Source organism: Chenopodium album, chromosome 22, assembly GCF_948465745.1.
Source record: "Chenopodium album chromosome 22, dcCheAlbu1.1, whole genome shotgun sequence".
In the NCBI taxonomy this organism is placed as follows: Eukaryota; Viridiplantae; Streptophyta; class Magnoliopsida; order Caryophyllales; family Amaranthaceae; genus Chenopodium; species Chenopodium album.
In genome coordinates, this window is record NC_137855.1 from 26,394,320 (window position 1) to 26,538,498 (window position 144,179).

At 36.3% G+C, this 144,179-nt stretch overlaps 4 protein-coding genes and 2 non-coding genes across 6 annotated transcripts; 4 read left to right on the forward strand and 2 right to left on the reverse strand.

The window, feature by feature from the left end:
- The first annotated feature begins 4,308 nt into the window (after window positions 1-4,308).
- On the forward strand, window positions 4,309-5,410 carry LOC145604113 (uncharacterized). Its single transcript, XM_081660062.1, has 2 exons — window positions 4,309-4,612; window positions 4,755-5,410. The coding sequence occupies exons 1-2, from the start codon at window positions 4,309-4,311 to the stop codon at window positions 5,408-5,410; spliced, it is 960 nt and encodes a 319-aa protein (XP_081516188.1).
- A 20,752-nt stretch (window positions 5,411-26,162) lies between these two features.
- On the reverse strand, window positions 26,163-76,263 carry LOC145604511 (protein RST1-like). The gene is made up of 25 exons (XM_081660396.1): window positions 75,707-76,263; window positions 66,563-66,847; window positions 66,349-66,432; window positions 64,894-65,170; window positions 64,138-64,388; window positions 61,813-61,984; window positions 61,538-61,725; window positions 60,851-60,951; window positions 60,311-60,386; window positions 59,679-59,810; window positions 59,475-59,556; window positions 57,451-57,523; window positions 54,603-54,771; window positions 54,352-54,482; window positions 54,170-54,261; window positions 52,045-52,133; window positions 51,731-51,946; window positions 51,478-51,555; window positions 43,750-43,932; window positions 34,406-35,302; window positions 34,041-34,316; window positions 32,698-33,348; window positions 32,442-32,592; window positions 32,207-32,325; window positions 26,163-26,799 (listed from the first exon to the last, which is right to left on the reverse strand). Exons 1-25 carry the CDS (start codon window positions 76,103-76,105, stop codon window positions 26,440-26,442), a joined length of 5,532 nt encoding a protein of 1,843 aa, XP_081516522.1. The 5' UTR covers window positions 76,106-76,263; the 3' UTR covers window positions 26,163-26,439.
- Window positions 76,264-83,396: 7,133 nt separating this feature from the next.
- LOC145604114 (uncharacterized) lies at window positions 83,397-83,849 on the forward strand. Its single transcript, XM_081660063.1, has one exon. The coding sequence runs from the start codon at window positions 83,397-83,399 to the stop codon at window positions 83,847-83,849; it is 453 nt and encodes a 150-aa protein (XP_081516189.1).
- Window positions 83,850-106,525: 22,676 nt separating this feature from the next.
- On the forward strand, window positions 106,526-107,374 carry LOC145604115 (uncharacterized). Its single transcript, XM_081660064.1, has one exon. The coding sequence runs from the start codon at window positions 106,526-106,528 to the stop codon at window positions 107,372-107,374; it is 849 nt and encodes a 282-aa protein (XP_081516190.1).
- An 8,035-nt stretch (window positions 107,375-115,409) lies between these two features.
- On the reverse strand, window positions 115,410-115,515 carry LOC145606511 (small nucleolar RNA R71). Its single transcript, XR_014105371.1, has one exon. It is a non-coding gene; the product is annotated as a small nucleolar RNA R71 (small nucleolar RNA).
- Window positions 115,516-133,586: 18,071 nt separating this feature from the next.
- Window positions 133,587-133,691, forward strand: LOC145606519 (small nucleolar RNA R71). Its single transcript, XR_014105379.1, has one exon. It is a non-coding gene; the product is annotated as a small nucleolar RNA R71 (small nucleolar RNA).
- The last annotated feature ends 10,488 nt before the right edge of the window (window positions 133,692-144,179 follow it).

Here is a 144,179-nt window from a genome sequence, read left to right on the forward strand (position 1 = left end):
TGTTTTTGTTGAGTTTTCAGGACCAAAAACCGATGATTTGAAGCATATGGATAACAAACCAAGTTTAGAAGCCGTAACAAAGGAGCAAAACTGAAGAGAATGTGAAGAAAAGGGCCTAGAAGACCCTGCACGGACGTGCCATGTCCTGCACGGCCGTGCAGGACAGTCCCAGTCAAACCAAGCTACTGCCCGATTTGGCACGGATGTGCAAGGCTTCAGCACGTCCGTGCATCTCAGCCAGCACGTCCATGCCATAAACTGCACGGCCGTGCAGTTAGCCTGGCCAAATCTGAGCTACTGCCCAAATCTGCACGTCCGTGCTTAGGGTGGCACGTCCGTGCCACCTTGGCTGCACGTCCGTGCCACCCCTGGCACGTCCGTGCGCACCTGCAGAAAATCCCGACTCTTGTTTTCTCCGTCCTTTTTATTTGAGGGTCATATAAATACCCCCTTAGACTCTATTGTACGAAATCCAAGTTTTCAGAGCTTCCCCTTAGTTTGTAGTTGTAGAAACATAAATTCTCTCAAATCATTAGTTAGATTTCAATTATTAGTTTGGAATTCTCAATCTCAATCATTGTAGAAGACAAGTTCCTCCATTGTTATTCAATTTCAAGCTTCAATTAGTAATTTCTCCAACCTTTTTCTACTTAATTTCTAATTTCATTTGCTTTTGCATGTCATTTAAATCTTCTTAAGTTCTTGGTAATTTGTTATTGGATGATAGTTATTTCAATCGTTAACCACTTTCTCCCAATTATTGAAGTAGTTAGAACCCTAATTGTTGATTGCATGTTTATAAATATGAGTTGTGAGTAGTCTTCTTGCTAGGGGTTGGGTGAAGCTCAACCTTTTGGGTTAGTTATGCAAATATGGGAGAAACATTGATGTTTGTATTGCAATTAAATTGATTATATGAGATTGCTTGTTAGTTCTTCATGATAGGATTAGCTACCCTTGACTTATGAGCTTGATAGCATGATGTGCCTAATTTGACATGGAAGTGTAAATTGAGTATGTCATTACTTATTGTAATTTGATTATGTATCATCTATTGCTAGACTAATGAGGAATCTAAGTTTAGTAGTGTGAGTTGTTTTCTTATTGCATGAGGTTGATTTTACATATAGTCCTTGCTATAACTTGTCTATTTTACTCCCGTTTGCCTAATTGCCTTGGTTGAGTGGATCCCATTCCCTAGTGTCTTTAATCCATTGATTTAGAACCATAGTTTGTTTGTCTACTTGACGAAACCCCAATTCACCATTGACTTCGAATTAGCTTAAGTGTTAAGATCTTTAGCAACCATATCTCGTTCCTTGTGGACCGAACTCTTACTTGTCATTATGCTTGGTTTGTAAGGTGTTTGTTAATAAATGTGTTTGATTGAGTGTGGAATGAGCGACCGTTCTAACGCCCATCACTAGGGTTTGTTATTAATCTTGTTAGTAACATGCCTTGGGTCTTGCTATTATTATTAAGCTTTATAGATGTTAGAGCATCAACGCTCGTGGTATAACTTTATACCGTGGTATAAATATTCATCCAATATATGATAATTTTTACTACAATGATGGTGTAAAAGTATACCATGAAATGGTATATACCACCACTTGGTACAAAATTAGCATTGAACCGTGTGAAGTGGGGCACATTGGCTGCTTCAATTTATATTTTTTTTTACATACATCACATCTGAAATGATGCGTTTTGGTGTAGTTGATTACTAGAATGATGTGTTTTGCTAGTACAAATGCTTTAAATAGACACTCACGTGAGAAAGCATGCAAGTTGAGTGTTTAAACACATGTGCTAGTTACATAGTGTCAAGTGTCAAGAGGAGATTTGTTGCTGTTAAATTAGTAACGTTAAAATTTCAACGGCTATTTTACAAAATTTGACAAAATAAGAAAATAAATAAAATTTACCAACGTTAATAATTTTTCAATCTCTTTAAAATGATACCCATTTTGATATACTTTCACATATTTTCCAACATTCCTATAATCCTATATTCTTTAATTTCTAAATTGTTGGATTTTATTTTTAATCATCACTAGGAAGCAAAGTCAAGTATGTATATTTATTTAATTATTATTGCTATTGTTTTATTGTCCATTATCATTATATATTATTATTATCATTGTTATTTTAATTATTTTTTTAATATTATTATATTGTCATTGTTATTATTGTTGTTGTTCTTAACAAAATATTTAATCAGATGATTATCTCTCTAATTTTTTGGTGTTTACCTTATTCGAATTGCAGAACTACTAATTCAATGGATCCTAATAACTCTAATGATCTTGATCTGTCTTTCACCTCTCACCCCCAATTTCAAGAGTTTATGCAAAGGATGAGAACAAATCCCCAACAACACAATTTCGTTCCCCAATATTTTCAACATGAAAATGAATCCCCATAAACTCAAACCCCAAATTTTTTAAATTAGAACCCTTCCTCCCAAAACAGCAGTCATATTCCTATCCATGAAGATCGTGAAGATGAGTATGGAAATGTAAATGTTTCAATTCCATCACAAACACCTGAACCAATACTCACTCATCAAGTCCCTTATAACCCTATACGTCAAAAACAAGGATAACGACAACAACAAGTTGCACAAGCAAACCGGAGTTGGTCTGCACGAGAAGATGAAACTCTTATAGCTAGTTACATGGATCATTATACTGAATCTACGAAGTCCACTAACCAGAAAGCATCAGAGCTATAAATGAATGTCTATGCCTCACACGAAGAAGCTCGAGCATCAAGACCCCTTAAACTACATGAGAGAACACTAAGCATGATGCATAATCGTTGGAAAAGGATGACGAAGGACACGATGAAGTTTATTGGTTGCTATGAAGAAGCGGCAAGGTTGCATGGAAGCGGACGAAATACTGCAGACGTGCTTGGAAATGCACATATTATTTTCCGTCGCACTGAAAACAGAAACTTTCGTGATGAAGCTGCTTGGGAAAAGTTATCAAAGTACACCAAATGGAAGCCGAGAGTGCGACACATCGGATCTTGATGGCGGTAGTAGTGGTAAAAGCGTGAGACTTGATAGTGATGATAATGTAGAGGAAGATGTTGTTGGTAGTGGTGCTTAATATTCAAGTAGCATCCCTCGACCAGATGGTGTGAAAAAGCCAAAGGCACCAAAAAGAAGATCCAAAGGGGGATCAAGCTCAGAACAAGTTGCAATGGATTAGGTGAGAGCCTTAAAATCCCTACCGAAATGAGAGGTTACGACAAGATTCTACGTAAAGAAAAAATGGAATTTGATCGAGAAAAAGAGAGAATGAAGGAAAAATAACTTGAAATTGAGCCTGAGCATGTTCAAATTCAAAAAGAAAAAAAGAAATTGTAAAAAATGAAGGTCAACTGGGATATGCTTCAGCCTTTGCTATCAAATAATCCACTAACTCCAGAAGAAGATAAGCTCAAATGTCGATTAATCAACGATATATATGGCGATGATTAGTTAAGGTTTATAAATTACATGTTGTTATTTGAAGCTAATATTATGTTAAGTACGGTAATTTCCTCTTGTAATACTTCAATGTTGTTTTAAGTTATTATGAATCAATATTGTCATTTAATGTTCTAGTACAAGTAGTTTAATTTTGATAAATCAATAGTGTATTATAAATTAGTGTTATTTTCAGTGTGTTGTCCATCATTCTGTTATCAATTTATTGTCATTGTGGTATCATACATGTATTACTTTACGTATTTGTTTTTTTCCTCATTGATTAATCTTATCAACTATATTGCTGATATTGGTTTCATAATGTAGTGTCACGATCAATTAATTTGAGCCACATACGTATTCAGATTGTCCATATTGATACACATAACCCCTATATCAATCTATAAATAATACACATAATTACATAACTTTTATACTGAGCAAAATAAATATAATACACCTTTCCCCACCCTCCCTCCCTCCCTCACAATCTCACATACACCTAAATATCATAAAGATTAATAGCAATGTTTTTTGAAAAAAGCTCAAGTTCAAGTTCCTCAGAAGAAAACCCATATGAACAAATTGATGAGATTATTAATAATTTTTATACTCATCATATACCTATTCTAGTTCAACCCCCTCCATCTCACATATATCAGTGAAATGAAAATATAAATGATGAGGTAGAAGAAATTAGAAAGGATAGAAATCGTGAAGAAGGCCATGAATGCCTTTATAACGATTACTTTGCAGATAATACAGTGTACAACAGCAGCATGTTTTGTCGCAGATTTCAAATGCGCAAACATATTTTCCAACGTATCATGGATGATGTTGTTGATGGCGATGGCTGCTTCCAACAAAGACCAGATGCCACTGGAAGTTTGGGGTTGTCATCTTTGCAAAAATGTACAGGGATTATAAAAATGTTAGCTTATGGAATGACCGCAGATCAAGTTGATGAATATTTACGACTAGGTCAAACAACTAGTAGAAAGGCGTTATCAAAATTTTGTGGAGGAATCATTAAGCAGTTTAGTGAAGAATATCTGAGGAGACCCACAGACGAAGACTTGCGAAAGATCCTCCAATATAATGAAAGTCGTGGGTTCCCACGTATGGTAGGAAGTATTGATTGCATGTATTGGGAGTGGAAGAATTGTCCGGCTGCTTGGAAAGCTCAATATCAAGGATATCATGGCACGACTACCCTTATCCTCTGTGGCTGGTCAAGATCTATGGATTTGGCATGCATATTTCGGCATTCCAGGTTCGTGTAATGACCTAAACGATTTGTATCGTTCGCTTGTTTTTGATGATGTACTACATGGTCAAGCACGCCCAATCCAGTTCATGGTAAATGGCCATCAATACAACATGGGCCATTACCTAATTGATGGTATTTACCCTAATTGGGCTGCATTCATCCAAGGAATTACTCACCCACAGACTAATGAGCAAAGATTATTTGCGTCAAAGCAAGCGGCAGCTCGCAAAGATGTTGAACGAGCTTTTGGTGTTTTACAATCACGATTTGCAATAATTCGGCAACCATCTCTTGCTTGGGATAAGGATATATTGAGCAATATCATAATGGCTTGTATAATTATGCATGACATGATAGTGGAGGATGAAAGAGATACATATGTTCGTTATGATAGTCATTCATACGAAAACGTAGAAGGTCAACAACAAGATCGAGCTAGTACAAGTGTCGCAACGGTGAATAATGATGAATTGTTCCTATACAATGTGACACGACCATACGACTTGGACTCTTATTTGGCAAAAAGAGATGCATTACGTGATAGGCGCACACATGTAGCTCTAAAATCGGATTCAATACAACACATATGGCAACGATATGGACGAAACAATCAACAATTATGTGTTGTTTCTTTTAATTATGTATTTTGCTTGATATAATGTTGTTTAATTTCTAGTCATCAATGTGTTGCTGAATGTTTAGCTTGTAATCATGTACCATTAATTATCTATTGCAATCCGTTAAAAATATGTATATAGTTCACTATATTACAAATGATAATTTTATATCAATGGATAGAAACAACTTAATCCTTTTTAAAATGTAATAAATTTTTTGTTGGTAATTATGATTAGTTTGACCTTTTATTTTAATAATTTTTGTAAATATCTTAATTGTAATTAGATTGATTAAATAAGTTGTTTAATAATTATATAGAAGTAAGATGTAATGTATATATGAGAGAGAAAGTGTGGTGGGGTATAGTAAAAAGTATGAGAGAAGGCGGAATGGTATACTTTTTCTATACCATAGGTGGGATACTTTTTGGAGAAAGTATATTGTTTTATGGTATAGATGATGTGGAGGAGTGAGAATGTGGTAGAGAGATAGAGGGATGGTATAATTTTTATACTATGAGTGAAGTTGGTCTTATGATGATGATCGTTATTATTGTCATGTTCCTTGATATATATTGTTGTTATTGCCTTGATCACGCCTATTATGCATGTTTAAAGGAAATTTGTACTTGAAATCACGCTTGATAAGATAATTAATAATTTGGTTTAGGCTAATAAATTTGAATTCAAGTGATCGCCAATAATAGTTTTATTTGTGCATTAAAAATCAACCATCATAAATTAAACAGGTTTAGGGTTAATTAATGATTGCATGTTTGTCAGAAAGCGCACATGAATATGAGTAGAATAAAGTAGAGACCTATTTTATAGGGCAAGTTCTCTCTCTTTTAGATTGGATTTGTAACCTCATCCCTGAACACCCGTCATGGTTCCAGACCTATTGGAGTTGACGATCTCATGGATCCTTAAGGGGTGTAACCTTCACCCTGTGAACGGTTTACAAGTTTCTAAAACTTGTTGGCCACTCTTTTGCTTTTGTTTCCTTCCCTTTGGACGCCACCACACTTAAGTGTATGATCACAGTAGGGTTCAAGTTTGGGATAATGCTTGAAATATTCCCTACAGTTTATGGCGACTCAACTGGGGAGGATTTCTATTTTAATTCCTGAAATTTATTTTGGCAATGATTTAAAATGAGCGAATGAGACTCGAAAAGTTCTAAATACTTCATGTGCGTAATTTGTTTAACATTATTGTCATATGCATAAAAAAGGTCCTCATTGGAAAGACCATCCGTAATAAGTCAAAAACATAGGATTTTTACAAATAGGAAATTTGAGAAATATCTTTCACAACTAGAATCGAAATAATACTGCGAAAACTGAAAAATTCTAAGAACACAGAAAGCTGTTGAGGCATGTAGGAACTAGCACCGAGAAAACAAAGCCAGCGCCTTGCGATGGCTCTGTCGTCTGGCAACAGGGTCATCTCTAGGCGACGACAGACTCTGTTGTCTCGCGCCAAGTTCTTCCAATACCGAGCTAGAACTCTGCCTTCTTGTTTTGACTAGTTCTAGCACTGTTGGCTCGATTCTACTTCCTAATTGAGTTTTTCTCTCTTTTCTAAAACCCATATGTGCTCTACATATAGCCATAACCCTCTAGAGGTTCACGCTCCATCTACCTAATCGAACGCTCCTGGCAACAACGGGTACATCCGAGTTTGTGAATTCATCCAACCTTGGAAGCAAGTTTAACCTGCAGGGTCCCATCCATACGCGCCAACCCTTCCAAAGGTGAGGCTTCCGCGCGATGCATCTGGACTCATAACCATGGATCCTCTTTAACTAACCCTTATCCTTGAACTTTAGAGAACTAGAGCCATGGTTAGGTTGCAAACTCATTGCATCATATTGTGCTTACTTGACTACTTGTGCATTCTTTGCTTGTGCGTAACCTATGTTTGTTTACACTAACCGTTTGTTTGACTTGTTATTGAGTCTTAATAAACCATTAATGACTAAAAGGATTTTGCTTAATTAAGTAATTTGAGTAATTAATGTCTAATTAATTAATCAAAACTGACTTAGTACGACTTTAGGCCTATCCTTTTAGAGTAAAATACTAAAAACAGTCCCAGGCCGATGTTCCAGCAATGGCGCAAAAGTTTGGACAGTGGCGCCAAACACTGCTGTGCAATGCCTGGAGACAACCTTGTCGTCTAGCGCTGCACTTGAGTGTGCAGCGACAATCCTGTTGCTTTAGCGACAGTCCAGTTTCTTGCTCGAGTCATCACGACAAGTCTAATAAATAGTTTATTAATCAGTTTGACCAGTTTATTAATGGTAGTAGCTGCGTTTAGTCCTTATTTGAGTCTAAGAACTTAGTCCCATGGTCATACACAAGAGTCAAAGCATGTCACTCGCACTCACTAATAAAACACACACTTAATATGCATGTTACACCTTGACCATGTCTAGAGAGTCTTGTATGCGCGTTTTTTCCGTCATTTTTTTAGGGGGGGTAAGTCGGATATTAATCCTCCAATTAAACCACACTTGTTTGAACCCACATACTTGATTCCCAAAAATATGCACCCTATTTTTACTTTTTTTGCTTTCTTATAAACCAATAAAGTCAAAGTCAATTTGAGTTAACTCATTAAAACAAGTAAAATGGTTTAATTTACAGCGCGTGGTCAAGAAAGGAAGGGCATTTAATCAAGGACAACACCTTCGTTCAAGTTCAACTTTTTAATAAACTAGTTAGTCGGAAAAGAAAAGCTTAGAAGATAATGGCAAGTCAAGAAGAAGTCAACGAACTTAGGAAGGATGTGGCTAACATAACTGAGGTGTTGAAGGCTTTGACCCTTTAGATTAATGATCCTGCAAGGCAACAACAAATGGAGCTTATGCAAGAAAGCTTGAGCAAGCTCTCTAGTGACTATAGGTTCCAGGGTATTAGCTCGCAAGGGGTCTCGATGGACAAAGAGCTTCTTCCGCAGAAGTTCAATGCCAACGACATCCCTAGGTTCAAGGCAACAGACAATCCTTACTTGCACTTAAGAGCTTTTGAGACTATAATGAATATTAAGGGGATTGATAGGAAGGTCTTCCATTGTTTGTTCTCTTTATCTCTTGAAACCGTTTGTCAACAATGGTTCATTTCCCTTGACAAGGAGAAACCTCTACTTGGGATTCTATTGTAAACGATTTCATTGATAGATACAAATGTAATATTCAAGTTGAAACTGATCATAGGGAATTTGAAATACTTAAGCAAAAAGAGAATGAAGGTTTTACTTCTTTCTTTAATAAGTGGAGGGAAACATCCGCTAAAATGATTGAGGTACCTAGTGAGAAAGAGTCAGTGACGATGTTCATTAAGAACCTCCAAGAAAAGTATCTAAGCATCTCAAGTATCAAAACAACTTGCATACTTTTTAAGGCCTCTATGACATTGGTATTAATATTGAAGACGAACTTGCTAAACAAAAAGCTGCTATTAATAACTCTAACAGTGGCTGGAGAGGAAATAAGAACGACAGTCCTTCTTCTTCAAAAACCACCCACTCAAACAACGTTAGCACCTTTGTTCTGAATGAAGTCCTCGCTATGAACAATCAAGGACAAAATCAACCATTTAGAAGGAACTTTACTCCTATTGGTATAAGTTATGACACCGCACTTGACCGTCTACATTCAAAAGGTCTTATAAATCCTATTGGACCATTTGGGGATCCAGCAGTCGAAAAGAGGACGGCTAGCAGGAATCCCAACGCACATTGCAAGTATCATCAAGGCAGGGGCCATCTCATTGAGAGTTGTTGGAAGCTAAAATAAGCTATCCAAGACTTAATTGATAACAATAAACTCCCATTGCCTCCTGCAAGCAAGAAGGCAAGTATCTATAATGCACCACTCTCTAACTCCTTGGCTATTTTTGATAAAGAAGACCATGTCGACCCATCATCCCTTATTAAACCAGTCGAAGAAACTCATGCTATCAAAGAAGAGGAGGACACCTTACATGATTCCATGAGTGATTAGGCTCCAAGTAAGCAACTTGCCACTTCGGAAGAGGCTTTGCTGATTATAAACATAATGCAGAAAACAATAGACTTGTGTAGTGAAGTTCTTAAGCGAACAGAATTAGAACAAAACAACCATGTCAGTGACAAGGTTACACCCATGGAGAGGAAGCCATTTTCTCTCCAAGTAATCGATACACCCAAAAGGAGTAATAAGCCATACACTCCAATTGGTACTTCCTATGCCAAGATGTTCAAAGTGCTCTCCGAGAGTGGCAAGCTCAAATATTTCAAAACGAGACCATTTGAATCATTGAAGAGGACAGAAAGGTTCTATTGTCCATATCATCAATCAGGGGGACATACCATAGAACATTGTTTTAAATTCAAGGAATTAATTCAAAAGCTGATTGATAATAAGAAGTTAGTCCAAATTCCACAACAAAATATGTTAGTATTAATGGAGTTTGGGACAGTGATGATGAAGACGTCTACCTCAAAGATTTGGAGGAAACCCCACTTTCCACAATATATCCAGTAGACGATATATGGGATGAAGAAGATTCACCCAGAGATGTTGCCACGAGGTCTGGGAGAATGCAACCTCCCATCACCGCACAACCTATTCCTACTACACAAAAAGTTCCCATACCTATCATAGAAGACAACTATATATGTTGTCAAGCAATCAAAAAAGACTAAGGTCGAGATGAATGTATGGAAGCTTCTAGCTACATCTCGAGAAAATAGAGTCTTAGTAATGGATGCTTCAGCTAAAGTAGGAATAGATTCTAAAACCAATCCTGAGGGGTTGGCTAACTTTCTCACGAGTGATCTTCCAAGTCCCATTAACTTGATCACCTTTTCTGACAAGGATCTACCTCCGGAAGGTGATAAACATAACAAGGCTCTAAACCTCACAGTAATCTTCAAGAGAATGAATGTCCCAATGACTCTTGTAGATAATGGATCAGGAATTAATGTTTTTCCACTTTGAACTGCAAGGATGTTAGGGATAAAGGATGAAGATTTGTCTCCATCACACAAGGAATAAGAGCCTACGACAATACTCGTTGCCAAGCTCTTGGAAAAATTATTATGAACATAACAGAAGAAGTGATAGAACATGCTACTACTTTTCAAGTAGTAGATATTAAAGCATCTTTCAAGCTATTGTTCGGACGCCCTTGGCTTCATGACCTTAAGGTCGTCCCTTCATCCCTTCATCAACATGTAAAGGCTATAGTTGGAGGGATCCCTATTACAATCGATGCTTCACTTATGAGAATCAAAAGTGTTGAAAATCCAATCATCAATGTGGAGCACGATGAGAATGATGAAGACTTGTGGGGCTTTAACGAAGAGGTCTCCTTAATCGAGGAAGAAAAAAGGACCCCTTTTTGCTATGACACTCTAACATGATAACAAATGCAATTCTCTTAAAACAGAGACACTTTTTTGGAATGACCCTTGGAAAGAAAAAGGAGATAGCAAAACAAATGGGACTACCTGGCCTCCCTAAATTATATACTTTTGGACTTGGTTTCGAATCGACTCTAGAAGATCTTAAGCGAGCCCGGGAAAAATCTAAGGCGCATAGGAACGCTTGTACCTAAAAGAAAGCAATCCCAATGGATCACAACCCTCTTACTCTTAATGGACAATTTATAAGAGAAGGAGAGGACTATCCATGTCATGGATTTTCAAAACCCTTTGTCGTAAATGGCATAAGGCAACCTGTGTTTGAAATCTTTCTAGATTTTAACTTTTTAGATGAATTCCCAACTACTATCAATAAGGAGAAAGCACCCCCATGCTTTGACTTTCATGTCATGGGACTTCTCTTTGGACACGAGAAGAATAAGCCAAAATATATAGAGGATAACTCCTCGCTCATTCAAAGGGTTCTATAAAGTGAAAACTTCGATCCTTCGAAGCTTATCACTCCAGTAGAGGGTTTAATGCAAGGATGGCGCAAGACCGTGAAGGTGACTACTCTAAGTGGAAGAAAGATCTCCGTAACAACAGGACAAGGACCAATGTTTGAAGAGATGTCTGAGTTAGAGTCCGAGTCAGAGTCTTTCCCTATCGAGTCTTCTAAGTCCTTAGCTTATAGCAGATAGACTATTAGCCGGACGGTGGATTAGAGTTGCAAACCTTTAGCACTTGTCGCATTTCTTTACCATTTGCCTTGCGTCCGTATTGAGAATGGACCAATAGTACCCCGGGTGGGTAACTTTCTCAGCTAGGGCGCGTCCTCCAATATGCGACCCACAATGGCCTCGGTGAACGTCATCCAACACATCATGCCCCCTCTCCGGAGTCACACACTTCAAATAGGGTTTCACAAAAGCCCTTTTAAAAAACTCCCCGTTTTTCATTTCAAACCAGGCTGCCTTCTTCTTTATCAGTCAGCTTTCTTTCGGATTGTCCGGGAGAATTCCGTCCCTTAGGTAGGAAATAATTTCACCCATCCAAGTTAAGCTTCTCAATGATCTGAATGGGCTCGGCATCAATACTACGCTTCTCTTTTACTTCCCAAAACACCGATCTGGGAGTGTCACATGATGCCGAGGATGGTAACTTAGAAAGCGTGTCCTCTTGATTATTTTTTGAACGTGGGACCTGCTGCAAAGTAAAATATTCTAGGCACCCGACCTCTTCTTTAACCATTTGCATGTACTTCATCATGGCTGGCTCCCTAGCCTCAAAGTCACCATTCACTTGGCTGACTATCAGCTGGGAGTCCGAGCAAGCCTCAACCTTAGTTGCCCCGGCCGCCCTACACATTCTTAGGCCGGCCAACAGAGCTTCATACTTAGCCTCGTTGTTAGAAGCTTGGAATTGGAACCTCATTGCATATTCAAACTTATCTCCCTCAGGAGACTGACATATAATACCAGCGCCACACCCGGTAGCTGTTGCACTACCATCCACGCACACTTTCCAGATCTGGTCTCTAACCGGCTGTAAATCTGGCCAAGTCATCTTAGCTAAAAAATCAGCAAAGGCTTGCCCCTTGATCACTTTTCTTGTCTCGAACGTAATGTCAAAGCCTCTCAGTTCTAAAGCCCACTTATGCATGCGGCCACTAGCTTCTAAAGTTGCAAACGTCATCGTTAGAGGTTGGTTTATGTAGACAACTATTGAGTGTGACAGAAAGTATGGCCACAGCTTCTTCGAAGCCATATACAACGCTAGGCCAAACTATTCAACGGGAGGATACCTAAGTTCGGCGTTACATAATACGTGACTGATAAAATAGACTAGAATCTGGTGGCCGTCCCTTTCAACAAGCAGGACGACACTTAAAGAGTGTTCAGAGATGGCAAGATACATGTATAACTTCTCATTCTTGAGTGGACTGACGAGCCAAGGCAAAGTATGCAGATGACTTTTTAACTGTACGAATGCTTCCTCAACCTCTTCTGTCCACTCAAACATGGCTTTCTTCTTGATGGTTTGGAAGAAATATCGGCACTTATCCCCTGACCTTGACAAAAACCGACTAAGCGCTGTTATGCAACCGGTCAGTCTCTGTACCTTTTTTATCGTTCTTGGTGACTTCATGTCCAAGACGGCTTAAATTAATTCAAGGTTAGCCTCAATTCCACGCCGATCAATCAAAATCCAAGAAATTTTCTGGACTCAACACCAAAGACACATTTCTTCGGATTTAACATCATCTTATGCCGCCTGAGTTCGGTAAAAGTTTCTCGAAGATCCGTTAAATGGTCGGCTGGCTCTTTTGACTTGACAATCATGTCATCAATGTACGCTTCCATGTGCCGGCTAAGCTGATCTCTAAAGACTGTATTGACAAGTCACTGAAAAGTAGCAGGGGCATTCTTGCGGCCGAATGGCATAACTTTTTAACAGTATAAGCCCTGCTCGGTCACAAATGCGATTTTCTCTTGATCTTCTTCCCATAGAGGAATTTGATGGAATCCGAAGTATGCGTCCATGAAGCTCATTAGGGCATGCCCAACCGTGGAATCAACCAAGCGGTCGATCTAGACCCTGAGAGACCTTTCGTGCGGCCAATAAAATGAAGTGTTCCTAGCGTCTGTTGCGTTGGTTGCTTTGTTCAAAGTTTTCTTTGGAGTACCATCTCCCTCTTTCTTGGGCGGCTGCCTAGAGGTAGAAGCTCAGCTGCTCTCAAACTCCTTTCAAAGTTTGTTGAGCGCGACCTGCAAAGAAGCACCAATAATTGGAGGTTCCTTGGCCTGCAAAGAAGCAGCTTGTTGATGATTGAAAACGGGGATTAAGGACCTTATTTATAGAAAAAAATAGTCCAGAAATCAATAGAAAAAAGATCAAATTCGACTCGAATAAAATAGCTTCTATCGCGATACGACGGGAATCACGCATCGTGACAAGCCTTGTCGCCAAACGACATCTCTGTCGTTTGGCGCTGATTAAAAGACAAAACGCGCTTTTGTGCGGAATCCTTTTCTTAATATAATTAAGTAATTACAATCCATGTTTACTAGTTTTAAAATCAGATTTATCATAATAAAACACTTATTTTATTCCGAATAAAGTTCTTTATTTTCTGAATATATAATTATTAATCCCAATTCCATTAGAATTTAAAAGAACGTTCTAGATTAATTTAGAAGATTAAAGTCAATCCTAATTGTTTCGGGTGATTTTTTGATCTCCTCGAACACTAGTCTCGTTCTCCTGACAAGTAGACTCGGACACCAGTAAAATGAACGAATATTCCCTTACTAGAATATTCGCCTCCGACGATCAAGTTACTGATCGGAAACGAAAAAGCTATTTAATGTTATGTCACAATGCACCTATCCCATCATAAATGATTGGGGTATTTATAGGGGTGGGGGTTTGTGCCCCTTTAGGGTTTGTACCCAAGAATTCGGTGACCTGATTGGCTGTGCAATCAGGCGATGCCACGTGTTAGACGAGGGCGACACTTTGCGGCTTTCAATATTATCTCTCGGGATTTGGGCCCTGCTGTAAGAAGGGCCTCTTTTGCGCTTATTTCGGGTGCTCTTTTGAGCGTTAGACACACATCATCTGAAAGGAATATTCTCCTTCAAACAAGTGTATTATTCTGATAGTGGGTTCAGAATTATTAGAAAGCTAATATATGCAGTATGGTCAAGTGATCAGAATGCTTGGGTTGAGGCCGCTTGCGATCAGTAATATTAATGCCTAATTAATATTACAACTTAATCTTATCTGAATCCTTCGGGTCACACCCAAGCAACCAACGAGCCGACACAACGAATCAATTCAGAAGGAATTAATGAGTCGACCAAGTAATAAATATTTAAACGTCGGAAATTCGAGCTTAAAGCGTCGAAACCGAGCGTCGGAAGTCGATTCGAAAATAGTAACAGACGAGACGTGCAAATATTAATAAATCAACACATTTTCCAAAATAGCATCGGAGTGCCTTGAGCAATCCGAGTGCTAGGGGCATAATGTGTAGCATGGTGGCTAGCATGCACACCAAGCCAAGCCTACGCTGGCTGGTGCGTGCTAGCGCACCATTGCTAGCAGCCAAGGTAAGTTGATAGAGGTAAATAATTGCGTCGTTAGACGACTACACCTAAATCAAATGAATTAATAACACTCTACTAACCTAATACGAGTATAGGGCAAATAGAGGGGTCGAACCACAGGGAGAAATGCATAAACACCGCATTCATTGCTTAAAGTCTAAGCTATCTCGGAACAAAAGGTGTGAATAACTAAGAGATCAAACAAAGAGTGAAATGGACTAAAGATCAATATAACTAAACACCGAGGGGATTAGGTAGGCGAGGATGCTATTTGAACATGCAATAACACAAAAGCAAATTGAGAGTAAACTAAGCATACATGAATATCGAAACTAAACCCAATCTAATCTCCTTCCGGAATTAATTGGCTTCTCCTAGCATAGCCTCTATGCTTCCACACAAGAACCATATATTAGGAGGTGCAATCAAAGAATTATCGATAGAAATGAATCTCAACTAAGTCAACTTCTGTTTCTTGTTAGCAAAGAATCACCTTTAATCAACTAACAATGTGCACTTGCAAGAAGATCAAAGAATATCAAGCATGCAAAGGTTTAATCACAAACAACTCAATCCCAATATTACAAGCATGAACAAATAGCAACTACACCATCCCCACACCCTTGGCTAGATGACTACTCACAAATAATATTGAAACCAATATCAATCATCAAATCAATAAGCTTCAACATGATCAATAAGCAAAGAAGGAAAATCAAAGTAAGCAAACAAAACTAAATTCAAAAGTAAAGAAAGAGAGTAAGAGATTGCTCATTAATTGAAGATGAAGATTTACAAAGATTCAAACAAGCTTCTTCTTCAATATCCAAGTTCATCAATGAAGAAACCACACTTTCTCTCTCTACCAATGAAGACTAATAGTGTTTCTCTCTCTAGATTAAGCTAAAATGTTGATAAGATAGATGATAATACAAACTTGAAATAGGAGGCTATATATATGCATCATAAAAGACGGAAATAAAACACCTAGGAGAGCCCTCTAGCAGTGCAGCTGCGCCCTCTCCAGCATGGGTACGGGGTTGCTTAACCCAGCAACCCGCGCCCGCGGCTCTGCAACCATGCCCGCGGCCAAAGGAAGGAGAGGCCATCTCCTGCTGAAGAGAGGCCCCAGCAAGGAATCATTGGAAAAGCAGCCTCGAAGAGCCGCGCCCGCGGCTCCAGGTGCCGCGCTCGTGGGCCACAGAGGAAAGCCCTCTCCCGAGGAGCGGCGCGGCATCTACTGAATGCTTGAGCTAATTTCATCTCCAAGGTCCCGCGCCCACGGCCTAAAACTCCGCGCCCGCGGCTTTGTTCTATAATGCCTTCCTTGAACATCAAATTTCCTCTCCATGGCTCGTCATGCATCCAAGGGTTCATCCGAAAGGGTCAAAAACCTACAAAACAACGAAGAGACGCTAAAACCAACAAAAGGGAAAAAGAAAGGAAACACGAGAAACGAAAGGAAAAAGCAAAACTAAGGTAAAAACGCTTGAAGAGGCTCAAACAAGTGTAAATGAGGGGAGAATCCTTAGAAAAAAGGGGTGGAAAAGTGGCATAACTGCCACTCATCACAAGCCTAGGCAATAAGCTGCACCAGCCCGCACACAGAGTGCGTGACTTGCTGGCAGCGTGCAATAGCAGCCCGCACTTAGAGTGCGAGGCTTGCTGGCCGAGAGCAGCAACAGCCCGCAACTCCAAGGCACGAGTAGCTGGGCCGAGTCCAAGGGAGTAGTAAGTGGGAGCCTTGAATGGTGAGGACATGTGGCGCAAGGAGAGGAAGAGAGTGGGGAGCAAGTTTGGTCCCCCCCTCTCCATGTGGTCCTCACTTCCTCTCACATTTATAGTTGACACTTGTTTATTTATTACTAGTTTGCTTAATTATTTTATTTTAGCTTTAATATAAAATGTGAAAATCTCATTGTCCCACATTGATGGGAGAGAATTTCATACTTTCATCATTCCCTATAAATACCCAACTTGGGGTATTGGGAATGATGCTTGAGTAGGAGTTGAATAGGGCATTGCCATTGAAAAAACCCTTGAACTCACATAATACATGGGCTTGGTCGAGCTTTGCTAACCCCAAGGCAACGGACCTTAAAGTCGGTAGTCGTTTTGCGGGTGGATCTCTGTCGGAGGCCGTCGTAATTTCGGGGCTAGCTTTCAAGTAAGAGCCCTATCGGTCGGGCGAAGCACGCAACAAAGGTATAATTCCCTTTCTACCCTTTGTGTTTATTGTTACGCTTTTGTGATTTTAATTATTGTGAGCGAGATCCTTGGCTCGGGTTTTTTCTGCGTTGAGTCGGGCTCACCAAACCCCAACATCATCTTCTCATAGGGACACGTGTCGCCCTTTGGCTGGGAAACGTGTCACAATGGGATAAGACCATGTATATGGGGTATTTTTAGCCTAAACACTAATAACTTTATGAATAATAATTAATACGCCCTCCATTAGATCATTGGGCTGCATATAACATACATTTCAGACCCAACTTAGTTTTTTGGCCATAACTTCCTCATTATTCATCAGAATTGGGCTTATAATATATCGTTGGAAAGATCTTTTCGATCTCAATCCAACTACACTATTATTGGACCCTTATCATGGACCAAACTAAACATAGCAAACTTGTTGATTTTCCCAGAAATAAGAATCCGTCACATCTTACGATTTGTCTTTAACTAAGGCTTGTTGGTGTTGTTGTTCAAGCACATCTGATTCATCCACGTTTTGAGATAAAAACGTGTAGAATTCCTCCTTAGTAATAAGTGCCTTGTTTGGACATTGCTTAGCAAGATGCCCCATGCCCTGACACTTAAAACAAACAACTTGTTTCATCTTTTGTTGACTTTGAGGCAGAGAAGATTGCCCTTGCTTTAAGTTAGACACAAGTTTGTCATGCTTAGATGTGGCATCTAATGAACTAGGAGCAATATCATAATTTTTGGTTTGCGGCTTAATAGAAGGGTATGGCTTCTTTTGCTTCTCTATTGGATCGACTATTTTCATAAATAGAGTAGATTTTCGAAAACTGAAAGATATTTTAATAAAAACAACCGCATCACAAGACTTTTCTCACTTTCACTTCGTTCAATAAACATTGACGTGAAAAGTATTCATCACTGGGTTTGGTTTTTGGGGAGACACATTTGGGTTCCTATAGTGTCAGTTTTGGATAGAGTTTCATATTTCTTTCATATCTTTTTCGTTATAACTCGGAATAAATATTATAATATATCATTGGAAAGATAAATTCAATATCTATCCAACCATCTAAGATTTAAATTAAAATTATGTGGCACAGAAATAATATCTTAACATATTTCATTCCGCACAGAACAAGGACTCTCAAAAAGAGGAGTTTTACTCAATTTCAAACTCTTTAATCTTATATTTTTCAAAAGGATAATTAAAATCTCTTAGAAACTTATAGAAGCTTCTAATTAATCCTAATTAGTTTAGTAATGGAATTAAAGCCTTTGGACCCTCCACATGATCATTGGGTCGTAGGTAAGGCTTAGTTTGGGTCCACATTAGTATTTTGGCCATAACTTCTACAAATTCTTATGTGCACCCTGGTCCATCTAGAATAGACGGACCACCTATTAAAACACACCCATATACAAATAAAACGCATAATATCTTTTCACTTCTTCTTCTTCCTTCTTCTACTTCCTGCCATTTTTACTTCTTCTTAATTTTTTTATAATATTTTGTTTCCTTCTTTATAGAATCTCTCTTTCATTTTTTTTTAATCTAATCTCTTTTATTTCTTTCTCGATTTTAATTCATTCATTTTTTTTTTTCAATTTCTTATTTTCTCTCTCCTCTTTTCTTTGATTTTTCTTTTTCCATTGATGTTTTGCATTTAACGTGATGGAAATTGTCGATATTCTAGAAGAACTTAATCTAAGTTAGATAATTATTATGAATTCATTGTGATCAATATTAATTTATTTTTGATTTTGAGATGAAATTGTGGATGAAATTATTGCTTTGATATATATTGAATTTGTTTAAACTAATCTGATCGATTTCAATTCATAATTCATTATGATCGATTAATTGATATTTTTATTGTTCTTATTAATTTGATCGAAATTTAGTAAAAAAGTTCGAACATCGCAAATTTTGAACATTTAGTAAAAAAAATTGAACAATTGCAAATTTTGAACATTTAGTAAAAAAAATTCCGAACTGAACACTGAAAATTATGAACATTCAGTTAAAATACCTGAATAATTGCAATGTACCACACTTATACTTTTGAACATTTATTAAAAAAAATCTGAACGATTGCAAATTTTGAACATTTAGTAAAAAAATCCGAACTGAACATTGAAAATTTTGAACAATTAGTAAAAATACTTCAACAATCGCAATGTACCACGCCTATACCTTTGAAGATTTAGTAAAAAAAACCGAACAATTGTAAATTTTGAACATTTAGTATTAAAATCCGAACATCACAAATTTTGAACATTTAGTAAAAATATATGAACAATCGCAATGTACCACGCTTTTACTTTTGAACATTTAGTAAAAAAATCTGAACAATTGCAAAATTTGAACATTTAGTAAAAAAAATCTAAACATCGCAAATTTTGAAAATTTAGTAATAATATCGGAACAATCGCAATGTACCATCTCACGCCTTGGGATTAGCTTCAACAATTCATCTTCATCACTACATGTAGAATAATTTGTCGAGTCTCTAAATATTTCAGTTCAAAATTAACAAATAACTACTCTAAACTCAAATTACTAATATTAAATTTAATTGTATTTGTAAAAACTTAAGAATTTTGCATAAATATATGTATATTATACGAAATTTAAACGAATTAAAGTATTGTTTACGCAAATTACCTTTTTTAGAGAATCTTGTTGAGCATGAGCTTCCATGGTTGATTTTAGTTTTTTTAGTGAGAGGAAAAAATAGAGAGAGAATGATGAGAGAGATTATGCGTGTGTAAATGGAGAAATAAGTTGATATGAATGTTGCAGTTTTTTGGATAAATCATGCACGTGGGTTAGTAACTGATGTAAATCATATGGGCTGTTTTCAAGCATGTTGGGCCTGGTCCAACAATTCTAGCTGCACCAGGGTCCATAGTAGACTAATTCCATAACTTCCTCATTATTCATCGGAATTGGGCTTACAATATATTGTTGGAAAGCTTTTTTTCAATCCCAACCCAACCACAAAATTATTGGACTCATATCATGGACCAAACTAATCAAGATTGGACGTTTTTCATAAACAGGGTATGAAAAGAAAGATATTCAAAAACAAAAAGAAGTATTTCTATTAGAAACAGAGAGATTCATGAGACTCTTTCACATTTCACCTTGTTCGATAATCAATGACGTGAAAGATCCTCATCATTGGGTTTGGTTTTTGGGGAGACACAATCAGGTTTCTAAAACTATGTGAAATTAATTAATTAAAAGTTTGTTTAAAATGATCAAACAACACTAATTAATCAATTAAAGTTATACAATAAAAGAAAAGTTTATCTAAGTGCTTAGGAAACTAATAGCTCTTCTTTGTATGCTTAGATCTCCGTATTATATGTTTATGGACTTTCCTCCTTCGTACCTCCAAGGACTTCATTGAAATGTATTAGGGTTGAAGAGTAGTTGGGAAGAGAGGGGAAAAGTAATATGATAGTAAGAGGTTTTAAATTAGTAATCGGACAAGGCTCTAAGATAACATGGTCTCAAAAATGGGTTTTAAATTATTTCATAATGCATTTTGTAGTCTATAAACACTTCAACTTTGATCTAGCATGAAGCGCAAATTTTAAGATGCACCATGGTGTACTTAGAAATAGGTGCACCACACCTATACTTTTGAACATGTAGTACAAAAATCTGAACAATTGCAAATTTTGAACATGTAGTAAAAACATTTGAACATCGCAAATTTTGAACATTTAATCAAAAAATCTGAACAATCGTAATGCATCATGCCTATAGTTTTAAACATTTAATAAAAAAAATCCAAACAATCGTGAATTTTGATCATTTAGTAAAAAAAAAATTAAAACATCGCAAATTTTGACTATTTAGTAAAAAAAAACTGAACAATCGCAATGCACCACGCCTATACTTTTGAACATTTAGCAAAAATAATATAAAAAATAACAAATTTTGAACATATAGTAATATAAAATCTGAATAATCGCAAATTTTGAGTTATTACGAGTCAGACAAATTTAATATTTCAATAGTTTTGTAATATAAACTGAACATGTACTGTATACAAAATGAACTTTTCTTTGTAAAATATGGAAATAAATTGCATGTTTATGTTAGTTTTTGTGACATGTTCATATTTTTTTACTAAATTTTCATTTTTTGTAAAATGTTCGATTTAATTTACCTAATGTTCAAAAGTATAGACGTGGTGCACCTATTTCTAGCATTGCACTTCTTGTCGGGACAGGAGGACAAACGTAGGTGTCTACACATGCATTCATGCCTAGGATTTTATTAATGGTTATTTAATATCATAATTAGGATGTGTTTAGTTCCTTCCTTTAATTATTCTCTTGTTACTTCCAATATTTCTATGCATGCTTATTCGATTTATTCTACTTATTTTGATCACCATGTTACATGTTTTAATCAAGACTTGTAATTAAAAGTCATGCTTAATAAGAAAATTTGGAAGATTGGTCCACATTCCCTATAATATATTTGTTGAATTCAAGTGATCACAATAATTAGATTTTTGTGTGCATTAAATATTTAAAAACCTTAGATTAATTAGTTTGTAGAAAATTGAATATTGTTTGTATGTCTTTTGGGTTGCAAATAATACATGTTGCTATAAGAATCAAGTGAGGCAAATACGGGCAGAATTGATTTCATGACTCAATCTATATCAACATTTGCAAAATATCAAGTCAAGGTTTTCAACAATTGTGCTTAACGTAGGCATACTTCGATCCGTAACTTGCTTAACATAGGTACACTTTGATCGACGCCTACATTAACAAATTTAGGAAATAAATAGAGCTAAAAAAAGATATGGCCACATATATGTTCAGCAACTGCGCTGGAAAGTAAAACGCATTTTGAAGTATAAATCCAAAACACATTTGAAACAATAAAATGTATGTATATACAATGGCAGATCTTGAACTTTCTTCTGGGAGACCGATCGAATTAAAGTTTAATTATTCCTTAACTATCTACAATTTTACACTATTCATGAATTACCATGACATATTGTTTTTACTAAATATATATATGTTATCATAACATGTTGGATAGGTGTTATAAATCAACCCGTCTACCAACAAAAAAAAAACATAATCAGATTTTCACTTGCATGAAACTATTAAATTTAGCATGAATTAGACAGGGTGTATATGTTAAAGTAAACTAAAAATATTCATGATATAAAAGTTGCATTAGCAAGTTTGAAATCTCTAACAATATTGCAAATAATTAAGTAAGAAGAAAAATGCCACTAAATATTTAGAAATGCAAGGATTTTTTATTTGCTTGTGATGTAATTGTCTGACAAGTTACATTGAAAACACTAATATAAGTAAAGTAGCCTAATTAGATAATAAACTTTGGATCAAAATCTAAGGGGGGCCAAGCCCAGCCTTGTCCCTTAGAAGATCGGCCACAGTGTATTTATTTGTACAATTTTGAATAATAGAAATAACATTGCATGATGTACTGATGCAGCTAGGTTTAACATGCGTAAAATTTGTATTGGTTTTGTTACTGACAATTGTAAAATTAAAGCATTTATTGATAAACATGGAGTGTATTTATATGGTTTTTTTTTATACAATATAACATAAATGTTGAAGATCACAATTTATACAATTAAAGTTAGAAGAGCATCATCATTAACATACAACTTTTACAACAAATGTAAACAAATTTGACTAAATTTCAACATTAAATTATGTTCATACATGTGTACAAACCTATGATCTTTACAAATTTCTTTATGTGTGTTTTACTTTTTTTCCTTCAATATGTACGCTTTACATATTTGTATTGGAAAACAATCTTGTCACACATTTTAATGTATGCACAATACATATGTCATAAAATTACCGTATTGTAAAAACGTCTTTGTATTTGATCTTACATATTTATATTTGGGAAATTCGACACCATAACCCTCAAGTATTGACTTTTCCTAACTGTACCCCTTGCTTTTGAAAATTATACAATGTAACCTTGAGCTTATAATTTTGTCTCAACAGTGACCTTGCCGTTATCCTATCATAACAGTCACCATTTGTGGGGACCCACTTTGCACTTTTTAATATTTTTTACTTGATTTGCATGCTGAAAAAATATCTCGTTAAAGGCTTTAGGGGTCATTTAGGTTCAATAAGGTCCAAATTGAGTTCAAATTTGACAAAAAAAAAAAAAAAAAGGCAAAAACCCCGTTTTGTGAATATTAAATTTCACTAAGAAAATCCGAAATTAAAAAAATGAGGTTTCTACATTATTTTTTTTTTTCGCAAAATCCGAACTTAATTTGGATCCTTATGTAATACCCTATAATTTTCTAATTTATGTTTCGAGGACGAAACTTGTTTTAAGGAGGGTAGATTGTAATACCCATTTATTTTATTATTTATTAAATTAATACTTTACGAGTTTCGTATATTTAAACCTATTTTATTAGTTGTATAACTCTTTTTATAAGAACCCGTAGATATTCTAAAACCCTACTATATTATTTGTAGCTTCAATATTAACTTTCATCCTCTTTATTTTGCGAAGCCGTACCTTAAGCCACATTATCAATCAAAAATAGAATTATTTTAAACCTTTTAGCCTTTGATAATCATCATGATTTTCCACCAAACTTTTATCATGATAAGCTTATGTATCTCGTTAAAGTTCTACAAGTTGTATATAAAGTGCTTTCATGATCAATTATCAACACTATTACTAACTTATCCAAAGTTCCGCCTGATTTGCAAGTTGTGAGTCGAGTGGCAATGGTACACCTCTAATATTAGCTTAATTGTTTCTCGAGAGGTAATCACACGAAATTTATTTTGGAGTCGTTTGTATTATATTTCTTATTATTATATATGAATTGTATGATTTATTATTTGTAATCTTGTATATGTATATAATTGATTATTATATGGTATTATATGATTTGATTGGTATTGAATATTGTATTACTTTTGTTGTATTATATGATTTAATTGTCGAATTGATTATTGTGTTACTCGTGTTAGGTTTTTTTTTTTTTTTTTTTAATGTTGTCGCTATAGGGAGTATTGTTTTATCGAGGTTTAGGATTATTAATGCAGAGTATTATTTTTGGGTTGAGATTTGATTACTTTGGGTGCTAGTATTATTGCTATAAGAGTTGAGATATTATGAATCGAATTGTCATGTAATTTAGGAACTCGTGCCATTATTGAGATACTATTTATTATCAAGTTTATTATTATTTGATCGATGTATGAGATCAAAAAGGTTGAGATTATTATTTTGTTCTTGGTTTGAGGCTCAGCGTTATAGACCTAGTCCTTAGTATGTTGGTAATGAGATAATGATCATGAGTTAAGAATGAGGTACAATCTTTATTTATATTTTTTTATGGTCCCCTACAGTGGGAATTGGCCCGTATGTGGTCTGGTTCAAGGTGTTTTCTAATTATTGGGAGTATTCAAGTTTTTATACTTGTTGTATTCGAATTACTCATGTCCAAGGCTAGGTATAGAACAAAGAGCATGGCACACTATTGGTTATGAGTTGAATAAAGGATTATTATTATTCGAGGTTGAGTTGATAAAGGTTATTTTCAGAGTACAATGTGTTATGTAGTTTTGAACTACATTATTTAATTGAGCTAGTAATGTTAATTATTCTATTATACTCTGTATTCTGATATATGGTGATTACACAGCTTTTGCTGACGTGTGTGTTGTTTTGTTATGCTATTTGTGTTTGCGGCCATGTCTTTTTCTTATGGTGGCCCTGCGACGATTTGTTTTGGAATTTGTCCTTAATGGTGAGCAGACAAGATTGTTTAAGCAGTTTGATCAAGTGATCGTAGCTAAAGGAGCTCAAGTGTTTCGATTAGTGTTTTTATATCGAGTTTGTAAAGTTGTATAAATAGCTCACCTAGATTTGTTGGGTTGTAATTATTGGGATTTTGTAAGCCTCAACACTTGACAGGTTGTCAAGTGTGGCGGTAATACCTCCGATTTAGGTGTATGCTTCCGCAATTTTATTTTAAAGGTCGTTAATTTTCCTTTAATTCTTGTTTATTATTAATTAGTAAATTGGGGGGTGTTACACCTTAAGATTTAAAATGACCTCTAAAATCTTTAACAAAAAATTATCAGCATGAAAATCGAGAAAATAATTAAATAGGTGTAAAGTGGGCCCCACTAACGGAAACATGTAACGAAGGGTTGACGGTAAAGTTACAATGTAGTCAACAAATAGACCTTGAGGTTACAACATGAAATTTTTTAAAAGGGAAGGGGCATGGAAAAGTATTTTCGTTTTATATTATTTGCAATGAGTAATATATTATCTCTATTTATTGGACCTTGAGGTTATAACATGATTTTTTTTTTTTTTGTTTTTTTTTTTTTGAAACCATAACATGAAATTTTTAAAACATATTTAATATTACCTCTGTTTCATATTATTTGCAACGATTAGACATTTTTCCTCTCTATTTTATGTCAAATTATTGCAAATAATATGAAACGGAGGTAGTAATTAAATCTACGTAAAGTTTAATATATTAATTCTCAAAAACGTAATTAAGTACAAAATTATGTGTCTAAAATATTTCATTATACTATATATTTACAAACCAAGTTGTACGCACTCTGTGGTTAACTAGTGTTATACAAAGAAAATCTTTAGGGTTTTTCTAAACTATGCCCCCAAGTTTTTCGGTTTCTAACTTATACCTGTGCTTTCTCAAAGTTATAATTTGTACCCTCCACCTCACGATATTTTATCAACAATACCCTTTGACAACCATACCCGTTAACTAAAGTTCGGTTATTTTATCAACAATGGTGTTGCGGCGTTATTAATTTGACATTTGTCCTGTTCTAATTGGTTTAACACTTTAAAAAAAAAATTTTAAAATCAGAAAATAAAATAATCAAAAAAGGTTATTGTTAACGTCAAAGGTTTTTGTTTAATAAAAATCAGTGAGGTTGAGGGCACAGCTTAGACCTTTGAAAAAGCATGGGCACAGCTTAGAAACCGAAGAAACTTGGGGGTATAACTTAGAAAATCCCAAATATTTATTATTCCGTACTTAATCTCACCACACACAGACACAAAAAAGTTGTTCAACCAGGCTTCAAATCCTTGACCTATTCAGAAGCCTACAGACTCTACACCTGTTTTTTGTGCCATTTGACGTTTTTAACATGAATTGCTACAAATTCAAAAGATCGAATACAATGTCAAGGAAGATAAGGAAGAAGAAAAGAAATTACATTGTTGTTAAAAACCACAACATGGTGTTAAAATCATGTCACTCAAAGAAGCAAATGTCAGCACATAACCATGTTTCCCAGCATAAGCTGATTTTTTAAAGGCAAAAACTCTTTTAAATTATAGCATGCATCCAAGAGCACCTGCATTAGCAAGCTTGACATATCAGCTTCACTTGGGTCGATATCTAAATTGAGTGAATCATCATTGCATGTAAAGGTCTTAACCCAGTTGTAGATACGCACAGTTAATGTCCAGAGGCATGAAACTGCAGCATCAGCAACACCTCTCCACTTGATACTTGAAAGAAGAGACGAAAGAGTGACTGGTAGGTCAACTAGCACAGCTTGTGGATCTAGAACGAGCAATGGCATGTATTTGCAGAAGCAACCAGAGATCAGACCAAGAAACTGCATTGCCTGAAGGCCCAACAACGATGAATTAGTCAAACTAGATCAAAGAGACAATGAGCAAGCTAGCTAAGAGATTTGCATATACAAAAGCTGGCTACTTCATTTTCAAGTTACTGCATCTTGTTTGATAAAGCTGAATCACCAATCCGCTATAATTAGAATGCTCTCTCAGCAACATCAATTAACAATCAACTCAAAATGATGAAAGTCATCTGATATTGCATACTTTGTTGTCGGATTTTTCTTGGAAGACTATGCTGCTATTAATCCTACAACATAAGGGGTTCATAACACATGCTAATCATGGATTTTCTATTTGTCGAAGACATTGATCCTTGTTTTCTTTCAATTTTTTTTTTTTTTTTTTTTTTTTTTTTCTAAAAGATGTTTTCTTTCAAATTAATTTTTTTTAAAGATGTTTTCTTTCAAATTAATTTTAGGAAAAATTTCCTTATTTATCCATGAAAAAGATTCCATATGAAGCTTCAAGGAAATTTTGTTCATTTAATTTCTGTCATTTACAAACAATAAGTTTTTATATGATGCCATTTTCACGAAAGTCCGTCTGAACAAGTTCTGGACAGACTGCAAAAATGCGTGGATGCTTATGGTTAGATCAGTTTTGGAGGAACTACAAAGTTAAGGAGACTCGATTCCAATTTTCTACAATGAACAACCTCCTAAGATGTTCAAAGGAATTCCTTCACATTCAGTGATGTAATTCACGATATCTATTGTATGGTTTCTTTCCCTATATTATTATGTCCTGGTCAAAATCACATCGTAATACAAGTTTTGTACATGTATGTTTTTATGATGCTGTAATCCTTGTCAATCAAACTGTGTGACAATTGCAGGCAGTATATCAATATTACTGAATCACAGGAGCAGCTATGATGGATGTGTCAAAGCAAATTCTCAGAGATTCTTTACTCATAATGGAGTTAATCACCTTACTTTACATGAAAGTGAACCAAAATCATCCACGCATTTATGCAGTCTAACACAAATACTTCATGTAATTGACTAACAAAGGTAAGACACAACACTAACAAATTTTGTACTGCAACAATGTTGGTGACCAGAAAAGCCATATGAAACAGATGAAATCCTCCCCTAAATCAAAAATAAGAAAATGACCAATGAAATAAAGATGAAAAGGGATATTGTACATGGTGGCCTCTTATATTTGCAAATTCTATCTAGATTTTGGAAGACATTTTTTTGTCCATATTTTCAAGTGAACCTTTTCTTTTTGCATAACAATATAGAGTACCCTTATTAGTGTTTTATGGCGAACCATTAATGTAAAACTAATGATTTTATAGGCTAGGTTATTAATTTTAAGTCCAAGGTTAAAAACCAATCATTATATGGCAGGTTAGCCATACATAAGGGCACTGTGTATATTTGTGCAAAAAACAGATCACTTGAAAACATGTAAAAAAAATTGTCTTCCAAATTGAATTTGCAAAAATAACTGGTCACCGTATAAATGTTCCTAAAAAAAAAAAACCCCAAAAACCCATTATTTTGCAAGAAAGATCTTGGCATCAAGGGACTTTAGATTTGGTTATAAATAAAAAATTGGTCTCCAAGATGTTTAGGGTAATTTTACCCCGCCATGTGGACCAACCAGAGGGCGACACGTGTCAGCCCAAGGATGGTCCAAAGTGGACCTATCCCTGCTTGACACGTGTCATCTCAGATATTTGGGGGAAATGACGGCCTTCAGGCCCAAATCCCGAGAAAGCCGCAATGCGGCGCAGCCCACCCCTGATTAGGGTTCTGTGACCTAATCAGGGGCACAATTACCAAGGACCCTATAAATAGGGAGATTCCCCTCTTTTGGAGGGCACGTTTTTTCCATTTATTACAAACTGTCCCATTAATAGAGACAACTGAGCTTGGAATCCAAGCAGATCCCCACCTAAATTTCCGCACATTTTTCTCTCCCTTCAAGTTACTAACTTGATCGTCGGAGGCGGAGCACCTACCAACTGGTGTCTCCGTTTGTCTTGCAGGTACAGGCCGCACCGGACCAGTCTTCGAGCTGTAACTCTCGCGAGGGACAAAAACACCCAAAACACAAGATATTTTCCAAATACATTAGGCTTCATTAAGTGAATACTAACACGACACGCGTCGTTACTTTTTATTTTTTTTTTATTTTTTTTTTTATTTTTTTTATTTTTATTTTTATTTTTATTTTTTTTAATTTTTTAAATTTTTTTTTTATTTTTTTGGGCCAATAATAACACGACACGCGTCGTTATGGACCCAGTTAACGGATTCCGTTCAGAGGTAGCAACATTTAAAAAAAGGGCAAGTGTTAGTTAGCAAAATAAAATAAAAGTTTTGATAGGTAGCAAAAGTGAAATCGAGGTGTTTGTGAGGTAGCAAAAGTCAAAATTTCCTTTTTTTTAGTTGCATCAATTTTGTAATTGCGGAGCCCTAAGCAATTTTTGGAGTAAAGAGAGATAGAGAGAAAAAATAAAGAGGGCCCATGTATATGGAATAACATTAATTAAACTGAAAAGTGATGCATCTAAATTGAAACTTCAGCGGAAGTATATTTTTTGTATAACTCACTTTCCATTTATGGTTGTTAATTTACTTAACTTTATTCCATTTTGAAATATATCCTTATCCGTCACTCCTCTCAACCCACACGGCCACACCCCACAATCTCTTACTAAATTTTACACCCACCCACCTTTTTAGACTCTATCAAATGTCCCACGTATTAGGCTCTAACTAATGCCATTTATAATTATTATTACTATGAATCCTTTTACCTTGGTTACTTCTTAAAATCCAACTATAGACATAAGAAAAGAAAATATATATATGGAAATTTTCACATTTGCCACCCCCTCCCTTTCCCCCACCAATCCCCCTTTCCCAAGAACAGCTCCGACCCCCAACCCGAACGAAAACCACCCCCTTTCCCCTTCCCTCCACCGGAAATCGGCCCACCTCCCCTGATTCCCCCACCAAAATCGACCCCCTCCCCTTCCCCTACCCTTTTCGGCCGTCCCTAACCCTAAACCACCACCCCAAAACCACCCTAAACGAATCGACCCCAATTCCGTTATGCGGTAGTGATTTTTAACAAAGTCTGATTTAGGTGGTAGCAAAGTAAAAAAAAAAAAAAAATTTAACAGGTAGCAAATGTGAAGCGAGGCGTTTTAGGTGGTAGCAAATGTGAAAATTTCCTATATATATATATATATATATATATATATATGAAACTTTTCTTATGTGAGAATTTTTTCTTATACAAGAACACTCTTTATGTTCTAAATTTTTACTCGTATGTTCTAAACTTTTACTTAGGTGTTCTAAATTAAATCAAATGTGCTAATTTAGTCATCAAATGTGCTAATTTAGTAAAGTTTGATGTCATAAATTTTAAATAACTTGTTCCAAAATTTTAACTTATATGTTCTAAATTTTAAAACATGTGTTCTAAGATTTTTAATTATATGTTCTAGATTTTAAAGCGTATGTTTTATTTTTTTACACGTATGTTCTAAATCCTTTACTCACACTTTCCATATTTTACATCAGTTCTAAATTTTTATTCACATGTTCATAATCTTAAATCAGATGTTCTAAATTTTACTCATATGTTTAAAATTTCATAAAGAAAATTTTATAAATTTTTAATCATTTAGACTAATTCTTAAATCAGATGTTCTAAACATATTACTCACACAAATGTTCTAAATTATTGCTCATATATTCAGAATTTTAATTTAAATTTTAACTCGCATGTTCTAAATTTTTACTCACATGATCTAAATTTTGAATTAGTTCTCATATAAGTATGAATTCTCACATATGGACCTATTCTCATCGGATCCCTCCCCTATATATATATATATATATATATATATATATATATATATATATATATATATATATATATATATATATATCAAATAAAAAAAATAAAAATTATTAAGAAAAACTAAGCATAAAACAGTATTGTGGAAAGAATATAATACACCAATAGTTTCTCTAACCTACTCCATGAATATTGCATGATAAAGAGTTGGAATTTGTTATATACACCCGGGTGTATTGTACACCCAACTAACCTTTGCTTTTCATTTAACGATTAATAAAGATTCATTAAAATGAGAACAAAATACTAATGCATGTACGGTGCACCCGGATCGGCCGAGTGTACATATACACATGAAATATATATATACCACCCTTTTTATTAAAAAAAAAATTGCCACGCACTTCTACTTTATTCAAGTTTTTGGCGAACTCCCTTTACTATTTTACCCCCATTTTCCCACAATATAAACACCACTTAACACTTAACTTTTTCTCAAACTCACCAAACATTTTCCAAATTTTCTTAATCTACGTATGTAAAGTAACTGAGTTAACAGATTTATCTAGACTTGAATGGAAAATACACGCATATTCGGTTAACAATATGTATATAAATAGAATTCTTCAATAATTAATATTTCCTCCGTTTAAATAAATGCATCACTTGCTACTTTTGGGTGTTTTTTTAAAAAATTCATCACTTTTTTATTTGGTAACTTTATACCATATATTATTATTATTCTCTCTCTTCCCTAAAACCCCACTTAAAAATCTTATCATTTCTCTCTCTTTCATGATCTCTACTCTTCTCACATGAAATCACTTTCATTATCCACGTACTTTTACTAAAATAAATTAATCATCCAATTGCCCACAAGCATAATGATGCGGATTTTTAATGGTTTCCACTAAAAATTCCGACCTTAGATGGATTGTAGTTTAGACTTTGCACAATTTTAGGATAGAGGGACCAAATCTAAAGGATACAGAACAAATAAATCTAAGCAAGATCAAATTGTAACAAGGATATGCAATTATTATTCCTAACCAAGGTTTAATAACAACTAAAGTTGGTGCTTGGTAGCCTTCTCGGCGAAATAACATATGCAATTCTCTTGTGAAAAAAAATTCATACGAATTGATGAAAGTCATGAAACTATAACTCAAATTCAATTATCTGCTTAAAACGTTATAACCTAATGCCCTTTATATAGACAAAATAAACTCTAGAGTATTCTAAAAAATAAGATAAACTAATCTCTAAACTGAATCTATCAAAATAAAGATAAATAACAACTAAATATTCTCTATAATAACTACCCAAAAGATGAATATCATAAAGGAAAAAAATAATTTAAATGGCTCTTCAACTTATCATGCATCACACAATATAATATTGAAGCAAATAAACTCTTCTAAAACTCCATGTAAATGCAATGGATGCATTTGAAAAAAATAAAAATAATTAAAATAAATAAATAAATAAACCAGGGAGAAAACCTAACTTTTACAGCAATAATGTCAGAAAATTAACTGTACAAATAAAAACTTGACATACCTTTGATGGATATTTAGTTATACAGCTTATTTCTAGAACACTGACGACCCATTGTCTCTTAATACTTCCTTCTGCAGCCTGTAGCACTGCCGTAATTTCAACAAACAACTTCCACATGCCTGTGAACATTCAGAGCTGAGCAATGGTCTTTCAATTCTTTCAAATCAACTCATTTATGAACACAGAAATAAGAATGATCATTTACAAAAAATAAAACCAGATGATTTTCTCTAACCTTGTGATGGCGTGTTTAACATATAAGACTTTAGCTTTGCAAGCTCAGTCAATGGAAGGGATCCAAGTTTCACAAGCTGGGTTATCGCTAGCATCTTCTTAAGCATTAGTTCAAAATAATCATCTCTTGGGACTAGAGTGACAGTAGAAATCTGGAGCATGAAAATTCCCAATTAGTGACTGGAAGTAACTTTAAATGAAGGCTGAATTCCACAAGGAAAACAAAATAAAAATAATAGCATCCAGTAGAAATGTACCTGTAATAGATCCAACAACCAAGCCTTTTTAGCCTTGCCCAAGCATACAATTGCTTCATTCCATTCCAGGGTGGGCATCAATTCAAATTCTGAAAAGGCAGTTGGTTGAGCAGGCAACGATGCAAAAAGAATCTCCATGCACTTCTCCATCCCAGAAAGGTATTCAGAAGTATCAAGAGAATCTTCATCAAAACAATTTGAGAGTCCTTTCCAGCAGGAGAGCAGCAAAAACCTTTTCTGCCTCACATTATAATTTTGGTATGAAGAAATTTGGGATGACAGGAACTCAGAGATGTCTTCCAGTAACATTTTAGTTCTTGAACTGGAGAATATTCTTGTCAGGTTCAATAGATGAAAGAGAAGACAGGACTGTGTAATGAGATCAAGCGTCCTGAACCTGAACAAACTAGTCAATTCATCAAGGAAAGAAAGTAGCGGATCAATTTTATTTGCATGAGCTAGTGAGAAAAGAACACATTCTTTACGCAGGCTACTCTTCACAGTAGATGTATCTTTGGGTAAGAACTCAGATATATGAGCCTCGTATTTCATACAACGCCTGATAACTGCTCCCCAATCAAGCTTGGGCAATCTGGGGGCACTAGAAAGACACCTCAGAACAGCAGCAACTGTGTTGACATGTGGGGTATCCTTAAAAAACATAGAGAATTTTGTCAGCAAAAGAGGAAAGCAAAGTAACATTTTAACGCATGTTTGTAATTGCATGCTTGCAACTTCTGAGTCAGGATAAATATAATCTTAGTGTATACTGGTCCAACCGTCCAACCAATGAACAATTGGAAACTGGATCAAAAGTGCCAAATTTGTGCAAAATATTCCCAAGAAATAATGAGCAAATGAGCATCAATGATCCTAATATTCAGTGGTATAGCATAAAATAATCTCAACAACTCTTTAACATGATAACAAAGTCTTCTTCAAAGAATATCATGTTAATAATTTAACAATTTTATCGCTTAATGAGAAGTATGTTAAACTTTAGAGGTACATATCATAGATAAGAATTTTAGATAAAGAAAGACATGCTACATTTATATATGTTGCTAAGTTCATTCTTTTTTTGGACACACACAAAAAATAACTTTAAATACTTTGGATTACTTCTAGCAAAACCTCTTAACTCTTAAGCGTGGAAACATAGGCATCAAATATTTCTGCTGGGATTATTTCAGTTCATACTACAGCTCAAATTATTGAAATCTAAAATCCTATACAACTTAGATATGTCCTAGACACCCACAACCAAGAACATAAACTAAAATGATATGATCAAGACCTTCCAAACTAGAAAAATATGCAAAAAGCAATATCAAGCAACCTACTCTGGAATAGTCTAATTGCATTAGCCATGTAGAGAGCTGCATAACAGTTGCATCCTTGGAAAAGCTTTGATTATTAGGTAACGAGCTAATATTTTCATCCTTGTCTTCTTTTGAGCAGAGATATTGATGAAGAAATGACATTGCCCATGATGCATATGCTTGTAGTTGGCTGTCAGATGAATCTTGCGCAACAAGAAATATATCTTGTATTAATGCTAATAGATCTTCTGCAAAGCAAGAACTTGACAGTAGAGGGGCATTGACGTGGGAGGATTCCTGAGATATAAATTGAGAAATAACACATCAGGTAAAGAAAATCAAAAGATGAGAATAAAAATCTCAAGTGTTTATTTTATCAATCATACCCTTCCCTCAGAGAATGTGATGGGAGCAATTTCAGGAGAATGGTGATCAGGTTTACTTCCTGTATTAGCACCCATTGCATTTACCACTCCAATGAATGCACCAAGATGAACAAGGTGAGGATAGGTATTAGAGTATATTTTTTTAAATACACCAAGCAAGTTTTTAATCTGATGAATATCCAACAAAACTAATCCTTCATCCAAAATAAATGAAAGTAGAGATCCTGCACCAACACATGCTGCCATCAGCTGATTGTGATGTAAGATGTTACATGTTTTCTCCATTCGAAGCTTTGAAATGAGGTTTTCATAGCATAAAAGCAAGTCGCTTAATTCATTATCTTGCATCTTTTCCAGTCTCCGACAAACAGAAGCAACAGTTGGAAGCACTAGACATGCTCCAGTAGTTAACAGCATATCAGAACTTTGACATCCAGTAGTAGATTCTGTAAGTATGGAGTCTTCTTGGGCAATCCAGGATGTGAGCAAAATTTTTATACTGCACATAGCATCGTATGACCCGGCTCTGGAAAGTGCACTAACAGACATACCGAAACCCATGACAAGACCAGTAACACCCCATTGATCATCCTCCACATCCCCGTCTCTTTTAACCATCAGTGGAGATGTTGCCTTAGTGTCATCATCCTCTAAACCAGGGGCCTTATATTTAGAAAGGCTCACAAGAAGATCAGAAGAAATTTTAGTAAGTTGCCATATTGTCAAAGATAGTGTCCTGACAATCTTCCCCAAAAGAGCTTTCTCCTGTAGAACAAAGCTAGCCTGATCCAATGCATTATCAGCAGTTACATCCCTGGTAAGAAGGTCTTGACATGAATATCCCAAGCCAATACCACAAGCTCCTTTGACAAGAATATTTCCACTTTCACATACCACCTAACAAAAGAGACATGAATTAGTCATTGCTAATGAAAGATCAATATCCATGTTCATAATTTATATCCAATCGAACCATTTTATGAATATATTATATGTAGTGGCACCACATAAATAATTCATCACAACTGATAACTCCATACAGCATAGCTTTAACACCATAACTGACATGATTCAAAAGGAAGTGAAGATGAAACAATTTCACGAGGTTACAGGTAAAGAAAGATTACATTTCTGATAGATTAAAGATAGTGTTGTTAAGATGTAAGCTCAGGATCACACATTGAAGCACTTCTAAATACATGCAAACTCTAATAAGGCTGTTTTTCATTCAAACACAAAGATAAGTGTCAGCTAAAAAGTTAATTTTAGTATCAATAAGTTCAGAAAATATAAACTCAATTAGGAAATAAATTCACACTTTACATTGAACTCCTTTCTACAACTTATGTTCTATTTTACATGTCACAGACCCCCAAAATAATTCTATATCCCTTAAGTGTTCAAATCTCTCCTCCTATCATATATATCCTCGTTCTCGCACCATTGCATCACCTTTTTGTACTACAAAGTCTATTCAGATTCACTTTGAAAACATATTTACTACTCCCTCCGTCCCATAATTACAGGCAAATATACCATTTTGGGTGTCCCAAAATGTTTGGTCTGTTAAGGGAATCTTTCTACTTTTGGATTACATTTTTGGACAATAACATCCTCATCTCAATTTTGATTTGACGAATATATCCTCATTATAGGCTGAGTTGGAATAATATTCTCGGGTATGAGTGTACTTAGGCTGAGTTGGAACCTGTCACAATTTATTGCACTGCTCTTTTTTTTTCAAGAAAACTTATGATATTTGTGGATGAATCCGTGTGAGCATGAATATTGAAATACTATTGGACCAAATTTTGTCATATTGAAACGTTATTGGTTTAGAATAAATGTAAGGGATTGAATACCCATTTATAAAGAAATGACAACTATTTTATGATATTTTAAAGCTTTTAAATAATGCATTAAAACGACTCCACATGGGGCTTTGTACTTCCAATGATTAATGTACAATTAGTAACATTTTGTAATCTCCACAGCATTTACAAATGGGAATTAGCAAGTGACAAATAGATTAATGATAATAGAGGGAGAAATTAAGTTGGATGATAACAAAACATAGACTTATGTATATTTGAACAATTTTGTAATATGAACATTAATTAATATTTTACTACTATATTCCTTAGGGAAAAAAAAAGAAAGAATATTTTACTACTATATAATCATTATCAATATCAAACCCTAGGCATATCCATCAAACCCCACAAGCTCAACTACACTTCCTAATCGGCCAGAAAAACTATCGGCTTGAAATACGCTTTAGAATCCCCTACATCAACCAGATCTGAAAGCATAACCATCACTGCCTTGAAAACCTTGCACCCCCAAGAGCAGTGTCAATATTGAGACATTGCCAGAGAGGGAGAAGCAGATAATTTCCATGTTTCACCCAATATCAGCAAAGCCAAACATCCTCGCATTGTTGTAGATAGGGGGGAAGGAATGGGGGCACCAAGGGTGGAGGGGAGAAAGGAAGAAGGGGTGGTGGCCAGAATAGTGGAGGAAAGTACAGTAAGGAAATGAGGGGCTGGTGCAACGGGTGGAAATAAGTGGCCACCAGAGAGCGAAAAACGACAGAAAAAAATGTGAGGGTATTAGGAGTTGGGCAAAGCAAGGCAATGCAATGGAATTTCTAGGCTACTATCATCCTGCAACGGACTCGCGTTTGAAAGGAAGTAGTCGGAAGGTTGATTGATAGATAAAGCTTAAAGCTTGCGTACAACGTCAATGGCTGTAGGCCATCACACTATAAGTTCTTAATACAAATTTCTGGATGAAAACTCCTTACTAAGGGATTGCAATATTTATCACCCGCAAAAAATCGAAGGTAAGTTTCTACTCGCTTGTTTACTACCTCCGACTGATTAACCGTCCGTCCGTGGGTGATGCGAGGTGCACTTTTTAAGCGCTGTTCCTTGCAGGATAAATAATTCCTTCCAAAAAAATACTCACAAAAATGCAATCTCGATTAGTCGATTAGTCAACATGCTGCCAGGGATTCCATGAAGCCTCACTATTTCTTTGACATAAATGTCAGCCACTACATAAGCCGTGAAAGGATGCTTAAGCCCGATGAAGTGAGCTTACTTCAACAGGCGGTCCACCACTACAAGCACTGTATCAACACCCTTCGAACGAGGTAGCCCCTTCGAACGAGGTTCTTCGGGATAGGTAACGACTATAACAACCCTGCCAGAGATTGCTGCAATTGCTTGTTACGCTAGCATACTACACACCACTTTATAAATTCCACCACATCACGTCGCATCCCGGACCAAACCACTCACCGGCCATGCGCAAAAAGGTTTTCGTAGCCCCTTCATGTCCTCCCTTCGGCGAGTCATGTTATGCCCAAAACAGAGACAATTAGGAATTACCCTACGCCCTTTGTATAGCAGCGGACTGTTCTCCACCCCATATCCGGAGCTAACTTCCCTTTTTTCCACCGCCATCATCAATTTTTGAATTTTTTTATCTCCCCTGATTTCTTTTTTAAAGTATCCCAATCCACCCCTTGTGTGGTGATTAACGCCCTGCATTTCCATTCATCCTCTCCACGCCATGATAGGGCGTCAGCCACACACTTGGCTATACCTGGTTTATATTGCAATTTAAAATCGAACCCGATTAGTTTCCTCACCCACTTTTGGTATTCCATCCCCACCTCCCTTTGTTGTGCAATGTATTTCAGACTTTGTTGATCACGATGCACAATGAATCTCTTGCCTAACAAATAATGCTTCCACTTTTGCACTGCCATGAGCTCTTTCTCATAGATCGACTTGTTCTGACCTCCGGGTCCAAGAACCTTGCGGAAAAAAGCTACTGGCCGCCCTTCTTGCATCAACACCGCGCCTAGACCGTACCCGGAATCATCTAATTCCATTATTAAAGGCTTCTTGAAATCGTGCATGACGAGAACAAGGGCGGAAGTTAGGACCTCCTTCAACCTGATGAAAGAACGCTCTGCCAAATCTGACCAACCAAAACTATCTTTCTTTTTTTAGTTGGTCGGTTAAGGGTTGGGTAATTTATGCTTATTGCCTTATAAATTTGTGGTAATATCAAGTTAGGCCAAAAAAGCCTCTTAAGTCTCTTAAGGACTTTGGAGTGGACCAACTCAACATGGATCTAATAATTCTAATTTTATCTTGGTCCACTACCACCCCTTCCTTGGAATGTGGCCCAAGTATGCCACCACCTCTTTCCCAAATTCACACTTTTCACATTTCCAAACGAAGTTTAAGCCTTAAGAGTATCTAACACTTCCCGTAGGTGATTAACATGTTCCTCCTTGCTTCCACTGTACATAGGGGTGTAAATGAGCCGAGCCGAGTACTACCTTGTTCATGTTTAAGTTCAATTAACTTAAGCGAGTCCGAACACGATCCCGAGCTTTCAAGCGAGCACAAAAATCTGTGAAACTCGGCTCATTTAGTGCACTATATGTTCGCGAACAACTCGTTTATTAAACGAGCTTTTAAATATGATTTTAGTAATAAACGAGATTTTATAATAAACGAGCTTTGTAATTTGACATTTGAAAATCTAAAAAAATAGCATAATAATTGAATCCTAATTAGAATCCTTAGAATTATTTATTATTTTTAATAAAAAAAAATTAAAAAAAAAAACCTTAAGAATTAAATTAACAATTGTGAATAAATCAATAATTCACGAATATAAATAAACGAATAGTTCACAAACATATATAAACGAGTTGTACATGAAATTATCTGAATGAACATATCTACGTTTGTGTTCGAGCTAATTTAATAAACGAGCTTCAAAATTTGTTCAAGCTCGGCTCATTTATCAAATAAACGAACATGAACGAGCTTCAATCAAGCTTGAAACCGAGTAGTTTCTTGACACCCCTAATTGTACACAAATATATCGTCAAATAATACGAGTACAAATTTGCGTAAATAGGGACGAAATACTTCATTCATGAGAAATTGGAAGGTGGTCGAAGCGTTAGTTAACTCCAAAGGCATTACTAAGAACTAGTAATGGCCCTGTGTGTCCTAAACACCGTCTTGTAAGTGTCTCCCGGCCTCACCAAAATTTGATGGTACCCGGCCTTAAGGTCGAGTTTGGAGAAGATTTGTGCTTCGTGCAACTCATCCAACAATTCATCTATCACCGGAATTGGATAGTTATTCGAAACAGTCTCCTTGTTAAGAGCCCGGTAGTCCACGCAAAACCTCCATGACCTGCCTTCTTCTTCACCAAAAGCACCAGCAAAAAGGGGCTAGTAGAGGGGCATATGATCCCGACAGCTAGCATCTCTCCAATTAGTTTTTCAATTTTGTCTTTTTGGAATTGCGGGTATCGGTATAGGTGAACACTAAAGGGATCACTTCCTTCCTTGAGCACTATAGCGTGCTTGTGCCTCCTAGTAGGTGGCAGCCCCTTGGACAAACACCTCCTTTATCTCACCCAACACATGAAGTAGGAAATCGGGTACTTCCCCTATGTGTTGCTTCACTCCCTCGAGCCAATTCAACTCAACTAGCAGCCATTCTTTCTCTTTCCTTAGAGTGCGTATCATCGCCTTAAGAGTGATGCCAATGCGGGCAAGGCTAGGATCGCCTTTAATGGTTACCGTTCTACCTTGGAGTGGCAAAAAATCCTCTTCCACCTCCACTTAATCATTCAATCTCATACGCACCTAACTACATTGTCCCCGCCCCCTTATAGCTTCTCCATTACCAAGGGAAATTCCGAAGGTTCCAATCCCGTCACAGCTAACCCGAGGCTTTCCAAGGCTTGGTGGGATATGAAATGATGGGTGGCAGCGCGTTCGATCATCACTACCACCGGCTATTATTTCGGTAAGTTTCATATATTTGGGTTGATAATTCCTACAATGGAATTAATGGAGATGGTGGCTGGAAGCTCTCCCTCTTCCTCACTTGGTGTTTCCAATGCTTGTAACTCTCCGTTCTACTCATACTCTTCGTCATCTACAAGCAAGACACTCAATCCCTTAGCCGTGCAAATATGGGTGGGACCCGTCCATCGGCCATCGCATTTAAATCACAACCCTATGTCCTTTTTTCTTGGATCTCTTTCTCCGTCAACCTCCTTACTTCCCCATTAAAGCGTGATGAACTCGGGTTCGTGTGATTTTGGTAAGTGGCTGCTGGTTGGTTGGCAAAAGCTATGGAACTTTGTGGACTTTGGTTGGGTTGTGGGTTGGATCAGAAGGAATTAGAGGGTTAGCTATTTGTGTCAAGTGTTTGTGCCGACAGTACCAGCAAGATAGAAGTTAGGCTTCAGTTAAAATAGGAGTATGGCCCGGTTTAGCAAAGGCCCCACACGTTTTCTTAAGGTTGTTGACCGGTTACGCTCCTTGACCCGTATAGCTAGGTCCATGGCATCCTCAAGGGTCATCAGGTTTAGCACTCGAATCACTCGAATCTCTGCCGGATCTCTTTTGTAAGCCCGTTGATGAATTGAGCTTTCATAAAGGCTCTCATGTATGTCAGGAAGCGGCGGCGACGCCTTCTTAATGAACGCCCTTCGGTACTCCACCACTGACGTCGAGCCACTGCTCGTGAAGCGTGCCCGACGCGTTTCCATAGTGCCAGTGCAAAGTCACCATCCATGGCCACCTGCTTGCAGCTTCTCCACCTCCGTAAGCAGATAGAATTGGAAGTATTGTTCCCCCCTAAGGATCTAGCCGTCGAGATCCGACCCGTTAAACGTTAGGCAGGTCTAGTAGGTCTAGCTACCTATGCTTCCAGTGTCCACGGTTGTCATGGTGGCCGTTATGGTGTTGGAACCCCTTCTGCTCCAAGATCCCAATTACCGGAACGAATTCCAGGACGCTTGCTCCGCCTCGTCTTCCACCACCGCAGGTCTTTAATGGTGGCTAAGACTCCTTGAATTTCCTCAAAAAATTTGTCGTGGTTGGTCTTCATTAGAGCGTTCTGTTGCTGCTGGTCAAATATGTTTACTGCCTAACATCGTCTATGGCTTCTCGATTTTTACGTGCGTCTTTTTCCTAACTCTTCATAGAATCTGTTGGAGGGAATTTTCTCCATCTCCAATCTTGTTGCTTATCTCTTCCGGCCGTTCTTGGCTATGTTACTCGGACTCGGGTACCCATGTCCGACACGGGTACATGTCTAAGTGTCCGACTCGGCTATTTTGTGAAAAAATTCTATGATTTTCAACTAAAATGAAGTGTCCATGTGTCATACCCATGTCCGAGGGTCAAGGGTCCGACACGGGTACTTAAGGTAAAATGAAGAGTTCGAGTAACATAGGTTCTTGGAGTGCAGCTACTTTTTCAGCGGTTACCGTCGGCGTTGTCGGAGCCATGGCTGCCATGATACCAAGTGCAACGGACTAGCATGATACGAATAAGAAAGTAGTCGGAAGGTTGATTGTTAGATAAAGCTTAAAGCTTGTGTACAAGGTCAATGGCTTTAAAACATCACTCTCCAAGTTCTTAATACAAATTTCTGGATGAAAACTCCTTACTAAGGTCATACAATATTTATACTACTACCTAATTCCTTAATTGGTCCATCTACTCTTCTTGTCTTCTTTCTCATCTACTCTTCTTGTCTTATTTCTAATTTACCACAATAAAAGCTTATAAGCCAAAGGAAGTCCGCTACAACTTCTAAGGGTCCGTTGCTTAGCCATGTAGTGGGGGAGTGTTGTTGTTACTCTTGCTGCCTTTGTCTCCCTTGTCTCCTACTATACACCAAGGTGACGGGTAGTGGTTGTGGGTGTATTGCACATCCACACTATCTGTTTAAGGGGTTGAGCCAAGCAAGGCAAGTCAGCAAAAAGGATGAGAGGGTAGTGGTTGTGAAGGGAAGGGGAAGCTCAAAAATACCTTGTTCATCTTATTTGTATTATAATTTTTTAAAGTTCAATCAATCAAAGCCTTAATCCCAAAAGTGGGGTCGGTTAACATGAACCAAATTTGATTATTCCGAATAGTCATCAACCTAAATCTTTCTCCTCCATCCCTTACGATCCAAAACGTCATCCTCACGTAAATTCATGAACTTCATATCCTTCATAACTCCTTCCAAACAAGTCATTTTTGGTCTCCCTCTTCCTCGTTTAATCCCTCCATGGTCCCACTCTTTCACTCTTCGCACCGGTGTACCCTCGGGTCTCCGTCTTACATGTCCCAACCAACGCAGACGATTTTCCCTTAATTTATCTGCAATGCCTGCCACACCTACTTTCTTGCGAATAACCTCATTTCTGATTCTATCTCTTAAAGTGTTACCACATATTCACCTTAACATGCGCATTTCCGTAACCTCCATCTTTTTAATATGCTCTTTCTTAGAAGCCCAACATTCTATACCATAGAGTAACACTGGTCTTATGGGTAGAATTTTCCCTTCAACTATAAGGGAATGATACGGTCACATAACACTCCCGTGGCCACTCTCCATTTAAGCCACCCTGACTTAATCCTGTGAGCCACGTCTTGACCAATGTCACCATTCTTCTGGATGATCGAACCAAGATACTTAAAACATTCACTCATGGTCAAATCCTTTCCATCCAAACTCACCACTTCATTGCTTATCCCTCTCTGAGTGCCAAAACGACATACCAAATATTCAGTCTTACTCCGACTTAGCTTAAACCCTCTAGATTCCAACCTTTGCCTCCATTGCTCCAACTTGGCATTAACCCCATGCCTAGTCTCATCCACCAAAACGAATCCGCGAAGAACATACACTATGGAAACTCATCTTGAATTGGTCTAGTTACTTCATCTAGAACCGTTGCAAAAAGAAAAGGGCTTAATGCAGACCCTTGAGAAGTTGTACAAAATAAATAAAGTTTCACTCTTTAAGAAGCAATGCACCACAATCCAAGTCACATTCCACCTACACAATGAGACAAAAGGTCTAGATGAAAGTCTTTTAATTCCTTCTCTTTTTTTTCTTTTTTTTTTTTTCTTTTTTTAAGTGCAGCATGTCCAAGGACATTAAGGAAGAGATTAGAGAATGTAGATGAACAAATTAATTAAAAGAACTTAAACACCTGTAAGAGGAATTTTAATTGATATGTCCCGTTATATGATCTAGTATCTTTCCTAATATCTTTCTTAAAGTATCAGCTAATGAGACAAGTTGCACTGTACAAATACAGAGGAAACATAAGGCATGATTCTAACAAAATGAACTAGTTAACCATGTAGTTTTATTATATGCATAGTATGAACTGATCAAAGAATGAAATGCACTAAGCATTAGAATGTCAACACAAAAGCACAATTCTTAATAAATAGGTTGAAATGAAGGGGTGAAATAAAAGTAATAAGAAAAATATACCTCAACAAGCCCATTAACACATTGTAGTTTTTGTTGACGATCAGTTGAATGCAGACAAGTTAAAATCACACCAATAGAAATTGCAGCTGACCACTGGCGATGCTCATGTTCATATTGGAAAAGCCAGTCCAAAAGGAACTTAGAAGCCAGAACTTTAACATGATGAACAGATGCAGGCAAAATCTAAAAAATTCGCAAAAGTTAAGATGGAACATCTCAAGGTAACTAACATACTATCCTAATCAATATCATGTTCTTAATAATGAAAAGCAGCATAATATAACAGGAATAAATCACGTTCAAGTAATATAAACCATGAACATAACAGTAATATAAAAATTGCATGTTTAATTGAAGACATCACAAAGATTGGAAAGTTTTAATACGTAAATGTAATAATTTTATCTCTTCGACGATGAATATTTTTCTTTGGGCTTAAAAATTATAAATGAAGTAATTTTTCCAATTAGACAAATCCCTTGGTCCCATATTATTTGGGGACAAGCTTTTATACGCACGCGATGTATGCGTCAAACATTAGTTAAAAATAGCTTTCATCATTAGTTATTACAATAACTTGAAATTTAATGAGTTAAAAATAAAGATGGTCCACTACGTTGAAAACAATAAATTGAAGCAATAGATAAAAGTGAACCAACAAATTGTACGATAATTATTACTACTTCCGTTTTTTTTTTAGTTGACACCTTTTATATATCATGCTTGTCAATGTACTTTTTTAACGATTTATATCTCTAATATTGGACATTGTAAAACTATAAAATAGTGGATATTCATAAAATATACATTGAGAGGATTCAAACAAGATCCCACTTGACTATGTTATCAATACTAATATTTTAAAACATGAAGTTGGAAGGACACTTGTCCTCTCCATGTTTTTCCTGTTTTATAAAAATAATACTTTTATTCTTTTATTTGACAAAAATTCAATCAGAAATCTCTTCTATTCCAATTTCCAAATATATTAATCATGTCTTTTCGAAGTATAGGTTATTTTCTTTTTTTTAATTTCATTACCCTCCAAGAAACATAAACCGAAATGAATCTTCTTTTCTTTTTCTCAAAAAATAAAAATAAATCTTCTTTTCAATCTCAAACGCTTTAAATTTTAATTTTCTTTAAAAAAAAAACACTTGCATCTCTTGGTTCCTGTAAATTTCAATACAAGAAATACGTTGAAAATTAGTTTACTTTTCCCCCTTACCTTTCTTCTCTTTGTTTCTTCCTTCTCTACATTGTTCCTCTTTTAGACCCTCAATTTAAAATTCTTTTCGTAATTTATTTGAACTAAATGAATATTCTATGTCAATTTGTACAAAAAATTCAAACAAAAATGGTGGTCTTGCATTCAAAGAAGCATAGAGGGTGAATTTTCTCAACTTTGTTTACAATTTATTTTAAACTCTCATTGTTCAAATTTGTTTCAAAATTAGTCTTGATTTTAAAATTTGAAGATTTAATGTTTAATTAATTTTTCAATAATTTCTCCTTTATTTTTGGTTATGAATTTTTTCAATAGATATGTATAATTTATGTTTTGAAACAAAAGGTGAGCATAAATGAAGGATTATATAGTTTTTATTTTCTTTTTCGATGTCTATAGATTTTTTAACTTATTTTCAATATACAATATTTTTAATTTCGTTTTTTATATTTCCATATAAATTAAAACTGTGGTTTTTATTTGAATTTTTATAATTTTTTTTTCCAATTTGTTTACAAAATACCTTAATTTTTATATAAATTAAAACTGTGGTTTTTATTTGAACAATATTAATTTTGACTTTTAAATTTTATTTGCAAAGTTGTTTTTGGAAATTCGTTTATTTTTCTAAGATTTAAAAGAATTGTTCTGTAGAATCTCATCTAGCTTTTTTCAAACATCCTTTTTTTATTATTATTTTATTTCCATGTTTACAGATTTGCCATTTGTTTTTTTATTTTCAATTCACGATTTCTTCTATAATTTCGTTTTGTTATTTCGAAAATATTGGTTAATATTGTAATTACTATATGGTTTTTCTTAAAATTAATTTTGATGGTTTATTTTTTACCTTGGATGTAGACTACATACAAAGATAAAAAAAAATAAATAAATAATAAAAAAAATAAAAAATCTTCTTTTCAGAAGTTTATTTAATACATAGTATTGTTATGGTTATATCACAAACTATTTTTTGGATTAGATAAACTTTTAATTTACATTTAAAAATATTTGTTTTGTATTAGTTAATGGTTTTTAATAATGTAATCATGTTTGTTTGTTTTAAATCTAATCCAAACTTTTGTTTAAAAGCTGATAAATTCGATGTTTGACTTTGCTTTTTTTTTTTTATTTTTTATAAAAAAATTCTTTTATTTATTCTTCGTATGGTTTTTTTATAAAAATTATCTTTTACTAAATTTTAATATTCTACTCTACATGAAAATATTTGTATTTAAAATACTTTTATTTGTTTCCTCAAAAAAAAAAAAAAAAAAAAAAAGAAAGTATTATTTGTCTAATTATTGTTGGTTTTATGAAAATAATTTTCATAAATATATTCGTCATTAATTTTTTATCCTTTATTTTTATTTTTCAAGGGAAACATAACTCCAGCAATCCTCCCATTAAAAAAATAAAAAAATAAAAAAACACAAACAAATTTAATCTCTGTAGTGACGGATGAATACTATTTTAGTAGATGTAAATCAAAAAAAAGTAGTCAAAGTGTAGTTTATGAATAGTGTAAAAGTCAAATTGTGTCAACTTAAAAAAAAAAAGGAGTAAGTATCAAATAAAATACGACCTCCGGTCCAAGTTAGTTGCAACTTGTTGTGACAAATAATACCCCAAAGTTGCAACTAACTTGGACCGGAAGGTAGTAAGATTAAATTATTACGGAGTATACATTAATATATATATAGTAATAGCTAATCAATTACATTAATGTCCAATTCTTTGTGAATAATATTTGGAACATGATCATATATACGAAATGGACAAAGAGAAAATAAAGGATTGTCTTTTTTAGTGACTAAGATAAATGAAGAAGTAATTGGAATCAAACAATTCACAATTACTACTTTTAGCTCTTTCATTAAAACGTGAATGACGTGAATTATTGATTGATTTCATGTTATTCCCAATTTTAGCTTATTTATAAAATATGATTAAGCCATTTATGAGTACTTTATTTTAATTTAACAAATACGAAAAAAAAAAAAAAAAGTTATAATTTTTTTCTAAGCTTCCAAGATATATATTTCTTAAGGAAAATTTGTCAATTACTACCGCGTGTTAAAGCGTATTTGAAAATTACTACCGCGAAATAAAAAACGTGTGACTTCCTACCATAAAAAATTAGCGTTTACTACCAACCTCCATTATAAGTCCTTTATAACGTCACTAACCTACGTTAAACCCATGGTTAACCTATTTAACCACCTAAAAATAAAAGAAAAATAAAAAAAGACCTAACCCATGGTTAGCCCCCCAACTAACATAACTAAACCTCCCTCTTTCACTCATTTCCGAAAGTTGAATAGTTTAGAAATTTCTCCAAATTGCTGCTGTTTCTCAAAATTCAAGACTAATACCTCGAAGCTATCTTCAAATCGATTAGTTAAATTCTCATTTTGTTTAATTGGCTTAGAATTCTAGGGTTTAACGAATTTTCTAGAATTCACAATTTAGGGTTTAATAATTGCGATTTTGATTGACAAATTTTGGGCTATTGTATACTTCTTTGAATTAAACTATTATTTAAACAAAATAAGTGATAGAAGTTTCTGTTTTTGTTGTTGTCTTTGTAATTGTGAGAGGGAGATGTTTAGGGGGGAAAGATCAGTGGTCCCCTTTTCCTCCTTCATTGCTCGCGTCACTGTATGTTGAATTAAACAAAGCAAAAAAAACAAAAAAAAAAAAAAAAAAAAAAAAAAACTAAATCAAGCGTCACTGTCAGAGTTTTCGTCTATGGAGTTTGTAGAGAGAGTAAAGAAGAGAGAAAGAGAGTATGAGAGAGAAAGAGGAGCGAAATTCGGTTGGGTAGTTGGGGGGTTAACCATGGGTTAGGTCTTTTTTTATTTTTCTTTTATTTTTAGGTGGTTAAATAGATTAACCATGGATTTAACGTGGGTTAGTGATGTCATAAAGGACTTAAAATGGAGGTTGGTAGTAAACGCAAATTTTTTGAAGTTTTTATGGTAGTAAGTCACAAGTTTTTTATTTCGCGGTAGTATTTTTCAAATACGCTTTAATACGCGGTAGTAATTGACAAATTTTCCATTTCTTAACTACGTACAAACCTAAATTTATATTGATTTTTGAATCCTAAACATAATTAGATAACTATACTTGTAGGTTTAATATAAATATATTTATCTAATAAAGATCTTTTCGATAATTACTTCGTACCCTTTCTATTTCCCAAAAAAAAAGAAAAAAAAAATTGTATAAATCATTGATAATGTATCTAATATCCTACATTATTAAAAGTACTAGATGAAGCCTGTGTTTGCTAGTATTTTTTTAAAAAATATTTTTCATATTTAAGTGATTAAAATTGTTATTATATTAGTTTTAAAATATTAGATAAAATTCCTAATGTCAAAAGATAATATTTTGTATTTAATTAATTTAAACTTCAAATTCTATTTATCAATTTTGCTTACGTGACATTTGAATTATTTAATTGTACAAGAAATTAAAAATCTCTTATTTAATTAGCTACAACTTAAATTTATAATCCTACGTGGCGTGCTAAGAAAATTAAATCCTACGTGGCGTGCTAAGAAAATTAAGTTCTACGTGGCTCTCTAAAAACTCGAGGAAAAACTCCCTTTATATATATATATATATATTTATATATATATATAGAGGAAGGCTCATGTAAGAACCCTCCTCTATATAAGAACCCAATCTTATATAAGAACCAATCTCAGCCCTTTATTAGTTTTGATCTAACCATCTAAAATGATCCTTTAGTAATGGCATTTCTGTAATTTTGACAATTTCGTATTTAGAACATAGAAAAAAATTTAGAACATAAGTTGAAAAAATTACGATTATAAGCAGAAAATTTTAGAACATAAGAAAATAACTTAAAAGATAGCAAAAATTTAGAACATAAGCAACTAAAATGTTAGAACATAAGAAAAGTAATTTAGAACATAAGTTGAAAAAATAATTTAGAACATAAATTGAAAAATAATTTAGAATATAAGTTGAAAAAATAATTAATAACATAATCTGAAAAAAAATAATTTAGAACATAGGAAATATTTAGAACATAAGCTGAAAAAATAATTTAGAACATAGGAACAAATTTAGAACATAATTAAAAAAAATTTAGAACATTATTAAAAATAATTTGGAACATAAGTAGAAAAAACATAGAAAATAGGGAAAACTTTAGAACATAAGCTGAAAAAATAATTTAGAACATAGAAAAAAAATTTAGAATATAAGCTGAAAAAAAATAATTTGGAACATAATCTTTAAAAAAAAATTTAGAACATTATTGAAAAAAACTTGGAACATAAGTAAGAAAATTTTTAGAATATTGGAAAAACTTTAGAACATAAGTTGAAAAAAATTTAGAACATAGAAAAAAGTTTAGAACATAATTAGCGTTCTTACATAAAAAAGGGTTCTTATATAAGGTGGGGTTCTTACCGGATCCCTCCCCTATATATATATATATATATATATATATATATATATATATATATATATGCCCTTTATTAAGTATTTCATATGTAATAAGATCTAAAATTTAAGCCAAAAAGTATATATCCTAAAATTTTATCAATACGGGACATCAATGGGGACAAAACTAATACTACCTCCGTCTCTTTATTAGAATCCCTTTCTATTTATTATGTGAGTAATAAATGTTAGAAATGGGACTCTAATAAAGAGACGGATGGAGTAGTATACAAATAATTACATCACAGAATAAGTATCCAAATAATTCTACTTACATTTCATATTACTTAAGAGATTTAAACTTTGCCAACTCCACCTTAAATTAAATTAAAAAGACAACCAAAATAATAAAAAACACATTAAAAAAAACCTAAACTATTTTATTAATAAAAAAACAAATACAAACTTACAGAAGTCAACAAATAATTGAAGTGGAATTTCTTATATAATATAAACAAGATAAAACCAGGGTTTTTTCTACAATATTTAGTATAATTTTATCATTACTATAAAACTTAAAACTTTAATATTAGAAAAAATAATTTTCATTATGCAAGTAATTAAAGAATTACCTTTTTAATTTTTGATATCAAAAGATAATTTTTGTTTTTAATATAAATTTTAAAATTAAATCACTATCTTTCGATTGAAATTAAATTTTTAAATCTAATTCGTCACAAAAGAAGCATCCGACTAATTCTACTTACATTTCATATTACTTGAAAGATTTAAACTTTTCCAACTCCACCTTAAATTAAATAATAAAAAGACAACCAAAATGATAAAAAAAAAACATTAAAAAAACCTAAACTTTTTTTTAAATAAAATAACAAATACAACCTCACAAAACTCAACAAATAATTGAAGTGGAATTTCTTAAATAAAATAAACTAGATAAAACCATTACGATCTGTTTTTTATACAATATTTAGCATAATTTTATAATTTCTATAAAACTTAAAACTTTATTATTAGAAAAAAAATAATTTTTATTATGCAAGTAATTAAAGAATTACCTTTTTAATTTTTGATATCAAAAGATAATATTTGTTTTTAATATGCTTTAGTCCCTAATTTTCATTGGTCAAAATAATACCTTTTTTCTTATGTGGCGATCTAAATTGCCTCCTTTACTTATATATATTAAATTACATGTTTAATTTAAAATGATTTTAAATGGATAAATCTGAAGTGATTGCAGTGATTCATAGTGGTGATGGGTGATGGTGTTTTTGGCATGGGACTTCCTAATACTTGGAAAATGCAAGTGGTGGGAAGAGAGAGAAACAGCAAGCGATGGTCGGATGAGAGAGAAAAGTACATTAATATGTGTGTTTGGAGAGAGATAAGGAAAGGAAATGTGTGGGGTTGGAGAGAAGATATGTGAACGTTTATTAGAAAACAGATATATAGTTATTATGGGTCACTCATTTTAGGGATGTACTTAGAATAATTTGTGATGGAGGAAATAGTTTTCAAGGTTATTGTTTAAGAAGAGCTTTCAGCAAATTCATCTCCCTACTATGGTATGCATCTGAATTATAATGAATTCATCTATCCAAACCACATTCCCACACAAATGACCAGTAAACTCATAATAGACCATTTGTGTGGGCAAGTGGTTTTGATAAATGAAGTCATTTTATTTCAAAAGAACACCATACAAACCATACAAAGGCCTACATGACAATCAAAAGACCCAAAATATTGATATTAAGGAAATAAAGTCATTTGAATTAAATACTTTAGCTTTCAGAAAAGGCCTAGGCCAACACCTGCATGTAGCAAAACCAGGAGAATTCAATTGGAAACCCTGATATTTTGATAGATAAACTAACAAAAATTAAAGACACTCATCCTCTATGAAAAACTGAAAACAAATAGGTGGGTTTGATACTTTGAGGTGATAATTAGCCCTTTGTGTATGTTTATAAGTTGGCAAAAAGACCACCCGTTCACAAAAGAAGATCAACACATCTGGCTAAACTCAGTTTCATTAAAGTGGGATAACTTACCATACAAAATGCACCTATGGCAAGGGCAATGTTCTCAGCCACCCTAGGCATCGAATCTTCAGCGACCTTTATCATGCACTGAAAGTTCAAGGAAGACCATCCACACCATGTAAGCAATTTAGAAAACTGTTATCTATTTCTCTTAGTCTCTTTTCCTTTCTCTCTCTTTGTTTTTGTGTTCTTTGGGTGGGGGTGGGGGGTTGTTTGATGAAGGCATTTTAAAAGAAATGTAAATTAAAAACAAAAGCAACACCTTTAGAATATTATTGGCAGCCTTTGATATTTTATCCAATGGACTGGTTGATGCTTTAACAGCAAGTACTGATGTGTATTTGTGCAGCCAATTTTGCATAAAGGATTTCCATGATTGCAATGAAAGTTGAGCAATAAATATATTTCTTGACAGATAAAGAGACGCAGCAACTTCCTTTAGCATGTTGTGATATTTAGCAAATACATCATCTGCAATCTGGAAAGACAAAGTAAAAAGATTTAGACATACTCCATAACATAAGAATATTCCAGCAGACATCATTACAACACAATATATAAGCTTAATGAGCTTACTTCTGATTTCCCGTGGTTAGCATCTTTTTGATTGAACTGAAGTTGAAAGAGAGCTGTACCAGGTATCATTCCTGCAGCATAACGCTTTTCTGGGACAGTAATGTATGACACAAAATATTAAAATCAAGGAAAGGAAAGATATGGAATTGAGATCCAGGTGAATTACTTTTTCTATATAACTGTAGCAAATTGCAGCAGATGTTTATAATAAGATCTAATTTTATATTACATTGATATTGTTAAACAATGTGCTCATCCGAGTCTTCTGTGATAAATAGTACAACAGTCAGAATAACACTATACATGGCTGATATTAGGTGGATGAAACAGAGGATCAAAGGTCAGCAAGTCTTTAAAAAGAAATCCCAACAAAATATAGAGCTTACAAAGCTTTCCATTTTCATTTTAGCATGCAGCATAAATTGCAGGAAAACCACAATATCCTTGATTCAATATGCAGGCAGTCATCTTATTTTCTAAACCAATATTTTAATAATAATATCATATAACTCCACTTCAAATTCAGCAGAAACTTCCTCATTTTTTTCCCATCAGCTCTTTCCCCTTTAATTGGATTTATAACCATGCACCTTTAATATCCAACAAGTTTAGAACTACAATTTTTACCCTATGAGTTTTTTTAGTCTTGCATTAGTCATGCTCAGGATAATTTGCAGTATGTTCAATCAATAAATGCCATCTGTCTACCCAGGTCACCTCTCACAGGGTATATACATCATGGTGGAGTACTATATGGAACAAATTTAGATCCACCAGTCACCACTAACGAATATTATAGAGTAAACCAGAACATATCTCAACATAATTTGAGTGTCCATTGAAACTAATAACTTTTTCATGCAAGATCAAGTCTGGAAATACATGAGAAAGTTACTGCAGTATGGCACGGATAAAGAACAGGGGGAACAACAGATTCCAAAAACACTAGTTAGTTTGATTAGATATACTTCCTCCGTTCTTTATTACTTGACCTGTATTCCTTTTTAGGAAGTTTCTTTTTACTTGACCTGTTTCTATTTTTGGAAAAATTAGCACTACACTTTTACTTATTTACCCTCACATTTGGAACATACTACCTTTATTTCCTTACCCCCTTCTCTCACACCTCAATCATACCCTTTTGTTCATCATAGTTCCACCACCATATCCTCCCTCCATCCTCCAAGCAACCACGGCAGCCACCCATGTCCACCACCCTAACAATATTTTTGAAACACCAATCATCACCGTTATCTCGCTGTTCACCATCGACAGTCTCCAAAGTCCTTACATCACACCCTCTCTCATAACCTCCACGGCTCTACCGTGCGCTGTCACCGGCTTAATTTGTAAAATAGCTTAAACTTCATCAAAATCGAGGCCATGGTGGTTGAATTTGGCCAGCGATTCTAGATCTGAAACCACCATAGCCAAATTCGACCACCAAGCTCTCAATTTCTGAAAAAATTGAAGCAAGGACGGTGGTTGGTGCTATGGGGGAGTGCGGAGTGTGGGTATTTTGACTACTTTCTCTTTCCTCTCATTTACTTAATTTTGGTGGTGGGTATTTTCTCTTTTCTCTGATTTACTTAATGTGAAGCAAGAACAGTTGGTCTCGCCGTCGTTAAATTAGCTGGTGATTGTTGTTGATGGCATTTTTTTGTGGTGATGGAAGATGGTTTGATGGGAGTAGAGGAGAGATAAGTGTTAACCGGTGTTGTTGTAGTAGTGAAGGGATTGCATTTGTGGAGGAGGTAGTGGTGGTTGTAGTGGTGAGGTGGGTGATAGTGACGAGGAAGGGTAGGAGTGTTGGTCAGTGACTTAATGAGCAGGGGTAGTTGGTAAGGTCAATATGGTCTTTTAGCTTTCTTTTCAACTCTTCCTTAATATTTGTGCCTAAATGAAGTAGGTCATGTAATAAAAAACAGAGGAAGTAGGATGTAACAAAAATTTTAAAAAAAAAAAAATTAAAAAAAAATTTAAAAAAAATTTTAAAAAAAAATGTTATCCTTGATTCATTTCAAACAAATTACAGTTTAATTATTTGTCAAGTATATTGACACATTTCGTTTAATCTTCATATTTTAAATGAACAGACTCACTGCCTAGCATCCATGCAGGTTACCTGAGGAGCAAATAACACGAGGAAATACTTCTAAAAGCTTCTCAATTTTGCTTCTTGGAGCCCTACTTTTCTTAACAAACCTTTGCCTAGTACTTTTGCAAATCAAAAAGAGATTATTAGTATTAGTATAATAGTAATAGTGTAATAAGCCAATATAATAAAATTAAAGTTTATTAACAAACCTATGCTCATATGCTATCATCTTGGTCTCAAGTTCTTCGATCGCTTGGAGAACATAAATATCAGTCTCATGAATCAACAGCTCCATTGCCTTATCTCTGAAATCAGGTATGCTCCTTTCAAGATGCAGTACCTGCTTAAACAATGAATCAACAAGAAATCAAGTAGCAAAAGATTATACCTCAACAAATAAGTAGCAAATAGCTCATGATTAAAAGTGAAAAAAGGATACCATAAAAGAAGATACACCAACCTCAAAACAACTTAAAGCCTTGATAGCAGTTACCCGAGCCTTTGTCCAAAGGGGATTTACATTATAGCAATTAGAGCTTCCAATGTCCCATAGAATTTGCAAGATGGTAACTGAGGCTTCCGCATAAGCTTCAGCATCCATAGCACCCCATCTCAAGAATGAACATAAGCTGCACAAAACAATAAGTAGTAAAATGATAGTACATATGAGTCAGTGATGTGAAAGCAAAGAGTTTAGTTGATGTAGAGGAAGAGAAAATGCCGTGCGTTATGACACGTGGGCGTGCTAGGCTTTCGGGTGATCAATCCTCAGATTTAACCGTCATCAAACTTCAGTAGTTACTTGGTCAAAATGGACAACTCAGCTTTTTTTCGTTACAAAGAATTTTCAGGTGATTCAAGTTGGAGATGAAAGTAGAGTTCAAGAGCTTTCCAGCAATTGGTCATAAGCCTAATTTGAGTGAGAAACAAAGAAGTTATGCGCATTTGATGTTAGCCTATCCTGGCTAAAAATTCGCCCGAACCTATACATGGTTCGCCCAAACTTCTTTGAAGGATCGCCCAAACCTTTTGTCAACAAGTTTGAAAAGTTAAGCTTCACGGCTATTTGCCCGAACCTACCCTTAGTTCGCCTGAACTTTTGGGATAGTTTGCCCGAACCTACAAACGGTTCGCCCGAACTTTTAAGCGATTCTGGATTACTTTAGCCTTTATATTTTTCTTGTTTAGACAATTTATTTTATTTTAAACTGATATTAGTAGATTTTATTTCACTCCATATATAAGGAGAAGAAAAATCCTTGTAATGAATGTTCTTGCCTCTTTTAAACTTTGGATGAGAATTCTCTCTCTCCTTAACCATGGTGATTATATGCAAATCTATGTGATTTCTCCCTAACCTATGATCTACTTTGTGTTAGGCTTGGATTAAACCCTTATTGCATTAAACTTGGTGATTAATGTAATAAGAATTCATCTTTGTTATTTGTTCTCTCTCAAATTGCATCTTAAACATTGAAGCTTGGATACAAAGTTAGTTTTTCTTGGTTATTTCATATCAGTCACAAGCCTTAAGATAAAGTCATATAAGATTTTTCATAATATACGTTACAAAGATCAAGATCTCAAGATACACCTAAATGGATTCTTACCTTACAATAAATTTACAGCTTATCACTTTGTTTCTATCTCTTCTATCTTTATGACATAACACTCTTGCCTTATGACAAGTTGTTTCAAATAGCTTATCATTAACACTTTTGCATTATGACAAGTTGTTTCATATAATTGGTTAAATCCACTTTGATAAGATTGAGAAATAACTTTGACAAGTGATTTTATGATGTTCTAGTCTATGTTACTCGGATTCAAAGACCAAAATTCAAAGTTAGTAATCATATTAAAGTTTCCAGCTTTTTAGTCAAAACACCAAATGATTCGTCAAGTGTCCATACTATTGGAAGTATGACCTTTGAATAATGTGCATTACTCTAAAGGATAGTTTATAGGATCTAATACAAACAAGGATTTGTTAGTTAAATTAGGAATTGATACATTGAGGAGGAGGGTTGCGCAAGTCTAGTGACGGCTAGTGTAAAACTTTTTCACATCGCTTGACATGAGCCACAATGATTGAGAGTGATACAAGGACGGGTGACCTGGGAAGTCCTCATGTTGTTCATGTAGCTGACCCCACTTATGAGATTAAGGCGTTCAAGCAACATTTTGCTCGATCAGCACACTTGATGTAATCGCGCTTGCACCTTAATGTAAACTAATCCTATAGGATCGCACATAAGCATGGATCAGACCAATCTCACACTAATGGGCCAAGCTTGTAGCAAGGGCCACATTAGGGAATTACTACAAGCCGCGCCAAGGATGTAATTGAGCTTGCAGCTTAATGCAAACTAAACCTATAGGGTGGCACTCAAGTATGAATTAAACAAACCATAAACTTATGGTCCATGCTCTTAGAAAGGACCACATTACGACATTACCCCAAGACAAGCAAAGAGGCTATGAGAGGCAAAGTGGCTAGCCAAAGGGAGAAAAAAAATAGAAAGAAATCCTAGTTCTAGGTTTTCCATTTTAGGTGGAGATAGTTTAGGAAAAAATCAAGTGAGATCTATTATATCTTATATTATAAAACCACATGACATATGTCTATATTCATCTCCACGTGTGAGAGAAGAGAAACTTCTTCCTCAATTAATTTAAGCTATCAATCTTATCGTGGTTCAATCATGTGTGTGTTTACCATTAGAGGAGCTTTGTGTGTGGTTCTAGAAGTTTGTAACTTGATTGAATCGATTTAGGGAAGGCACACTATAAAAGGTACATAATTTTTCATATTAGTTCATAATCAATGTGCATAAATTCGTATTTAATGTGTCTTTGCAAATACATTCTACATCAAAAATCTAACACATACCCATGTTCAAATGTTGTGGATCTAACATGGGCAATAGAAGTGAAATGAAAATCCTAAGCAACATAGGCCCTAGCCATAGTATGTTTGTAACAAAAATATAATCCATTACTGTAAATTTTGAAATTTGTAAGGGCTCTAAAAAGCCAAATAAATACAAAATGAATTAGCCCTTTATATAATTTGAAATTTGTAAAGGCTCTAAACAACCAAATAAATACAAAATAATCTTGTTTCTGCTTTCAAAATCATTTACAAATTTCTATTTATCTTTATGATGCACAAAACAGCATGAAAACATGAGGCAGTGTACACAATGTTAGTTAAATTGTAGCATGAGATAAACACAACTACCAAATCCTAAGAAAGTTAATAACACATTTAGTATAAAAAAAAAGGTCATACAAAGCAAGATTACCTATAAGCAAGTACGGGATCCGTGGAATACTCTAGTCCATATTTTGCGATGACATTCCATGCCGTATAGAAATCTAGCAAAAGATAAACTCAATGAGTTCACAATTTAAAGCTACATCTATTCCCATATGACTAATTTTAATATATTTCCTACCACCTTTGCAATTCGAAAAATCTCAAGGGACTGGTAACAAAAGTCTAAGATGATATTAATAATAACACAAACATCATCAAACTTCTACGGAAACCTTGCAAAAGTCACAATACCTTAACAAACCATAAAGTGTTCACATCTCAAAAACAGAAGATAAATTCTTTACAAATAAATTATAGAAAGAAAAAAAAAAAAAAGAACCAAGAGATAAAAGGGTGCATTCTCATTCCTTATAAAATCCTGGGCTTAACACATTCCAATAAGTTTCAATCAGGACGCACAAGTTAATCTATCAAGTTTAGTCTCTTGCAATTGGGTCTAATCAAGTCTAATTAGTTCCAATAAATTTAAATTAGGTTTAATAAGTTTGGGAGATTTCAGAAGAACTTAATACACCTACAGAATTAAGTGAAATTTTTTTTTTTTCTCTAATGATATATATGTCGGATGTTGTGGCCATGGATACAGTTTATGAGGAAGACCTTGCAATTTTTAAGACACAAGGAAATTTATCTTCAAATCACACAGCCAAATCAACAAAAAGCCGAATAAAAACAAATTACAGAAAAATATAGGATGGAAAAAGGTTATTAATGTTTGCTCCATAGGTTTAATTTAACCGTAACAGACTTAAGGTGTTTTCAACTCAACTGATTTTGAAGTAATATAAGTTCGACCAGAATGTTGTCCATTTGACCAAATCGGAAACTATAAAATAAATTATTAAATTTGCGGAAAAAAAAATTAAAAAAAAAAAAAAAAAAAAAAAGGTTTTTAACAAATTGCTAAACCTATAAACTCCAACAACATGAATTATCAAAAATTGGCAGCAATATTAGAGTAAATAAATACAAATTCTGACAATTTGGCAAAAAAAAAAAAATCCAACCGAAACTGGAGTTGAGCATGCACTACAATACTTTAATTTTCTACTTTTTTTTCTTTGCCTTTTTCCATACTAAATTGGTAGAAAGATTATTGAATGTAGTTTGGTAAACAAAATTAAGAATTTAGAAAGAAAATAATATTTACAATATGCATTGATATTTTTAAATCGTGAAAAATATTGATGATGAGCCAATTATAAAGTTTTTTTTTTTTTTTTTTTTTTTACTTTGTGATAATTGCATATCATGTACTAGAATCTCATTCAAATGAAATATCTCCTTTATTTCAAAAATATTACAGCATAGGATTTTGTGAAAAGAACTAAAAAGAGAGAGCCCAAATGATAGGATGAGTGAGAGGGAGAGGGAAAAGGAACATTACAATAACTATAAAAGTTCCATAAAAAGGGAAACACTGCAACATTTATTTAACGAAGAAAATATAAGTTTGCTTGCAAATTTATTTGGGACCCACTTCAACAAACCCTTATATTTTTTTATTTTTTTAATATCATAAAAATTGAACTTGTAATTATGCTTTCAACAAACTTGAACATGTGAGACAAGAATACCATACATACTCTACAAAAAATAACCAAAGAGAAAAGTTGTTTAAAAATTTTGAATATATGAGGCAATGTACAACACCTCTGCTTGATTCTTCCATCTAAAATATTGTTTGGCCTAATTGTCACCAGATGTATTTTGAATTACTCAGATGTCTCCAAAAATGTTCTTTTGACTACTGCAGACCAACATTTATAAAAACTATGCCAAGTTGGTCGTTTGGTATTCAAATGTTTTGACTAATGAGTTGCAAAAAATAAGTTTTCAGATAAGGTCAAATCAGCATATAAAGTTGGAAAGAACACACCTAATACCTTAAATATCCATTCTTCGCATAGCACAATATTTTTTAAATTAGTCTGATATTTTTGGGATATGCTACTCAAGTGGTTAATTATTGTGGCAAAGTAGGCTTACCAACTGCGTCAGCTTCACAAAGGTAGCCAATGCTTTGAAATCCCAGAGCTCGGATTATGGAACCACTGGACTCAATGCACGCCTATTGATTTAGAATTTAAAAAGAAAACATGAAGGTAATGAACCAGGAAGATTATGGTAAGGTAGAAGAAGATAAAGAATGAACCAAAAAGACAGGTGGCAGAAGCAACAAAACATCCATACTGCTACAGATAGAATCAGCTGTACACCCCTTTCTGGATTTCTTCTGCAAACATCCCGAAGAGAAGCAGCCATACTTATAGAAATAGTTTCATCAAATCTGAATTCAACAAAACATTCCGGCAGCAGGAAGCTCTATATAACACAAAAGAAACCAAATTTATCAAGAAGCTCCAGAACTTGCAAGTCAAACAATTTAAATAAATAAAATAATTATTAGAAAGGATAATACTCCAGTCCCTGATGGTCATACTAATTCCATCAGTTTATTTATATATGTAAGTACTTATCCCAGAACCAACAAGAAAGTGAAAACTGGAAGCAGCCAAACAATTTTTATTCCACAAAGTGCAAATCAAGAGAAGAAAAGGAAGAAATCAATCAATCAATCAAAGCCTTAATCCCATAAGTGGGGTCGGCTACATGAACCAAATTATATCATCCCAAAGAAAAATAAAGTTTGAAACAGAATATGATGAGAAACATTCATGCCAGGTCCACAAATGAAGCTTATAAGAAACATAGACCCTCTTATGTAAACTACATATATTAACTACATAAACTACACATTATTAACTTAAATCCTTCAGCAACAAGATTTTACACAAGTTGACAAAGACAGATAGCATCCTTACACGCAAGCTCCCAAAGACCCTATCATTAATCTCCCACGCCTTACAAAGCAAACGAAGTGAAGTTGCATACAAGACCCTGCAGAAGAAATAAACTATTAGAACTAGTGTATAATTTGACCTTTCTGAAAAAAAATTATAAAATAAATAAAAACCATAACAGCAAAATTTTGTAAAGTGATAGCTCTTAAGCTCTAGTGACAAAGTACACAAAGAAATATAACAAGAAAATTATGCTTAATAGTATCATCAGAGAGAAACATATAGCAAGCAAAAATATCCAAGAAACAGGGTTCATCAAAGATATCCTAAATGTTATCCTCTTCTTTGATTTATTCTTTAAATTTCTTCTTGAGAATTTGATTATCTTACTTGACTTGCTACATCCCGGACAATTAAGTTGCATGAGTGAATTGAACCAATTAACTTTTTGAGGGACACATATACATAGAGAAATTTTTTTATCATGGATATGCAAATATAATTAATAAAATGCAAGCACGGGAAATCATTGTGGTAATAAAAGTAAACCAATGCACTTACGGATTTGAATCCTTCTGAAGCATTGGTAGGATTGTTTGGAATATCAATGGTAGCATTGAGGAGTTTGAAGCAAGTACAGATAGCATTGTCAAAAGTTTCAACTGCAACATTTCAAAAGTTTTTAGTTAATGTTGCCTTTCTCCATAATACTTCTCCATTTCACTAAAGTTGCAGCACTTGCATAGTTGCATATGACACATTAATTTAGGCAAAAGGAGAGAGACAAAGCAACCCATGTGATATACAAAAAGTAAGTGCAAAAAATATTTTAAGCAAGATAGAGGGGAGAGGAAAGAAAATAGTGGGCCAAGCATGAGCGAAGAAATGATACATTGTAGAAGTTACTAAATGGTGAAGTGTAGCATTAATTTGAAATATCCCGAAGTAGCAATTGTTGCAATTTTTTTTTTTTTTTTGAAACAAAGTACATAAATATTTATCTACATCTGAAAACGTACTCATAAGTTATTAATTATGAAAAAGTCTTTTTTTTTTCATGTGTAGAGAAAGCCACAAGGGGCAGTATTATAAAGGATTCAATCCTAAATTATGGCCTCATGGGTACCCCGACTACCACTTCCTACACAGCACTTACCAAGCTAGTTAGCGTCCACGGAATAACATAAATTTGATAGGATTGAAATTATACATACTTGGTGAGCTAGTAATAGAGAGAAAGACACTTACTAGCCGTTCATTACAATCTTTGATGTTTGACCTTAATAAATTGCAGTAGTACAACACAGCTAGCAGCAGTGAAACACCAAGTTTGGGTTCCATATTACTGAGAGCAGCTAATGTTTCTATAGCACTGCTTCCCAAAGATTGATGTACAACCAGACTTCCAGTAAGCGCACCCAGCAGAAAAGGTACCTCTACATGCATCAAATAAAAGTAGAAAAATCATCATAAATTCAAATCGGGCATGAATTACACCCTCAGCTTTGATACAAGGACTTTACCAGTTGAGACAACTTCGTGAGATGATGACATGAGGACAGAGGACTTGTGTCTTTCAGCAATAGACAAAGCATATTTTCCTAGATGAGATAGCCAAGATTTTGATCCACTCTCATAATTTCTATTTCCACAGGCAGAATAAATGTCTAGAAAGAAAGAGCAGGGGGGTAAATCCTGCAAGATATGTGGGCAAAGGAAAATGGCATCAATTACAATTACGGATTACAGCTAGTGCATTCATTAATCTTTCTCAAGCATCACCCCATACAATCACAAAGGGCATCATACCATTCAACGATAAAATTAATTATAGTATTTGTTAATTTAAATCAATAAATAAATAAAACCCAAAGGAAAAAATCTTCTTAATCCTAAAACTGTTGTGAATGGGACCAGGGTTTATCATTCAAAAAGGCATTACAAACTAAGAAAGGCAATCTTAGTAGACCTTATTATAATCCATCAGCCCTTATCTCCCTTATATTATCTTATCTAAGCTTATCAGCCTTTTTATTTATCTGAGCTTTTTATCCCTACTATCTCATCTTATATGAACTTATTATACCTGAATGAGTGAAAATTGGGTGAAGATAACAAAGCCTAAGCTGTTGTACTACTGTAAATGTCTATATATTATAATTAAGAAAAAGCCCTTTACTACAGGTTTTACCACCAAAAATCACCTCGTCTTTTCTCCTAAACATAGCATGATTCTTCAGTTCTTGTTATAAATTTAACTGGCTGCTCAATATCTTCATAAATAAATGTTTCGAGAATATCAGGTGGCAAGTTACCAACCAAAATTGGTAGGGTTTTCTTTATTACTTATTGATAGGAAATGATAGCATTGGAATTTGGAAACATTCATTCTCTTCGTCATCTCTTCGACTTCATTTGTCCATTAACCTCCCTTCTCTTTTTTTTATTTAAGCTAATTCTCAAACTTAATCACTTTTTCTTGACAAACTACTATCTCCATGTATTCTCATGCTTTTGATTTGGGAAGGATGTAGCTTTTATGTTGGGATGTCAGTGGGAAACTAGGAAATCTGAATTTTAGTTGGCATTATTAAGAAAAATATATAATGGGTAAAGATTTACTATATCATTTTGCACATTATGTAGTTGCATACAATTTGGATAGTACTACTTATAAAAGAACAATTATTAAACACTAACTGTTGTAATTTGATAAGAATGTAGCTTTTATGTTGAGATGTCAGCAGGGAATATGAATTCTGGTTAGCATACTCAAGAAAAAACATTGTGGGGAAGGATTTTTTAATATAATTTTACTCATTATGTAGGTTGCATACAATTTGGCGAGTAATATCTTATATAAACCTATTACATTGAAACATGAACTTTAATCTTATAAAATTAAGTAATTTGGTAGAGATTTGCCAAAGATTTAAGAATTGGATTCTGTTGTGGACCAACAACTGGTGGCCCAACCAGCAATCAAGGTCTATACTCAAAGGCCCAAACAGCTCAAAGAGGCGGGAGACAACATTCAAAAGCAGAATCGGCTAGAAAAATAGGGGACAACCTGAAACTGCAGCAAAGGGACAAGGGAGGAAGAAGACAAATTGAATTAATGTTTCACTAGGGAGCCATGGCACTGTTGTGATTCTCCAAATAGTAGACAAATGTAATTAATGATAGGGTTGTTTGAATTACTTGAGTATAGGTAGAAGAATGCTAGAGAGTAGAAGTTATGCAATTAGAGAGTGAGAAACTAGAAGAGAGACTTGTAGCCTCAAGTTATAAACTGGAGAGTGATACTCAAGTTATCTAGTTTGTAATCGTTTCTTTAACTCTCAATCAGCTACTCAAGTTTACAACCTTAAATTTGCAATTGTAGATTATTTGCTTACAATTTTTTGGTTATTTTGTATAGATATTTAACTCTAAAGGATTTTTGTATAACAATTCAATTAATCAATATAAGACTAACACTATATGTAATCTAACTTCAAAAGTTCAAAGGATTTTTGTGCAACAAATTAATAGATCAGTAGAAGCAAACAGAAAGTCTTAGTACCCTTCAATGCCTTCATATCATATGGAAGTAATGGAACAAGCTTCTTTCTCCCTTTATCTTATAGTTCCTCTCTTCAATTCTACATAGCTAATAGCTAATCGTATTGTTCAGTTGTTGCTATTAGCCTATTAGTGTGGTATTGAAGAGGACAATTAGTTTGCTTAATTGCATTATCAATGGCATTTTAACTAGGAAAAACAATGCAACGAGTCAAAGAAAATAATAAAATTTAAAAAAAATTAACCATGTAATTATTGATACAACATAGAAAGAAAAAAACTACCTGAAGCCATAAATGCCGCAGAAGCCTAAGGATGATCATTTCAAGCTTGCTTACAAACAAAGATTCCCTTTGAATAGATAGTTCGTCCTTCAACGAGGTCGAATGACTTACAAGGAGCTTGTTCAACATCAGAAGAAACTGAGATGCTGCTTGTTTCACAGAGTTGGAAGGAGAAGACATCAAGCTGATGATAGGAAAAAAGAACAAAGACACTTCGCATGGGTTACATACAGCTCCCGGCGTAACATTCTCTGCAACAAGGCCATTAGAAAATTTGATTATAAAGACACTAAGTTAGAGCTACATATATAACAAATACATAAAGCCATGCAGCTTAGAGGTTTTCATTCTATAAATCGGAAAAAACTAAATTACACACTTCATTATTTTTGTTCAATATCATGGATAGGCGTTGTTTCCTTCCCATGGGGGCTGCAGTATTTAATTTCAATAGCTAGAGTAATATTCTCTCTAAAATTTTTTAAGTGCCTACTTGGCTGGCACTAAGTTTAATGTTGTATTAAATGGAATAAAATATTGGGGATTAAAAAGTATAGAGAAAAAAAAAAAGAGAGAGAGAGAGAGATAGTGGCTTAATATTATTCAAGAGTAAAGAAAAATAATTATTTAAAAAAAAAAAAAAAAAAAGACAGAAGTGGAGACCATGTAATCTCTTATTTTTTGTCACACCTCTTGTCATAGTACTCATCTCAACAATCAGAGTCGGGGGGGGGGGGGGGGGGAGAATGTTCTCACCATCATGAATTCTCCACTTGAGGATGTATGCTAGGAGATCAAGGACAAATAACTTCTCATCTTCAAGTTCCAATAGAGCTAGAAGCACAAAGAGAGATAACATAGGAGAGTAAAATTGAGGGAGATAGTGCAATTTAAGCTCTTTCTGGAAACTCAAAAGTCTCCTTGATAGTTCAAGGACAGGCTTGCTTTCAATATTACGCGTTTCCAACTCCAAGCACAATGTGAGAAGAGCGTCCAACAGTTTAACCCCAATTAATTGAGCTTCGGTAACCATCTATCAAATAAAACTTGAATATCAGAATAGCAAAACGAAGTAATAAACTTCTTCTTCTGCTTAAATTATTAGCAAGCATAGGTTATTTCATATAATTGTCACTCTTTACAAATGATCGCTCTTAATTTTGCAACTGATATTAGAGAATATGGACCCTCCCATAAGATTCATGAAAATATATAAAGATAGCGGATTTACAGCAATGGCTCTCCTCTCCCTCCTTCCCTCCCATTTCCCAGCCCCCCGTTGGCTACAAGGCACAATGGCACCTAAACTCAGTATCAGGAATAGCATGAATCTGTCAGAAATTCTCCCCCAGCTGGTTTGGATTTAAGAGGAAGTATGAAATCCATTATAAGAGCGAGATAATGCAACCCAAACCTCTTCTTTTACCATAATCTGCCCTTTTAATCTTTTTCAATTCTTTATTTAGATTCTTGTAACTACGGACATACAGCACAACAGCATCGTCAACATAAGTGGTTTTAGATGTATATTGACACCAGAAGCAAGAAGGATTTCCATTCATTAAAATAAAGGTACTCCATCTTGTTTTTTTTTTTCCTTAACTTCTGGCACTAATTAATAAACCTCACATTGACATAAATATCGCAACATGTAGAATCTCACATTCCAAATGCACAGCTTTAATTGATATCCAAGTAAGAACTAAAATTGATATTTTACAATCACATCACAAGACGAAGCTAACAAGATCCCAAATGACTATGTTTTTCCTTTAGGGAATAAAGTAAAAGTTCAAATGTTGATATATTAATATTGTTTTAAAACATTAACTGTTTATAACTTATACCTAAAAATACTTGCTTCTTTTGTTCTTATTTGGTTGAAATATCTCTTTTACCACATTTGTCAATGCACAAGTTCAACCTCTAATATTTCTTATTATCAACAAGTTAGAAAAAAGTTGATATTATGAAAATATAAATTGAGACGTTTTCAATAAGATTTGTTTTATAATAACTATAACAAGAAAAGCTAGTCAAAGCAGAGTTTGTGAATAGTGTCAAACGTCAAAGCACGTAAACTAAAAAAGAACAGAGGAAATGTATATCAATAGTTAAAGTTGCGGGCCAAAAAAAGTGCAGGTCAAGTTGGAACAAGTGCTAAATCGAGATGAATTAAAGGAGGGGAAAAATAAGGAAAAGAAAACATACATATCCAATCTTAACTAAGTGCTGCAAAACTACACTGTGCGCATCCACTAATAATTCGGCAAAAATGACAACTCTCCCAATATCCTGTAAAAACAAACCAGACAAAAGCAGTAGCAGTTCTTTCAAGTAAAAAATTCTCTTATTCTACCAACAGACAAAATCAATCCTTAAAATTTTTAATGTTGTAAAGAACTTCATGCTCCAGTCTACTTACCTCAGCACCTCTAAGGCTAAAGCATCTCAAACAATCAATCAGCATCTCCAAAAGGGGACTCGCCTCATGAAGTAAGGAGCAACAAAGAGACATCAACGAATAAATCACAAGACTCAAGAATGAGGACAATGATGAATCTGAAGAGCATGACATCAGAACAGAGAAGGTTAACAGAGGCCTCAAGTAGTCACAGACTTCACCAATCCCATTTTGCTTGCCATGCACCACAAACAATACAACTTGTTGCACAAGTTCATTTTGTGACTCTGAACGACTTGTTAAAACCTGGAAATATAAAATGTTTCTAAATTAAAGCATTTTGAAAACTTTGACAGACATATGGAGCACAGAGAGTCAAATGTTTTCAGGAAGATTAGATCCCAAAATTTAAAACATGGGAATCCCCATTTTGCTTCCAGTAAGATAGAGCACATGTTCACCAATAAAAGGTAGCAGTTAAAAATTCTCTATATTTAAAAAATGTGTTGAGGATGTCACAGTGTTTTTCAAGTCGTAAAGAGGATCAAATGAATTGTATAAAAGTTCTGCTAATTGTTATGTTGTGTACTTTCCCATATATATACATGCTCCCAACATCTCTGTTTAGTTGACACATTTTCCTTATAATTCATCCCAATTCACATAGGCAAGGAACAGTCTGGAATGATACTGCTAGGTGTAGCTAAACTATTTACTTTCTACCAAATTTCAATAGCTTAGTAATAGTTTTTTATCCCAGCTCATTTTTTTCAAAAACTGATACTTATTATGCTGTTATATGTTTGAACTTGAACTATCCTGCCGAGTACAGTGCAAAGCTGCGCACTTAGACCATGATGCATCAGCATGCATAATCATGCATTGACTAGTGTAGTAGTGCATGGAGGCCTGCCATGTATGTTTGTACATAGTCATGCACCCACACATAAGAGTTACAATACGCTTTGAATGATCATAGTGAAATTCAAACTTCGGCTTTATGTTCTCATCATCATTTTAAGGTGTAATAGTCTAAAATTATAACGTTGCTCTAGTCAAGTCTGATAAGGTCTGCTCTAGTCAAGTCTGATGTGGACTGCTTCTCTTATGTTGGGTCTAGTCTAAATTACAATTTGGTCTATAATCATTGCACGCTCTGAATTGTTATTTTCACAATTTTGCCAACTTTGTTATAGTTTTTTCTGATTTAGAATGGTCACATGTTAACAAAAATAAGTATTAAACAAAACCTCATTCTTGTTAATGTGTAAACATAAAGATGATAACATGGAAAGTTTGAGAAAATACAAGTCTTTCTTCATGATAAATAAAAATCCGTTTATCTAGTGGTATTCTTGTAAATAAATCAACTACTTTGTATTAAATGTGGGCCTATAATTTGGTTTAAACTTAGTGCGACTACAAAATTTGCTTGGTGTAGTGGTGATTGTGACTACACTTGGTAGGGAGGACTAGTGTTCAATCCCCCGCAACAACAATCCCGAGAGGATTGGAACCTAACCATCCAGAACTGATCCCACCATAAAAAAATAAAATTAAAGAAACAAAATTTGCTTCAAACTTTGCTTGAAACAACCTTAGTTCCATATTAATATAACTTATACGGGGCCTTTGGAAAGTAGGAATTGAGGATTTTAAAAAAAATCTCTTGTTTGTTAGATTGGATTGGGAATGGAGAAGGGAATGGGATTGGGGTAAATGGATGGAATGGAAATAAGTAAATAACGACACCTTTGCCATTTATGAAATGAATTAAAGAGAAAGGTTAGTAAGTGTTATGAAATATCTAAATATGGATGGCTATTATCCCATGTACAATCTAGAATATTATAGAGTTGGGTATTTGATCTTATCCGATGATGGAATCATAAATAATGTACATGTACATATACCCTGTACTAGATGGAGTAATATACAACATCACGTAAAAAATACAACATAACGTAAAAATATTTCTCATTCTCTCTATATTTCTCTATATTTCTCTTCCATATTCAGCACGTTATCAGCACCACGCTCTAGCTAAACTGATCGAACGGAATACTCCAAGTTTAGTATTCTTATAATTTCTTCCTTATAAAACTTAAGTAACTATTTTTCTTTGTTTCAATCTTAAATTATTCATAATTGAGAGTTTAAATTATTTGACGATGACGAATGGTAATCTTCTCGTATATTAATTGATTAGTAAATTAATGGGTTTGATAACTTGATTGTTCATGATATAACAAATTTATTAAATTCAACCTCTTCAATCTTTTTATGATGGCAATTGATTATTTTGTTTCGAAGTACATGATTAGGATGAAACTGATAACGTTGATACAACACGTTTACATATAATTGACATGCATTGTGATGACCAAGCTTATGCGAGTAATGATGATTATGTATAATTATTTTTAATTTCCAGTTTGAACTATGTGTTTATTGCTTATGTGGGCTGCTTGGTGTTTACGTTCATCAAATTTTCTTGTAATCCATATGAGTATATACTTTGTCACGATTAATGAATTTTGGGGTATAATATAGCCGTGTAACCATTTAATACTTTGTTTGTTGATGCGCCAATCACGACGAATTTCATGATTATTATCTTATACGAGTACATATATGTGATTGATTTAATAACTTGTTCCATGATTATAATACTTGAATACTTCTACTATATTATATCTATACTTAGTATTTAAAAACACAAACCATCTTCTTTAGCATGCCACATGTACATTTTATTTTTCACCAATGCCACATGTACATTTTATTTTTCACTAATGCCACGTGTCAGCTCATTTAATCCCCTCTCTCATATTAAAAATACTATGTTTAAATCAATATATGTATGAATGTTACTTGGTTCATTTTCCTCCAAATTGATTTTTTCTACAATTACATTCAATTTTCACTCCTTTATCTCCTTTTTAAACTATACATTTTCCAATAAAAACAAATAAAAATTTACAAATATATTATATACCTATAAACAACCTGTGCATTGCCATAAGGCTAATTAATGCTTAATTAATAATTATCATTGATACTCTTTTATAATAAATCATTACATAAGCTTTATAATGCTAATTGATACATTGTTCAAGGTTTTAACGCCTCAGTATATATTATTAAAAGCGTTAGTCGAAGGTGTGTCAATTTGTCAGTATGCTATTTTTTTCACATATATTTAATATTTTAAGCATAGGATTAATGAATAAATGTCGTCGCAAATAAGCAATGTTGTTTCTAATTGTCATGTATATTATGACTTCATGAGTAAATTGACAGTATTAAGATTCTTATAGTCTCTAGGAAATGTTGTGACCAAATATGATCAGTAACCATCCTAAAGGTTCAATACGCAAATCCTATTAATTATAGTTAATCACTTGAACTTAGTCTTAATTGTAACTTAGTATATATTTATTATTATACAATCTTAGTTCCTAATTTATAATATTGTTTTATATATCAATGAATCATGTCAAACCTTGCAAAACTCGAATTTGTTGCTCTTGATATTACTGGAAACAACTATCTATCTTGGTGTTAGATGCTTAAATGCACAGGGACTTGGTGACACTATCAAAGAAAACAACACTGCAACTAGCAAGATAAGGCTAAAGCTATAATATTCCTTCGTCATCACCTTCATGAAGGCCTTAAGACTGAGTACTTGACTTTGAAAGACCCACGAGTCCTTTGGAGTAATCTAAAGGAAAGGTATGACCACCGTGATATTACCAAAAGCTCGTTATGATTGGTTACATTTCAGACTACAAGACTTTAAGTCGGTGAGTGAATATAACTCAGCCATGTTTAGAATTACATCACAATTGAAATTATGTGCAGAGAAAATCACGGATGCAGAAATGTTAGAAAAAACACTCTACTTTTCATGCAAACAATGTTGTCCTGTAGACACAATACCGTGAAAAGGGTTTTGAAAAATAATGTGAATTGATATCTTATCTCTTTGTGGTCGAGCAAAATAATGAATATTAATGAAAAAATATGAATCACACCCAACTGGCTCTAATCTACTCCATTCCCTGAAGCGAATGCAACATCCCATAGTGGGAAAGAGCAAAAGGCTAGAGATCACGCCAGCAGTCGTGGTCGCGGACATGGATATGGTCGTGGTCGAGGTGGTCATTTTAGAAACTCATACTCCCACCAGAGGTGGGACAACAAAGATGGAAATAAGAATGAGAAGGATAAAAATGAAAATATGTGCTATTGTTCTGGAGGAAAAGGCCATTGGTCTCGTGTGTGTCGTACACCAAAACATCGAGTAGACCTTTATCTACTATCAATCAAACAGAAAGGAAAGAAAGTGGAAACAAATTTGGTGTACGAGGATGGCGAAGGTGATTTTGATAACGGTGATACAACTCACCTAGAAGCGGCTGATTTCTTCCCTAATCCTAAAGAAAACAATTGAATAAGTTATGATCCACTGGCGAATAAACTCTATTAATTAGCTTGCATTTATTTTATTATAGAATTTTATCGTAGTACTATGACTTTATGCTTTATGGGATATTTGTTTTGAACAATTTTATGTTTTTAGACAATTTTATGTTTTCGGATACTTCATTATTATCATTTATTAATTTAAGTTATTTAATATTGTGAATCTTATTTTAGTTCCTTTAATTCTATTAGAATATGAATTCTTTTGGAGCTCAATCATCACCCAATGGTGAAGATTTATGTGATAGTGCTACCACTCACATCATACTTAAGAATAAGAAATATTTTTCACAATTGATGATGAAAGAAACTAATGTGAATACTATTTCAGGTAGTACAAAAATTATAAAAGGCTCCAAAAGAGCAAATGTTTTATTACCAAGGGGAACAAAATTGGAAATTATTGATGCATTATACTCCCCTAAGTCTCAAAGGAATTTACTAAGTTTTAAAGATATTCGAAAAAATGGATACCATATTGAGACAAATAGTGAAGGAAATAATGAATTCCTTCAAATCACGAGTGTAACTCAGGGCAATAAACTTACTATGGAGAAATTACCTACATTCTCTACTTATTTGTACTATACAAAAATCAATACAATTGAATCACATGCTAACTTTAAAGTATAGCATGACTGGTTAGGCCATCCCGGTTCAATAATGATGCGAAAAATACTTAGAAAATTTATGTGGACACTCATTGAAGAGTCAGCAGATTCTTCATAATAATTTTCATGTGTGCTTGCTCAATAGGCAAGTTAATACTACGGCCATCACCGACTAAAATTAATTTCGAACCAATTACTTTTCTAGAACGTATACAAGGGGATACATGTGGACCAATTCACCATTAGATATTTCATGGTTTTAATAGATGCATCAACCACATGGTCACACGTATCGTTGTTATCAACTCGCAACCTAGTGTTTGCGAGACTACTTGCTCAATTAATCAGATTACGAGCACATTTTCCGGACTTTCCTATTAAGACTATTCGTCTTGATAATGCTATATCTCAGGCCTTCAATGAAAATTGCATGTCAATTGGGATTAGTGTTGAACATCCTGTAGCACATGTTCACACAAAAAATGGTCTTGCAGAATCATTAGTTAAACGTTTGCAGTTAATAGCTAGACCATTACTTATGAAATCTAAGCTCCCAATTTCTGCTTGGCTGCATGCTATGCAGCACTTATCATAAGTTCTCCCCAACACAATTGGTTTTTGGTCAGGAACCAAATGTATCCCATTTGAGAATATTTGGATGTGCTGTATATGTTCCAATCGCTCCACCAAAACGCACTAAAATAGGCCCTCAAAGAAGACTAGGGATATATGTTGGATATGAATCTCCATCGACAATTAAGTACTTAGAACCAACTATAGGAGATTCATTTACGGCTCGTTATGCAGATTGCCATTTTGATGAATCAGTTTTTCCAACATTAGGGGGAGAAAACAAACAGCTGGAAAAGGAAATTAGTTGGAATGAATTATCATTATCTCATCTAGTTCCTCGTACTAAACAATGTGAATTGGAAGTCCAAAAGATAATTCATTTACAAAACTTATCAAATCAATTGCTAGGCTCATTTACTGACCAAAGAAAATGACAAAGTCACATATACCGGGTGAAAATGCTCTTATTAAAATTGATGTCCAAGTTGCAATCGGTTCCAAAGATAAAAATCCTCAGAAGAGAAAAGGAGCATCTATTAACAATGACCAAACGGAGGAAGCTATTAATTTTGAAGGATCTCCAAAAGAGACCTGAAGAGACCTTAGACATGATGGAAAAGGATATTCAGGTACCTGACAATGAAGAAATTTCAACAAATTATATCATGTCCGAAACCAAATCGACGTCGATGATGTTTTTGCATGCAATGTAGCATTAGAATTTCATGAATGATGATGAGGATCATGAGCAAAAATCCATTGATGAATGTAGACAAAGAAGCAATTGGCTAAAATGGAAAGAAGCAATTGAAACTGAATTGAAATCTCTCGAAAAAAAAGGAGTATTCGGACGTGTAGTCCATACACCTGATGTGTAATACCAGTGGGATATAAATGGGTCTTTGTACGAAAGAGAAATGAAAATGATGATATTGTAAGATATAAGGCCCGATTAGTTGCACAAGGATTCTCACAAAGACCCGGTATTGATTATGAGATACTTTCCTGTGGTGATGCAACTACTTTTAGATTTCTAATCAATCAAGCAAAACGAGAAGGACTTGATTTACGCTTAATGGATGTAGTCACAGCTTACTTATATGGCCAACTGAATAATGACATTTACATGAAACTCCCACAAGGATTTAAACTGTCAAAAGCAGCAAATTCAAGTTCTCAAGAACAATACTCAATCACAGCGCATGTGGTATAATCGACTAAGTGAGTACTTGCTCAAAGAAGGGTAGAAGAATGACCCTATATGCCCATGTATTTTGATAAAGAGATTTGTTTCAGGATATGTCATAATTGCATTATATGTTAATGATTTGAATATTATTGGAACTCCGGAAGAGATTTCAATAACAGGAGATTGTTTAAAGAAAGAATTTGAAATGAAAGATCTTGGAAAAACTAAGTTTTGCCTAGGGTTACAAATTGAACACCTTAAAAATGGAACCCTTGTGCACTAGTCAACATACATAAAAAAAGGTTCTTAAATGATTTGTTATGGATACATCATATCCATTGAGTAACTAGGGGTGGCAATATCATCCAAACCCGATGGATAACCATCCACCCGATCCAAATATATGGATGAAAACCCGAACTTAAGCGGATAATAGATGGATGATGGATGGGTTGGGTGATGGATCGGGTCGGATACGGATGATGATACATCCAACCCATCACCCGATCCATCACCCGACCCATCCATCCACCCGTTAAATTTATATATTAAAAAATAAAAATAAATATTTTGTTTAATAAATTAATATCTATTGTAGTGTTGGGAATTGACATTTGTTTTTAATTTAGTAAAAATGAACGAGTATTAGAAGGATGTATAAAAGTTTTAATTAATTGATCATTTTTTTTACAAATCTCAATTTTTAATTATTAAAGTGCAAAGTTGTATTTATATATATATATTTCACCCGAATTATCACCCGATTCATCAATGGATGACGAATGGATCGGATGTGGATGAAGGAAAATTAGGTGATGGATGGGTCGGGTGATGGATGGATTGTTGGCGGATGGAGGCGGATGAAGCATCACCCGACCCACCTCCGATCCATTGCCATTCCTATGAGTAGCTTTATGGTTGTTAGAGCACTTGATGTAGAAAAAGATCCATTTTTCGTCCTCGGGAGAATGACGAAGTACCATAATTAAGTGCAATAGGGGCATTAATGTATCTTGCTAGTCATACACGACCTCACATATCATTTTCAGTAAATTTGTTAGCAAGATTTAGCCCATGCCCCACCCGAAGGCATTGGAATGGGGTTAAGCATGTACTTCGTTACCTTCAAGGTACGTATGGGCTTGTTTTTCTCTAATCTATCCAAAGAAGGTTTGATTGGTTTTGCAGATGATGCTAGATCACAAACTGGATATGTGTTTATGTGTGGAGGTACTTCTATTTCTTGGTGTTCTATGAAACAAACAATTGCAGCTACTTCTTCTAACCATGCAGAAATTTTGGCAATCCATGAGACTAGTCGTGAATGTGTATGGTTAAGGTCTGTAATTATGGCATAAATTCTGAGAAAGAAGTTCCAACAACCTTATATGAGGATAATGCAGCATGCATCGCCCAGCTTAAGGAAGGGTATATCAAAGGTGATAGAACGAAGCACATTTTATCAAAATTCTTCTACACTCGTGATCTCGAGAAAAATGGCGATATAAAAGTCCTTAAGTTCCACCCGAGTGAAAATTTGGCAAATTTGTTTACTAAGGTGCTCCCAACGCCCACATTCAAAAAGTTAGCTTACGGCATTGAATTGCGTCGTCTTAAAGATCTCAAGTGATGTAGTCATGAGGAGGAGTTAATGCGCGCTGCACTCTTTTTCCCTTAACCATGGTTTTTTCCCACTGGTATTCATGGTAAGGTTTTTAACGAGACAGCATTTTATGCGCATTATAGTGTATTATTTTGTACGGGTTTTTCTAGTAAATTTTAGTTACTGTTTTATTTAATATATAGTCATCCAAGGGGGAGTGTTATGAAATATCTAAATATGGATGACTATTATTTCATGTACAATCTAGAACATTATAGAGTTGGGTATTTGATCTTATCTGATGATAGAATCATAGATAATATACATGTATATATACCCCATACTAGATGGAATAATATACAAAAAAAACGTAAAAATATTTCTCTATCTCTCTATATTTCTCTATATTTCTTTTCCATATTTAACAGTAGGGATATTTTTGTATTTTTATTATTTATTCCTTACTTATTCCCATTCACCACCCAAACAAAATATTTGCCATATTTTTACGTATTCCCGACAATCAATTCTCAATCTCATTCCCATATTTTAATCTGAAACTCTCATTCCCACTTTCCAAACACCCATTTAAATTCATATTAATTCAAACATCAATCATATTCAACAATAAGAGCAACGACAAATCAAGCAAGCAATACAAATATTATAAACAAAATCGAAAAATAAAAATAGATTACCTTAACAAAGGGATGATTCTCTGGGGCATGAACAAAATTTTCTGAAACAAACCTCCTAGTACGAAACCCGAAACGAACAAGAAACCCAATTCCTTTAACAAAGACATTAACGAAGCGAGGCGGGCAACCTTCAAGAGCAGATTGAAGCTCAAAAAGGGCGAAAGAATGGTCTAATTTGGATTCCTTGACAAGGCGACAAAGCTCGCGCACTGATTGATCAACCACAGCAAGTGAAGAGGATTGGAGGCACTGAGTAATGGCCTCTCTTTCTGGGTCTGAATTAGGGCTTAAGATTGAAGGTGTTGATCGGAGTTTTTCGAAAATTTGAATAACAGCGTAGCGTTGAAGAGAGGGTTGGGGCACTTTGGTTCGCACTAGCAAGGGAGCGTATGCTTCCATGGGAGAGTAATTGAAGAAAAAATTATGCGCATTAATGGATTACGGATTTGACAGTGAAAGAAATTGCCGCCGGTGAAAGAGAATGCCGCTGTGTTGCTTTGGGAAGGTTGTCGGAGGAAGAGAATAGCTTAGGCCCGGAGGAATGGAGTGGCGACAACCTAGATATTATTTTTACTTATTTTCAAAATGATTTCGATGAAAATTTAGGGCCTGTTCATATTTACTGAAATGAGCTGAGTTGAGTTGAACTGAACTGAACTGAACTGATTGGAGCTGAATTGAACTGAATTGAGCTGAAATGAATATTTTATGTGAGAGGGAAATTAAGAGCTGAACTGAACTGATTGGAACTGAACTGAACTGAACTGAACTGATTGGAGCTGAACTGAACTGAACTGAACTGAAATTAAGTAAATATGAACAGGCCCTTAGTTTTCATGAAACCATATTTTTAAGGAGTAAATAAACTTTAATAATTTTAATATCATCGCTTTATTTTTAATAATCTCATCTATGTTATAAAGTATGTTTATTGTAAATGGTCATTATAGCTTGTAACTCTCTATTTTATGACTATTTTAAGTATGGTTGTGGGGAATGATGTAGTTGCAAAAGTGTTAGATATTTTGAATAATGATGGGGATGTAGGTTCTATTAATCAGACTCACATTGTGCTAATTCCAAAAAATAAAAAAGAGTGAGAGTCTCCTGTTGATTATAGACCTATAAGTTTGTGTAATGTTTTGTACAAAATTGTTACAAAAGTGCTAGCGAATAGATTGAAATTGGTGCTTCCATATATTATTCATGAGTCTCAGAGTAGTTTTGTTCCGGGGCGTCTGATTACGGATAATGTGTTGGTGGCTTATGAGTGCTTTCATTACCTCAGAAAGAAAAAAACAGGAAAGAAAGGCTATTTGGTTCTCAAACTTGACATGAGCAAGGCATACGACAGAGTAGAATGGGAGTTTTTGCCGAAAATGATGTTAAAATTGGGAATGCCAAATTATTTTGTAACTCTGATCATGAAGTGTGTTAGTACTGCCTCGTTTGATGTGCTTGTGAATGGCTAGCCATCGAGAGAGTTTAAGTCTAGCCGGAGACTTAGACAAGGTGATCCTATCTCACCTTTCTTGTTTATTTTGTGTGCGGAGGGTCTGTCAGCTTTGCTTAGAGATGCAGAAAGCAAGAAACTCATTCATGGGGTTAAAATTGGGAGACATGTACAACCTAATTCCCATCTATTTTTTGCATATAATTGTAACACCCCAATAATTCTCTCTTAAAAATCTGTGAGAAACCTGTAAATAACCTGAACAAATCCAAGAGAATTACTGGTGTGCTACCGCCACGTGTTCAAACGTTAAGGCTATCTCAGAAGTTAGCAGCGGAAAACCAAAACAGTTTTAAATAAACCTCAAAGCAAAGTATTTAAATCAAAGTAAGTACTACAAGTTGGAACCTTTAAGGCCCTTATTCAAAACCCAAAAGTAATAGTAAGTAATTAAAATTCAGTGTTAAAACAAACTTAAACCAAGAGAAATAGTGTCAAATAAAATCGAGTTAAATAAAATCAAACTTGCAAGGAACGCGAAAATAAGCAACCAACTCTCTACTCAAGATCCCACAACCCTGATGAATGTTGCATGTGAGAGAACCTGTGGTTATTCTGCTCCCCAATATTACAAGTGTAAAAATTGGATCGTCACAGGGTCATTTGAAGGCGAAGGCCATGACCAAAGAAGGACACACACACAAAATCACGCAATCAGCAAAGCTGAGTACATACAAGCTGCAAAGTAAAATAAGGAAGTACTTAACATGCTACTAATAATCAATCATACTCAACATTAAATCACAAACTCAACACACGACTCGATTATTTAATTTATTAAGACTTCACTAGCTAATAGTAGCTAACTCATTTCAATTTATTCATTGGATTTAGCAATAGACAAGGTTGTCCAACCCATGTCCCATTTGGAACATCAATAAAGAAAACCCCATGCCTCCTTTCGGAAACATCAATAAACATCCAACGACCACGGGCGCGACTCCGTGACCGTAGTTAGTATGAGATCTCACCTAACTCCTAGTTTTGAAAAAGTATTTGAAATAAGAGACTCGTAGATCAGACGGCCTCGAGAAAAGTACACGGCTAATACCCCATGTACCCCAACCCCTGATTGTCATTACTCCAGAAGTGCACCAATCCAGAGTTTTATTGCTCATCCATCTTGCACTTTACGTGATTTACATGTTTAGACTTGGTGATGACTCACATGCATAACAATTCAATCAATCCAATATCAATTAAATCAAGTCAAACAACTTTTCACTTTCAATTCTTGATTTATTAGTGGCAAGCAACATTTATTATTTATTCCTTTACTACCTCGGTGTATAAACACCTTGAGTGCATAAGGCACCCCAAACTCTTAACCTTGTCTTATAAGACATGAACCATTCCTTTACTCATCCTATTTCATTAAATCATGAATGAGTAATAATTAAATCATTTCACCAATCACATACCTTTGCCTCTAAGCACACCTTGCATAATTAGTACATAACCAATAATTGCAATAAGAAATAGTGCACATCAAATGAAATTCACAATGTATAACCAAACAATTTCACCCAGTCATCCCTATACATGATGCTAAGTTCTCGATCCATCCTTAAACATGCACCTAAAAGCAAGGTTTTGTAACTTGTACGTACCTTGAGTAAACAATTCGATTGGCCACTTTAAAGACTAGAAATCACCTTCTACAAAGTCCTCTCCTAAACCAAATAATAAAGAATAAATCAATACCAAAGCAATTAAAATTACAGCAATACTAAAGTATTTAAAAACCTCTCAAACCATTAAAATAAAGTCCTTAAATTAATCCAATTAGCCAAAACTAATAGTACAACATCCCAACTACAAGTTTAGGTGTTAAAATCATGAAAATATAGTGTTTAATAATAAATTACAGCAACTTTAAAGTGGTAAAATAAATCTGAAAATTTGGTTTAAGCATATAAAATAATCCCATAAGCATAATTATTTGAAAAAGCCATAATCATATAGCAATTTAGTGTGTTAAAAACCCAAAAATACATCAATTCAACGCAATTAGAGGCTTCAAAATAGAAGATACAAAATCTGAAAATTTATTAATAATCAAAATAATTGAACTTAAACATAATTTACATATAATATAATTAGATAATTTAATTAGTACGTTTTAAACCCTAAAACCATGAAAAATCAACATTTAAACCCTAAATTTATAATTAAACCAAATCTGAAAATTCATTAAATAAATTAAACATGATGAAACTCATAAATTTATAAACTTTAATAACCCAAGTATAATATCAAACCATAATAATAATAATTCATGAACAAAATTTTAATAAAGATCAAAACTTTAATTAAAAATAACAAGAATAAGAGAAGGAGAAATAAGGGAAGGAGAAAGGGAGGAGGAAGCAAACTGCAGGGGGTGGAAGCAGGTGGCGGCTGGGCGGCGACAGGGTGGTGGACGGCGGCAGCAGTGGTGGCTGGCGGCAGCAGGGGCAGCAGCGAGCAGTTCAGTTTTTTTTTTTTTTTTTTTTTCTTCGTGAAAGCAGTAGGAGGAAAAAGGAGAGTGAAAGTTTGTTTTTTTTTTTTTACGTGAGAAGTGAGGGAGGAGGGGTATAAGGGTTTTTATTTTGGGCTTTTTAATTTCCTAATTAAATTAGGAGTGGTATTCCTAAATAGGCTAGGATTATTTGTAAATCAATAATAAAAAAAAACACTACTTTATTTTAAAAACTTCCATAAAATAATTTATTTAATAAAATTACCATAAATATAATTACAAGAATAACATATAATTAAATTATAATTAAATTAAAATGTGGGGGATTACAATAATAGCTTGCTTTTTGTGAGAGCGACGAAGGAGGAAGTTGATACGGTACTTGGGATTCTTTCTACATATGAAGTGACATCGGGTCAGAAACTGAATATGGATAAATCAGAGGTGTCTTTTAGCCGAAACATTGAGCAAGAACGGAATAATATGCTTCAGATGAAGTTGTCTTTTAAGGCTGTCGAGGGACATGATAAATATCTTGGTTTGCCAACCTACATTGGTGGATCGTGTTTTGGGTGTTTTTGTCACTCGGGAGAGTTACAACTCGAAGAATGGTCCGGTGCGGCCTGTACCTGCAAAACAAACGGAGACACCGGTTGGTAGGTGCTCCGCCTCTGACGATCAAGTTAGTAACTTGAAAGGAGAGAAAAAGGTGCGGAAATTTAGGTGGGTATCTGCTCGGATTCCAAGCTCAGATGTCTCTATCAAAGGGACAGTTTGTAATCAATGGTAAAACGTGCCCTCCAAAAGAGGGGAATGAATCTCCCTATTTATAGGGTCCTCGGGGATTGTGTGTAACACCCCCGATTTACTAGCTAATAATAAACAATAAATAAAGGAAAATAAACAACCTTTAAATAAAATTGCGGAAGCATACACCTAAATCGGAGGTATTACCGCCACACTCGACAATCTGTCAAGTGCTAAGGCTTACAAAATCCCAATAATTACAACCCAATAATCTAGGTGAGCTATTTGTACAACTTTACAAACTTGTTATAACAAACTAATCGAAACACTTGAGCTCCTTTAGCTGCGATCACTTGATCAACCTGCTAAAACAATCTCGTCTGCTCACCATTAAGGACAAATTCCAAAATAGATCGTCGCAGGGCCACCATAAGAAAAAGACATGACCGCAGACACAAGTAGCACAACAAAATAACACACACGTCAGCAAAAAGCTGAGTAATCACCATATATAAGAATACAGAGTATAATAGAATAATTAACATTACGAGCTCAATTAAATAATGTAGTTCAAAACTACATAACACATTGTACTCTGAAAATAACCTTGAATAATAATACGAACCTTTACTCAATTAACTGATCATACCCAATAAGTGTGCCATGCTCTTTGTTCTATACCTAGCCTTGGACATGGGTAATTCGAATAAAACCAACAAGTATAAAAAAACTTGAATACTCCCAATAATTAGAAAACACCTTGAACCAGACCACATACGGGCCAATTCCCACTGTAGGGGACCATAGAAAAATAAATAATAAAGATTGTACCTCATTCTTAACTCATGATCATTATCTCCTTACCAACATGCCAAGGACTAAGGTTTATAACGCCGAGCCTCAAACCAAGAATAAAATAATAATTTCTCAACCTTTTGATCTCATACTTGATCAAATAATCATTCACAACTAATAATGTATATCTCAACAATGGCACAAATTCCCAAATAACATAACAATTCGATTAATAAATATCTCAACTCTTAGGGTAATAATACTAGCACCCAAAATAATCAAATCTCAACCCAAAAATAATACTCTGCATTAACAACCCTAAAACCTCAATAAAACAATACTCCCTATAACAACAACATTAAAAACCCTAGAAATAATTGTACAATCAATTATATACAACAAAAGTAATATGATATTCAAATCAAATCAAATCATACAATATCATAATAATTAATCATATATACAAGGAGTACCATTAATAAATCATATCACACATAATAATAAAACGAAATATAATACAAACATCTCTAAATTTTGTGTGATTACACATAACAAATAATACAATCAAATTAATCAAACATCTCCAAATTGATAAAGTGTGATTACCTTTCAATAATTATGATAGAACTACGATAATCAAAGTAGCCTTCCTTACACAAAATATGGTGGGAATCTTTAATTTATAAAATGATAAGAAGATAATGGAGATTGGAGATGAAATAGAATTTTGTTTACAAGAAATCAATGTTTGAGTTTGGTTAATATATGAATATCACGGCAGATTGAAAGCGGCTGCGACTGCTTTTCTTTTTTTTTTTTTTTTATCAAATACAATAACTTTATTAGGTTTTAAGATAATTTATAGTTGTTGATAAAAGGAGTCCTATTTAAATTAAAATAGGGTTTTAAAACTTTCCGAACTCTAAAATAAAATATGAGAATAGGAAAGTTATTTAATAAATAAATATAAACTATATATAAAATCATAAAATATTCGGGTATTACATTGTGCCCCTGATTAGGTCACAGAACCCTAATCGGTGGTGGGCTGCGCCGCATTGCGGCTTTCTCGGGATTTGGGCCTGAAGGCCGCCGCCGGCCGCCATTTTCCAAAACTCTGGAGTGACACGTGTCAAGCAAGGATAGGTCCACTTTGGACCACCATGGGGCTAACACGTGTCATCTTCTGGTTGGACCACATGGCGGGGTAAAATTACCCTAAACAGATCGAAGAAACAGGTTTTTCAGAATATTCAGGATCGGATCTGGAAGAAACTGAAAGGGTGGAAGCTAGGAAAAGTACTTATCTCAAGCCGGGAAGGAAATTTTGATTAAATCCATTGCCCAAGAAATTTCGTCCTACGCTATGCAGTGTTTCCTAATTCCAGCTAGCATTTTAGAGGTGGTGGAAAAATTATGTCGACAATTTTTTTGGGGGCAAAAAGGGGAGGAGAAGAAGATTTGTTGGGTCGCTTGGGAGAAATTATACTCTTTGAAGAATCAAGGGGGTCTTGGATTCCGAAATATGAAAAATTTTAACAAGGCTCTTATAGCAAAGCAAGCTTGGCGTATTCTCTCTAATGAAGACTCTTTGATGGCCAAGGTTCTTAAGGGGAAGTATTTCCCTCACATAACGTTCTTGGAGGCAAAAATTAACTCGAATTCGAGTTATACGTGGAGGTCTATTTTAGGTGCTCGTGAGGTTCATCTTAAAGGAGTTAGGAAGAATGTAGGGGATGGAGCTACTATCAATATATGGAGTGACCCCTGGGTGCCAAATCTGCCAGGTTTTACCGTTGCCTCAAGCCGGAGTAATGACGCTCAAGACCTCTCTTATGTCCGTCAGTTATGGGTTAATAGAGAGTGGGACTTAAATGTTCTCAATGCTAATTTTTCTGAGACAGAGGTGAGCAAAATCCGATGTATTCCTATCCCTCTCTTTGATTGTAAAGACTCGTGGTCTTGGCACTTTACCAAGGATGGAAACTACTCGGTGCGTATAATTTAATCCTCGATGAGCAAAAGCATGATATGGCTGCTACTTCGAATGGTGGGAGTTCTTTTGATTGGAGAGCAATTTGGAGTACTGAAATTCCAAAAAAAAAAATAAGTTTTTTGCGTGGAGGACTATCAAGGATGTTGTGGCTGCATGTAGTAACCTTGCTCGTAGAGGTATGGAGCTCGATGTGCTTTGTCCAATGTGTGGCGAATGTTGTGAGAGTACGCTGCACATGTTGGTGAAATGTGATGATGCAAAGATGATATGGCATTTTTCTCCATTGCGGCTGGAGGTGGGAAGCTTTGTAGGGGAAAGTTTTCGTGAGTGGTGTTGCTTGGTGCGAGAAAAGTTCAAAGACCCGAAATGGTGGTGTATCTTTTGGTGCATTTCTTGGGGTATATGGCTTCGTCGTAACAAATTGACTTTTGATAGGAAAAGACTTGAGAAGATGGAAGTGATCTGCAAAGCTTTGTGTCTCGTGGGTGAGTTCGAACACCCCAAAGAGATATGCAATATTAATCCACCTCCCCCGATTTTAGAGTGTGTTTGGGAACCCCCCTTGGTTGGGATAGCTTCTACTTGCTCCAAAGTTGATGGCTGCTTTGATGTTGATGTGATGGAGGCTTAAGCGATGCGTCATGCTTTAAATGTTGCAATGGAGTCCAGTTTTAGGCGTGTATGTTTGGAGACTAATTGCTTGAAATTGCACAATCATCTTGTGAAAGAGTTGACTCCTCCTACGACTTTTGGGGTGTTAGTTAATGACATTTTGAAGCTAGCTCAATTGTGTCAGAGTTGCTCTTATTCCTTAGTAAAGAGAGGTGGAAACAAAGTTGCTCATGCTCTTGCTAAGTGTAGTATTAGCTTTGTTGGTGTTAGAGTTTGAATGGTGGAATTCCCTCCTGATGTAACTGAATTGGTGTTGGCTGATTTGAGCCACATGGTTTGATTAATAAATGTGATTGCTCCCCGTCAAAAACACAAAAAAAAAAAAAAAAAAAAAACCTCCATATGTCATTAGTTCACATTGTAACCCTCTCATAAATGAACTATTTATTGTCCATATAGGTTACATTGTTCACATCATGTATATATATATATATATATATATATATATATATATATATATATATATATATATATATATATATATATATATATATATATATATATATATATATATATATATATATAGCCTAATGAAATGGATGAATATAGACAACATAATTACCTATCTACATCTCTCTCTAATATTCTCTCTTTCCCCTTACTTTTATAACACGTTATCAGCATCATCGCTTTAGTTATCGGGAATTGGAGGATACATTATTGCTAGCTAGTTTGTTGCACGTACACAATAGTTTTTGTCCCGTTGAGGTAAGTGTAATTACCTCCACTCTGTTTTGATTACAATCATAAAAAATAAAAAAATAAAAAAATAAACAAATTAATAAAAGGAATTGGTCATTTTGTTCGTTAGTGTTGAACTGTCAAATTACAACATCTTTGTTTGTTACTTGTTTGCTAATTGCTATCATGTGATGTTGAAATTTATTAGCCTTGTATTGATGTTGCAATTCCATTTACTAAATCATATATGTGATATGTTATTTTATTTTCTTAGTCCATATATATGCGCACTTGTAATCATTTCGCATATTCGTATGAATCTATTAGCTACCTCTAGCTATTCGTCTTATAATCCGTGTTAATCATTAAAAAAATATATATTTGATATATGTGTGTGTGTCTGTGTGTGTATAATATTTATGCATTAGTTTTTGGAGTATGTGATGATATACCATCATTATCATAAATATATAATATACTAGAATGTTAAGACTTTAAAATACTATGATTGTATTATAATTCATGATTTGATTACCAATTGTGAGTACACTAGTATTTTCTACTATATATTATCATGATTACTATTGATTTAAGTTACTATGGCTTATTTTTAGTAGTGTTGCAACATTTTTCTTTTGATTCGTCAATTGCTCATGATAAGTGTTTTGGTCTCTAATTATATGTTTATTATCTTGCATAGTTAAATTAACAATAATATGGGATCTTAATATTATTAAAGCTTTTATATTATTCATCATTCGGTTATAATAGTAATGCTTAATTTTATTTATTTATCTTGCCATTACATTTTTATTATCAACCATTGTGTTTTGATATGTATATTTACTGTTTGATATTTTATGAGATCTCATTTTGAATATTATTTTATGTAGTGAAAATGTCAAACTTTGCCAAACTTGAATTCGTGGCCCTTGATATCACTTGAAAGAATTGTTTATCATGAGTGTTAGATGCTAAAATACACCTTAACACCTAGATGCTAAAGGGTTTGGTGAAACAATCAAAGAGGCTAATAAGGCAACACCTAAATATAAGGCTATAGCCATGATTTTCCTTCGCCATCACCTCCATTAAGGGCTCAAAAATGAATAAGACCCACAAATCCTGTGGAGTAATCTAAAGGAAAGGTATGACTACCAAAAAATAGTGATACTCCCTAGAGCTCATTATGAATGGTTGAATTTGAGATTGCTAGATTTTAAATCTATCAGTGAATAACTCATCTATGTTTAAAAGAACTTCTCAATTGAAATTATGTGGAGAAAATATTACTGATGCAGAAATGCTTGAAAAGACATACTCCACTTTCCATGCAAATAATATTGTCTTGCAGACACAATATAGAGGAAAAGGTTTTCAATAATATTCTGAATTAATATCTTCTTGTGGCTGAGCAAAATAACGAGTTGTTAATGAAAAATCATGAATCACGTCCTATTGACTCTACTCCATTCCCTGAAGTGAATGGACAATCTGTAACGAGAAAAAAACTAAAAATAGAGACCATTCCAGTAGTGGTGGTCAAGGTAGAGGTTGCGTTCGCAATCGTGGCCAATGGCGCGGTCGCGGTCGTGGGCGTGGATCTAGTGGATATGGTAGAGATCGTGGAGGTCATTTCACAAATTCACATTCCCACCAGAAGTGGGAACGTAGGGATGATAATGAGAAAAGTGAGACCAATATATGTTATCATTGTGGAGGAAAAGACCATTGGTCTTGGGTTTGTAGAGCTCCTAAGCATCTTATTTAACTTTACCAAGAATCATTGAAGAAAGGAAAGAAAGTTGAGGCAAACCTTGTTCTTGAAGATGGTGAAGGTGATTTTGGCTTTGGCAATGCAAAACATTTAGAAGTTGGTGATTTTCTTATTTCCCCGAAAGGGAATAATTTTGATTTTGGCAACACAACTCATTTAGAAGTTGCTGATTTCTTCAATGCCCCGGAAGGGTATAATTAAATTCATTTTATTTTGTGTCAGCTTTAAGTATTAGACTTTATATAGTTATTTACTTGTGTTAATTTCTATGGTTGTAATAAGGACTTTTATACGCTTTATGAATTTATGAACTATTTTGGTGTTTTTATTGATTTATTTATTTATTATCTTTATTTTTATGCTTAATATTTGAACATGAATACTACTCAAGTACAATTTGCTATGAATGGTGAACAATTATGTCTTGCTAACAGTGCAACTACTCATACAATACTTAAAAATAAAAAGTATTTCTCTCATTTGATGATGAAAAGGATTAATGTGAGTACCATAATGGGTAGTACAAATATCATTGAATGCTCCGGAAGAGCCAATATAAAATTGCCTTGGGGAGCTGAAATTATAATAATTGATGCTTTATACTCCCCATTGCCTCAAAGAAATTCATTAAGAAAATAACGAATTCCTTCAAATCATGAATATATCTCAAGGCACAAAACATGTTTTGGAGAAACTCCCTACATGCTCCAGTGGTTTGTACTACACAAAAATTAATACTATTGAAACTCATGCTGATAATTTTATTGTTTGGCATTATCGATTAGGCCATCCCGGTTCAATAATGATGCGAAAAATAACTATGAATTCATGTGGACATTCTTTGAAGAGCCAGCTGATTCTTCATTATAATAATTCATGTGTTGCTTGCTCAGAAGGCAAGTTTATAATTCGCCCATCACCAGCTAAAATTAATTTTGAATCAATTAGTTTTCTGGAATGCATACAAGGAGATAATTCTGGGCCCATACATCCTCCATGTGGACCATTTAGATATTTTATGGTTTTAATTGATGCATCAACTAGATGGTCACATGTGTCTTGTTATCAACTCGTAACTTAGCGTTTGCGAGATTACTTGCCCAATTGATTAAGTTACGGGCACATTTTCCAGATACTCCTAGTAAGACTATTCGGTTTGATAATGCTGGTGAATTTACATCTCAAGCTTTCAGTGATTATTGCATGTCCATTGGGATAAATGTTGAACATCCTGTAGCACATATTCATACACAAAACGGTCTGGCAGAGTCATTAATTAAACGTATTCAGTTAATTGCAAGACCATTGCTTATGAAATCCAATTTCCAAATTTCTGCTTGGGGACATGCTATATTACATGCAGCAGCACTAATTTGCATTAGGCCAGCAAGTTATCACAAGTTCTCCCCATTACAATTGGTTTATGGTCAGGAACAAAATATTTCCCATCTAAGAATTTTTGGATGTGCGGTTTATGTTCCAATAGCTCCACCATAACGCTCTAAGATGGGTCCTCAAATGAGGTTGGGACATATATGTTGGGCTTTGTAGGCGTCTTTCAAAGCGCGCCTACGTTAAACATGTTGTGAATGTGCTTGGCACTCATAGGAAGTGGGAATTGACATAATACGATTAGGGACAACGATTAGGGATAAGGAATGTAGGGAGCCGCCAACAAGTTTTTATGGAACTTGTAAACCATTCATGTATCATAAAAGACAACCACGATTAAGGGACAACGATAGGCAACGACGATTGACCTGTGAAGGTTACACCCCATTCATAATCCATGAGATTACTTAGAGCTGTCAAAAGCTGAACCGACCTGAAATACCGACCCGAACTCGATTATTAACTGACCCGTCTGAACCCGAAAAAATGGTGACCCGAACCCGACCTGAAACCAACCCTAGACCCGAGTATTTGAGATCCGAACCCGAAAATGAACCGACCTGGAGATGACCCGACCCAAATGAACCCATGAAGTATTGACCTAAACCTAACCCGACCTAAACCGAAATTGACCCAAACTCGTTTTAACCCGTCAAAACCTGAATTTAACCCGACCTATTCTTAACCCGACTCGAATTTAACCCGACCTATTATTAACCCGACCCGTTACAAACCTGACCTGAAATCAACCCGACTTGTTATTGACCCGATCCAAATTCAACCCAAATTATTATTGACACGACCCGAATTTTACTAGAAATAATATGAACTTATAATGTATATATATCTTATCTAAACTTACTTGAACTTATTAGCTCGAATTTAAACTTTTGTGAAATTATTTCTCTTACAATTAATGAAGAAATTGACAATGATTAAACATGAACATCATTACTTTAATTATTAACAAACCAACCCAAGAAATTTAACTGAACCCGATATGACCTGACCTGATATCAACCTTAAACCCAAATTAACCCAATATTTTGATACCCGAATCCGAACATGACCCGACTTGGAAATGACCCAGCTTGATTATTATAACCCGCAAAATCATCTCGAGAATGACAAGACTTGGAAAGGACAGACCTGGAAAGGACAGACCTTATTATCACTTAAAATTATTCACTTAAACTGAACCCGAGAACGACCCGACTTGGATTTGACCAGACTTGATTATAACCAGCAAATTATTGACTTGCCGACTTGAACCCCGAGAATGACCCGACTTGGAAATGACCCGACCTGATTATAACCTGCAAATTATTGACTTGAACCGAACCCGACTTGAATCCAAGAATGACTAGACTTGCAAATGACCCGACCTGATCATAACCCGCAGATTATTGACTTGCCGACATAAACCAGAGAATGACCCGACTTGGAAATGACCTGACTTGATTATAACCAGGCAACCAGCAAATTATTGATTTGAACCGAACCCGACTTGAATCCAAGAATGACCCGACTTGGAAATGACCCGACCTAATTATGACCCGCAAATTATTAACTTGAACCAAACCCGACTCAAACCCGAGAATGAACCGACTTGATCCTAACCCGCAAATTATTAACTTAAACCGAACCCGACTCGAACCTGAGAATGACCCTAATCCGTGAAAACCCGAATTAAACCTGACCTGTTATTCACTTGACCCTAATATAACCCAACCTGTTATTAACCCGATCTAAACCCGACCCAATTCTAAGAAGATGTAAGACCCGACGTGACCCGAATCAAGCATAACCCAACCCGAACCCGACCTGCATAGGTTACGGCATTAACCCAAATTGACCCGACCTATTCTTATCCGACCCAAACCTAACCCGTTTACCCAAATTGACAGCTCTAAGATTACTAACTTCATTTGGTTCGGAACCACGAAAGGAGGATCGGGGATGATGGTACGAAGTGAGTCATGGAGTCGTATTCGCCCATATTGGCCTCTACTCGATTCTTATTGTGAAAAGTGATTCCTACGATCTCAAAGGCATGAGAACAAAGATTCAATTTGCTCCAAACTATTATTAGGCTTAATTAGTTGAATATTAATGCAACATATAACTCTAACATATTAGTAATCACTTAATTAAACAACAAGATTAAAAAGGAACCTAAACCAGTCGTCCAAATTATCTTATTAGGCGTGATTTTCAATTACATGTTCCCTTTAAACATGCAATATGGAGATATTGATAAAAATAGAATCAAAATCAATATTGGAAGCAATTTAACCATAATAACGTTAGTCAAATCAAATAATAATAGCCCTAATCATAACACTAGCAACAAGAATAAAAATAAGAGTAATTAAGTGATTAGCTACTCACTTTCCGCGTTTCCTTGAATTGCTACATCTAAATAAATTGTTAGTAACTTCAATAAAATTATAAATCAAATGGAAATTAAATTAAATAAAAAGTAGAGTTGATTTGGTCCAAACCCTTAGTTAATTATACCTTTCACGCCTTGGTTTAAGGACGGAACCTAGGGTCAAGTATAGTCTCCTTGGAGTGCTTAAGGGAAGTATTATGGAAGAATATGGTGGCTAGGGTTTAGGCTAGAGTAATAGAGAGAAGAGAGAAGGTTTTGATGTATAAGAGAGGAAGAGAAAATGATTTGGTGCCCCGAACTGCTAAAATGAGGCTCGTATTTATAGGGAAAATGAGTAGGGAATTGCACGAAACCCTAGATTGAATAAAAACCCTAATTTGGGGCACCGTGATACGGTCAAGTCTGTCGTGACATGGTCACTGGCTTCCATGACACGGTATAGATTACTGTGTCGCGGTCAACTGTTTTACCAATACTGCGTCCACATTCATTAACGCGTGAGAAATGCGGAAAAGACACGGAAAAAGCACCGTGTCACGGTATGTCTACCGCGATACTGTAAAGTCATACATATTTCCGTGTCATGGTACAAGACACCGTGACACGTCAGCTTTTGCCACGACACGGTATTTTATCTACTTACGCGGTAATTCCAGTTTTTTTACGTGTTTTTAAAACTCTGATTACTTCTGATCCGTAGCTCAAAATAAGGCATATAATATATCTTTGGAAAGCTTATCAAGTCTTCTTTACAACCCAATTTTAATCAAGTCAAAATCATTTGTAGATTTTAAGATATGGCCGTTTTAGTAGAAGGGTGTCGGTTTTGGGCCGAGTTTAGTGTTTTGCTCATAACTTATTCGTTATAACTCAGATTTGGGCTTATGATATATTGTTGGAAAGCTGTTTTCAAGTGCCATACAACTACTCAATAATTGGACCCAGAATATGGACACAAAATGAATGATTTTAAGGGACACGAAAAGAGGAAAATAAGTTATGGTTTGGGAAAATGGGCTAGGAATTGGGTTGGTTTATGAAATTTATTGGATTGAACATGTATTTAAGCACTCCAAAGATTAAATACTCAAATCAACCAACAATGGCGGTGAAAGGTTGTTCATCATCGGGTTTGGTTTTAGGGAGACCTTTTTAGGTATCTATAGGTTTGAATCTCCGTCAATAATTAAATATCTTGAGCCTACAACAGTTGAATTATTTACGGCTCATTTTGGAGATTGTCATTTTAACGAGTCACTTTTCCCAGCATTAGGGGGTGAAAAAAAGAGCTGGAAAAGGAAATTAAATGGAATGAATTATCATCATCCTATCTTGATCTCGAACTAAACAATGTTAATTGGAAGTTCAAAAGATAATTCATTTACAATGTTTAGCTAATCAATTGTCAGAATCGTTTGCTACCTAAAAAGAGTGACTAAGTTACATATTCCAGCTGTAAATGCTCCATTTAAAATAAACGTCTCGAAAGACATAATCAATTTGCTAATGAGTCTAAACCACGTCAAAAACGTGGAAGACCAATAGGTTCCAAAGATAAGAATCCTCGGAAAAGAAGGTGAGCAATGATTATCATTGAAGAAACAATTTCTGAAGGATCTCCAGAAGAGAATTTAGACATGATACAAGAAGAAATTCAAGTACCTGATAATGAAGAAATTTCAACAAATTATATCATGTCTGGAATTACATGGAACCGAAATCAAATCAACGTCGATGATGTTTTTGCATGCAATGTAGCATTAGATGTTATGTATAATAATTAGGATCATGAACCAAAATCCATTGAAGAATGTAGACAAAGAAATGATTGGCTACAATGGAAAGAAGCAATTGAAGCAAAATTAAAATCTCTTGGAAAAAGAGAAGTATTTGAACCTGTAGTCTGTACACCTGAAGGTGTAAAGCCAGTGGGATATAAATGGGTCTTTGTGCGAAAGAGAAATGAAAAGGATGAAGTTGTAAGATATAAGGCAAGATTAGTTGCACAAGGATTCTCACAAAGACCTGGTATTGGTTATGAGGACACATATTCTCCTATGGTAAATGCAACTACTTTTAGATATTTGATTAGTCTGGCAATAAGAGAAGGACTTGACTTACGCTTGTGGATGTAGTCACAGCTTATTTATATGGCCCACTCGATAATGACATTTATATGAAGCTCCAATAAGGTTTTAAGCTGCCAGAAGCAACAAAGTCTAGTTCTCGAGAACATTTCTGTATTAAATTGAACAAATCTCTTTATGGATTGAAACAATCTGGGCGTATGTGGTATAACCGCCTAAGCGAGTATTTGTTAAAAGAAGGTTATAAGAATGATCCTACTAGCCCATGTATTTATATAAAGAAATTTTGATCAGGATTTGTTATAATTGTAGTGTATGTTGATGATTTGAATATCATTAGAACTTCTTAAGTCGGTAAACCCAAAATTTTGCCAAAATAAACCTTTGTGAGTTCCGCTCAAAACCGAGGCCTAGCCTCCAAAAATAATTTAAATAGATAAACATAAAATAATTAAATCGGCAAATTAAAAACGCAAATACATAACCCATCGCTTTCGTGTGCCTAGCACCAAGCCTTGGCAGGGGGGTGCAAGGCTGCTAGCTGCTCGTACTGGCCTTGCTGCCTAGCAGCCATGATAAGTGTCATTTATGTCGCTATTTTTAGGAGTTTTCTAGCTAGTTTTTCATAATTTTTATATCTATTTACTTGGTTTTAATAACGTTTTACTACATCTGTCATGTTTGCGTGTGAAATGTTGTTATTGCTCAATTTTGGCTTTTCCTGCATATTTTGGTGGCTTATGGCATTAGATTAAACTTTATTGGTTTATTTTAATGTTTAGGAACACTTGGATAAGTTCATTGCTCAAGATTAAAGAAATATAAAACATAAAAGAACAAGTAATGAAGAAATGTGCACTTGATTTGCAAAGATCAAACTTCAAACGCATATATCTTTTGATCTACAAAACATTTTGGGGTGATTCTAATTGGAGATGAAACCTTATCTCAAGAGCTTTCTAACGATAGGTTATATGTCCAATTCAAATGTAAAACGTGGGAGATATTCTCATTTGAAGCTGAGCGGTTTGTCCAGTCCGATAGGAGCAAGCGCACACCATATGAGGTGTTCCCGCTCCAAACTGTGTGGAATGATTCTGCCTCTCACTGCTACATCGAGGAGCGTCCTTGCACTAACTTAGGAGAGCCCGCTCCCTATGGGTTGCTCGACTTTTTGCGGAGCTTCCTAGGATATTTAGTAAGGGGTATAAATAGATTTTTTTGCTCATTTTAGAGGCAGGAATTCATTTTTCAGTAGCTTTTAGATTAGTTTAGGGAAACTCTCAACTTTTGGAGAAAGAAAGTGAGAAACACAATGGTTTTCATGGATTTTGGATAATCAAAGGAGGAATTTGATGATTTGAAGATCTCCATCTTATATCAATGAGCATTCTTACTCTCTTTTCTATGTTTTCTTTAATTGCTTTGTTAATCATGTTTGAGTAGATCGATTTCCTTCTACTAGTGATGATTGTCATTTATGGCACTCATAGGGTAGTCTTTTAGGATGATTTCATCCTATTTTCTTCTCCTAATTTGGTCCTTTTTCCTTTAGTTCCTCTTTTTCTTTCTTTCTTCGTGTTTTTCGTATTTTCCTTTTATTTGGCTCTTTTTCACTTCTATTTCTTTCCTTTGTTTTCTTTTGTAGGTACTTAGGGAGTTGCCTTTGCAAAGGAATCAAGATGAGCCATAATGACTAAGCAAGGAGGAAGCAATCAGCTCGGAGAGGGCTTGAAGAGGGCATCAGCTTTTGCCAGACACCGCAGGCGCGGGTCTTGGAGGCCGCGGGCACGGGAAAATGCACAAAAGTTACAAATTTTGGCAGTAGCTCCCCGCGGTTGCCCCGAGGGCTCCCCGCGTGCGCGGGTAGATTGGAGAGGGCACTTTATTTTGGAGAGACCGTGGTCCCCTGTTTACTCTTGGGAGCAGGGCATTTGCCGTGCCCTTAGCCGCGGGTGCGGGCTAGAAGACCCGCGGGCGCGGGTGTTGCCCAGACTGCGGAGTTTGTTATGGGTTCCTTACCCATTTTTCCGCGCCCGCGGGATGTTCTTAGAGAGGCCACGGGCGATCAGCTATTCTTCTTTGTCTATAAATACACTTGTAATTCCTTTTGAAAGCCAACTTTTAGATGATATTTCATTTGCTTAGTTTTAGAGAGAAGAACTAGAGAGAAGTTAGAAAGAAGTTCTTGGATTTGGATTTGTATCTCAACATTGGTTCAATCAAGTTTGGATTTCTTCTTCAATCATTGATATTTAGTGAGAATTTCTTCTTTTAGTTCATCTCTTTACTTGCTTGTTGTTAGATTCATGTTTAATTGCTTGATTTCTTTGTATTTGAGTTTGATATTGTTGATGATATTAATTTCTCTTTAATTTTGATTAAGAATGATGATCAATACTATTTCTAGTGATTTATTCTTGAGTTACACCATGATTAGTGAGTAGATATGTTTTTAGGGAGGGTAAGCATGCTTGATTGATAATTTTTGCTAGTTGATGTTCATTGATTGATTAAATTGTTGCAATTAAATTGGTTGACATAGTTTTGCATGTGATTAATTAGACTAGGAGTGATCAACCTATAAGATTAATCTAGATTGCATTGAAATTTTCAATGACATGAACCATCAATTTGATAATTGCTTTAATTGATTGAGTTTGATTGTGATTTTCCTTGTTAGCCATTCATAGTGACCCCTAGCTTGGCTTATAGGAGATAGCTTTTGGATTCTTTTGATTGCTACTATTGTTTGTCCTTTGCAATGTTTGAATCAATTGAGTGAACTATCAATTAGCATAATCATTGAGCTTGCATGTGGAACCTATATCCCTAGTGTTTAGCATCTTGAATTTCTCTATTAATCTAGCTTTTGATACCATAGTACCAACCATTTTCTCACTACAATCTCCGAGGTAGCTTGACCTAGGCTATAGCTTGCACCTACTCATTCCTTTGGGTTCGACCCTTGACTTACCATATACTAGTATTAGGTTGGTCGAGTGTTTATAAATTTAGTTTGGCTTTGGGGAAGGGTAGAGAACGACCTACATTTTCCTCTTGTCAACTAGGTGTTGAGTGAAGCTTTGTAATGGTTAATTGAGTTATTTCAGATAAATTTGATGATAATTGTGTGATTAAATTGACTGAAGTGATGATGGCATGTTGTTTGTTTTAGACTGGATTAATCTCCCATGATAGCAAACTTAATTGCATATTAGTTCTAGTTTGACAAGGGATTGTGAATTAGAATTGATATATTTAAATTATCATGATTTATCGTATTGTAGAGAGTTCAATCCCAAGCAAGGTGAGGCTTTGACTTTGACGGAAGAAGAGTTTGTAACCCAAGCTCAATCTCAACAACTTCAACAACCTCCAAAGCAAGAAAACTCCTACCTCCAAGATGAACCTCTTTTCAATCCTCTAACCCAAAATTTTTCTTACCCTTCCATCTGAATGGGGAACTTTCAAGATCAACATCATGACCAAAATCCTCAAGCGTATGAAGAACAATCCCCACCCGACCACACACAAACCCAAATTCTTCAACAACGTCAAATTATCACTCAACAATTTCAAGAGATCAAATCTCACAGTGAAGTTGTTGATTCCCAACTAGCCAAAATTTCTTCTCTCCATTTAACCACAAAACTCCCCTTATAATCATCTACTAACCCTTCATATACTTATCAACCCGAAACTTGCAAGGAGGATGAAAGTAAGGAAGACAAGGTTGTAGAGGATGTGGTTGAGAAGAAGGTTCAAGAACAAAATGAGGAGCCATTTGATTTTAGTGAACCAAACAAGTTTGAAGGCCTGGTTCCCTTCCCTTGTGGGCTAGTTGAGAATGTTGTTTTGAAGAGCGCTATGGCGTTGAGCGTATGTAGAGTTGATGTGGTCGATGTTGTGATGGATAATGAGAGCTTACCTCCATGTGATGATAAGGTGACAATAAGGTACGATGACTTCCTTGAAGTTCCCTCTTGGTTTGAAGGCTCTCTTAAGGAAGGTTGCTTTTTGGAAGCTTGGAGCGGAGTGACATTTGGTGAACTCGATTTTATGCTCCTTTACTTTTAAGCCAACCTCTCAGTGAGACCTTTCTTGTTTTCACTCTTTTACTTTCTCTTTGGGTGCTTAGTTTAGGTTTAGCTTAGGAAGAAGTTGAATGGTTCGAGGTTGCTTGAATTTGGTTCTAAGGAACCTGGGATCGTTGATGTTGTTATCAACGGTCATTTGTATGACGATTGGGATTTACTTGAATTACATGCCTCATTTGTGAACCTTTTTGATTTCTTCCTCTTTCTTCTGTGTTGTTTTTCCCTTTTGCGTGACAAACATGACTATGACAAGTTGAAATGATTTTGATTTGGAATTGCTCATTCATTTGGATTTGTGTGCCTTTCATGATGATGTGTCTTTGAATGCTTATCTTCCTAGTTGATGAGGGTTTACACGGTTTGAGAGTGCTTAGGGTTGAATTAGACACATTGTAAGCTAAGGTAGCCCGGTTTAGAACTTTTGAGAACGTTTGAACCCCTTGTTCACTGTAAAGTGGTAAGATGGTGTTGCTCTCTATGGTGGATAGGATTCCCTTGGTGGGCATCTGCTTATTTCTTATCCCGTGTGAGCGTCATTTGTCTAAAAATTTTGTATCAAGAATCGGCATTCTTTTCGTTCTAGCCTTCATCATTCTTGTGAGAGGCATTTAGGATCCTTAACTATGCATATCTTAATCTTTGTGTTGGCGCTAGCTCCCAAGATCGTGACCATATAACTCTAGAGGAGGAAGAGGACATTTTCATCTCATTTTTCTTTATCTTCTTTTTACCTTGTTACAAATTTGAATTTCTATTTTGCATCAACTTACTTATTAACCAATTTGAGCCTAATGTTTCCCGCTCTTGTTTAAACCGCGTTACAAACCTAATGGCCTATGTTTACCAACCCTTTTAGTTAGTGAAGCATTGGCATGTGAGGTTCGAGTTTTTTGTGTGTTGATCATGAGCAAGAAAACTTTGTGAATTGGTTGAAGTAAGGTCTTGAAAGTTGAGCTTGAAGAGAATATGCAAAAAAGTTTGAGAAGAAAGATGCAATTCAAGAAAATTAAATGAAGTTTTAAGAAAAAGTCGTCCAAAGTTAAAAAATGGCAAGGACAACAAATAAGATTAAAAAAAAAAAATAGTTTGGTTTCTTTTTCTTCCCTAGTTTAAGCATTGAGGACAATGCTTTGTTCAAGCTTGGGGGGGAGCCTTACTTCGTTTTTGTTTTTTTTTTTTTTTTTTTTAGTGTTGGTGATGAGTAAGCTTAGGGGAGATGGCATATTGGTATTTTTGTTTGATGTTTGGTGTCTTCTTGAGTTTGTTTTTTTAGAGAGGGCCCTTCTTTTGCTTCACTTAGAAAATATCACCAAAATTTTCAAATTTTTGCCCCGCCTTGACCCTTAGCCTTACGTTACAACCCTAATAAAGACCCTTTGACTTTAGAGAGGTGAGGTCAAAGACCGGTGGAGGGAGATAGATTTCAACACTATGGAGAGAGTATGCATAGTTAAGATGTCGGGATGACCTTATGATTCCACATAAAAATTTCTTTTTCTGGTTCCATCCACTAGGCGAAAAAACAAGTTGGCCACCGGTTCAAAACCCCCCTATGCCACCAGTTTTGAACCAGTGGTCAGTTGAGGGGTGGCAATTCCTAGAAGAAAGGCCACCGATTCAAAACCGGTGGCAAAAACTATTATTGCCACCGGTTAACCGGTGGCATTCCTCACTTCCAGGTTTTTTTTTTTTTTTTTATTTATTTTTTTTTTTTTAATATTAAATTTAATGCCACCGGTTAACCGGTGGCAATAGTCCATGTAATTTTTTTTTTCTTTTTCAAGTCAGTTGAAATATAATCAAACATGGATTTGCTATTAATGAGTACTTGTTTTTTCTCAATAAAAAAGCAAAAAAAAATCAAACAATTAAATGTAAGAACTCAAATCATAATTTTATTACTAATCTACTAATTGCTGGATATAGATCACAATAACGGGAATCAAAATTACAATATAAATCAGTATAATCTAACAATTACACCATATAAATAAAAAAAAATTACAACATAAATCATCAAAAAAAAATTATACATCTAAATCAATATTCCTGCATCTTGATTTTTCGATATACCTGCATCAATTAAAACAAAAAAAAAATTAAAATAAATAAGGTGCGAAAAAAAAATAAAATAAAATAATCCAGAACACTATGCATACCCATTAATCGATTAAAATAAGTTTTAAAACCCAGAAAAAAAAACCACAAAAACAAAAACAAAAACCAAGACATTAAACAAAAACCCAGACAAAAAACCCATTAAAAAAAAACCCAGAAATTATTATCGATCAAACCCAGAAATTATTACAACTTTTCTCTTCAAAAAAAAAAAAGAAATTATTAGAACTTTAAAAAAAATTACGAAAAAAGCCATAAATTATTAAAACTAAAAAAAATGCGAAAAAAAATACCCAAAAATCATGCATGTACCTATAAACTGTCGAAAATTAATCACAATTAAACGCAAATCAATCAAACCCAGCAAATCAATTAACCCCAAAACTTACGGAAATCAATTAAACCCAGAAATTTCGAAAATCAATTAAACGAAAACAATTTAATTTCAAAATCAATTAACCCTAGAAAATTCCAAAACTAATTAAACCCATCAATTTCGAACAATATTACAACAATCAAATCCATAAAAAAATACCAAGAAATTGATTCACGAACTCAAAAACAAAAACCCAGAATTAATTGATTAAAATCGATTAAAAACCAAATGAAAATCGATTAAGAAACTCAAACAATTCCAAAAACGACTAATTAAACCCGGAAAATCAATCAATTAAACCCAACAAAATCCGATTAATTAACCAAGAAAAATCGATTAATTGAACACAAACCTCGTGTATGTCTTCGTGGTGCATGTATTCGTGGTTTATTGTGGCGGTGGTGGTCTTGATGGTGGCGGAAATGAAAGAGAAGGAGATGAAGAGATCGAAGGCGAAGAGGGCGAAGGAGATGAGAAGAGGGCGAAGGAGATGAGAAGGAGTAGGAGGATCGAAGAAGGAGTAGGAGGATCGAAGAAGGAGAAGGAGGATTTCTGAGAATGAGAAGGAGGATTTTTGAGAAGGAGATGAGAAAGAGATGAGAGCAGGAGGAGAGAGGAGAGAGAAAGAGGAGAGGGGAGAGAGGAGAGAGAGCGGATGATGAGAGGGGAGAGAGATAGGGTTTGGGGTTTATAAGGGGGGTTTTTTTTTTTAACTGATTATTGCCACGGGTTCAAAACCGGTGGCCTTATTATTATTGCCACGGGTTTAGTTTGAACCGGTGGCAATAACGGTTCACCTCTTCCCACCAATTATTTTTGCCACGGGTTTGGGTTGAACCGGTGGCCAATTAGCGATGTTTATTTCAATTTTTCTACTAGTGATCGAGGAATCATGAGGAGCTAACTAAGGGATGATTTGAATCTAGTGGAGAGAACGTGGACCGTCTTGGATGGGGCTAGGGTGGAGAGTGAAATCATTAGTTCTCTACGCTTAGCTTAGGTTTGTCTCTTTCAACCACTACCATCTTATAACGTGTTTTCCCTCGTAGAATTGAGAAAGGTAAGCATTTTTTGGTGCATGTCTCATCGTTTGAGTCCAAATGGAGCATTTTCTATCTAAAAGCTTGTTTGGTTTTCTTAAGCCTTGTCATGTCATGTTGGTCGTGGTTGTGTTTGCTTTTCTTTTTCTTTTTGTTTTACCTTGGTTTTATTTAGAGTTGTGGGTTAAACTCTTAGGACACCCTCACGAAAGCACAGTCGTCCTCTAGGGCGATCTAGGGGCTTAAAGGGCTTGTCTTTTGTTGCTAAAATTGGCCGTGATTCCTACAAAAGTTAGTTAGTGTATATTCTTGTCTCCTTTAGTGTCTTAGTTTTGCTTGAATAAACCACTCTCCTTCTCTCGTGTTTCATGTTAATTTGCTCGAGGACGAGCAAAAGGTTAGCTTGGGGGAGTTTGATAAGTGACTTTTATGTCACTTTTAGGGTATTTTTATGCTTATTTTCCGGTTTAGTTTCTATTATTTTTCCCTAGTTTTATACTTTATTTTGCTTATTTTCTTATTTTCCTTATTCGTTCTCTATTTTGAGTATTTTTGCAGTTTTATTAGTTTTTAGTTTATTTTTGTAGTTTTAGTTAATAATTTCCCTCTTCTCTCGTTTTACTTATTTTCTTTTAGTGTCTAGTTTGTTTTATTTTATTTTATTTTATTATTTCTTTAGTTTTAGCATTTTATTTTACTTTATTTATCTTATTTTATTTTACTTTATTTATTTTATTTTATTTTATCTCTTGGTAATACCCTCGTGTTTTTTATTGTAGGTGTTCCGGGTTTCAAAGTCATATTCGTGTTCGGAGGTCCAAGGTTCGAGACAATCTCACCCCTCCTTTTGCTGCCACGCTTATCCATCACCCCACCTTCCTTATCCTCCACCACATCAACCTCAGACAAATCAGAACACCAATTCAAGCACCCACCAATTCACCACCCCGGCTTTCCTCACACTCACCAATAGCAACACCAACAACACCAGCATTTCACTTCCCTTGCTCCCACCAGCACCTCACTCTGCAACGCACTCCAGCCAACAATTAACCACCATTTCACACCCCCTGTTCCACCATCAAACCACCTGAGCACCTCCCTATGACACCAATAATAGCTCCTCACAGCCACCCCGCAACAACAGAGCACAAGCAACAACAGAGCAACCCGCAATCAATTCACCACTACACCAATTTACAGCAACCACCAGCACCTCGCAGCCACTCCCTCACCAAACTCCCCTACTCTCTCTCTAGCCACCCAAATTGACTCCACCAGTTCACCTCCAGCACCATCGCTGCTGTCTCCAATTAACCATCAAACCACCTGAGACCTGACCACCGCGCAACCATAGCACACCCGCATCAATTGGTTCTCCAATCGACCTTCGCACCTCTCAATTGTAGCCCCGGTGCTACCAATCACCAATTGCACAGCAACAGCCCCAAATCAGAGCAAATTCAATTTCAATCGGGTTTGGGCAAACCGTTGAGAAGTTAGGTCGAAGTAAAAGAGCAAAAATGGTCAGAATCGTTCGAAGTTTTCTGATTTTTACAGGTGTGGTCGAACATACCCATGGTTCGACCAAACCAACCCAAAGTTCGGTCGAACCCACCCTCGGCTCGATCGAACCACCTCACGAGCTTCACACATGATATTTAATAAGATCGAACGGTTGATATTGAAGGACAAAGCAAGGATAGCCATTGATGGAGTTGATGATGGTGATGAAGCTTGAGAGCAGCTAAAAATCGAAGAAGAAGGGGGATTAAGGGTCTGATGTTTTTGGGGGCTTTTGTTTTGTTTTCCTTTTTATTTTTCTTTTTATTTTTAGTTTTATTATTTTTATTTATTTATTTTTATGTTCCCTTTATTTTCTTTTATTTTAGCTTATATATATAGCCCTTTTTGGGTTAATTTATCTTAACTAACAATCATCTATTATTCCATTTTTAATAAGTTTTAGGAGAGCTTCTCTATCTTAGGGTTAGATTTGATAATTTTAGAGAGGGAAAGTAGATTACTGCTCAAGTTTCTTCATTATATTCAACTTTGGTCAAGTTCTTTTCAATCAAGCATTACTTCCAAGTTTTCATCTTTATTAATCTCATCTTTAGTAATCTCTAATCCCTTTCTTTAGCTTTATTTATTTACTTTGTAGTTGGTATTTTCATCTATCTCTTTAGTTGAACTAGTTGGTATTGTTTTATTGTTCTTAATCATGCTTAGTCTTGTGCTTCTTGAATTCATGCTTAGTTTTGCTATTATGTTTAATCTCCCTTCTTTAGGCTAATTTCTTAGCTAGGGGAAGGGGGTGGAAAATATGTGTTGAATGTTGGATGAATGATGATGGTTAGATTGAATACATGCCTTAAGTTGATGAAAGACATGATTTTTAATGACTTGAGATTATTGTTGCACTTTATTTGATTGGCTTCTAGTTTAAATGCATGAAAATGATTTGAACTAGATTAAGATCACCTCTATTTTAATGATTGCATGAGAATGAGTTGTTAAAATGGAGTTTTATGGATTGTGCTTCTTTATTCTCTTGATTTGCTTGTGTCTAATAGGATGTATGAGAATTATCCTAGTTAGCATAGACCTCTTTCATTGATTTCCCTTGACTATTGCATGAGAATGAATTGTTTAGGTAGAACTTGTTTACTCTGGCATGTTCATCATGATAACCATTATTGTCCCCCTCTTTCTAATCATGTTTGACACCCCCGTACCCCTAGCGTCGTTCTCTCTTGATTTTAATCTTCTTTATATTTGCTAGCTTGTAGTCTTAGTGCTTTTTATCCAAAAACCAACAAAAATATTCCCCTTTTGACTCTTGCATTAGTGATATTGATGTTGAACGAGTGAGCTTCCTTAGTGGTTCGACCCTTTACATACCTCTATACTTGTATTATGGTAGTTTAGGAATATAAATGATTAATTTGATTAGGGGTAGTAGTTTAACGACCTATCTAATCCTGATCAATTTGCATTATTATGTTTAATCAGAAATTTATTATTTCTCTTATTTAATCGTGGTTTCAATATTAAATAAAATGTCCAAAATAATTATGAATTGATGGGCTCACTAGGTTAATGACCTTTTGAATGAAACCCCACAGGTGAACTAAATTCATATATTATTTAAGTTCCTAGTTCGGAATCATTAACCTGGACATAAATGATTTCTAATAATGGACTAGCATGTTAAGATTGATTGGATAGCGCAATTTCATGGGCTATAGGAGCGTAGTGATGCTCGGTCAATCACATGGATATGCATAAGTGATGCATGATCGAACTATAGACCTACTTTGAAGTTCAAGTATAGAGCTTCCGGATATATTAGTGGATTCCTTTGACATGAGTGGAACATGATCACATTTAATGGATGTTATAATTGTGGTACATTCAAACGTCTTCCCGTAACTGGAGATTATAAAGGGTGTTTCCTGGTTATTTTAGAATTTGAATGGGAGCCTTGGTTGCCACAAGATTGGATTGAGTCTACCTATTTAATTAGGAAGGTGTCTTATTTTTGGCCTCTTGTAGAAAGGGAATTCAGAAAATGCATGGCCATGCTCAAATGTGTTACAAAGCAACGGTTTGTTTTGTAATTCTAACTCAGATTTCAGGAAAAGATTTGTAGATTAATAATGATTACATAAGATGCAATCATATCCTCAAATCGACACAAAATGACTTAAGGAATTTGAATATTGCGCACTTGTCTCAGACAAGTGGGAGATTGAAGGAGTTGTGTCTTCGATAAGTGCAATTACTAGATATATCAAGGATCACTATTATGGAGATAATAAGTTCATTCTATTGGGGCGTCATCCTCTGTTGCTAGACCATGAGAGATGATCTTTGGACTAGTCAAGTAGTTTAAAGCCCTTTAGAATGGATCCTATAAGGTCACACACAAGGGTAATGGGTTAAGCAAGTTGAAGGCCCATTAATGGGCCTCATGAGCATTTAACTAGTCATATGTATGATTGGGCTAAGTGTAGTTTGATTGGGATTAGGAGTTGGGCTTTGACATGGACTTTTATTTAGAGATATGATCTATAAATAATAGTCACGCCTAGGGTTAATTAATTAAGTCACAATTAACTTACAGTGAATTGTGAATCTAAGCAACCAAAGTCCAAAGCCCTCACCCTCCTTTAAAACTCACGGCCCTCTCTCTCTCTCTCCCCCCTCACACCCACGGCCGGCCACCCCTAGTGGCGTACGTAGTGTTGCGCGGTGGTTCTTGGTTAGTTCTTTGTTCATACTTCTCCGTAGAAAGTCGATTGAAGAGTTCTTTTGCGACTAACTAACATTAGTTGAGGTCTTAATCTGTGCCTGTGGACCAAGTAGAGGAATCACGTTTGAGGTTCTTTATCCCCCTTGTTCTTGCTCGATCACTAGTGGAATCACGCTTCAAAGGTATAATTCTTACTTCTTTATGTGTTATGCATGAGATCCTTGGTTTGATACTATATAAATATGATTCATGTAAATTCCGCAATTAGTACCTATAATCTCCTACAATTGGTCGGGTCTTAAACACGTTGTAGACTTATAGTAATAATGATCGTTTTATTAGTTGTGTACTTATATTTATATTTTGTTTTCAAGTTACTAATAATAGTAAGTAGTAATTACTTAGTTATAATTTCTTTACTACAAGTAGTTTATAAATTAAAGGAAAATTTGTCAAAAATAACACCACCTTTGGACGGTCTTCCCATAATAGCACCACCTTTTGATTATTCTTGAATAACACCATCTTTCATATGTATTTGCCAAAAATGAAACAAAACCGGTTGGTAACCTGTTATACTGGTTTCCTATGACACGTGTCACAATGTCACTGGTCAATTATTTTCAAAAGGTTTTTTAAAAAAACCTAAGTAATTAAAATAAAGTTAAAATTAAGAAAAAAAAAACCACCACCTAGACTCCCTGCTGGCCTCTCCCTGCCCAACCCCTACCCTCGCTGGCGCCCCTCCCCCCACCCTCATTGTTGATCGACCTCCCTAGCCTTCCCCCTTCCCTGAACGACACCCCTTCTTCCATTCCCCCACCCTTAAACAACCCACCACCGAAACCCTAGCCTACGAAAATTAAGGAGAGGAAGCCGAAATTGAAAAGGGAAGGAGGGAGGGGGCCAAAATCGGAAAAGGGAAGAGGGGAAAAGGGTCGGCCGGAAAGGGGTAAGGAAGGGGAGAGGGTGGTGCAAAGGGGTCGAGAAGGGGAGGTGGGTGCCGAAAAGGGGTAGGGAAGGGGAGGGGGTGATGGAAAGGGGAGGGAGTGCTGGAAAGGGGGTCGGAAACTAGGAAGGGGGTCGGGGATAGGGTTGTTTCAGGTGGATGGTCTTGGTGGGGGTGGTGGATGCCGGCGAAAGGCGGTGGATGCCACTGAAAGGTGGTGGATGCCGCTGAAAGTCGTGGGAAAGGGGGATTTTTTTTTTAAAATTTTTTTTGTTTTTTTTAAAGTTTTTTCACAGTCAAAAATAAAAATAAATAAATTGACCAATCAAACTAGAACACGTGTCCTAGGTTACCTGTAAAACAGGTTACCGGTTTTTTGTTTCATTTTTGGCAAATACATGTGAAAGGTGGTGTTATTCAGGAATAATCAAAAGGTGGTGCTATTATGGGAAGACCACCCAAAGGTGGTGTTATTTTTGACAAATTTTCCTAAATTAAAATATGACTATTAATTATTTTTTTAGTTTTTTGAGAAAATGACTATTAATTAATAACTATTACATTATAATTTTCATTTGTTGCTCAATAAAATCACGGATCACAATCCAAACCCCTCAACAAAATAATCTCACAACTGTTGATTAAACTTAACTTTAATCTAATGCCTCTTATTCACCTCCACAAATTAACTAAAACCTAATCAAAATCGGCTCAAGCCAAATTCAAACCCTAAAATCCTCCTATCTCATTCCTCATACTCACCTGTACCACTTTAGGCAAAACACTTTCTCTCTCACTCTCTCACTCTCTCAATTTTCTCTCATAACGGGTTCCAAACTTACGGGTTATAAATGGTTCGCTCATAACCAGTTACGGGTTGTAAATGGTTCAGTCATAACAGATTACAGGTTATAAACGGTTCAATCTTAACCAGTTACGAGTTGTAAATGATTTAGGTTTATTGGGTTTTTTTCGGGTTTAAACAATTTCGGTTTAAAATGGGTCGGGTTGCTATTGGGTTCGAAAGAACTCGGTTCAAGTTGTTCTTGGTTTCGGGTTGTATTGGTTCGGCTGAATAGTTTTAGGTTTTTAAAAATCAGGTCAGGACGATTTGCGGTTTTATATTAACAAGTTCTTAACGGTTCGGTTCCTTTTCGGAACAGTTTAAAACGATTCGAATTCACCAGTTCTGGTCAATTTTTGACAACTCTAGTAATACGCATAGTCAAAATTGAAACAAATAATGGTATGAATAAGTGTCAAATTTTTGCTTTCTAGGTTTTTCTCTCCAAGCTTTTTCTTTTTAGATTCCATAGCTTAATCTCTATCCTTCTTTAGTAATTAGGGAGTCACTTCACACCCCAAGGTGTGGAGTCCCTGGGAGCTAAGTTAGGTAAGGGATCAAGCTCATTTAGTTTAGTTTTTTCTTTGTATTTTTCTTTCTTTTTCATTTTTCTTGATCATGGATGATTGTAACGTGGAAGATCCTGACTCTTTAATGGAGGATGTTGTTACTCAGGGTATTAATAAGGATATCCCTATTATGCAATTGGGAAACAACGCTCATAAGGAACCCTCAGAAGACAATCTTCATAAAGGAGATACTAAGGTAACCAAAACTTTATCTTTTAGGGAAGCGGTAGCTGGATCTAGTCAATGGTTCAATCAAGCTAAAGAAATCTCTGATATGTCTCTTGATTTGGAGGATTTGGAAATATCTCCATCTAATTCGAATTTAGCAGTAACCTTTCCTAAGGATACCTTGGCTAAATTGCGATCACCATGGAAACTCTCCTTAATGGGTAAGTGTCTAGGTATTAACATTAGACCAACATTTATGGATGCTAGGGCTAGAATTATGTGGAAAGTCAAAGGAGGATTAAAGACTATTGATATGGGTGGTAATGTTTATCTATTCCATTTCTCATCTCAGGATGATTATGATCGTGCTCTTTATGGGGGCCCATGTTTCATTTATAACCATTATCTTGTGTTATCAAAATGGAAACCTAATTTTAGGCCAAATCTTTCCAGTCTTTATAATATGGTAGTTTGGATCCATTTTCCAAAACTTCCCGTCGAATATTATGAGAAGGATGCGCTCTTCACAATAGCTAAAAGAGTTGGAAATCCAATCAAATTGGATTATGCCACTAATCGTCTAACAAGAGGCCGTTATGCTAGGGTTTGCATAGAGATTAACATGCATAGGCCACTAATTACGAATTTATGGGTAGGTGGAGCATGGAAAAGCATTCCATTTGAGAATATTCATCTTCTTTGTTTCACGTGCGATGTAATAGGACACTGATCGGGCTAGGATAGGTCGTTAAACTATTATCCCTAATCAAATTAATTATTTATAAAACCTAGACTTTACACTAAACTAGTTAGTGGCAAGCAAGGGTCGATCCATTGAGGAAGCTTTCTCATTTAATATCAAAATCACCATGCAAGAGTAAGAAAGGGGTATATTTTGTTGGAAATTGGAATGTAGACACTAGAACTATAAATAAACAAGTAAAAAGAGTGATAAATCAGGATAAAACAACACTAGGGATTAGGGGGGTTTCAAATATGATTAAAATGAAGCAAAACAATGATAAGCATCATGATTAACATGCCAAAGAATATAAGATTCTACCTAAACAATTCATTTTCATGCAAATGTTTAGGTAAGCCAATGAAAGTGGTCTAAGCTAAATAGGATCATTTTCATGCATCCCATTAGGCACAAGTTAACCTAAGAATAAAGAGGCACAATACATGGAACTCCATTTCAACAACTCATTCTCATGCAATCATTAAAATAGAGGTGATCTAAATCTAGTTCAAATAATTTTCATGCATTTAAACTAGAAGGCAATCAAATAAAGTGCTACAATAATCTCAAGTCAATAAAAATCATATCTTTCATTGATTTAAGGCATGTAATCAATCCACTATCATCATTCAATACATAATTTACACCGCATTTCCCCTAGCTAAGAAACTAGCCTAGAAAAGGGGGATTAGACATGATAACAAAACTAAATGAAAACAAAATAAACATGAAAGCAAACATGATAAAAAAACAATGAGAATACCAAACTATACTAATCCACAAAATAGATAGAAATAAACAACTAGAGTGCAATTAAACAAAGCTAAGAGAGAGGATTAGAGATTACTAAATAGGCAATAGTAGAAAGATTAAAACTTGCAAAGTTGCTTGATGGATTGAAATTGAACTTGAGCCAAAGTTGCATACATGAAGATAACTTGAGTAATACTACACTTTCTCTCTCTAAGATTAGGGTTTAATTGTTTCTAAGATAAGGCTAGATGATGCACTAATCCACCCTACGACTTATATATATAGGTCCCCTAAAAAGATACAAGAATTCGAAATAAAAAAAACTGAAACCCAGCGGTGCGCGCCCGCGCATATACACTACGCGCCTGCGCAGATGTTGTGCGTGCGCCCTCTCAGATCTTATGCGCCCGCAGATCTGTGGGTACGGAGGAATTAGACCCATGGATGCGTCCACGTTCTCTCCGCTAGCTTCAATTCATCCCCTAGTTGGCTCCTCATGATTCCGCGAGGGAACCGGAAAAAAATTAATTCTATGTGGAACAATGAGGCTATCCCGACATCTCAACTATGCATACTTTCTCCATAGGGTTGAAGTCTATCTCCCTCTACCGTTCTTTGACCACGCCCCTCTAAAGTCCAAGGGTCTTAGTTAGGGTTGTAATGTCATGGCTAAAGGTTAAGGTTGGGAGTTAATTTGAAAAATTTGGTGGAAACTCCTAAGTGAAGCATAAGAGTGGCCATCTCTCAATAACAACATAGGAATCTAACCTAATTTCAAATCACAACCTTCAATACAAATTACATGACAATACTAATCCTTTTTGCATGTTTTTCATTCATCTCGATTTTTCCTTCTCTATTTCCTTTCTTTCTTTCCTCATCTTTTTTTATTGGTGTTTGGTTTTCATGATTTACAACTTCCTTGCCAAACCTTTAGCGCACTTTTTCATGAATAAACTTTCAAGACCTTATTTGAACCAAATTACACAACTTCCTTGCTTAAAATCAAAACTCTCAAACTCGAACCTCACAAGCCAATGCTTCACTAACTACAAGGGTTGGTAGAACATAGGCCGCTAGGTTTGTAATGTAGTTTAACCAAGAAAGGGGAAATAAGGCTCAACATGGCTAGCAAGAAGGTAGATGTAAAATAAAAACCAAATTTGTAATAGAACACAAGGAAAACAAAGAAAAATGAGAAGAAATTCCCTCTTCCTCCTCTAGAGTTATATGATCACGATCTTAGGAGCTAGATACCAACACAAGGATTAAGACACGCATAGTTAAGGATCCAATATGCCGCTCAACAAAAGTGATGGAGGCTTGAACAATTGACGCTCACATGGGACTGTACATGAAAATAAGCAAATACCAACCAAGGGAATCCTATTCACTACGGAGAGCAACACCATCTTACCACTTTCCCGTGAACTAGGGGTTCAAAAGTCCTCAAGAGTTCTAAGGGCTACCTTAGCTTAAAATGTGTCTAGTTCAACCCTAAGCGCTCTCAAACAGTGAAGACCCTCTTCAACTAGGAAGGTAAGCATTCAAAAATATGTCGTAACGAAAGCATGTAAGTCCACATGTCCAAATGAACGAGCAAATTCTCAACTTTCAAAATTTTTTTCACTTGTCACTTGTCATGATTATGAATGTCACACAAAACAAAGAAGAAAAGTAACACACAAAGAAAAAGGAAGAAATAAAAAAGGTTCATAAAAGAGGCATGTAAATCACATAAATCCCAATCGACATACAATGATCGTTGAATACAACATCAACGATCCCAGGTTCCTTAGAACTAAATCAAACAACCTCGAACCATTCAACTCCTTCCTAAACTAACCTAAACTATGCGATTTAAAGAGTTAAGAAGGAGAATTTGAGAAAGAGAATTTGTCACACAAATACGCTTAGAAAACGCAAGTCCACTATCAATGAAGCTCCGTTGCAACCAAAAATTTGGGATATGCGCCAATAACCCCTACAAAATGTCAAAATTCAAAACAACTCGGCAAATATTTGGTTAGTAGCAAGGGAAATATATACAAAGAAATAAAAGAAACTACTAAAGAAAAAGAAAAAAGGAAAATGTTTGGATTACAAGGGAATTTGGATTTTCGAAAACGGGAGCCAAAACAACACAAGGTTTCATTAAAAACATCATCATCATTTTTGAGAAGAGGGGAAGGAACCTTCCAAAAAGACACCTATTGGCCCAAAATTGCGCCCCATAAGAACAAATCCCTTAAATGAAACAATGAATAAGCACCCCCCACACTTGAACGGAAAACCGTCCTCGGTTTGAACAAAGTGAAAAATGGGTTGGGAGGAAGGGCTAAACTCGGCCCGAGGGCCCTAGTCCTCCATGTGAGAACTAGAGCCCTCTCCATATGGACGCCACTCGTAGTCGAAGTCGATAGGAGGGCCATGGGGGTCCCAACCACCGGTGTAACCCGGTGGAAAACCACGGTTCCGGCACAACTCTTGTTGGTAGTCTGGAAGAGGGTCAAAGGGAGGGGGCATCTCAAGAGGCTCGGATGTGTACATGGGGTAGTTGGGGTCCCCACGGTAATCACATCCCCCCGGTGCCTTGTAATCGTACCCCTCAGAGGTGGGGTAGTTCACACGGGGGGCCCCTTGAGATGAAGGCTCGGGCCAATAGGGCCAAACTGGTTGACGGGGTGTGCCGTCAGCATGCGGTTCCTCGTGACAAGGAACCGGCCCCTGTTGGGGCGGAAAATACGGGTAGTTTACCGGTGGGTCAAAATGCCCTTGGTTTACATGCCAATCATAAATGTTGGCATTGTAAAACGAGTACCCACCGGCGGCCTCCGTCAACCGGTTAACTTGCATAGACAAGTTTTAATTTGGAAAGCACGCTCGAGATTAAAAGAAGAAGAGGAAGAGGCCATACCTCCCTCGCTAAAGGAGGGGACGTGCAAACCTTGGGATCCTTCCCCATATTGGAAACCTTGAAGTTGAAACCCTTGTTGTTGTTGATGAAATTGTTGTTGTTGTTGGAATTGTTGTTGGTTGTTGTTCTTCTCGTTGTTCTTCTTGTTGCTCTTGTTGTTGTTGTTGTTGTTGTTTTTGTTGTTGTTGTTGATGTTGCTCGCGGACAATCATATTACGCTCACCTCCAAGAGCGTTGGGTAAGAGACCATTGTCCATAGGAACCTTCCACACATTCCTTGAGTTCCACTCCAAGGAAGTGCGGCTAGGGTATGGAAGAATGCAATGGTGCACCCGCTCAACGCACCAATCGTGGAAGTTGTTCACATCGTTTGTCGGTTGGATGAAAACTGACTTCCTCATGTATGAGATGTCCGCGAACATATCCTTGTCTTTTCCCACCCTTGTGAAAAAAGGGAAAAGAACCTCACCCCCTAACTTCGCGGCAATCCTTGTAATCATCCCACCAAGGGCAATCTCTCCCGTCTTATTACCATTCTTGATTGCCTCACAATAAAGCACAAACCAGTACCCCATGTTGAGCCGCCCACTCAACTCCTCCTTTGTGGCGACCCAAAGAGTAAAGAGCTCTTCACGAGAGAGCTTGCTCAAATCTTGTTTGCTAAACACCACAAACCCAAGATGCGGTGTAGGATGCGAAGTATTGGATGGATAATTTGGCTTGCCACCGAATACCGAGTACTAAACTCTTCCATGTCGGTTATTGTCCATCACCAACGGAAGGCATCGTACTCGGGGAAGAGCTCGGTAGATGGGGCAAGAAGATCGGCGTCGGGGTTAAAATCTAAGAGTTCATTTAGACGCCTAAGGGAGATCACATGGCAGGCATTGAAGAGTTGGAAGGAGATTTGGAACTCGTTGTTTCCAACGGGTTCCTTCTCAAAGGAAGCTAGTGTAATACTCCGTATTTTCATACGTATTTTCCTAATTAATAAATTAGGAATTATTTTATAAAAGGGTATTTTAGTAAATTTATTATTTGGAGCCAAAATAATATTTGAATTTTGGCGCCAAAATCATTTTGAAAACTAATCATTATTTTGGATAAGATTTATTATCCATTTATCTTATCTTAAAAACCGGATTGTTTACATATTTCGGATATTTTAATTAAAGCAAAATTATATTTTATTTATTATATTAAATGGCCGAAAATTCCCATTTATTTAGCTAGGAAATTCGGATTTTCTATGTATAGAAAATCTGATTTTCTTAGTTAATTATTGGTGAATAAATGGTATTTAATTAATTAATTAGTTATTTAATTATTCTATATTATTTACACAATTATTTTTATTCCTTAACCGAGCAAAATCTTCCTAAATACTAGTAAGGGAATCTACTATTTTCCTTAATTCTAATTCTCCATCTTTTTAGTATCCAATCATCATATTCTATTGCCTTTTGTTACTCTTGATTATTCCCCAAGTAATTCTAATTTCCTTATTATTTTTCATGACATACAACATTCCATATTCAAGTGTACACAATCACCTTAATATCCAAACTTTCCTTAATTCTTTATTCACTTCTCCAAGTAATCTCTTAAACCCTAATTACCATAATTCTTCCTACATTTTCCTACCATAATTCATGCTCATACTAGCCTATAAATACCCCTTCATACCTCTTACATTCTTCACACCAATTCTCTTCTTTTCTTCTCCTCAATTTTACACAAATCATCCCGTTTATCTTTGAAGCCAATTTTCGGGCACTTCTGGTCAGTTTTTGGGGTATTGACGTTTCACAGAAGATTGTTCCTCTCGAAAAATTTTCAAGGTTAGGCTCAAGAATCACCCAATTAGGAGTCATATCGAAGGAGTTATAACCTCTGCAAGTTTTGCCTATTATTTCCTACGCAATTCCAATTCTTCTCTTTTCCTTAGTTTCTTATCTTTCTTCTTCTCTTCTCTTCTCTTATTCAATTATTGTTATTATTATTATGGGAGATTAATATAAAATTATTATGAGTAGTTTTAATTATATAAAATCATATATTTAATGATGTTTATGAGAAAATAATTTAAAAGGTTCATGAACATATAGTTGGGGTGATAACTTGTTATTTGATACGATTTTAGGGTGATTTTTGAACCTTGTTTACTTGAAATATTAGCATTTTGGTTCACTTTCTATCCTATTTTCATTCAATTTTTGTGTACCCCTTGCTTCACAAGTTTTTAGTGTTTTTGTTGAGTTTTTAGGTCCAAAAACCGATGATTTGAAGCATATGGATAACAAACCAAGTTTAGAAGCCGTGACAAAGGAGCAAAACTGAAGAGAATATGAAGAAAAGGGCTTAGAAGACCCTGCACGGCCGTGCCATGTCCTGCACGACCGTGCAGGAGTGTCCCAACCAAGTCAAGCCACTGCCTGATTTGGCACGGACGTGCAAGGCTTAAGCACGTCCGTGCAAGTCAGTCATCTGTGCCAGAAGATGCACGGCCGTGCATCTCACTTTGCCTAAGTTGGAGCTACTGCCCGATTCTGCACGGCCGTGCTTAGGGTGGCACGTCCGTGCCACTAAGGCTGCACGTCCGTGCCACTCTTGGCACGTCCGTGCGCCCCTGTAGCCGTACCCGACTCTTATTTTCTCCGTCTTTTTTATTTGAGGGTCATATAAATACCCCCTTTTGCTCAATTGTGCAGCAATCCAAGTTTTCAGAGCTTCCTCTTAGTTTGTAGTTGTAGAAACATAAATACTCTCAAATCATTAGTTAAATTTCAATTATTAGTTTGGAATTCTCAATCTCAATCATTGTAGAAGACAAGTTCCTCCATTGTTATTCAATTTCAAGCTTCAATTAGTAATTTCTCCAACCTTTTTCTACTTAATTTCTGATTTCATTTGCTTTTGCATGTCATTTAAATCTTCTTAAGTTCTTGGTAATTGGTTATTGGATGATAGTTATTTCAATCGTTAACCACTTTCCCCCAATTATTGAAGTAGTTAGAACCCTAATTGTTGATTGCATGTTGATAAATATGAGTTGTGAGTAGTCTTCTTGCTAGGGGTTGGGTGAAGCTCAACCTTTTGGGTTAGTTATGCAAATATGGGAGAAACATTATATTGATGTTTGTATTGCAATTAAATTGATTATATGAGATTGCTTGTTAGTTCTTCATGATAGGATTAGCTACCCTTGACTTAGGAGCTTGATAGCATGATGTGCCTAATTTGACATGGAAGTGTAAATTGAGTATGTCATTACTTATTGTAATTTGATTATGTATCATCTATTGCTAGACTAATGAGGAATCTAAGTTTAGTAGTGTGAGTTGTTTTCTTATTGCATGAGGTTGATTTTACGTATAGTCCTTGCTATAGCTTGTCTATTTTACTCCCGTTTGCCTAGTTGCCTTGGTTGAGTGGATCCCGTTCCCTAGTGTCTTTAATCCATTGATTTACAACCATAGTTTGTTTGTCTACTTGACGAAACCCAATTCACCATTGACTTCGAATTAGCTTAAGTGTTAAGATCTTTAGCAACCATATCCCGTTCCTTGTGGACCGAACTCTTACTTGTCATTATGCTTGGTTTGTAAGGTGTTTGTTAATAAATGTGTTTGATTGAGTGTGGAATGAGCGACCGTTCTAACGTCCATCAAAATGGCGCCGTTGCCGGGGAACGGTGTTGTTGATTGCTAATTGATTACTTGAGTCTAGTTCACCATAAACCGTAAAAATTTCAAAAAGAATTGTTTCTTTTTGGCTACACTTGTAGCCTTGGTACTAATTGCGTTTGTTGAGAGTGTATGCGCAGAACTCATAACAGGATCTCGGTACCTTACGATCCCGAGATTGAGCAAACTTATAGAAGGAGAAAAAGAGCCGGTTCTAGGCCGTTCAATACTCCCCTTACTAGAGAGACCAATTTCGAGGAGGATCGAGATCAAATGGGTGACGCGGAACCACCACCTCAAAGACCTTTAAAGGAGTTGGGAACTCCGGGAGCTTATAGAGCTTCAAGCGGCATTGCTCCACCCGTCACTCAAGCTAATGACTTCGAGATTCGGCCCGCGATGATAAATTTGATAGAATGGAGGCAATATAGTGGAGCAAAACATGAGAGCCCTCTTGCACACTTGAATGAGTTCGAGAAATATTGCAAAACAATCAAGGTAAATGGGGTAACTCAAGAGTTTGTGAGATTAAAGCTATTTCCTTTTTCTTTGATAGGAAGGGCTCTTGAATGGCTTGAGAAGGAGGTGAGGCCTAACTCCTTGAGAACTTGGGACGAGGTCACCACGGCCTTCTTAGGGAGATTCTATTCTCAAAAGAAGACGGCCGAAGCAAGGGCTTTGATCTAAGGCTTCCGTCAAAGGGCTAGTGAAACCATATATGAGGCATGTGAACGATACAAAGAATATCAAAGGGAGTGCCCTCATCATGGCATTCCATCATATCAAGTGCTTCAAATTTTCTATGGGGGCTTGAGCCCACAAGGAAAGACTAGCTTGGATGCGGGAGCGGGTGGCCCGATTATGAACAAAACGGAGGAGCAAGTCATCGAGATAATTGAGGATGTGGTGAGACACCACATGGATTGGCAAGAAGGAGAGAGGGAGTCTTTAAGCAAAGGAGGGAATGCGGTCTACTCCGTCGATCACCTCAACGCCATCAATAATTTGACATCTCAAATAGCCAATCTTGGCAAGGAAATGACATCTATCAAGGCAAAGCTAGAGACTTCCACTTCACAACAAGAGCATCCCTCCCAATCTAAGGGGAGAGGTATGAATTCTAACTCTTCTCCTTCTACATCTAATAACATGCCACATGGGTGTTTGTTTTGTGAAAATTGTGGGTCATATGACCATGATACCTCTTCTTGTAATTATGATTCCCAACCCCAATCCCATTATGAAGAGGGTAATGATAATGAAAATGAACAAGTCAATTCCTTGTCTTATGATAATAGACCTAGGAATGACAATCAAAGATATTTACCACCTAATCGAAGGGAACAAGGGGAAATGCTTATAATCAAAGAGGAAATGATTATGATTACCATAACCAAAACCAATGGGGTAATAGGAACCAAAGGGACCAAAATCCCCAAGGTAACTACAACCAACAAGGTGGTTATGGTAACCATAACCATAATAATCAAGGGAATTATGGGAATCAAGGCCAATATCACCAAGGGGGGAACTCTAATAATAGGAATAATTGGAACAACAATAACAATAGAGGTTTTTCTAATCAAAATGCTTCCAATTCAAATGTGAGAGGTAATAGAGCTCCCCAAGATAACTATTATGCCCAAGCACCACCTAGTAAGTCTAATCTAGAGGAAATGATGGAAAGTCAAACCAAAATGTTCAACACTTTCATGGCCACGAGTGACAAGAAGTTTAATGAAGTAATGACTCATAATAAAATGCTTGAAACTCAAATTTCACAATTGGCCAATGCTTTGAAGGAAGGGGCTAGCACTTCCAAACTTCCACCCCAAGGACTAGATCCTAAGAGGCCCGTTAATGCCATATCTACTAGGAGTGGGAAGGTGTTGGAAGAGAGTGTTCCTAAGAAAAGCAATGAGAGAGTGAACATGAGTGAGCCTCCCCTTGAGAGTGATTGTGAGCAAGAAAAAGAGAAAAATCAAGAGTGTGAAAGAGAAAAAGAATGTGAGAAAGAAAAAGAATGTGAAAGAGAGAATGATTTTGAAAAAGAGAGTCAAGAGAAAAGAGAAAAAGAGAGGGAAACTAAACAATTGCAAAAGCTACCATATCCTCATAAATTTGTTAGAAACAAATTAGATGTGCAATTTGGAAAGTTTCTTGAGACATTGAAGCAAATTCATCTTTCAATCCCTTTTACCGATGCTATCAAGCAAATGCCTAATTATGCTAGGTTTTTAAAAGACATTTTGAGTGGAAGGAGAAAGTGTGAATTGGTTGAAACGGTGAATCTCACCGAGAATTGTAGTGCTATTATCATGAGCAAGATGCCACCCAAGTTGAAAGACCCCGGTAACTTTTCTATCCCATGTGCGATATACAAGATGCAAATTGATAATGCTTTGTGTGACCTAGGGGCTAGTGTTAGCCTAATGCCATACTCGGTATACCAAAGACTTGGGATAGGGGAACTTCTACCCACCAACATTACCCTACAATTGGCCGATCGCTCTATTAAATTCCCAAAGGGTAAGGTAGAGGATGTTCCTCTAAGGGTAGGAAAGTTTGTAATCCCGGTGGATTTTGTTGTGTTAGAGATGGACGAAGATGTTAACATTCCAATAATTTTAGGAAGACCTTTTCTTGCTACTTCGGGTGCTTTAATAGATGTTAAAAGTGCTAAAATTTCACTAAAAGTAGGAGATGAGGTAATAGAATTTGACTTGAATGAGAGCATGAAATATCCAAGCTCTAATCTTGATAATTGCATGATGATTGATACTATTGATTCTATTGTAACTTCCATGCATGAGCACTTGCTCACTACTAATGATGCCCTTGAGAATGTCCTTTTGAACAAGGAAAAGATAGGTGACCAAAGCAAAGAGATGGCATTGTATGAGGAGATGCTTGAAGGAAGTACTGAATCAAGCGATGAGCAAGTGTGCATGGGAATCACAACACATGATGCATTAGAAGTAGCTACCTCAAGAGAAGGTAAGGGTGTTCCAATGGTAGAGTTGAAACCTCTACCATCACACCTAAGGTATGAGTTTTTGGGCCCCAATTCAACTTTTCCGGTTATTGTGAATTCTTCTTTGAATGAGTGCCAAACTCAAATGTTATGTGGTGTTTTGAGAGACCACCAAGGTGCTTTAGGCTATACCATAGATAACCTCAAAGGTATTAGTCCCGCTTTATGTATGCACCACATAACACTTGAGGAGGGTGCTAAGCCTTCCATTGAGAGGCAAAGGAAACTCAATCCTCAAATGGGGGAGGTGGTGAAGAAAGAAATCACCAAACTCCTTGATGCCGGCATCATCTTCCCCATTTCGAGTTCTAGATGGGTTTCCCCCGTTCATGTGGTCCCTAAAAAGGGAGGAATGACCGTAGTTGAAAATGAGAATGGTGATCTCATTTCAACTAGAATGGTGACCGGTTGGAGGATGTGCATAGACTATAGACGTCTAAATGCATCCACCAACAAGGATCATTTTCCTCTCCCTTTTATCGACCAAATGCTTGAAAGACTAACCAAGCACAAGTATTACTGCTTTCTTGATGGTTATTCGGGTTTCTTTCAAATCCCTATAAACTCGAATGACCAAGAGAAAACAACTTTTACTTGTCCCTATGGAACTTTTGCATATAGGAGGATGCCCTTCGGGCTTTGCAACGCACCGGCAACCTTCCAAAGATGCATGATGAGTATTTTTGGGGACATGCTTGAAGCCGAAATGGAAGTTTTCATGGATGACTTCTCGGTAGGGGGCCTTTCATTCGAGGATTGTTTGTCCAACTTGGGCAAGTGCTTGGCAAGATGTAAGAAGGTCAATTTGGTTTTGAATTGGGAAAAATGCCAATTTATGGTGGAAGAGGGAATTGTCCTTGGTCACAAGATTTCAAGCAAGGGGATTGAGGTCGACAAGGCCAAAGTTGAAGTGATAGAGAAGCTACCGCCACCAATCAATGAGAGAGGAGTAAGGTCATTTTTGGGGCATGCCGGGTTCTATAGAAGATTCATCAAGGATTTCTCACAAATTGCTAGACCCCTAAATGCTCTTCTTCAAAAGGATTCCATCTTTATTTTTGATGAAAAGTGTCTCCAAGCTTTCAACAAATTAAAGGAGGCCTTAATCTCAACTCCAATTGTGCAAGGGCCAAGATGGGATTTGCCATTTGAACTTATGTGCGATGCAAGTGATGTTGCAATTGGAGGAGTATTGGGGCAAGGGTAGAGAAGAAGCTTCACGTGATTTACTACATGTCTAAGACCTTGAATGAAGCTCAACGGAACTACACCACAACGGAGAAAGAGTTTCTTGCCGTGGTTCATGCTTTTGAGAAGTTTTGGAACTACCTCATTGGTTCCAAAACTATTATTTGTACCGATCACGCAGCCATTAGGTACTTTATTGCAAAGAAAGAATCCAAGCCACGTCTTCTTCGGTGGGTCTTATCTCTCCAATAATTTGATGTTGAAATCCGTGATAAAAAGGGGGCCGAGAATGTGGTTGCGGACCATCTTTCGCGACTAGAGAATGTGCAAGCTAGCGATGATGAAATCCCTATATGTGATGAATTGAGAGATGATGTGCTTTACATTTTGAATGAAAAGGAGCTTCCTTGGTTCGCCGACTTGGTGAACTACTTGGCTTTTGGAGAATGCCCACCCGATTTCTCCAAGAATCAAAGGAAGAAGCTAAAAAGAGAAGCAAGACATTATGTATGGGATGATCCCATTCTCTACAAACGAGGAGTAGATGGTTTGCTCCGTAGGTGTGTCCCGGATGAACAAGTGCAAGAAGTGCTCAAGATGTGCCATTCCGATCCATGTGGAGGGCATATGGGAGCCAACAAAACTGCATTGAAAATCTTGCATAGCGGGTTGTGGTGGCCTCACATTTTCAAATCCACCCCGCATTTAAGTTGTCACAGCGCACCATAGCAAACACGACGTTCGCTAGAGGTGACAGTTCGGGGGTAGTGTCCACTAGGGAGCTTCACTTCCTATGGCACTTGAGTATGGGTAGTTCGGCCCTAGATGTAGGGTCCTGGTTTGTAGACCACCTAGAGGATGTTGCCACCGGGTCCGGTAACATCACCATAGGTGGTATGATCACTATTATTGCTGCTGCTCTTAATCTTGATTTTGCAGATCAGTAGGTTTGCCCGGGAGCGACGCAGATCGATATGCAGTCGCTTAGGACAATGAGGTGGGTGGAGGACGTCGAGGGGCCACACCCCTACCTGTGGCACGTCAGTGGCCGGTCCTACACCTACCTCCCCGACCCGGAGCGAACCTTCATCTACGACGAGACCAACTGGATCTTCGAGAGAGACCACGATTGGGCTCCCGGTGATGAAGACGATGAAGAGGAGCAAGAGCAAGGAGAGCAGCAGCAACCTCCACAACAACAATTCCAACAACAACAACACGATCACCAACAAGGGTACCAACAAGGGTACCAAGGTCAAGACATGGGTGAGGGCAACCCACCCCTCACCTTCGAGCAGCAAATGCATATGATGAACCAAGGGTTCAACCGGATGACCACCGAGTTCGAGACTATGAGAAAGTCTCACGAAGATATGAGGTCCTCCTACGACAACATGAGGACAAGCTTCGAAGGACTTCGGTCGGAATTGGGTGAGTTCCGAAATGCCTACCGACATTGGTACCCCGGGGGCTCAAGCTCCCAAGGAGGACCAAACCAATGAGTTAGTCTCTTTTTCCCCTTTCTTGTGCTTTTATTGTTTTAACATTGGGGACAATGTTTATGATAGCTTGGGGGGGAGTCTTTCTCTTTGGTTTTGTTGATTGGTTCTTGTTTGTGCTTGATTGGTGATTTCCTTGCATGTTGTTTGTTCCTTCCCCTAACATCTAAACCCCTTAACATCCAAATTTGCTCCCTTTGAAATCCAACGCCCTAAATCCAAATCTCTTAATGTGTGAATACTATTCTTCTCTCCTCTCTTCATTTAGTTGTATAGTTGTGTGCTATTTATTTATTTATTTATTTATTTTTTATGCTTAGCTTAGTTCTCCTAACTCGCTATCTAAAAACAAAAAAACCCGAAAATTAGCCCTTGGATGAGACTCAAATGACGATGCTTATACGATTTGCTTGCTTGACTCTTGAGTGATGAGTAAAGTTCTTTTAGAAGGGTGTGTGCAAGAGTTGGGGTCATTTAGAGGCTTATTAATCTCGATTGCACTAGTGTATATGAAATGAAAACCGATGAATGCTCAATTGCACGTCTAGCATAGGATATTGTCTAATTTGCCCAAAGTAGGATATGTTTGAATCAAATTGCGGTCCCTTGTGCCCTTGGTGTGTCTCCCTTCCTCCCCGAAACGAAACTCAGCTAGGGAATTAGTTCTATGTATATCTTGTGTAATAAGTGGCATAATAAGCCACATGTTTCGAATAAAAGAAAGAGCCGCTCAAAGTTGAAAGAGGCGAGGGCAATGAATGAAAAAAAAATAGGAAAAGAGTGGAGAAGTGAAAAAAAATAAAATAAATAAAACTCCTCCAAAATCCTCAAAATTTTCACTTTTTCTATTCTAGAGGTCAATTTGTGGATGCCTCCCACACGCTTTCTATTTTGAAGTTTCTTGTGTAAATTCCCGAATTAGAGCGTAGTTGAAAGGGCTTGGGAGTGCATTTTGGGAGGTGGACTTGCATTTTGAGATTTTGTAACCGAAAAAGGGCTTTGCAACTTTGGAATATCTAGACGTGCTCTAATGAACTAGTAAAAGGTATAACGAAGTATCCTGGTGCAACCTTGCTTAGTTCGCCTCTCTACCCCCAACTTAGGTGCACATTTGTATGAATGGTAATTCTTGAAAGTTGCTCACTTGTCTTGCTTGTGTTTTGTATCCCGATGAGTTGACTTGGGCAATAAAAATATTGGTTTTGTGTGTTTTGACCACTTTGAGAGCAACAATGTGCTATGTTAGTTGGTGTGGTTTGTGTGAGTTGTGGGTTAAGCTCAAGGGAAACCCTCACGAGATAAAAACTCGTCCTCTTAGGCGACTTAGGGATTTAAATTTCTTTCACTTGTGCTAAAAGTGTTTATGGTTCTTGCCATGCGGATTTGTGTTTGTGTTTTCTCTCCTTGGTTTGATCATTAGCAAGTAATCTTCTTTCTTGATTTGGCATGTTTGTTTTGCTCGAGGACTAGCAAAAACTTAGCTTGGGGGGATTTGATAACTTGTTATTTGATACGATTTTAGGGTGATTTTTGAACCTTGTTTACTTGAAATGTTAGCATTTTGGTTCACTTTCTATCCTATTTTCATTCAATTTTTGTGTATCCCTTGCTTCACGGGTTTCTAGTGTTTTTGTTGAGTTTTCAGGACCAAAAACCGATGATTTGAAGCATATGGATAACAAACCAAGTTTAGAAGCCGTAACAAAGGAGCAAAACTGAAGAGAATGTGAAGAAAAGGGCCTAGAAGACCCTGCACGGACGTGCCATGTCCTGCACGGCCGTGCAGGACAGTCCCAGTCAAACCAAGCTACTGCCCGATTTGGCACGGACGTGCAAGGCTTCAGCACGTCCGTGCATCTCAGCCAGCACGTCCGTGCCATAAACTGCACGGCCGTGCAGTTAGCCTGGCCAAATCTGAGCTACTGCCCAAATCTGCACGTCCGTGGTTAGGGTGGCACGTCCGTGCCACCTTGGCTGCACGTCCGTGCCACCCCTGGCACGTCCGTGCGCACCTGCAGAAAATCCCGACTCTTGTTTTCTCCGTCCTTTTTATTTGAGGGTCATATAAATACCCCCTTAGACTCTATTATACGAAATCCAAGTTTTCAGAGCTTCCCCTTAGTTTGTAGTTGTAGAAACATAAATTCTCTCAAATCATTAGTTAGATTTCAATTATTAGTTTGGAATTCTCAATCTCAATCATTGTAGAAGACAAGTTCCTCCATTGTTATTCAATTTCAAGCTTCAATTAGTAATTTCTCCAACCTTTTTCTACTTAATTTCTAATTTCATTTGCTTTTGCATGTCATTTAAATCTTCTTAAGTTCTTGGTAATTTGTTATTGGATGATAGTTATTTCAATCGTTAACCACTTTCTCCCAATTATTGAAGTAGTTAGAACCCTAATTGTTGATTGCATGTTTATAAATATGAGTTGTGAGTAGTCTTCTTGCTAGGGGTTGGGTGAAGCTCAACCTTTTGGGTTAGTTATGCAAATATGGGAGAAACATTGATGTTTGTATTGCAATTAAATTGATTATATGAGATTGCTTGTTAGTTCTTCATGATAGGATTAACTACCCTTGACTTAGGAGCTTGATAGCATGATGTGCCTAATTTGACATGGAAGTGTAAATTGAGTATGTCATTACTTATTGTAATTTGATTATGTATCATCTATTGCTAGACTAATGAGGAATCTAAGTTTAGTAGTGTGAGTTGTTTTCTTATTGCATGAGGTTGATTTTACATATAGTCCTTGCTATAACTTGTCTATTTTACTCCCGTTTGCCTAATTGCCTTGGTTGAGTGGATCCCATTCCCTAGTGTCTTTAATCCATTGATTTAGAACCATAGTTTGTTTGTCTACTTGACGAAACCCCAATTCACCATTGACTTCGAATTAGCTTAAGTGTTAAGATCTTTAGCAACCATATCCCGTTCCTTGTGGACCGAACTCTTACTTGTCATTATGCTTGGTTTGTAAGGTGTTTGTTAATAAATGTGTTTGATTGAGTGTGGAATGAGCGACTGTTCTAACGCCCATCATGGGGGTTTTTTAATTATTTGTTAACCTTATAATTATTAAGGTTATATTCATTTGTAGGGTGTGTTTGACCAAGATTCTTGAGGTTCTTTTGGTGTGTATAGCTAAGCAAAGATCAAGGTACGTTAGGTGGCTAGATACCTTTGAAACTGATTGGTTTGAATAACATGTTTTATATGATTTGATTGGTGATTGAATTAAATTGATTTGAATTATGATTTTGAAATAAATTATGTTTGTAGGTATTGATTTTAATAAAATTATTTTGAATGATTGATTTTTAAATCATGTTTTGAATGGTTTGAATTACTTATCATGTTTGGATTTGATTTGAAAAGTTTATGGAATTAAATAAAAGGTTTTTCATTGAAGAGTTATTGAAAGTTGCTCACTTGTCTTGCTTGTGTTTTGTATCCCGATGAGTTGACTTGGGCAATAAAAATATTGGTTTTGTGTGTTTTGACCACTTTGAGAGCAACAATGTACTATGTTAGTTGGTGTGGTTTGTGTGAGTTGTGGGTTAAGCTCAAGGGAAACCCTCACGAGATAAAAACTCGTCCTCTTAGGCGACTTAGGGGTTTAAATTGCTTTCACTTGTGCTAAAAGTGTTTATGGTTCTTGCCATGCGGATTTGTGTTTGTGTTTTCTCTCCTTGGTTTGATCATTAGCAAGTAATCTTCCTTCTTGATTTAACATGTTTGTTTTGCTTGAGGACTAGCAAAAACTTAGCTTGGGGGGATTTGATAACTTGTTATTTGATACGATTTTAGGGTGATTTTTGAACCTTGTTTACTTGAAATATTAGCATTTTGGTTCACTTTCTATCCTATTTTCATTCAATTTTTGTGTACCCCTTGCTTCACGGGTTTTTAGTGTTTTTGTTGAGTTTTCAGGTCTAAAAATCGATGATTTGAAGCATATGGATAACAAACCAAGTTTAGAAGCCGTGACAAAGGAGCAAAACTGAAGAGAATATGAAGAAAAGGGCTTAGAAGACCCAGCACGGCCGTGCCATGTCCTGCACGACCGTGCAGGAGTGTCCCAACCAAGTCAAGCCACTGCCTGATTTGGCACGGACGTGCAAGGCTTAAGCACGTCCGTGCAAGTCAGTCATCTGTGCCAGAAGATGCACGGCCGTGCATCTCACTTTGCCTAAGTTGGAGCTACTGCCCGATTCTGCACGGCCGTGCTTAGGGTGGCACGTCCGTGCCACTAAGGCTGCACGTCCGTGCCACTCTTGGCACGTCCGTGCGCCCCTGTAGCCGTACCCGACTCTTGTTTTCTCCGTCTTTTTTATTTGAGGGTCATATAAATACCCCCTTTTGCTCAATTGTGCAGCAATCCAAGTTTTCAGAGCTTCCTCTTAGTTTGTAGTTGTAGAAACATAAATACTCTCAAATCATTAGTTAGATTTCAATTATTAGTTTGGAATTCTCAATCTCAATCATTGTAGAAGACAAGTTCCTCCATTGTTATTCAATTTCAAGCTTCAATTAGTAATTTCTCCAACCTTTTTCTACTTAATTTCTGATTTCATTTGCTTTTGCATGTCATTTAAATCTTCTTAAGTTCTTGGTAATTGGTTATTGGATGATAGTTATTTCAATCGTTAACCACTTTCCCCCAATTATTGAAGTAGTTAGAACCCTAATTGTTGATTGCATGTTGATAAATATGAGTTGTGAGTAGTCTTCTTGCTAGGGGTTGGGTGAAGCTCAACCTTTTGGGTTAGTTATGCAAATATGGGAGAAACATTATATTGATGTTTGTATTGCAATTAAATTGATTATATGAGATTGCTTGTTAGTTCTTCATGATAGGATTAGCTACCCTTGACTTAGGAGCTTGATAGCATGATGTGCCTAATTTGACATGGAAGTGTAAATTGAGTATGTCATTACTTATTGTAATTTGATTATGTATCATCTATTGCTAGACTAATGAGGAATCTAAGTTTAGTAGTGTGAGTTGTTTTCTTATTGCATGAGGTTGATTTTACATATAGTCCTTGCTATAGCTTGTCTATTTTACTCCCGTTTGCCTAGTTGCCTTGGTTGAGTGGATCCCATTCCCTAGTGTCTTTAATCCATTGATTTAGAACCATAGTTTGTTTGTCTACTTGACGAAACCCAATTCACCATTGACTTCGAATTAGCTTAAGTGTTAAGATCTTTAGCAACCATATCCCGTTCCTTGTGGACCGAACTCTTACTTGTCATTATGCTTGGTTTGTAAGGTGTTTGTTAATAAATGTGTTTGATTGAGTGTGGAATGAGCGACTGTTCTAACGCCCATCATGGGGGTTTTTTAATTATTTGTTAACCTTATAATTATTAAGGTTATATTTATTTGTAGGGTGTGTTTGACCAAGATTCTTGAGGTTCTTTTGGTGTGTATAGCTAAGCAAAGATCAAGGTACGTTAGGTGGCTAGATACCTTTGAAACTGATTGGTTTGAATAACATGTTTTATATGATTTGATTGGTGATTGAATTAAATTGATTTGAATTATGATTTTGAAATAAATTATGTTTGTAGGTATTGATTTTAATAAAATTATTTTGAATGATTGATTTTTAAATCATGTTTTGAATGGTTTGAATTACTTATCATGTTTGGATTTGATTTGAAAAGTTTATGGAATTAAATAAAAGGTTTTTCATTGAAGAGTTATTGATTTTGAAATATTATTAATATGAGATTTTATTCTCAAATATTTATTTAAGAGGTTTTGATTTGAAAGTATGTGGAATTATTAAAAAGGAGTTTGAATTATATTGGATTTATTAAACCATTGAAATATTATAATTAATGCTTTATAAGCATGTTGGTAATCCCACTATGCGGATTATTTGGTTTATTGATAAGACTATGGACTTTGTATGACCTAGTCTTTCCTCAAGAATAGCCTTGTAATATAAGGAGACTAGCTTGGGGGGTGTGCACACTTGGGTGAGGAATTGAATTTAAAGAAATTGGTTCAAAAAGGAATTGGATTTTTTTAAAGGAATTGCTTTATCAATTATTTTGAATGTTGAATCATTGGAATTGGTTTTGAATCATGAGTTTTTGAATTATTGGATTATTTATTGGAAATTGGTTTTAAAGTATGTTTGCGAATAAATTGAGTTTACATTATCTTGCACTTATCGTACTTAGCATATTTTGCTAATCCGTATTTCCTATTTGTTTTGGTTCGCCTGTTTACCGTAATGGTAACCAGTGTTGACTATTTTCAGGTGGAGTCATGAATGAGCATATGGGAGTCCCGGGATTTGCTTCACCTAGTTTAGGATTGTTGGTCTTGTCTTTATTTATAGTACGCATAACAATGTTACTATTTTCATAAGTATTAATAAAAGAAAGTTGAGTTTCCGCTGCAAAGTATTGGTTTTATTTAGTAAGTTTGAGTAGCCTTGCGTAATCACGCGACGATAATACGCCCAAGTCTATCTCTACGGTATAATTATACGTATTATACTGGTATTTCCGTAGAGGGAGATTTGGGGGTGTTACAGCTAGGAACTCGTAGGTGGGCTCCTTGAAAGTTAGGTATTGGTGTTGGATGAACTCGCTCATCCCAAGGTTATCAAGAAGGGACCGAAGGTCCTCATCTATCCCCAGATCACGCATTGAGCGTTGGTAGTAGTGTCGGGTGGGGTTTAGTTTGCGTTTGATGAGAGTTTGATGGATGGGAGCGTGGTGTCGGTTCACAAATTTCAAGGTGGGTAGAGAGGTTTGTTCTTGGTTTAGATTTTGAGAGGAGGGTTGGGGTTCATCGATTGTTATTCTAGGCTCTTTCCTGCTCCTTCTCCTACTACTCATCTTCACCAATTTTACTCAACAACCCCAAAAATACCGAGAACACCAAAGAGTGATCCAACACTCAAGAACACCAAATCTTTCCCACAACAACAACAACAATTGAAGCTTTGATTTTGTTATCTGAAAAGGGGTTAGGAGCAACAACTTTCCAAAATACAAATAACACAAGAAGAATACAAGTATCACCAACAATATTCAATGCCAAAATTTGCAATACTCAATCACTAAAGAGACAATCACTAAGCAAATTTCCATATCAAGCATCAAAAACTCTCAACATCATACATTTTCAATTCCACATGCATTAACAATTTTCAATGCTCAATATCAAGCTAATAATTACTCACACAATTCTCAATATCCAAATCAAGTAACTGCTAGGAAAATTGCATAAAAACAACAATATTCATCAACAATACTCAACAAATCACCAAGAAATTCATATCAAATTCCACAATTATAAGCAAAACTACCCTAAATCACACAAAATTCATACACGCTCAATTTTTACTTAACAATCCTAAAACATGATATTATCTAATTAATTAAAGCCACAAAGTAGTAAAGGATTAGGATTATACCACAATTAGAGAGCTTGAAGACCACCAAGACCTCTTACGCACCACTACTCGACCACCAAAAAACAACCACGAATTTGGTGAAAATTGGGTGATTTTGAGAGGGGAAAGTGATGAATTTGTGAGAAAAGTGAGGGAATGTAGGGGATTTGATGAAATTTCAAGGAAATTGGTGAGATTAGAGGAGATTTGAGAGGTTAGGGTTAGAGTTCTTGAGGAGAGAGAGAGTGAGAAAGGAATGGAGAAGTGTGAGAATGATGATAGAATCGGGGAAAAAGAAGAGCTGGACCCCGATAAACCCAGATCTGCGCTCCCGCGCAGGTATACTGCGCGCCCGCGCAAGTGTACTGCGCGCCCGCACAGATTTCGCACACTCGTCGCGCAAAACCTTCTGCCAGAATATGAAATTTTGCCTAAATCTGTGTGGGTTCTCCTAGGCCTGCGCGCCCGCACACCTTTCTCTTGCGCGCCCGCGTAGATGTCGCGCACAGGGCGCGCATATCTTTCTGCCAGTTTATGTTTGCTAAGCTTCCCTGTGCGCGGGTTCTCCCAGGCCTGCGCACCCGCGCATAGGGTCTTCATCAAAATTTCCTTCTTTAAATGCCCCTCACTCACTTCCAAGTCTCCAAACCCTAACTTAGCTCCATATATAACACCAAACGACCTCCAAATTCCCTCCAAACACGCACCAAAGAAGCAAGTGCCTACAAAGATAGAGGAAAAACGAAAGCCATAAGACAAAAATCAAACAAACAACCTACCAAAAATATGGAAAATAGAGAAGAAAAAGGTTTAAAAGCCGGGTTGCCTCCCGGGAGCGATTCTTTATAAGGTCATTTGCTTGACCATGATGAAAATCCATTCAAAAGGGTGGCTTATAACCCAAAGGGTCTAGCCTCAAACACTCAATCACACCAACTTCCTCCTTGCAGAAATAGTGCTTCAAACGAGAGTCGTTCACCATGAATTTGTTTCCGTCGGCATCCAACTCAAAAGAACCATAAGGAGTGGTCTTTGATACAACGAAAGGCCCCGACCACTTGGATTTGAGCTTGCTCGGGAACAAGAGAAGCCTTGAGTTGAAGAGTAAGACTTTGTCCTTAACTTTGAAGCTCTTGTTCCGGATATGTTGGTCGTGCCACTTTTTTGTCTTCTCCTTGTAGACTCTTGAGTTTTCATAGGCATAATCCCTAAGCTCCTCGAGCTCGTTGAGCTTCAACAACCTCTTTTCACCCGCTAACGACAAATCCATGTTTAGCTCTTTGATGGCCCACCAAGCTTTGAATTCTAGCTCGACCGGCAAGTGACAAGCCTTCCCATAGACCAACCTATAGGGGGTTGTACCAATGGGAGGCTTGTATGCCGTTCGAAGAGCCCAAAGTGTATCATCAAGCTTTAGGGACCAATCTTTCCTTGATTTGTTTACCATCCGCTCAAGGATATTCTTCATTTCACGATTTAACACTTCCACTTGACCTTGAGTTTGAGGATAGTAGGGTAGACCAACCTTGTGATGAACACCATATTTCTTGAGAAGAGCTTCCAATTGCTTTTTGGCAAAATGAGACCCTCCGTCACTGATTAGAACCCTTGGCACCCCAAATCTAGGAATAATTATCTTCTTGAGAAGCTTGAGCACCACTTTGTGGTCATTGGTAGGAGAGGGTATAGCTTCGATCCATTTCGTCACATAGTCAACCGCCACCAAGATGTATAGGTTCCCACATGAAGAAACAAACGGTCCCATGAAATTCACCCCCCAAACATCGAAGGGCTCCACCTCTAGAATACTTTGTTGGGGTATCTGGTCCCTTTTGGTAATGCCGCCACTCCTTTGGCATCGATCACATTGCATGATGAATTTGTGAGTGTCCTTGTGCATTGAAGGCCACCAATGTAGAGATTGAGAAATTTTTGGTACCGTCTTGTTAACACCACCATGTCCCCCACATGGTAGTGAGTGACAATGATCAAGGACACCCTCAATCTCATGATCGGGGACACATTTCCTAAAGAGACCATCACCACATTGCTTGAAAAGGTACGGATCATTTTAAAAATACCTTCTCACTTCTTTGAAGTCATTCTTCTTTTGTTGAGAGGAGAATTCCGGGGGCACTACCCCGCAAGCAAGATAGTTGGCAATATCCGCATACCATGGTGTAGAAGTCGCCACCATAGCCATTAGAGCCTCGATCCCTATCTTATCATTGATCGGAACATCCTCCTTGTTCTCAAAGGGAAGCCTAGACAAGTGATTCGCCACATAATTCTCCGCTCACTTTTTGTCCCTCATTTCCATGTGAAAGTCTTGAAGAGAGAGAACCCAACGAATCAAGCGAGGCTTCACTTCCTTCTTGGTCATGAGGTATCGCACCGCGATGTGATCCGTGTACACAATGACTTTGGAACATATGAGATAGGACTGGAACTTATCAAATGCAAACACCACCGCTAGCATCTCCTTCTCTGTTGTTGTATAATTCTTTTGAGCTTCATCAAGAGTCTTACTTGCATAGTAGATGACACATGATTTCCCTTCTTTCTTTTGACCAAGGACGGCACCTACTGCAAAATCACTCGCATCGCACATTAGCTCAAAAGGCAAGCTCCAATCCGGAGCTTGCACAACAGGAGAAGAGATGAGAGCTTCCTTGAGCTTACGAAATGCCTCAAGGCAAGCCTCATCAAAGCTAAAAACATCTTTCTTGAGTAATTCGGTCAAAGGTTTGGCGATTGAGGAGAAATATTTTATAAACCTCCGGTAGAAACCGGCATGCCCAAGAAAAGCTCGTACTCCCGTGACGGAAGTAGGAGGGGGCAATCTCTCAATCACCGAAACTTTGGCCGGATCAACCTCAATGCCATTTTTTGAAACTTTATGGCCGAGGACAATGCCCTACTCGACCATAAAATGGCACTTTTCCCAATTCAAAACTAAACTCGTCTCTTGACGCCTTTGCAAAACTCTCAAGGTTAAAAAGATAAGTGTCAAAAGACGAGCCACCAACACTAAAATCATCCATGAAAACCTCAATTTCTTTTTCAAGCATTTCGGAGAAAATGGAAGTCATGCATGTTTGAAAAGTAGAAGGAGCATTGCATAATCCGAATGGCATTCTTCGGTATGCAAATGTTCCATATGGACATGTGAAAGTAGTTTTCTCTTTATCGCTTGGATGGATAGGGATTCGGAAAAATCCAGAGTACCTATCCAAGAAACAAAAGAAAGCGTGGTGAGAAAGCCTTTCAAGCATTTGGTCCATGAAAGGAAGAGGAAAATGATCTTTCTTGGTGTTCTTGTTCAATTTTCTATAATCAATACACATTCTCCACCCGGTCACCGTCCGGGTGGAGATTTCCTCTCCTTTTCATCCTTGACAATGGTCATTCCACCCTTTTTGGGAACTACATGAACCGGGTTCACCCACTTGCTATCGGAGATAGCATAGATGATGTCCGCCTCACGTAGTTTCAAAATTTCTTTCTTGACAACCTCTTGGAGGTTGGGGTTCAACCTCCTTTGAGGTTCAATGGAGGTGGAATGATCATCCTCAAGATGAATACGATGCATGCATAGAGAAGGACTAATTCCCTTGATATCATCAATGCTATACCCTATCACATCTTTGTATTTTCTTAAAACATCAAGCAATTTTTTCAAATTAAGTTCATCAAGAGTAGCATTAACAATAATATGGTATTTTTCCTCCTCATCAAGATAAGCATATTTCAAAGAAGGGGGGAGGGGCTTGAGTTCTACCTGGGAGGAGGCTTGGAACTCTCCTCCGATTTTTCCTCCATTGATTCATGCTCGATCTTGCCTTTTTGATCAACTTCCTCCGTTGAGGATTCCTCCATTGCCATGACAAATTCTTTGGCTTCTTGAGAGTGGAACTCCTCTTTTCATGTGAGAGCTTCCACAATTGGATCTTGAGGCTTCATCATAACCCTTCCCAAACGGTCTAACTCCTCATTCACAACATCAACACGATAGCACTTTTCAACCATAGGGGTTTTTAGAAACTTTGAGAACTCAAAAACTATCTTCTCATCGGCCACTTCACATGTGATGGTGTTGTTTTTGCAATTGATGACCGCCCCCAAAGTCTTAAGAGCTTCCCGACCCAAAATCAAGGGTGTGTCCACATCTTCCTCCATGTCCATCACTACAAAGTCACAAGGCACATAGATGTGTCCCACTTGAATTGGAACATCCTCAAGTTCTCCACAAGGTAACTTCACCGAGCGGTCGGCTAGTTGAATGGTCTTCCTTGTAACACTTGCTCCAAGATCGGCCAATGCACCCCTAGCTTCCATGTTTCCAATTTTCACCGGCAAAGTGAAACTCCCCGGATCTTTCTCCTTCTTGGGCATTTTATGTTGAACAAGAGCACTCACTTGGTGTGGAAGGGTGATAAGCTTATCATTGAGCTTCCTTTTGTTGGTGAGGATGTCCTTGAGAAATTTGGAGTAAGATGGCATTTGTGTCACTACTTTAAGAAAAGGAAGATTGATGTGCAAGTTCTTCATCACACTTAGAAACTTTGCAAACTTGTCATTCAACTTCCTCTCCGCAAGCCTACTTGGAAAAGGAACCGGTCCATCAAGGTTCCTAGTCTCACTAGGAATTGTAGTTGCCTTCTCGTTGTTGAGCTTCTTCTTCTCCGAACTTCCTTCGACCTCATCAACTTTTTCTTCCTCACCTCTCCTATCTTCATTCACACTGTCTTCTCCTCCCTTCTTTCCCTCACTATCCCCCTCATTTGGACCATCATAGGAAGTTCCCGACCTCAAAGTGATTGCCTTGCATGTATCGGGTTTTTGGTTATGAGAAGGGTTAGGTTGTGGTTGTCCGGGTAGAGTTGATGGTGAATTGAAAGAAGCTCTCTCGGCCAATTGAGCTAGTTGTGAATCAACCATCTTGTTATGAGCCCTTATTTCTTACATTTGTTTCCCAAAAGTTTGCATTTGTGAATGCATAGCTTGAAGGAGTTGTGTGGGTGTTGGCTCCGCTTGAGGTGCTTGTTCTTGATTTCATTGGGGCCCTTGGGTTTGATTGTTGTATTGGTTTTGGTTGTTGTATTGGTTGTTCCTCGAGTAGCTTCCTCTTGGGTTTTGGTTTTGAGATGGAGGTGGATTTTGGTATTGGGGGTTGGAATTATAAGAGGGTTGAGCTTGTTGGCCCCATTGTTGAGGTTGAGATGCAAACCCGGGTGGTGGTTGTCTCCAAGCTACTCCACCACCACCTCCTCTAAAACCGTCTTGTCTTGTGTTGTATGCCGCTACATGTTCGGGGCTCAAACGTCCACAATAAGATGTATCATGGTTCGTTCCTCCACAATTTTGACATGAGAAAGAGTTGACTTGAGAAGAGCTTGCTCCACCACTTGAGCTTGCATTAACACTTGTGTTCAACTTTGAGAGCCCTTTTATGAGTTTCTCAATTTGATGTTGCAATTGATCGACCTTCTCCAATTCATACATCCCACCTTTCTTCGGTGCACTCCTTCTTCTACCTCCCAAAGAGTAGTTCTTTGCTACCTCCTCGATTGTTGCTTCCACTTGATTTTGAGGGATCTTAATTTATTGTCCACCCGCCCCCGCATCCAAGTTGGCTCTAGACATGGGCTCCAAACCATCGTAGAAAAACCTCGTGAGCAAACTTTGATTGTATTCATGGTGAGGACACGCTTGTACCAACTCTTTGAACCTCTCCCAAGCTTCATTAAGGCTCTCATCCGCTTCTTGTTCAAATGATGCAATCTTCCTTCTCATCTCGGCGGTCTTCTCCTTGGAAATGAACCTCTTCAAGAATGCCTTAAATACCTCCCTCCAAGATGTGAGTGAGTTAGGCTTCACTTGCTTCAACCACTTCTTTGCTCTACCCGAAAGAGATTGTCGAAATAAATGCATCCGGATGTACTCTTGAGAAACTTGGTTGGTTTGAATCATGGCACATAGCTCAAAGAATCTATCAATGTGCTCTATGGGGTCTTCACTTGTAGAACCCGAAAATTGCTTCGATTGAACCATTCTTGTATATTGGGGATGAATTGTGAAGTTAGTCTCCGTGACGGGTAACAAAATTCCTCCCGTGAGCTCATAATCCTCCGGATTTCCGAACTCACGAATTAAAACATCATCCTCTTGTCCCGCCATTGATTCACTTTGCGAGCTAGAAGAATAAGAATCACTCCCACTATCAATTATAGCACCGAGTCCTCTTCCTTCTTCTTGAAAAAGTCTACGGATTTGTCTCAAAGTTCGGTTGATTTCTTGGTCAATTTGATGTGTGGGTGGTTCTGAGATCTTCTAAGCATTCACCAAAGCTAAGCAAACAATTAGCAATGACAAGTATGATAAAACAAAACAAAACAAAAAGAAAGCAATTAAAATTACTTTAACAAAAGCAAATTAGACACCAAACAAGCCGTTCCCCGGCAACGGCGCCAAAATTTGATCGGGCTAGGATAGGTCGTTAAACTATTACCCCTAATCAAATAAATTATTTATAAAACCTAGACGTTACACTAAACTAGTTAGTGGCTAGCAAGGGTCGATCCAATGAGGAAGCTTTCTCATTTAATATCAAAATCACCATGCAAGAGTAAGAAAGGGGTATATTTTGTTGGAAATTGGAATGTAGACACTAGAACTATAAATAAACAAGTAAAAAGAGTGATTAAATCAAGATAAAACAACTCTAGGGATTAGGGGAGTTTCAAATATGATTAAAATGAAGGAAAACAATGATAAGCATCATGATTAACATGCCAAAGAATATAAGATTCTACCTAAACAATTCATTTTCATGCAATAGTTTAGGCAAGCCAATGAATGTGGTCTAAGCTAATTAGGATCATTTTCATGCATCCCATTATGCACAAGTTAACCTAAGAATAAAGAGGCACAATACATGGAACTCCATTTCAACAACTCATTCTCATGCAATCATTAAAATAGAGGTGATCTAAGTCTAGTTCAAATAATTTCATGCATTTAAACTAGAAGGCAATCAAATAAAGTGCTACAATAATCTCAAGTCAATAAAAATCATATCTTTCATTGATTTAAGGCATGTAATCAATCCACTATCATCATTCATCCATCATTCAATACATATTTTACACCCCCTTTCCCCTAGCTAAGAAACTAGCCTAGAAAAGGGGGAATAGACATGATAACAAAACTAAATGAAAACAAAATAAACATGAAAGCAAACATGATAAAAAACAATGAGAATACAAACTATACCAATCCACAAAATAGATAGAAATAAACAACTAGAGTGCAATTAAACAAAGCTAAGAGAGAGGATTAGAGATTACTAAATAGGCAATAGTAGAAAGATTAAAACTTGCAAAGTTGCTTGATGGATTGAAATGAAACTTCAGCCAAAGTTGCATACATGAAGATAACTTGAGTAATACTACACTTTCTCTCCCTTAGATAAGGGTTTTATTGTTTCTAAGATAAGGCTAGATGATGCACTAATCCACCCTACGACCTATATATAAAGGTCCCCTAAAAAAATACTAGATTTCGAAATAAAAAAAAACTGAAACCCAGCGGTGCTCGCCCGCGCATATACACTGCGCGCCCACGCAGATGTTGTGCATGCGCCCTCTCAGATCTTGTGCGCCCGCAGATCTGTGGGTACGGAGGAATTAGACCCATGGATGCGCGCCTTCTCCCAGCATACTGCGCGCCCGCGCGTGAAGAGTCTGCGCCCGCACACATGTCGCACATGAGGTGAGCACAACTCCCTATTTTGGCTCTGCTTCTGCTGCTATCTCGTGCGGGTTCTCCCAGGGCCGCGCGCCCGCACACAAGGCGGACAAAACCTTCTATTTTGTTCTGTTCTTGAAGCAATCCTGCGCGGGTTCTCACAGTGCTGCGCGCCCGCACACATGGGATTTTGAGGGTGATTTGCTCTTCTTCCAATGCCTTGATTCCTACAAAACGAAAACAAAGAAAACAAGGAGAAAGGCAAACAAAGAAAAGAAGAACAAAAAGGTGGGAAAAGGGGGCAAACAAGCTACAAATGGGAGGGAAAACCTGTAAAATGAGCACTAAATCGTGGCATAAATGCCACTCATCAGACACGTGCAAGTGAATTGCAACGTGCATGGAAAAGGGAAGGAGAAAATTCAAGATTCGGACCATACTTTGATTCAATCAACACCAACCTCTAGTAGTGGAAAGCTGGGTACAAGAAGTACTACTATGTTGTTGGGTGGGACCAGTAGCAACTTCATAATTCCTAATTTAGCCAATTTAGGAAAAAATATTTTTGAGACTGATCCCAATTTGGGACATCCACGAGAGGAGGATACTAATTCTTATGGGCCATGGACCACAGTTATCAATGCAAGAAATAGCAAATTTGTAAAGCAAACTCTTCAAACTATGGAAAAACTGTTGTGGGCCAAGCAAAGCAAAAGCACACGAGTGAAAAATCCACCTCGGGAGCTTATATTGGGAAGCAAGCAACTGGAGCAAATAAAAAAAACAAAATTCTCCTATTGGTGTTTCATGGAAACTATTGGAGAGAGAAACAACAGGTGATAATATTTTAGGAGAGGGAGATAGCCAATCTGAGGAGCAATTACTCATTAATGAAGAACATTTGAACTCCACAGATTTAGCCCAACAACCTTTAACTCCTCTAAGTATTTCTAATAAAGTGGATGTGACCAATAGTTTTTCTCAACAGGGAAATAGCCAAATGGCTTTAAATATGGAAGAAAATATTGCTAAAAAATCTATCTATAGCAATAATGATACACCCCCTGCATGTATTTTAAACTCTTCATCTATTCCTCTCTCTGCTTCGAAACTAGCTGATATTAATTGCTCTGACACTATCTCTTCCCCTCCCCCCCCCCTATCCCAACCACCCAATTAAAAGTTAGCCATAAAAGCACTGCTTCTCCCAATGACTCCTTCACCTAAAAAAAAACCAGACCAAAACCTAAAATCTCCTCACCTTCCATTGATAACCTACCAGAGAAAGACGAACAACCCAAAATTCACTCCATCAACCCAGACTAAATGAGCGACAAGCTACTGCTGTAACCACCACCAGAGAGCCAATTTCGGAAAAAGTGCAGACTACCTAAGTGCACTCTGAACATATTTCCAGCAGCTGTAGAGATGTCAAAATGTGATACGATGAAAAGCCCAGAGCCGATCAAGGCGACACAATCAACTATGAAAATACTGGATGCTTTGAGAAGGAAGGAGAAAGCTCTCCCACCATATGCAAAAATGCAACTATCTCTTTAGATTCAGAATCCAACCATGCAAAGGGGTTTTGTCAGCCCAATCGAAGGAATTCCGGTCTTACCCTTGCAGTTAGGAACGGAAGGACAAAATATGGCGGAGCTAGGACGCCATATGGCTATGTACCAGACCAAAAAGGGGGTGGGGGGAGTTCAGCCTCAAATCTGGTATATTCACGTTCCTCAGAAGAATCTACATATCAGAACTTACATAAAACCGTTCTCAATGACGGAGGTAGTGAGGCAGCACAAGTGGGAACACCGGAGAGATTGGACGGAGTACTTTTGCAGGCCGAATGCTCACCCAATTGAGCCTCTGCAGCGATCCCCTGTTCAGCCAATCCCTAGTTTGGAGATGAAGATTGCCTTATGGAACGTGCGTGGAGCAAGTAAGAACGACTTCCTACCACATGCATGGCAAATTGTTCAGCAACACAAATCTTCAATTTTCATTTTGCTGGAAACTAAGAGTGAAGCAGTTAGAGCAATAGATGTTAAGCACCAATTAGGTTTTGTCGATTCAAAGGTTGTTCTTCCCAATGGCAATAAGGGGGGAATTTGGGTATTTTGGAAGGGAAATGCTGATCTGATCCTTTTTAAGGAGATGGATAACTACATCCACACCCTGTTCAAATTTCATAACAGAGGAGCTGATTTCCTCTTAACAGGAATGCATACACCTAGCGTTCAACAAGCAAGACATGCAATGTGGAAGGATATGCAAGCCGCCAACCCTCCACCTTCTAACACACCATGGATGATGTTAGGATATCTGAACGAGGTAACAAGCTAGGATGAAAAGAGGGGTGGCAGAAAATTCAGGCCAGGTCAGTGTAATGATGTGTGAATTTCATATACAAAGCTGGCCTAGTAGATTTGGGTTTTAATGGCAATCCTTATACTTGGACGAACCTCAAACATAGGGTGCGAGAGATAAAAGAGAGGCTCGATAGAGCAGTGACAAATGCAACTTTTCTGGCTGAATTTCCTCAAATTAAGGTAACTCATCTTCCCCGTACTCATTCATATCATTGTCCAATTTTAGTAACTTTGGAAGATAAACCTGTAAAAGGACCTTTTCCCTTTAGGTGTAAACAAGTGTGGATCTAACATGGCACTTTTGATGAGTTTTTCATGAATCAATGGGCCTAAATGATTACTTAGTCCCTTTTATGGAAGGAAGGGATAATTTTTTGAAAAATATTTAAAATTAGAACCATAACTGATATGAAATAACCAAGGAAAAGACAAGTAAAAGGGAGGAGAAATCAAGTAAAAACAAGTTCAAACAAACAAACCAAGATAAACCTATCTCAAATTCACAAACATAGATGAAATAGGGGTCTTAATCAAAGCCAACACCAAGTAAAGCTAAGATTAAGGTGTAACCACAAAGATTACAAGAGATGCAATCACAAAGAAAGCAAGATAATCACAAAGATTATGATAGAGAGAAAGTCTCTTAATTACAAAGCTCAACAAAAATTAATATGCAAAAACGTCTTAAAACAACTTAAATAGTTCGCACAAACTGACAGAAAAACGAGAAAAGGTTCGGCCGAACTCTGGGTAAGTTCGGTCGAACTTGTGGGTAGGTTCGGTCGAACTTTTGGAGTTCGGCCACTCCTGCAAAGATGCAAAAATCAGGTCTGAAACTGCCTGGAAGGTTCGGGGGAACCACAGTGTAGGTTCGGCCGAACTCCCCTGCTCCTGGACAGCTCAACTTCAAACGTTCATAACTTCTTCGTTTCTCGCTCAAATTTGTCATGTGACTAGTCGTTGGAAAGCTCTTGAACTTTACTTTCACCTCCAACTTGAATCACCTAAAAATTCCTTGTAACGAAGGAGATATGGCTGAAAGAAGTAGTTGCATCATATATTGATAAGCTTCTTGTCTTAAAGTGTGATGATGGTTAGCCCCGAAAGGTGACCTCCAAGGAGCTTGGCCCTACTTCGTGTCATGACACGTGGCATGTCTTCCACTTCTTCCACTAAGTTCCATGCACCCGCGTCAAACCCCTCCTCTTCAAAAGGAATTGCCCTCAATTTCGGATCATCATCACCAATATCATCTTCAAAGAGAAAAGGAGCAAGATCACCAACATTAAAGGTAGCATGAACACCAAAGTCTCCCGGTAGTTTGAGCTTATAAGAATTAGGTCCAACTCTTTCCACAACTTCAAAGGGGCCTTCGGATCTTGGCATGAGCTTGTTCTTTCTCTTAGCCGGGAATCTTTCCTTCCTAAGATGGAGCCACACAAGATCACCTACATTAAATTCCCTTGGCTTTTTGAAGTTGTTTGCCCTTGCCTTGTAATTCTCATTTGTCTTCTCAATTCTCTTCTTGACATCTTCATGAAGCCTTTTCATCGTTTTAACTCTATCTTTTGCCTCAAAGCTCAACTCCTCTTGAGGGATATTAGGCAACAAGTTAAGTGGTAGGCGGGGATTAAAACCATACACTACTTCGAATGGTGTTTTCCCGGTAGCTATGCAATGAGAGCGGTTGTAAGCAAATTCAACTTGAGGTGGCTTAAGATCCCAATCTTTCATGTGTTTGCTAATGATAGCTCGGAGAACGGTGGACATAGTACGATTAGTCACCTCGGTTTGGCCATCGGTTTGAGGGTGACTAGAGGTAATAAACAAGAGCTTGGTTCCCACTAACTTCCACAAAGTCTTCCAAAAGTAGCTCAAGAACTTAGGATCACGGTCCGACACGATACTTTTTGGAATGCCATGAAGCTTCACCACTTCTCTAAAGAACAAGGTAGCCAAATGAGAAGCGTCATCGGTCTTATGGCAAGGAATGAAGTGAGCCATCTTGCGAAAACGATCAACCACAACAAACACGGAATCATTTTGCCTTTGAGTGCGAGGGAGAGCAACCACAAAATCCATGCTAAGATCATCCCAAGGGTGACTAGGGACCGAAAGAGGAGAGTAGAGTCCTTAACGAAATTGACTCTTAGCCTTGTGACAAGCCCCACAACGAGCTATCACATCTTGCACATCACCAAACATCTTGGGCCAATAAAAATGCTCTCGAAGAGTGTCATATGTTTTCGCAACCCCAAAGTGTCCGGCTAGCCCTCCTTGATGCGCTTCTTTAACAAGCATCCGTCGATGAGAGCATTTCGGAACACAAAGCTTGTTGCCCTTGAAAAGGAAACCCTCTTGCACCATGAAAGAGCCATCAACCCCTTCCTCACACTTCTTCATCAGCCCACCAAAATCCTCATCATCGTGATACAACTCTTTAAGCAACTCAAACCCTAAAAACTTCGCATCAAGAATAGTGATCATACAATGCCTCCTAGAAAGAGCATCGGCAACAACATTGCTCTTCCCTTCCTTGCACTTAGAAGAGAAAGTGAATGATTGGAGGAATTCAACCCATTAGGCATGTCTTGCATTGAGTTTATGAGAACCATTGATGTACTTGAGAGATTCATGATCGGAGTGTAGTACAAATGGTCTAGGCCTCAAGTAATGTGACCAATGATCAAGAGCCCTCACAATAGGATAGAACTCCTTGTCATAGGTACCATATCTCATTCTTGCTCCACCAAGCTTCTCACTAAAATAGGAAACCGGCCTCCCTCCTTGCACAAGAACCGCTCCTACTCCAACCCCACTAGCATCACATTCAACTTCAAAGGGTTGATCAAAATTCGAAAGAGCTAAGATTGGAGCCTCACACAACTTCTTCTTGAGGTTCTCAAAAGCCCTTTGAGCCGATGGCGTCCACTCAAAAGTACCCTTCTTCATGCATTCGGTCACCGGGGCCAAAGTAGTGCTAAAATTCTTCACAAACCTTCGATAGAAGGAAGCTAGACCATGGAAACTCCTAACTTGAGTGATTGTAGTAGGAGTAGGCCAAGATTGAATAGCCTCCACTTTACTAGGGTCCATTGAGATCCCTACATTTGAAATCACATAACCAAGAAAAACAATACTATCCACCATAAAAGTACATTTTTCCAACTTGGCAAAAAGCCGCCTACTTCTCAATGTTTCAAATACTTGCCTCAAATGTTTAACATGATCAAGTTCACATTTGCTATAAACAAGTATGTCATCAAAATAAACAACAACAAATTTACCAATAAAAGGGCGAAGTACCTCATTCATGAGCCTCATGAAAGTGCTAGGAGCATTAGAGAGCCCAAATGGCATAACTAGCCACTCATAAAAGCCTTTCTTTATCTTGAAAGCGGTCTTCCATTCATCTCCTTCACGCATACAAATTTGATGGTACCCCATCCTCAAGTCAATCTTCGAAAACACCTTGGAACCATGTAACTCATCAAGCATATCATCAAGTCGGGGAATAGGGAAGCGATACTTGATGGTGATGTTATTGATGGCCCTACTATCCACACACATCCTCCATGTACCATCCTTTTTCGGAACCAAAAGAGCCGGAACCGAATAAGGGCTGAGGGATTCCCTTACAAATCCTCTTTCAATCAACTCCCTAACTTGTCTTTAAAGCTCTCTTGCTTCATCGGGGGTACACCTATAAGCCGGTCTATTAGGGAGTTGTGATCCGGGAATAAGATCTATTTGATGTTCAATTCCCCTAATAGGTGGCAAACCGGGTGGGAGATCATCGGGGAATACGTCATGGTACTCAACCAATACTTCCTTGACAAGGGGGTGGATTGGGTTCTCTCGCTCACTCTCTTGTGTTTCCCTAAGAAGACAAATAAAGACAATGTGTCCTTGATTTATCTCCTTTCCTATCTCATTTTCCCCAATGAGAAGGTTCTCTTTGATTGTGTTTCCCGTACCCAAGGGTTTTTTATGTTTGATGGTGGGGGACAAGGTGTTGAGTACAAACTTAATCTTATCCATCATGAATGAATAACTGTTCTTTCTTCCATCATGCATCACATCTCTATCAAATTGCCAAGGTCTACCAAGCAATACATGACAAGCATCCATAGGCAATACATCACAAAGCACCTCATCCTTATATAACTTGCCAATTGAGAAAGAAAGAAGAGTTTGTTTCGTTACCTTCACCTCATTGTGATTGTTAAGCCATTGAAGCTTGTAGGGAGTAGGATGATTGGTAGTTTCAAGATTGAGCTTGCTCACCAATGTTGTTGAAGCTACATTAGTGCAAGAGCCACTATCGATGATAAGATTGCAAACCCGATCCTCGATGGTGCATCGACTTTGGAAGATGTTTTCCCTTTGCTCTTCCGCTAAAGGGGTGGAAATGGAGTGAAGTGCTCTCCTCACAGCAAGGATTTGACCCTCATCGGCGTCAACTACAATTTCATCCTCCTCATCATATATAGGGTCACCAAAATCCCTCTTGTCATCTTCGTACTCATCATCATCCATTTCACGAATCATCATAGCTCTACTATTTGGACACTCATTAGCAAAATGTCCATAGCCTCTACACTTGTAGCAAGTCTTTCGATTTCCCATCTTGTTGTGATTACCTTTGCTAGGAAAATGCATGGGAGCCTTGCCTTTGTCATCCTTGACAATGGGCTTGCTTGTCTCACCCTTTGGAGCAAAAGAATTCTTGAAGGTAGGCTTAGGATACCCACTAGCAGTACTCACCATGTCATACTTCTCAAACTTCAAAACCACTTGCACCACTTGATCAAAACTTCCATGGGCATGCACAACAACCTTTTGCCCAAGCTTTCTTTCAAGACCACCAATATACCTAGCAATCTTATGCTCCAGTGCTTCCTCAACTCCACTCATGATAGAAAGTTTTTCAAACTCCCTAGTATACTTCTCTACCGACATAGTTCCTTGCTTAAGAGAGTTCAATTTAAGATAACCATCTTGCAAATAATCTCTAGGCACAAAAGTCTTGTTCATATGTTTCTTCAATTTCTCCCAAAAAGTGACTTTTGATTTTCCATCTTTCTTCCTACGATTCTTAAAGTTCTTATACCACAAAGAAGCATGTTTTTTGAGTTTAAGGATGGCCAATTTGAAACGTTTTTCATCATTATAACCCTTATATTTAAACACATTCTCCATACTTCTAACTTAATCAAGAAATTCATTGACGCGGGTGCATGGAACTTAGTGGAAGCAGTGGAAGATATGCCACGTGTCATGAAACGAAGTAGGACCAAGCTCCTTGGAGGTCACCTTTCGGGGCTAACCATCATCACACTTGAAGACAAGAAGCTTATCAATATATGATGCAACTACTTCTTTCAGCCATATCTCCTTCGTTACAAGAAATTTTTAGGTGATTCAAGTGGGAGGTAAAAGTAGAGTTCAAGAGCTTTCCAATGGCTGGTCACATGCTAAATTTAAGCAAGAAATGAAGAAGTTATGAACGTTTGAAGTTGAGCTGTTCAAGAGCAGGGGAGTTCGGCCTAACCTACACTGTGGTTCGCCCGAACCTTCCAGGTAGTTTCAGACCTGATTTTTTCATCTTTGCAGGAGTGGCCGAACTCCCAAAGTTCGACCGAACATACCCACAAGTTCGACCGAACTTACCCAGAGTTCGGCTGAACCTTTTCCCGTTTTTCTATCAGTTTGTGCGAACTATTTAAGTTGTTTTAAGACGTTTTTGCAAATTAATTTTTGTTGAGCTTTGTAATTAAGAGACTTTCTGTCTATCATAATCTTTGTGATTATCTTGCTTTCTTTGTGATTACATCTCTTGTACTCTTTGTGGTTACACCTTAATCTTAGCTTTACTTGGTGTTGGCTTTGATTAAGACCCCTTTTTCATCTATCTTTGTGAATTTGAGATAGGTTTATCTTGGTTTGTTGGTTTGAACTTGTTGTTACTTGATTTCTCCTTCCTTTTACTTGTCTTTTCCATGGTTATTTCATATCATTAACATTTTGGGCAGTTTGTCTAATAAAAAAAAAACTTTGCTAGGTTAGATGGAATTCAGATTTACTTAGCTAAAAATCATTCTTTATTCTTAGATAATCTGGAAAAAAATCTTCTTAGTGAGCTTAATCTGATTTATAAGA

Bases quoted from the DNA above. Each gene is read 5' to 3' on its own strand.
- LOC145604113 (XM_081660062.1), top strand. From the start codon at position 4,309: ATGGATGATGTTGTTGATGGCGATGGCTGCTTCCAACAAAGACCAGAT. The intron at 4,613-4,754 runs GTATTGATTGCA...TCGGCATTCCAG, and splicing joins GTTCCCACGTATGGTAGGAA to GTTCGTGTAATGACCTAAAC.
- LOC145604511 (XM_081660396.1), bottom strand. From the start codon at position 76,105: ATGGAAGCATACGCTCCCTTGCTAGTGCGAACCAAAGTGCCCCAACCC. The intron at 61,726-61,812 runs GTAAAGTCCTTG...TGATGCATGTAG, and splicing joins TCACGAAGTTGTCTCAACTG to AGGTACCTTTTCTGCTGGGT. The intron at 60,952-61,537 runs GTAAGTGTCTTT...GAAATGTTGCAG, and splicing joins AAGATTGTAATGAACGGCTA to TTGAAACTTTTGACAATGCT.
- LOC145604114 (XM_081660063.1), top strand. From the start codon at position 83,397: ATGGAGCTCGATGTGCTTTGTCCAATGTGTGGCGAATGTTGTGAGAGT.
- LOC145604115 (XM_081660064.1), top strand. From the start codon at position 106,526: ATGGATGATTGTAACGTGGAAGATCCTGACTCTTTAATGGAGGATGTT.